The sequence below is a fragment of the Ornithodoros turicata genome, unplaced genomic scaffold (genome assembly GCF_037126465.1).
Source record: "Ornithodoros turicata isolate Travis unplaced genomic scaffold, ASM3712646v1 ctg00000783.1, whole genome shotgun sequence".
Taxonomy (NCBI): Eukaryota; Metazoa; Arthropoda; class Arachnida; order Ixodida; family Argasidae; genus Ornithodoros; species Ornithodoros turicata.
In genome coordinates this window covers 903,000-1,047,178 of record NW_026999401.1, presented here as the reverse complement: position 1 = coordinate 1,047,178, position 144,179 = coordinate 903,000, and the positions used below count along the sequence as shown (strand labels likewise).

General features: G+C 45.2%; 4 protein-coding genes and 1 long non-coding RNA gene across 5 annotated transcripts; 2 read left to right on the top strand and 3 right to left on the bottom strand.

The window, feature by feature from the left end:
- The first annotated feature begins 14,418 nt into the window (after window positions 1-14,418).
- LOC135374854 (histone-lysine N-methyltransferase PRDM9-like) lies at window positions 14,419-27,914 on the top strand. Its single transcript, XM_064607781.1, has 6 exons — window positions 14,419-14,513; window positions 14,770-14,937; window positions 15,261-15,540; window positions 17,968-18,126; window positions 22,247-22,396; window positions 27,280-27,914. The coding sequence occupies exons 1-6, from the start codon at window positions 14,511-14,513 to the stop codon at window positions 27,912-27,914; spliced, it is 1,395 nt and encodes a 464-aa protein (XP_064463851.1). The 5' UTR covers window positions 14,419-14,510.
- A 28,133-nt stretch (window positions 27,915-56,047) lies between these two features.
- On the bottom strand, window positions 56,048-60,132 carry LOC135374878 (uncharacterized). The gene is made up of 3 exons (XR_010417139.1): window positions 60,023-60,132; window positions 56,193-56,344; window positions 56,048-56,132 (listed from the first exon to the last, which is right to left on the bottom strand). It is a non-coding gene; the product is annotated as an uncharacterized LOC135374878 (long non-coding RNA).
- A 10,588-nt stretch (window positions 60,133-70,720) lies between these two features.
- Window positions 70,721-93,105, bottom strand: LOC135374853 (histone-lysine N-methyltransferase PRDM9-like). The gene is made up of 10 exons (XM_064607780.1): window positions 92,976-93,105; window positions 89,184-89,258; window positions 89,084-89,118; window positions 88,316-88,385; window positions 88,123-88,245; window positions 82,323-82,399; window positions 76,958-77,125; window positions 72,338-72,617; window positions 71,291-71,398; window positions 70,721-70,845 (listed from the first exon to the last, which is right to left on the bottom strand). Exons 1-10 carry the CDS (start codon window positions 93,103-93,105, stop codon window positions 70,721-70,723), a joined length of 1,191 nt encoding a protein of 396 aa, XP_064463850.1.
- Window positions 93,106-98,831: 5,726 nt separating this feature from the next.
- LOC135374864 (phenylalanine--tRNA ligase, mitochondrial-like) lies at window positions 98,832-118,452 on the bottom strand. The gene is made up of 5 exons (XM_064607790.1): window positions 117,841-118,452; window positions 115,221-115,380; window positions 111,339-111,470; window positions 106,378-106,538; window positions 98,832-99,131 (listed from the first exon to the last, which is right to left on the bottom strand). The coding sequence occupies exons 1-5, from the start codon at window positions 118,450-118,452 to the stop codon at window positions 98,841-98,843; spliced, it is 1,356 nt and encodes a 451-aa protein (XP_064463860.1). The 3' UTR covers window positions 98,832-98,840.
- Window positions 118,453-130,387: 11,935 nt separating this feature from the next.
- On the top strand, window positions 130,388-133,334 carry LOC135374867 (glycogen-binding subunit 76A-like). The gene has a single exon (XM_064607791.1). It carries the CDS (start codon window positions 130,669-130,671, stop codon window positions 132,727-132,729), a length of 2,061 nt encoding a protein of 686 aa, XP_064463861.1. The 5' UTR covers window positions 130,388-130,668; the 3' UTR covers window positions 132,730-133,334.
- The last annotated feature ends 10,845 nt before the right edge of the window (window positions 133,335-144,179 follow it).

The window sequence follows — 144,179 nt, the reverse complement described above, 5'->3', positions numbered from 1 at the left end:
TCATAAGCCAACATTCTCTTCGTATCTCAAAATTTCTTGTAAACACCTGATTTCTAGATGTTATTAGCACCGTACTTTTTCAAGAATCGATAAAATATCATTTATGTTACTAAACAATGCGTACAGCAGTTTACTATAATAAGCCTTGCTACATCGCGTGCAACAAGCGGTGGTAAACGCTAGGCTGACGCTTCACCATGACAACCTCAATGTGGACATTCTGCTCTATGCGGTTGCAAGCTTCGATACCGTTCGGTTCACGCTGAGTTGGCGCTCCGTTGGCCCGATTCAGTTGGCAAAAGTTGCTCCATGCGGTTGCCGCCTAAGAGATAAACTGATGTTCTGAGGCTGGAACAACATAGAGGGGGCAGATACAAACAAAGCCTCAAATTGCCTAAGAAATCAACGATGAAAGTCACCGGCAATCCAGAAGATGTGGGTTCGATCCCTACAGCTGGCTAACCTTTTCAGTGACTTTCATCGTTGATTTCAATGTGTATTTGTTGGCTGCCCACGCTAAGGACACGTTAGTAGAATGGCATACGCGCGCTTTTGGATCCCTCAATAGGGATTACGGTGCCTTCAAGGTCGTCCAGAGCCAGCGTCCCTTTCAAACCCTCGGAACGTCCGGCTGGGAGTCGTGGAAAGCGGGTCAGCCGGACCAGTAAGCCTTTGTTACCCACTTCGGAGAAAGCTACCAGCTCCGGTGGCGCTTGGAGACTGGGAGGTCCGCGGTTCGAATCCGCGGGCCGGCTGTGCCGTCTGGGGTTTTTCCTGGGTTTCCCTCAGATGTGTAATAGGCGTATGCCGGCACAGTTCCCCCGAAGTCGGCCCATGGACGCAGCTATCCTCCCCCCGAGCGGATTCCGCTCGGTCTTCCACTTCACCCTTTCCTCTCCTCCTCTCCACCACCTTTCCCTTCCCGAGAAACATGCCGCCTAATCAGGCAGGCAGACCTCTCGGTTTCCTCCCAACGATACTTCTCCTCCTCCTCCTCCTGGGAGAAAGCTACGTTTGAAAGTGAGAGTTTTCTGTATCAGCTCATGTTCACGTGTAAACCTTGACGTCAGTTTCTAATTCACTGATTGGTGAAGGAGGTGTGGCCTTTCGTTAAAAGGCGACGCTTCTTGATCATTGTGGTTGTTTGTCAGTTGCCTACGTGCCATCTTATGTTGTAAATAAATGTAAATAGTTGTTTGTCTGTTGACTTCGCCTGCGAGTCCGTTCTTCAAGCAAGGTGTCGGTACAATCCGGGATTTGGGCCTCCGAATATCTCATCATCGCTAGGCCCACCCCGAGGGGGAACCTAACTGAGGGTCTGCAATTGGACCAATGTAGATTCGAGAGGACGTGAGCGCAAAGGTGGGCGTTGGTGGTTGATTCATTGATTTGTAAAAGAAAAAAAAATTGAGATGTTATCCCCAAGCTCACCACAGCTTTTTATTGCTGGGAGAATTCAGAATTCGATGTGCATTGGAACAAAATCACGTGCCGCCTGGTTTGCGAATGCGCGGCCTTGCGTTGGTTTGTGTGTTTGCGCAATCAAGCACAGGGAAAACTCGTTAATATGACAACCGCCGTTCTCGTGGATTTTACTCATAAAGCGAAGTGTCATACAAATGAGAAACGCACCCTCCGGACCATAGAACTCTCACAATATATAAGATAAATAGATACCAAGCGAGCGACAAGAGGCATCCCAACATATGAGCCGGAATGATCGATAAGTTAGGCCTAGCGTGCTACGAACGGTGCCTCCAACGAGTTCTGTGCCCCGTTCTTTCATGTCGCAGCACAAGGTTTAAACCGCACTACACTCGTTCCTTACGAAATAAGACGCAATCCTAGCGCACACGTTAGCGCACTCCCTCCCATACAGAGAGGTCGGGCAGGGTATCAGGAATTCTGTGTTGTGACGTTATGAGACGAAATTTTACGGCATGCAACACGCAATCGGTTCTTAGGATATCCCTCGAAACTTTCATTTTGAGTGTCAGCTGGGTAGACTTCCCGGAGGGGGCATCCCCCACCCCTAGAAAAGTTCGGGGGGGGGGGGGGGTCAGGCCCCCAGAATGGGCACAGTTAGCAGTTACTTGTAAGTAAAGCAGCAGTCCTGTTAGTCTGTCCTCATCGGTTGGCTGCTTATGTTATATTCCCTTTAGCACTGCACCTGTGGACTGAGCAGAGCAGCATGACCGCACGAAACTCATGCTGCTAAGCTTGCATGTGTCATGTGATGGGAGCAATTTCCAAGATCAAGGGGGTCTAGCTTTAGTTTATGATGAATTCCGGGTGGGCGACTTTTTTATTTGCCAGATCTTGAGCAGTCATGTCCGCTCGGTCAAAGCGAAGCAATCTTGCATATTCTCGTGGTGCTCTCCGAGAGCCCGGAATTTGCCATCTAGCACTTTTTTCACCGGGTCTCAAAACGATCGACCTTCGGGTTGCCCAACTATGTCCGGTGTTGTCACATCTACACTGTAATGGCGGTGAGTGACCTCACTGGCCCACACATTAAAGTTTACGTGGCTTAGCAGACGACGAAACCCCAAGATGGGCGACTGCGGTCATTCCAATGCCAAATTACCAAAATTTGGAGGTCACTTTGGCACTTCACTGAGAAAATGCATGCCATCACAACACGTCAGGGGAGGACAAACTAATTGCATCAAAAGGGGCTAAAACAAAAGATGCTTGGTGATCTAAAGTTGACAGCTAAGGCAGCGTTCACACGGGGCAACTTTTTCCAGCAACTATGAGCAATTTTCGAGTCATTGGCAGTCGGTCGACACTGGCAACCTCCAGTTGCTCCAAATCGCTTGGAATCGCTCTTCGACCGAAAACTTGAGAAGTTGTTTGTGCACCGGCTAATCAGCAAGGGGAGCATTGCCCTGAGACTCCCGATGGCTTAGTGGATTTTGTTAGTGGATTCATGGGTTCAAATCCTGCAGGTGCAGCTGAGAAATAACCTATTTTATTTTATTTTTTACTAACATCAAGAAAACATGTCAGTAGCCATTTTTTGAAGGTAATGATAATCTTCTGGTGCAAAAAATTGATTAAAATTTGCCAAACAGCTGCTAACGAAGAGACACCACCGGTTTGCAGTGATGACCGCTAACTGCTTCTACAGTAGTTTAACTACTAACTACTTTGTGATTGAGTAGTTTAACTAGTAGGTTCAACTACTTTTCAGGGGCATAGTTAAAACTACTTTTTTAACTACTGCAATGTAGTTTAACTACATCTATAACTACTTAACGTTGTCCACCAACACCAATCCCTTGTAGTGTTCTTGTACACCTAACTATGAATCACGAGCAATGATAAACTTTGGCTCAAGCCATTGCTACGATCGTCAAATACAAAGCTTGCTGCGGGATTCTTTCTGTGCCTACGCGATAAAAACTAAGTTGCAGAATTATTTCACAGCAAATGACACTTCACTAGACAAGCATTAAAGGTGAAGATTTAGAACACATGCACGACACAATTGCTCTGCACCTCCGTTCTCATCTAACAAGTAGCTCAAGGTAAAAGTCGGAAGCACAATCATGCCGTAAAGCTTGCAGCAAAATTGGAAGTAGTTGGCGCCTTCAGGAGCCTAATTACTCTAGTTAACTACTTAAAATAGTAGTTTAACTAGTAGTTGCCACTACATTTCTGCAAGTAGTTGATGACTACTTTTTAACTACAACCAGGTAGTTTAACTACACGTAGTTAACTACTGACCATCACTGCCAGTTCGATTCGAAGCCACATTCTCCGGTCGCCGAAAGGTTGTTTGTGGGTGGAACTACAGAGCTGCTACATGTGAACAGGGTCCCAAAATGGTGTTTAAGACGTTGGTTTAAGTTGGTTCGAGTTGCTGGAAAAAGATGCCCACTGTGCAGACTGCCTAATGAACATAGGTGCGTGTTCCGTGCAGCTCAAAGCAAAGGGGGAGAATCGTGGAGCCAATTCACTGGCAACATGCAGAGCCTATTCGTCGTCTTCAAGATAGCGAAGAAAAGAATGATTGGCGATGAATAAATCGCCCTGCTTCAGGCCTTCTTCAATGAGACAAAATGTACATTCATTCAGAATTTCAAAAATAACATAACTCGAGTGTCATTTCCCGCTGATTTCATTGTCGTTGTTCACGCCGCTCCCATGATAATATCTTTTTCCTCTTCCCCTTCTCGACATTCTCCACAGCGTTTTTCCACTGCGGAATTGAGCGGTGCTGTTGCTGTTCGAGTTCCGTAAGCCGCGAAACTCCATCGCACACGAAGGAAAGTTGCGGTGGCTTCTGGTCAGGGCGAAAACATACTGTCGTCTGCTGCTACTACCACTCATTGAGTGCTTCTGCTGGGGTCTGCTAGGTGGCGAGCAACATGGGGAGCAAGAAGACAGGGATCTCCCACACTTGAAACAATCATAGCACAGCACGCGCTCCCCCATCCATTACTGATGCAGTGATGTGTCATGAAATGACACAGTCATGGCTTCCAGTGTGACGACGGAGCGGCCTTCTGAATGTGCTATGTGTGTCGATTATTATGCACCCTGATTAACACAAAAGACGTACTTTCTGTTCATGTGCCGAAGCATTTCTGTACGCAAACTTGACAACGAATGTCTCCATTTCGTGTCTAACCAGTCTAACGCGACCTGTTTGACCAATACTCCGACAGGCAACAGTCCTGTTGAAACACGTTGGGTACTGTCTTGACTCCCATTCGAAACCCCTTCTCGCCCCACGCACACTTGCATCAGGCAGGGCATGCGTCTCTGTGTACCTACGTTGAGCACTGCAGTGCGATACACAATTCTCTCCCTGAATGGAACTGTTGAAGAGGCTTTTGCTGTCTGCGTCAGATGCACAGTACTGATACTATGTGCATGCGTGTGATGCACAAGATGAAAAAATTATCACAGCTGTCGCTAATAAGCACAAAGAATGAAGGCCGTGAAGCACACGGAAGGCGAAGTGAAAAAATGTAAAGTAGTTGCAGCCTACTGTAACCTGACTACTGTGGTTAACTACAAAAAAAAAGTTTAACTAGTAGTTGTAACAACCATTTTTGCAAGTAGCTTAACTAGAAGTTTAACTACAAGTAGCTAGCTATTGCACATCCCTGTTAAACAGGATGACAAGCTCATTGTGATGGTAACTGTGCTCATTTGTAAAAGTACTTGCAGCATCAGTACGGAGATATCTACTATATCGAGGAACGATGACAGGTGTTTGTCTGGGCGAAAGGATGCTGAGAGCTAGACTCGACAGAGTCTAAGAGTCTAGAGCTCTGACTATGAGGACTTAAAACAAGTGGGGGAGGAACTTGAGAGGTACGAAAAAGATGCTTTAGCGCAGAGCTGGCATAGGAAGAAGGATGACGGAACATATGTAGCAAAACTGTTTCTATAGAGTGAAGGCTGTGTTGGCAAAAATTCCCAAGTTGCACACACCTGATATGTTTAAAGAATTAACAGTCGTGACAGGCGCAAAACATAGAACTCTCATAATAACTAGAAACCAAGCCACCGAAGGGGGGCATCTCAACATGGGAGCCGCCATGATCGACACGGTAGGCCTAGCGCGTTATGAACAGTGTCTCGTACGAATTCTGTGCGCCGTTGTTTCATGCCGCAGCACAAGGTTTAAACCGTACGATACTTGTTCCCTAGGGAATCCAAGCGCACAGCTGATGGCAGACAAAACAAACACACTTCGCACATGGCGTGGCACACGGAGCCATGCGGAAGCTACTTGCATTGGATTGAATAGCATTGCGCCAAACGCACCTGGTCTTTACCATGACCAACTCTATACTAGAGACCTGGACAGCTGGCAATCCCCTATGGGAGAGACCGATCATGGGTTAGTCACGTAAGTGACCGCAGCAAGCGCCACATAGTATTATTGGGGAGAGGGTATCGCGCAACCATCCTTGCCACTGTCTTTAGTCTGCTACACAGGGATGCACAGGCTGTTGCTAAGCACGCGCCATTCTCTCTCTTATTCTGTTTCGTCGTTGTCAACACAGCCTGCCATACATCGCCGCGGTTCCGGCAAGTCACGTGGTAACGAATAGCAGAGCTGTATATTAAAGGGGAGTCTGGCCATTAATGGGTCATGCCTATACCTGAAGCTCCACCCACTTTTTCAGCTTCCCGACCAATGAAGTCTTGAAATATGGGGCGCTATCAATCAGCCTATCCTCACTATTTGCCCCCCTATCCAACATGGGCAGCGCCATTTTGGGTGGCAAGTGGACTGGATGGGATTGAAATGGATACCTCTCGCAATCTGCAAAAGTCGTGGATTGTTGGAAGCGCCACCTAGGGAGCGTAAGGCATGTCGGGAATTGTCGTCTGCTTCCGTCGTTGTACCGCTGCCAGCAGAATGCAGCAGAACCACCTGCTGGGATACATTCTGTTGTCGGTATGATTTTTAAACAAATCTACATGAATGGTTGGAATATAAGAAAGAGGCAAGAATGTTTATATCCATGAAATCCAGCTGTTAAATATACGATTTTACAGCACAGCGCCATTTTTGTTATGATTTCGTTGTGATCGCCATGTTCACTATAGGCCTAACACTGGCGACAAAATGTATTATTTTCAGTTAGATATCGATGGATGAGCATATGTTGAAACTGACTTCCGAGAAATTTATATTAGGATGTACATTTGCAGCGTAAAATCAGATTAGTCTGTGAAAATTTTTTGTCACGAAAACCCCGCTTCACTATGTTTGTTTTCGTCGCCATTTTGGGTGGCAGTATGGTGTCATGGCGACCCCCTTGGTAAAAAGCAAACCAATCGGAGGAAGGAAACTGTGACTGACAGGTCGAGCCTCTTGTTGTGACTCCTCCCAATGGCCAGACTCCCTTTTAATATACGGCTCTGACGAATAGTGCGAGCTAGCGCCAAATCCCACAGCCAAGCGGCGATTGCCAGAACTACTACCCTGGTGGTGCTGGGAGCATTGCGGATGGCCAGGTCTCTAGTATAGTAGTAGGTTGTGGTCTTCACACGTGGAAAGGCTGTGGCAGAATCCGGCTGAATCCGCAATATCGATCATGGCATCCCCCGGACTCCGGACATTGGGAGAGGGTCTTTCCTCCGTACAACTCCCTTGCTCTTCCCCTTCAATCTCTCTCCCTGCATTTCTTCTAGCCTCTCTCCTTATGATTTCTATGGCGTGAAAAGGAAAGGGCAGTGGGACCATGCCTGTCACAATGTTTCAAAGGTGAGGATACTACAATAGCATTTTGTTATCCCTTTCTCAAACGAAATGATCCACTATTGAGAGAGAAGCTTTTTTCTTGTGTGGGCACCAGGACAGGTCGATACGCTGGTATTTAGAGCCAGAGTCAGTGGTGGGACCAGAGCGTCAAACCGAAACACTTTTTGGTTCGTTTCGGGTTCCGTTCCAACTCCGGAGTTCACATATATCGGTTCGATTTACCGGTTCGGAACCATTTCGAGGTTCTAATATGCTGCAAATTATAGGTATCCACTAAAAATGATACGAGAAATCTCTACGCTTGTTTTGGGGACTTATTCCTGCATTTCGACCAACAGGTCTCGCCTCGCGAAAATAAAGTTGTTGTTGTTGTTGTTCGACCAACAGGACCTCCTTTCATTCCATCCCAGAGCAAAGTGCTCCACCGAGAGCTTGCCAGGGAACCAGTTGCGGGAACAATACAGTGAGCACGTGAATACTGAGGTATCTTGGATTTGACAAGTGGGAATATGTTTAGCATTAACCTTGCTTCTCGATATTACAACAAAAACTATGTAAAAGCACACTGCATTCTATATGGCTGATGATGCGTGATGTCAAAATGACGTGTCTCTATTGTCGCCAGGAAGTTACAGGGCGGGGCGTGAGGGCGAAAGAGTGCAGTGAACACCCAGTTGCTTTGGAGCGATCACTTACTTTGTTGCGATAACAATTTTCTGAAAACGTTCACCGTCGGCAGTGTATCACGATGCATTTTAAAAAAGTGGGATTCGTATAACTGTTTATTGCCCCATTTAACCCAAGAACATTCGCGTTACTCTTCGAACTAGGCGGTAGTAATCATAGATCGAGACGTTACCAATCAAAAGGAACTCATTCATAGTTAAGTTACTGTGAGAGATATAACCAAAATAATAACGAAGTCCTGAAATGTAACGCGCAGTTACGGAGTTACCTTAAAAAAAAAAAAGAACGAGCAGCTTCCAAGTTCCTTCGGACACAAAACAGCACTACACAGGTGCAGCATGCGTGAGCAGTTGAATTAGACGTTGAGTTACCTGCGGAGAAGTGCAACACGCTTAGATCGTTTTCGTTTATATCACGTTTTGTGGCATAAAATGCCATGAAAGAAAAGGAGAGAAAGCAAGAAAATATGTGGCCGTGTGTGAAAAGTAACTTGGAACCTAGTTTAAGTTGCGTTGACAAAGTTACTTGAAAAAAAAGAACAGCCAAGTTCCTCTTAAAGTTACCACGGCAGAAAAGTACCGAGTTAAGTTACAAGTTACCAAACAAGGAACTTAGTTCCCTATAACTCTGGTAGTAATAAACTCTTCGCGAACCCTCGGGATGGAAAAATGGACCAGACTCCCACTCAAGTGGGACACTTGTATACTAGGTGTAAATAAAACGGGATATTGTGGTCGTTAGAACATATACGGGGTGTCTTTTTTAAAATTTTGTTACAGATTTTTTATATATAAGCTGTGAGAGCGGCAAAAATGTCAGTGCAAGTGGGCGTCCAGTCAAGAGCAGCACAACATTTTGCCCCAATACTGTAGGTAGTACTGTAGGTAATATTACTGTAAGTAGTACAGACAACACACAAGTACTTAGAAGCCACCTCGCAGAGCGGAGTCGACTATCGGCAGTTCTGTCACGGCAGATAGTTTCCGTACAATTGATAGTCTGACAGCGGTTCGACTATCTATTGCGACGACAGTACTGTCTGCGTCGCTACTTTCTACTGAATAGTTTCGCACAGCATTCGAATGCGCGCAAGAACGAACACATAACGTAGTTGACAAGCAAAAGCGGAATCTGAACGAAGGTTCTACTTCACCTTCAAGCCCAAAATACTCTCTTCTTCTTGACCGTCGGGAGCCCCACACATGATCCACAATCCGACTGCACAGATAAGCCCGTCCCGTTGACAATGAGTTCTGACGTTCTACAAAGAATGGGCATTGGAGCCAGTCGATACACGGAAGACCTATCAATTCACTGTCTCGCGTGTAACTTATGCATTCACACGCAGCGTGTCAGCGTCGTATAGTTTCTCTCACGAGTATTTAAAAGCAAACAACCTGTCTTTCAAACAGCTCAAGACACAGCGCTCGTTTCCACTTCAGCTGGGCGGCGGACATATCGCGATGACAATGGCGGTAGCTCCACTTTTAAGAGATTAGAGTGGTAACAGTAAACAACTCGGAAACAACAAAATAAAAGTTTCATCTCACATACTGCTCTAACGTTATTCCAACGTCAAATATTCTTCCTCGTCTGTGGTCTACTGTCACCAAATGTTCAGCCCAGCACTCCACTTGCTCACTCAGTTACTCAGCTCATCAGGCATGCTCTTCAGTGGGTTGTAGCCAGGGTAGGGCAACAGGTGTTCAAAACTGCATCAAAATACTTTATTGTTGCATAACTCAGGGGCAATGAGCATAACTGACAATCCCGCGCGTTCACGAACTCCGACCAGGGGATATCGAAACCGGAACTAAACGAGCGCAAGTGTCGTCTGCTGACCGCTGGACTTGTTTTGCATCCGCTTGCTGAAGCGCAAAACAAATCTTTTCTAGCCCTCTTATTAAGCTACCGGATGGCTTATTAAAGAGGTACGAACATTTAAAAAAATGTATTTCGCGCGCTGACTGGGCTTGTTTTCCTTTTTATTTAAATTTATTCCTTAGCAGACGAGCGCCGGAGTGTAGCTTGCAGACTTACGGCATATATTGTCCTTCCCTGGCAATCGCTCTCGCCAAAGAAGAAAATTATGCCGTCCGATGAAGACTTTCGAAGCATTCGATGTTATTTTTCGGCGAAGGAGTGGTCTGAGCTATCGGATTTTTGCAAAGTCCGCTACAAAAACGTCAAGGAGAACTATGAAGTGTTGACACAACTTGGTAAGCGGCGAGCTAGAGTAATGTTTTTGCCTAATAAAGGAATATAGACATACTTAGGCCCGGTTTCGCCAACACGAGTTAACATCTGAACTGTAATTACACTTCCAAACTTGTAGTTAGTTGTGAACCAAAAACAGGAAGAGATGAAACGTCTCTTGCATCGCCTTCAAGTGCTTGACAAGGCTTTCTCTCCCCCGCAGGATTCAAGTACCCAACACCAGAATTTATGACCCGGAAACCTGCCAAAGATACATTGATGCAAATTTCCTTTCAAGGTATAATAAAAGCATTCATAAATACTATCAGGATAATTTCAACATTAAAATTTTCTTTGCAGTGAACCCAACAGCAGTTGATGTGGTACGGACAAAGGTATGCATCTGTGAATTTTGAACTAAAACAATGTTGAAATTAATTATATCTCGCACACGACATTTTTCTCTGAGGGTATGAGCCAATACTAGCAAGCCACGACAAGCCAAGAGCTATGCTTCACTCAGTGATTTCCCCACAAATTCACTGCTGGGGGGGGGGGGGGGCGAGCTTTCAAGGGGGGGGGGTATGCTTGGTGAAGGTTCCACTTACGGAATTTTTCTTAGACACCGAAAGTATCGTGGCACAATTCGTTACATATCTGCACAGCTTTCCCGTTCTATTTGTACCTGTTATTATATGTTAGAACACAGTACATTAGAATACAGATTCATTATGAACGGCATTTCAACATTAATGCATAATCACACGTCCGACAAAGAAAAAGGACTAGCACCTTGTCTCACGAAGCTCAATGAACACCTAGCAACTGAAAACCTTAGACGAAAAAACCAGGATACTTCGCTCGATTGAGTTGGACACGAATGGTTCTTGATGATCCACATTGAGTTTGCGTGCCCGCACGTATTTTTGCTCGTATATGAGCGCAATACATGCATTGAACAGTCACTTTCAAATTATTTTGGAAAAAATTCACGGTACGATCAATTGCGTGGCTGTGGTCCTACAGGCCAAGTTTGACAGCACAGGATGTAATTCCCTGCGCCGGACTCACTACCAGTACGTGTTGGTGGCCGAGTTGGGTGGGGTCACCTGAGAAATTACGGGGGGTGTTGCAAAAATGCAAAGAGGTTGTACACCCCCTTGGGGGGTGTAGGGAAATCCGTGGCTACTGGGAATTCCTACACCCCCCGGGGGGTATACCTACCTGGGGGGGTGGGGGTATACCTACACACACCCTGTAGGGAAATCCCTGGCTTCAATATTATTAAAGGGCCGCTCCTAATAAAAAGTCATATTTCGTATTACAAGATGACGCTACCGTATTGCAAGTGATAGAGAGATTGTTTCGAAACGCTGGAGAGAATGAGATTTTTTTAGCATTATGTCACGTGACGTCTGATCTAACCCTGCCAGGTGGAGCAGAAGACGGTTAACCCTAAAGAAAGGGTAACCCCTCGTCGGACCTGCACTCTACAAATAGACGGTAAGTTATTATTAGATCTTATCAATTTCAAACGATACTGTGTCAATCGAAGATGTAGCATCCTCAGAGTCGAGTTCCAGCGAAGGAAGGTACCCAAAGAGAAACCGAAAGCAGGTTAGTTACAAAGAAGATGACGACGAAGAAGAAGTACATGTAGAGGACGACGACTATCTCTGTAAGTGTCTGCTGTTATTTTGCTTTATACCCCTGTCACACGGGCATTTTCGATCCTGCTCGACCGAACCTGCTTTAACCCAATGCAGATCGGACTGTGCTACATGGCCGCTTCCAAGCAGGATCGAACTTTGATCCTGCTTGACTCAAGACAGTTCCCATAACAGGATTGAGAATTTCAAGACGGCTCGACGGCCGCCATTTGCATCCTCGACCCCGGTGAACTGTCATAACTTAAGACGGACATGCGCGCGAAGCTACAAATGATGCTTACATCGGTATACGATAAATTACCACTGATATCACTGTTATATAGGAAACGCGAAATTAATGAGTTCCGTTTATTCATTTGCCTATGCGCATCAATCAATGCGCATTGAAAGTGGCCGTGTAGCAGCGTCAAAACTCGAGCGTGCTCGGGAAGTTCGATGCAGATCGGATTCGAGAAGGATCGAAATGCCCGTGTGACAGGGGTAGTGTCTGCTATTATTTTTCTTTGTTTATACTATACTATGGTAAGCTAGAAGAACCATATCACCATAACTATAGCAATATGGAACTGGCGGTGTTTCTCATGCTGTAGATAAGCGCTTTAGATGGTGTTATTGAAATACATATAAAGAAGAGACCACATAATTTTATAATTGTGATATCTTCGGCCTCGGTACATGACCTTCTTTCACTTTTTTTAAAGCTGCTATAGTACACTGTTATATAGTACAGCTGCTCCCAGAGTGTCGGACCGAACCGGAACCGAAACGGAAAACCGGAGTTAACCATAATTTTTAGCTGGAACTCAACCAGAACTGAACCGTAATTATCGCCATGTTGGAGCTGAGCCAGAACCGAACAGATATAAAAACTTCGGTAACCGGTTCGGGATACCAGTTCGGGTTGGGTTGGTGTGTGTGGTGGACTGGGATGTGGGGATTCGAACGGTCTGCCTGCCTAGATTGGCGGCACGCTGCTCGAGGAAGGGATGAAAGGGGATCCTGTTGGTCGAAAAACGGAAATAAATGCATAAAAAACTAAGAGATCTTGTATCACTTTTAGTGGCTACCTATAATTTTGTAGTATATGTTAGAACCTCGAACCGGTTGCGAACCGGTTTACAGCCTCTGAACCGGTTGATCGAACCGATATATGTGAACTCCAGAGCTGAAAAGGAGAACCGAACCTTTATGACCGAACCCGAAACAAACCGAAAAAAATGTTTCGGTTCGACGCTCTGGTTACTCCCACTGCTATAGTACAGCCTATAGAGTCACTAAATAGCTTCTACTAAATTGTCTAAATAACTCTAGTACAGTCAAAGTGGGTCCCAGTATCTTGTTTTGTCCAGATCTCGTATGTGATGAGTCGATAATTGATTCCCGTTCAGATTGCGAAGATTGTGGTGACATTCATCTGGGGGACTGTCCAATACATGGGCCTCTCAAACATATCCAAGACAAGCCGGTAAGCGTCCCACACAGAAAGAAGCAAGGTTGACACAAAAGTCGTGCCGAGAAAAGTCAAAAAAGGAAAAAAGAAAAAAAAATGCGTGGAACTTGGCTCATTTAATAGGACATCTAAATCTAATCAATAATAACAGAATAATTGGTTGCAAAGTGTACACGCACGATCCCTTGCATTAGTACTAAACGAGTGGTGATTATACCATTATTTCTTACCGCAGTTTAACTCAGATGTAGTACGTAATTTCTCGCGGGCTCATATGTTACATCGATTTGAACGAAATAGAACAGTAACTCTTGATAAGTAGTCAAATATTTATCAGTGCTCACTACGGTATCAAGATATGCCGACGTCTAGTCTGGCAGTCGGTATTTCCTTGTCTATACTAACACCGCGAATAGACCTCTACCAGAGAAACGTCGTCATGACGTTGGTAGACAGACTGAAACTGAGACAAATCGGGAGGAAAGGGCAGTCTTCCCCGAATGGGCACTTGTTTGCTGCTTCCTATTAAAAAAAGAAGAAGAAGAAGAAGAAGAGAGAGAGAGAAAAAAAAAAGAACAAGGTAGGACTGAACGTCGCGTCCCTCTTAGGGACCTCTCAAGACCGTGACTTTTGTGCGCGACCTTGTTCTTCCAAGCTTCGAGCGTAGTACAACACTACCAAACCGGTGGCGCTGCCGAACACTATGACGTCACATGTTTACAAATAGGTTTAAAGGGACCATGAAATGATTTTCGCGAATTCCGAGTACTGTGCAGGAAACCGTTCTCATGATCCCTCACGGTCGTACACACATCGACTTATCACCGTATTCAGTACAACTGGGGCGCAGTTTTCAGATAAAAATAGCAGGGCGTGACCGCTGGATATATGATTTCGAAGTGGGCTTACGTCATCGCCATCAAATTCTCTCAGCCAACTGTGAACGACGAGGAGGACACACCCCGCGAGACAATGTGGGTACATTGTTTCGGTTTGAACAAAAACGACGTCGTATTTCTGCCGTCCAAATCACTTGAAATATGGCGAAAGGCAAACTGTCAGCAATGGAGGAAGAGATTATGCGACACACACAGTGTCTATGGATCGTTCGGTACTGACCAGCTCGTAAAATGTCACCGACGGAGTGTTCTGACGAAGAAGAAGTTCAAAGAGGAAAACGTGCTGCGGTAACCATTCTGCGGTAACCATGCGGTAACCATTCGAGGCCAGTTCGCCTCGGAGGCGGACCGTAGCAGCTGCCCTTCACGCCATGGTTAATATGGAATATCTTCGCTATTTGAACCATTTTCAGCTTCATGTTTCACAGAGTGAATGCTTTAGTACAGGGGAACAAATTAAAAATAATCGTGGGCTCGTCAAATATCCTTTCATGGTCCCTTTAAGTCTATTAGAAGCAGAAAAACTGGACGATGTAGTAAATTTGGATCGCCTACGCTAACAAGTCGAATAAACGTTTCGTCGACTAACGAACTGGACAAACGCTTTGTGACATATACCTCTTACCGCAGGTACCCGTGGGTACATCCTGCCGAGCGGATTTGACACTTCCGGAGGGCCTCGTCCTGGGCAGGTCTTCCATCTCGGGAGCACAACGTGGTGTCTACACCATGGTGGGGCTTGCCAAGCGCACGTGCTTCGGGCCCTATGAGGGTGTTGTCGTCGAGGACATCAACAAGGCATTACCGCATTAGTCTTTGTTATGTTGCCAAATGCAATTCAGCAAGCAAATGGTACATGAGATAGTTGAAATCGTGTGCTTAATTTGCCATGCGGGTATATATTAGGAACGATCACACAAAATCTTTGCTGAGCGACATGCTACTAGAGCGATATGTAATATACGAGAGGGCCATACGTGACGAAGGGATCTCAATGGGGGGAAGGAAGAAAGAGGTCATTGTGTACATGTATTAGTACATGTGGCATGATAAAAATGATGGCGATGCATTACTTTGTTGAATGAATATCAACTAAGAAAAATAATCCGTTCTATCGTCAGGGTACCGGTTACACGTGGGAGATTCGCAGCCGTGGCCAGCGCTACCTGGTGGACGCTCGCCCTTTGTCGGTGTCCAACTGGATGCGTTACATCAACTGCGCCAATTCGGAGGCTGAACAGAACCTCGTAGCCTTCCAGTACAAGGGTTCCATCTACTACAGAGCCTACAAGAACATCCCACCAGGCACGGAGCTGCTCGTCTGGTACGGAACGCAGTTTGCCAGGGAACTGGGAATTGTTACTCCCAAGTCACGGGATGAAGTCAAGGAAGAAGACAAGGGTAAGTGTTATGAAAAAAAAATCATAACGAAATATTGACTGGGAAATATCAAGATTGCACAAAACATCCTTCCCTGTAAGACAAGAGGAGGAGGGTCACATTTATGTGCGGCCGCAGAGCGCGACCGACTAGATTATAACGACCATGTCATAGTCGGCAACCCCTATGAGAAGCCTGTCCGCACGATACGCTAGGGGCGCTACTCATCGGCACGCGAGATTTGCATCACGATTGGACGATGGAAATTTGAATTCTGAACGCGCAGAAGTGTATGTACGACTACCGTAGCAGACGACAGCGATAGCTGCTATGAAAACCCTAGATTGATGATGGAAGGGAGTTGCCTCAGGACAGAAGCCGCCGATATTTCGAACAGAGACTGTTGTTCTTCTGGGCACCGTCCTCATCATTGGCATGGTATTTAAAGGGTTAGGTGTGACGTGTTTAAAGGTTCCTGCGAATTGTGGGTCAACAGCCCGGAGGGAAGAAAGGTTCCGTACGGGCTTCTACGGCCGGAGCAACATAAAGTTCACATCACAACAGTCAACTCACTTAATTAACTTCCTCGACACCATGATATCACTAGACAACGGCAACCTCATCACAACCCTGTACAAAAAGCCAACTGACAAACAACAATACCTTCACTTCAAGAGTCACCACCCGCGTCACTGAAAGGTTGGAATTCCTAATGGGCAGAGTGTAAGATTACGCAGAATTTGTTCAAACGACACAGATTACGCTGAGAAGCTTGACGAACTCTGCAGTAGACTTGCCCAAAGGGACTATCCAGACTCACTCCTAACCGAATTCCGTCGCAAGGCACTCACTCGATCGAGACGAGGTTCTGGAAAACCGGAAAAATCCCGACGCGTGCCAAATAAGCTTCATCACAAGATATTCCAACGCACTTCCAAACATCAAAGCCATTCTACAGAAGCACGAGCTCCTCCTCCAAAGCAGTGACCGACTTAGCAATATATTCACAGATCCCATACAGGTGACATACCGACGCACAAAAAACCTGGCAGACTCCTTGGTCAATACCAAAATCAGCAAAACGAGCACCCCGTACACGGGAACACGACCCTGCAACCTCCCGCGCTGCAAAACATGCAAGCACGTTCAACACGCTAACTTCATCAAAAGCACTGCGAGCAATTACACCCACCCCGTTAACCACGCATTCACATGCACAAGCTCCAATGTCATATACTGCATTGAATGCGGTGACTGCTCTATGCAATACATTGGTGAAACCGGCCAACGAATGAACAACCGCCTTACCGGACACAGAACCGGCACGTCCAACAAACTCCCCAAAGCAGTCGCCGAACACTTTAACGTTCCTGGTCGCAATTTTGACAACATTAAACTATATATTCTAGAAACCGGGTTTAGATCCACACGTGACAGACGCGATAGGGAGTCTTATCTCATATACAAGTTCAACGCTCTTCACCCGTCCGGTATCAACAAATCACAAGGCACTCTAGAAAGACTTCAGAAATAAAATATGCTTTTCCCTTCTACCTCCATTATCATCTGTTATGTTCTGCATGGCCACTGCTTTCTACTTTCTTTATTGCATGCCACAAGTTAATATTTAAAAAAAACATTGCTCGTTCTGGAATTTCCCCCCCGTAACCACTAACCTCCTTATCTTTCGCTATGCTTGCCAATTCTTGCCTGTTGTCCCGTTTCGTCCACGTGTTTATGAACCTTCCATTTTTCTGTAACCGGTCTGTAGCCTAGATCACTACGTTCACATAATCCCCTCCACACTCTAACAAAGCAGCCATTCACTCCGGCCGTAGAAGCCCGTACGGAACCTTTCTTCCCTCTGAGCTGTTGACCCACGATTCGCATGAACCTTTAAACACCATGCCAATGATGAGGACGGTGCCCAGAAGAAGAACAGTCTCTGTTCGAAATATCGGCGGCTTCTGTCCTGAGGCAACTCTCCCTTCCTACATCTCTACCGGTTCGCTGGATTTCTACCCATCTAGATTGATGATGATAATCAAGCTCAGAATGAAACATCTGTGGAATATCCACCGCTTGTACAGAAATTCTAAGGTAAGCTGAAGTACAAAGTAGTGTAGAAGGTGAAAAGGTGAAGAAGCAATAACTGGGACGATGACTAGTGCCACCGCTAGCTTCCAAGTGCGGCGCTGGGAAGGGGTGCCATGACATTGTCGTTATAATCTAGTAGGTCTGGCCTAGCAGAGTCGTTCCTCGCAATCTCGTATAATTGGTCAAATAAATGCTCCGAAACGACCGCGGTTGTTGAGGGGCGTCGAATAGATCGATAAAATGGTGCAAGTATTTGCAGCGGGCATGTTAGCAGAGTTGTCAGATGGGATAATGGGATGGGATTAGATATATAGCTATCGTACCGCGTTAACCATTGGACTCATTTTACAGATAATGAAGAGGAGCGTAAAGAGAGTGTCTTCGAGTGTAACGTGTGTGGAAGCGTGTTTGCGTCCGAAGAGTACCTCAAGAAGCACCACAAGGCCAAGCACTTTCGCAGGGGAGGAAGACATCGGTGTACCTTCTGCGACTATTCCAGTGATCATATATGTAATGTTAAAAGGCACGAGAGAACTCATGCGGGAGAAAAACCATATGTGTGCCAAGTGTGTTTTAAGGGATTCACACAGAACTCTAACTTGGAGAGACATTCAAGGACAGTTCATGAAGGACAGAGGAATTACGAGTGTCCCACATGTGGTCTTACATTTCAAGAGAGAGGTCATCTAAAGGAACACGAGAGAACTCATTTGGATGAAAGGCCTTATGTATGTGAACACTGTGGTAACGCATTCACACAAAAGGGTACTCTATCCACACACCTTATCATCCACACAGTCAAAAAGCCGTATTCTTGCATTCATTGCGGGAAAAGTTTCAATCGATGTGGTAATTTGAAAGAGCACATAGTGAGTGTTCATACCAAGGACTTCCCTCATAGATGTCGCTCCTGTCACAAAGGATTTCTTCGTCCTAATGAGCTTAGAAAACACATGCAGAAGAAACATACTTCCTTCGAGGAATGACCTCCTTTACGCATCACACGTTCAATGTACAACTGTAGGCGGTACTGAGAATAAGTTGCACTTTTATTTTAGGTCTGCAATAATAAAATGTTGTTATAATAAAGTGCCACTTCAGACTAAAACAACAACAACTTTATTTTGAAATGGAAAGTGGAGAGGTTCACCCAAGTGAAAAAACGTGCTTGGGCCAAGGTCGGCTGAGAGGAGTTGGCCAACTAAGCCAACCTTGGCCCAAGCTAAGACAACATGGTTGGGCCGAGCTTGGGGATTGACAATGGCCTGAGACTGGCCATCCATTGGCCACCAACATAGGGCCAACCTTTCTGGCCAACCTGGCCAACGCTGACCCATATATGGCCCTATCACGGCCCAGTGAGAAATTTTGCATGACAACGCTACTTCCCAGCGGGAAAAGCAATATTGGCGAAACACTGGGCCGACGTCTGCTTCCAACCTAAAAGTTGTCTGGCCCAGATTGCAAAAAAAGCTTGGGCCAAGGTTGGGGATTGACAATGGCCTCACTCGGGCCGAGTTAGCCGGCACAAGCTCGGGCCAATGTACAGCGCCGACCTGACAGATGTAGGGCCGATGTCTGGCCAATAAGGAACCAAGCTTGGGTACTGATTGGGTAAACGTGGGCCCTATAACGCAATATGCCCGAGATCACTAGAATCAAACAGGTCAGTATAAAGAAAAGAAATTGCATTTCTTTCCTGGGGAAGAACAGCAGATACTATACATAGGTTTGTCTTGCGAGCTTCCACAAATTCGAGACTCCTGCTCGCGTGTGAGTCAAAATGAAGGGTGAGGTGTCTAAGTTTAATTTGACGCGTACACAAACAACACTGAAATGAGGAATTGCTTGTAGTATTAGCTCACCATGAAGATAATGTCTCTGTTTCTTACTGCTTTTGGTTTGAGACAATCACTTGGCCAATCGAAAGTTGAACTTATGCAGTGCTACACCATTCCGCGTCCACTCTTCCCGAGGCAACATACCGAGATTGAGCCAAGCTTGACAAGAGCTTGGCCAACGAGCTCGTTTCTTGCTACAGATCTGCCCTGGCCGACGGCTTGCCAAACCTCGCTCTGCCTATCACAATGCCACATACAGAGGCCGTTAGAGGACCCTTTCTCTTTTTTCATATGGCATATATGGCTCTTCTGTGACAGTTTCAACGACTACAACAGAGTCGACGTGACAGTCTCAATCTTAGGTAATATGTGACCCCCGAAAACTGATCGAAATCGTCATAAAGAGACATCATTGCCCACTTACCTTGGTACTACGTGAAGATGAGTTCGGTTTATTATTAACCGAGATATACGGCGGACAGTTTTCAAACAAGGATCTCGAAACCGAAACTAACGCGTACAAGTGTCGTCTGCTATCCGCTGGATTTGTTTTGCATCCGCTAGCAGAAACATATACACGAATGAAGCACGAAACAATAACTTTCTGATCCCTTCGTTGAACTACTGGATAGCTGAACAAAAAGCTACGAGCTTTAATATCAATGTATTTCGCGCGTTGACTAAGCTTGTTTGATTTTATTTCTTAGCAGACGAGTCGAAGTGTAGCTCGCAGACGTACGACGAACTCTCGCTTTGCCGTGGCAATCTTTCTTTCCAAAGAAGGAAATTATCGAAGAAAATTATTAACCGAGATATACGGATGACAGTTTTCAAACAAGGATCTCGAAACCGAAACTAACGCGTACAAGTGTCGTCTGCTATCCGCTGGATTTGTTTTGCATCCGCTAGCAGAAACATATACACGAATGAAGCACGAAACAATAACTTTCTGATCATTTCGTTGAACTACTGGATAGCTGAACAAAAAGCTACGAGCTTTAATATCAATGTATTTCGCGCGTTGACCAAGCTTGTTTGATTTTATTTCTTAGCAGACGAGTCGAAGTGTAGCTCGCAGACGTACGACGAACTCTCGCTTTGCGGTGGCAATCTTTCTTTCCAAAGAAGGAAATTATCGAAGAAAATTATTAACCAAGATATACGGCCGACAGTTTTCAAACAAGGATATCGAAACCGAAACTAACGCGTACAAGTGTCGTCTGCTATCTGCTGGATTTGTTTTGCATCCGCTAGCAGAAACATATACACGAATGAAGCACGAAACAATAACTTTCTGATCCTTTCGTTGAACTACTGGATAGCTGAACAAAAAGCTACGAGCTTTAATATCAATGTATTTCGCGCGTTGACTAAGCTTGTTTGATTTTATTTCTTAGCAGACGAGTCGAAGTGTAGCTCGCAGACGTACGACGAACTCTCGCTTTGCGGTGGCAATCTTTCTTTCCAAAGAAGGAAATTATCGAAGAAAATTATTAACCGAGATATGCAGTCCACAGTTTCCAATCAAGAATATCGAAACCGTAAACGCGTACAAGTGTCGTCTGCTAACCGCTGGATTTGTTTTGCATCCGCTAGCAGAAACAAATACACAAGTGAAGCACAAAATAAGTGCTTTCTGATTATCTCGTCGAGCTATCGAATAGCTGAAGAAAATGTGTGTGAGCATGAATATCAATGTATTTCGCGATTTGACTAATCTTGTTTGGTTTTACTTCTTAGCAGACGAGTCGAAGTGCATACGGCGAAATCTCGTTTTGATGTGGAAATCTTTCTTGCGAAACATAAAAAATTATGCCGTCCCATGAGGATTTTCGAAGCATTCGAGGTTATTTTTCGGCGAAGGAATGGTCTGAGCTGTCTGATTTCTGCAAAGTCCGCTACAAAAATGTCAAAGAGAACTACGAAGCCTTGACGCGGCTTGGTAAGTGGGAGCCGTAAGCTTCAAAATTAGGCGAAAGAAGACCGCGTTTGGTAACTCAATTATTCACAATCTTTTAAACTTGATAAATTTGTTGAATAAAAATATTACGCTATATTTTTGTCAGTATTTAACCGGAGATAAGCGTTTTAAATTTGACCGCTGCGCAGTAATAGCCAAACGTCGCTTCTGACCTCCCGTGTTTTGTACATACATTCAATACATTCATTGGAACACAACAGGTGTATATAGGCTATGCGGCGTGCTTCTGAGGCCAGCAATACAGTCGTTTTGTTGCAAAATTTGTCCGACAGCATTTCCCGTTCTTGCATCGGCCTAAAATATATGACGCCATCTCCCTCTAGGATTGAAGTACCCCACGCCAGAATTTATGACCCGCATACCTGCCAAACATGCACCGATGGAAATTATCTTTCAAGGTATAATGAAATCCTTCATTATTTAGGATTACTATAATTTCAACGTTCCATTGTCCTTTGCAGTGAACAAACCTGCAGCTGATATTAAACGTCAAAAGGTATTCAATTGTAAATCTTTCTTGGAGTATATTTATAAGAGTATATTTCATCTTATAATATGATATTTATTTATTTAGATATGTATTTCATCTTATAATACGCTACCAGACGCGTAACAAATTTTAAAATGATTTCAAACGCTGGAGAGATCGTGGTTTGTGGCTTATGTCACGTGACTTTTGTTCCTCCCCGCCAGCTAAAGCGGAAGACCGTTAAGCCTAAAGAGAGAAACGCTCTTCGGCGCACTTGCACTCTGCAGATAGACGGTAGGATGTTAGGTAGACCCATCGTGTTGCATGAAATCTTATCAGTTCCAAACGATACTGGTTCTATTAAAGATGTAGTGTCGTCAGAGTCGAGTTCCAGCCAAGGAAAGTACTCCAAGAGAAACCGGATACAAGTCAGCTACAAAGAAGGCGAGGACGAAGAAGAAGTACATGCGGAGGACGATGACTATCTCTGTAAGCTTGTATTTTATTTTATAGTTCAGGGTTCGCCAAGATAAACGTCGGGGTTTGTAATGAAGATAAAACAAATGAGAACAGTGTCGGAAAGCCAAAGTAGATGTTAGAGGACGTACTATGCCTCAAAATTTCATGTCAACAATTCCGCTTGGTGTGTTTCTTTACAGATAAAACAGAATAAAAAAAGAACTCCGCTGGCTAGTCGGCTATACCTGTGTTGTAGCTCTTTCCCGTCAGATGGCGAAACAGTCGAGCGCGGCGTTGCAGACGACATCGAAACCAAGTGAACAAGTGGAACTGAATGCAGACTCGTACTTTGCAACGCCGCGTTCGACAGTGTCGCATTCTGACGGAAAGAAGCTAAATCACAAGTATAGCCGATTAGCCAGCGGCGGTTTTTTAATTTTCACGATTTATCCGTAGAGAAACACACCAAGCGGAATTATTGACATAAAATTTTGAGGCATAATACGTCCTCTAGCATCTACTTTGGCTTTCCGACACTGTTCTGATTTGTTTTATCTTCATTACAAACCCCGAAGTTTATCTTGGGGAACCCTGTACTATATCGCAGCACGATAACATCTTAACGATAACATCTTAACACTGACTAGGAGGAATTTAGACCAGTGGGGCATGACGAATCGGGAAAAAACATGCGTTCTTTGGTGATAGACATAGCCGTGCGTGAGATTATGCGGTGGTGTATCCGAGTTCTATACCACAAAGTGTGCTGCCCGAGGTTTTCCCTGGGCTTTAAAGCAGACTTTTCGAACGAATACCGGCGCGGTTCCCACTGAAGGCGGCTCAGGACGCGTACTAGCATCCCTCTCCCCCACCCATCCCTGTAGTCGTATCTCCATCTATCCACGTCTGCAGGCCGCTTATGCATGCACTCGAGTTCTCTCCAATGACCTTTTGCATGCTTCTGGCTACCTGCGTGAGATCTCGGAATTTTTCACTTTTAATGCGTCAGCATTATGGTCCTCGCTGCGCAAGAATCGCGGCGTGGTCTGTCTGCCCGCGCGGGGCGTGTGCGGTTAGTGGGGAGCAGAGCCGTATATTAAAAGGGAGTCTGGCCATTAATGGGTCATGCCTATACCTGAAGCTCCACCCACTTTTTCAGCTTTCTGACCAATGAAGTCTTGAAATATGGGGCGCTATCAATCAACCTATCCTCACTATTTGTCCCCCTATCCAACATGGGCAGCGCCATTTTGGGTGGCAAGTGGATTGGATGGGATTGAAATGGATACTTCTCGCAACCCGCAGAACTAGTGGATTTTTGGTGCAAATTTGATGAGCGCCACCTAGGGAGCGTAAGGCACGTCGGGAGTTGTCGTCTGCTTCCGTCGTTGCACCGCTGCCGGCAGATCCACCTGCTGGGACACATTCTGTCGTCGGAATGATTTTTAAACAAATCTACATGAAGACTTGGAATATAAAAGGCAAGAATGTTTATATCCATGAAATCCAGCAATTAAATATAAGATTGTACAACACAGTGCCGTTTTTGTTATGATTTCGTTGTGAGCGCCGCGATCGCCGTGTTCACTAGGCCTAACATCGGCGACAAAACGTATTATTTTCGATTAGATATCGACGGATGAGCGTAAGTTGAAACTGATTTCCGAGAAACGTATATGACAATGTGCATTTGCAGTGTAAAATCAGAGTAGTCTGTGAAAAAAATTTGTCACGAAATCCCCGCTTCACTATGTTTGCTTTCGACGCCATTTTGGGTGGCAGTATGGTGTCATGGCGACCCCCTTGGTAAAAAGCAAACCAATCAGAGGAGCGAGACTGTGATTGACAGGTCGAGCCTCTTTTTGTGACTCCTCCCAATGGCCAGACTCCCTTTTAATATACGGCTCTGGTGGAGAGTGCGACGCGCGATGCGGCCACGACGCGATGCGTCGACGTCGGCGACGGTACGGCCGTGCGGCAGACGTAGTTAAAGAGTAAGCATAGAACGCGGAGCCGGTGAATGACACAGCTGTCACCCTCTCACAGATCACGTATATGGAGAGAAAGCGAAGAACGTCTTGGAAAGTATTTGGGGCCAAATATTCCCAAATAATCGGGTCGTGCATCAGAAGTCGACGGGCTGGCATCGCGCCTACGGGTAGGGCTGGTATACCCGCGCTTTACCCCGCAGGAACAAAGTTGAGGGGATATCCGCGGGTATACGAGCACGCGCACTTACCTTTGATCATCACTTCTTGCTACGCAGCAATGACAAGTATCAATATGGTTCCCTTCTGTCTTACTTACTTCGTATACCAATACCCCAGCATCGCTGCGTGAAGTTACGTCATTGTATACTATCATACTGTAAACTGAAAAAACACCCTTATGGGTGTAAATGGCTCGTCCTATAACTCACATCACTTTTTACACCGTATAGTCTGGGGCACTCTTTTATATAGTGTATTCTGCGTAAAACACTCTTTAAAAGGGTGCTTTTCCTCGAAAATGCCTTCTTTAAACATCCCTTTAGGAGGGATGTAAGATTGTTAAACACCCTCCTAAAAGGGTGTATGAAGGGTGCAAAAGACGGCATTTTCAAGGAAAAGCACCCTTTCAAAGGGCGTTTTACACAGAATACACCCTCTGAAATGGGTGTTCCAGACCATACGGTGTAAAAAGCGGTGTGAGTTATAGGACAAGCCATTTACGTACAAAAGGGTGCTTTTAAGTTTACAGTGCAGACCATACACTCTAAGAAAAAAAGGTTGAAAACGGGTAGAAGCGCAACAGTTCTCCCCGACCTATTTTCCCTCTACCGATTGCAGGTTGAAGTTGTGCTGTTTCTGCCCTTTTACTCAACTTTCTCCCCCTAACGGTAGAACCACTGTGGCAATCTTATCACTATTAGGGTTCAAGTGACTCTCTTTTTCTTTTTGTGTGTTTCGTAGCAGGGTCACTATTGGAAGTGTGAATGGAGTCACTCAAGCGACGAAAATAGTTGAGGTTTACTAATCCTGCGTACAAAGGCGTTTGGTCCAGCTTCGAGGTCACTGTTCAAGAGATTAGCCAGAGTGACCAAACACAGAGTGTCTGCGCTTGCGCGGAATCGCTGATTGTGTAAAAGGGGTCAGTATAGAGACCAACGCTGAAAGTGACAGACTGTCGGTTTGCACGTGGACATTGCTGCACCGAAGGCCATGCGTGCGGCCTAATGGATATGCTGAGTCGGGTATTCGCATCTCCGTGGTGTTATCGGTTCAGCTGCAATGGTATGAACATAAGCAAGGTGGAGTTAGGACAGAATCAGGTGAGTAATTTTGATATTCAAGATTTTTCTTCGCGAGCGTCTTATATGCAATGATCAGATGTACTTTCCGTAGCGCGTGTTCGGGTTGATCGACATGTCGTCTGACACTTTTTCAGCATCCTATGAAACTGCTATATGACCAAATGCGTTTGTGTAATACACGCAGGTCACCATGACAACTTTAGCACGGCACCTTATCAGCGCCCGCCGGATGTGATTACAGGATCCACTTCGAAAATGAAGAAACGGAGCCATAACATACGGTGAGACACTGTTTGATGGGAGAAGGCACTCATCGCTCGGGTCATTGTTTTTAGATGTGCTCTGTGTTTTTTTTTCTTTCTTGGCTTTTGTGTACTGCCGAGATAGCCTCCTTCTTTTTGCATGCTTATTTCTGAGGGAATCACACATGTAAACATATTTCTGAGGGGTGAAACATGTACCGTCGTCATTATTTCTCGCTTATCTTAAATGCTCTATTAATGCCATTTACATTTCAGTTGAAATCATCCGTCCTGCCACGTGTTCCTCCGGGCAGGTATTACACACCGAGCGAAGATTCGTGTGTATTTAGAGCGACACAGTAGTGTAAAACGTCAAGGCCTCAGAAGTTATCCCGATGCCTTTGTTACGGTGCATGCATGTGGAATTTATGTGCAAGACAACCCATGCAAGTGCTGTGCAGTCTGATGAATGCAACAATGGAGTCGTCTGTGTTGTGTCGTGTTTTCATTCGTGTCTCCGTGCTCAGGCTTCTTCAATATGGATGTACCTTTCGCATTGGTAAGCGCAAGTGTCGGATTCCAATTTTGACGTGGTAATAAAATGCTGTGACCAGTAACAGTTGTCTACGTATATATTCTATCTGATCCACACAAATACTATACATCAAGTTCTTCTCAAAAGGGCAGACGTCCTTCTTGAAAGGCGGAGTAAATATTTCCCTACAAGGTCTAAATGCCCCGTCATTACGGGTAGAGATATGCCACCGGTAGGCACAGCACGAATAATAGCAGAGATTATCACCATTCCGGGTAAAAAATTATCTTCCAATAAGGAAGAACAGTTCTACTCACGGTAGAACTGTCTTCCAGGCAAGGTTGAATATTTAGCGTCAAGATGGGCAGATATTTCTCATCCTTGGGGTAGAGGTGTCTTCCATATGGGGAGAAAAGATAGACCTCCTAGAGGAATAACAGTTAACCATGTAGCGGCAGAATTTTGCCACTAACAGGGTAGAATTCTCTTCACATTCAGGGGTAGAACTGTTCCACCGGTGTGGTAGAAATGAAGGGGTAGAAGTGTTTCTACCCCTAACTTTCTACCCCAAAAGGGTTGAGAATCTGTAACAACACACTTCTACCCCAAAAGGTAGAAAATTACACCTTTTTTTCTTAGAGTGTACGGTGTAAAAAGTGGTGTGAGTTATAGGACAAGCCATTTACACCCGTGAGGCTGTTTTTCAGTGTACAGTGTAGGCTCCAGTCCCTAAAAATTAGCAAAAGATGGAGCTGACGCGGTTTATTTCGAACACCACTGTACTAGGCACATACCCGTTGACTGGGCATGATGTCTAACTCTCATTTTCATTCTCATTTTACAGCTAACAAAGGAGAATCTAAGGAAAGCGTCTCCAAGTGTACCCTATGCGGCAGTGTGTTTGCGTCCGAAGGGTACCTCAAGAAGCACTACAAAGCCAAGCACTTTCGCAGGGGTGGAAAGCATCGGTGTACCTTCTGCGACTACTCCAGCGATCGCGTGAACGACGTTAAAAAGCACCAGAGAACGCATACGGGAGAAAAACCCTACGTGTGCCCAGCATGCTGCAAGAGATTCGCGTTAAGGAAAGACTTGGAGACGCATTCCAAGACAGTTCACGAAGCACTGAGGAACCACTCCTGTTCCACTTGCGGGCTTACATTTCAACAGAAATGCCATCTACAGATTCACGAGAGAATTCATTCGGACGAAAGGCCTTACGTGTGCGAACGCTGTCGAAGGGCGTTCACGCGAGACTGTCACCTGTCCCGACACCTTCTGATCCACACGGGCGAGAAGCCGTATTCCTGCAGTCATTGTGGAAAAAGTTTCAATCGACGCGGCCACTTGAAGAGACACCTAGTGACTGTCCACACCAAGGACTTCCCTCACAGGTGTCGCTCGTGTCACAAGGGATTTTGTCATCCGGTCGGCCTTAGGAGGCACGTGCAGAAGGAACATCCTGTCTGCGAGGAATGAACTCGTTTACGCGTGCCACCTATGGTGATACCGAGTATAAGTTCAGTCTTAAGTTTTAGGTGTACCCTAATAAAATAAGTGTTACGTTGAACGACCGGTTTTAAAGCTGGTATAGTCTGAACTTGGAGAAAACAACCTGTCCACTTTTCGCCTCTGTTGACATGCTGTGTTTTCATATTGCAATGTAGAGATTGTCACGAGCGGAAAACCTTCCCACTTCATCATCAGAATATATATGTTGTTGTTGTCATCAGCGCGAGCGTTTACCGGTAACCTTCTATCAGTGGCGTAGCCACGGGGGGGCTAGGGGGGGGGGGCGAGCCCCCCCTGCCTGCCACTGACCGACCCACGCAAATCGTGCAAATCCGAGGAGAAAATAATATATGGGGGGGGGGGGACCACTGTGACGATCCCGAAAGTTCTTACAGTTCATGGCGTCTATCTAAGCGGCACACTTGAATGGTTTCCAATGTATGAGCTTTTCAAAATCCTTCCAATCTCGTGACACCACCTCATTGGACATCACAGTATAATCGTATTGTGAATGTCCAAATCAATAATTTTCGTTTTTTTTTTCTCTTTTCAACCGCATGCTGCGGTGTGCACAAGTATTGTGTGTTGTCACACCCAGGATCAGCGGGGAGGGGGGGGGCGGGTTTTCGTATAGAGCCCCCCTTTCCTTGGAGGTCTGGCTACGCCACTGCCCTCTATTCTGCAGTGATGGCCAGTAGTTAACTAGACGTAGTTAAACTACCTGATTGTAGTTAAAAAGTGGTTATTAACTACTTGTAGAAATGTAGTGTGCAACTACTAGTTAAACTACTATTTCGAGTAGTTAACTACAGTAGTTAGGTTACTGCAGGCGCCAAAAACTTCCGATTTTGCCGCTAGCTTCATGGCACTGTTGTGCTTCGGACTTTTACCTTGAGCTACTTGTTTGATGAGAACAGAAGTGCAGAGCAATTGTGTCGTGCATGTGTACTAAATCTTCACTTTTATCACTGCTCGTGATTGATATTTAGGTGTCCAAGAACACTATAAGATGGGATTGGCGATGATGGACAACGTTAAATAGTTATACTTAAAACACATTGCAGTAGTTAAATAAGTAGTTTTAACTACAAGCGCAGAAAGTTGGGCTATTTGGTGAGACAGCATACTGCAGATTTTGGGACGCGAAAGACAAGGACTGAAGGAAGCACACAAACACAAGCGTCCACAAGCAGTTTTAACTACCTCGATCCTCTGAAAAGTAGTTGAACTACTAGTTAAACTACTCCATCGCGATTAGTTATAGTTAAACTACCGTAGAAGTAGTTAGTGGCCATCACTGCTATTCGGTAACGTACCGCATCTTCCTGAGCTATGTAAACCGGATCGGGAACCCACTTTTCTTGCTCTCAACGACCGACTACGGAGGTGTTGACCCTGGAACAGAACTTCGGTAGGTTCTTGGCGCATGCACATCATTGTTCCGAATGGAATAATTACGAATCCACTTCCGGGTAGAGTATAGACCACGTGACGGGGGCTGTACCACGTGACACTGGAGTAGCCAAGCGATCGAGTAGTCTTGAGAAACCAGCGGCGTGGACTTTGTTGGTCCGGTATAAGGTCGTGCTGTTGACTGCGAGGTGTTCCGTTCGAATCCTACCACCGGCTGTGCTGCCTGATATTTTCCCCGTGTTTTTCGAAAACTGTCCAGGGAAATATCGGCGCAGTTGCCCCTGAAGTCGGCCCAGGGCGCACATTGACCCCCCTGTCACCCACTCCTTCAGACGCCGCTCGCAGCCACTGCATAGAAATTCCACTTCATATTCCGGTGCCGCTACAACTGCTTCGCAGCGGTGACAAGAATAGACAAAAGCGTGATAACGTATGTCTACACTCTTAAAAATGAACTTCACCGCATAGCACGCTCCTAGCCAACCATAATCTCGAATGATAACGTTATCTGCCGTGATTTGTTGAAAACGGGAGGCGTACGCCTTTTCTGTGACACTTATGCTGTTCATAATTGTCACAAAAAAGGCGTACGCCTCCCGTTTTCACCAAATCAGGGCAGATAACGGTATCATTAGAGATTATGGTTGGCTAGGAGCGTGCTATGCGGTGAAGTGCATTTTTAAGAGTGTAGGGTTCCGGGTTTTCGGACTTATCCGAAAAAATCCGAAAAACGTACTCCGGTAAAATTTTAAGCAATTCGGATTTATCCGAAAAACTCCGCTTAGCAGATGTTTTCCCTTAATAACCGGGTTATTGTTCTTGGCCTCCCTTTTGTGTCCTGGGTTTCTTCTGACCTCGCATACTGACCCCACCGCAACATAACAATGGTTTCTGTGACCTAGCGTTTCCTCCGACGGTTATCTCGACCACTTGAGGATTCACCGGCCGGGTTTTTCCCTAGCCTGTTTTCCGATTTCCTTGTCCTGCATGTGACATAAACACTAAAATAAGCATCGAACCGTGGTCATACAGAGTGGTCTTTTTGAAATTGCAACTAGTTACAGTGCTGACGACAAGATGGGACGCAAGCGAAAGCTGCCCTGCGACTACGTCAAGTAGTACCCTGATTTCGAGGAGTTCACATCGTCCCTCGACCGCGATGGAGAGGTTGTCCTATATAAGTACAGTCGATCCGCGTTTATCCGGACGGCTTCGTTTCCTGTGAAAATGTCCTGATAGCGGGGGAACCGGATAAGTGAAACACGACAATCCAGGGTGATCCTAAAAGGGCATCTTTATTGACCCTTTTTCACAGAAAACTATCCATTATCATCTGTTTCATTCTAATACACGCATCCAGTTCTTGCAAACCTTTGCGAACGGCATTGACTTGCGAAATATTGTTCTGTTGCTCGAAAAATAATAGCGCTGTTCTCAGTGCCGCCCGCGCATTTTCTACCGTGACAGCTGGTGCATCCACGCTTTCATCATCAGATTCTTCTTGAACACTATCGGAAGCGACGACACTGACGATGTCGTCATCTATGATTGCAGCAGAGGGGTCCTCGTTGCGGACCTTCTCAGTCTGAAATGACCAGACTGCTCAGTGGATTACTTTTGTGCAACGTGCAAAGTCGGAAAGGGAGGAAATTCTTCCTAGCAACACCGTCCTTGTGTGAGTAAAAAGAAGGCCACGACCAGGGTTCTCGACCTCGCTTGACTAGGTGTGGTGTGGGCCAAGTGTCATTCCTGGACAATGACCGGATAACTGAAGCCGATCGTTGGGTATTACTCACTTCTGTTCCCTGGAATTCCCGTCCGAGTCCGGAAGCTGAAGTCCGGATAAACGAGGGCGAAATACATGGGGAGAAATCCGTCCCCATGCTTTTTTGTCCGGATACCGTGTATTCACACGAGCGACATTCCCCCAGAAGCGGAAGATGCGAAAAGTATCACAGCTTTCTGCTGTCACGTGAGCGCGAGAGCTCAACGTCGTGTCTTCACGTGCACCACTAACCGTGGGGAATGTCCTGCTACACAGCCACAAGATATTCCGTAGCAGACGACAGGAAAACACGCTGACGGTGTCGTCTGCTATGTGTCGTCTGCTAAATGCGCAGTACGCCACTTCCGATATTCCGCGCCGTGTGAATGCTCAACATAACACGGGACCTGAACTTCGGCTCTGTAAGCAGTGTTTTCGTTTTTTTCTTCCACTAGAATATTCCGTGAGGATGTCGCTCGTGTGAATACACGGATAGCGCAGGATCCGGATAAATGAAGTCCGGATAAACGCGGGTCGACTGTATTGCAGCGTAACAGTGAGCACACGGAAAGGGTGCTTTCGGAATAGCGGAACACCTCCGTGTGCGTCGCACGAAATCTATTGTTAAGGTTATGTCTCTTTAGTGTTGAAGCAATAAATGTGACAACTCCGTTTTTGCTGCACAACTGCGTGTGCGTCGTCAAGTGCTCTGCGAATTTCGGATATTAACTGAGCTGTAAATGATACACTCCGAAAAAATCCGTTTTTTAAAAATAGAATGAACTCCGAAAAACATCCTCCGGTAACACACAGAAATAAACTCCGAAATCCCGGAACCGTACACGGTATGTCTCAGCCTCGTCGAGCCAGCAGCTTTTTACGGATATCATGGGAAGTAGGCATGAAACGTGCGACAATAACTATTGATAAGATTTCGATACCTTTCTTGCACGTAGAGATAACTGAATATCGATGAAACATCGACATGTGCAACGCGGGTTTCTATGGCCGGCTTCATAGACGTGTATCGTTATTCTGTTTAGCACATCGATCTTTATCGACGTTAATAATTTCGATGTTTGTTTGTTTTTTTGCACTCGCACTGGGGATAGACCTCCTACAAGGACGATGGCTGCGTCCTGTCTCAAAGTCGATAAAGCCACAACAATCAAATCTCGACTGAAAATATCGTAGCCAGATTCAGTCAAAATACGTACCTGTAATTATGACGGGTATAAAAATGACGGGTGTGTCAACCAGCAAGTCTTTCAGGTACTCAAAGATGAAAGATGCTCCAGAGACGCTGAAGTCCGCGATAGGACCGCGCCCTGGTGGATCTTCCTAAGTCACGTGATGTTCCATTGCTCTTTGTCCCAGAGCGCTTGTGCGAGAATCTCAATGCATAGAATGTGATAGGAACAAACATGGACACCAGGCATTCGCGTCTCTTCGTTATCAGTTCTGTTGTTACAGATATCACTTGGGGAACCAAGGCATGCACACGCCCATGCGGCATTACTGATGACTGATTGAAGCAAACGTATGCCACTTCTGTGATCCGCGACGACCTTTTGTCTAAATAGAGCTCTCCCTATTTGTAAACGGAATGACATCATAGTGTTCGACAACGCCACCATTTTAGTAGAATTGAACTACGAGCTAGGGGCGAACACGGTCACGCACGAGGGCCAGGGCCTTGAGGGAATTACCGTATTTTCACGCGTATTAGCCGCGGCTTATGCGCGATTTTTTTTTCGCGGATGCTCTGCGGCTTATCCGCGGGTGCGGCTTATCTGGTGACTATTTTTCACTGGTACTTTCCCCATACCCTGGATTAAACGAAAGGGCCGACAGTGCCTCATGTTTTTCCGAACAGGACCGCCCTGCCAGTGCACGAACAATACCGAACAGGGGCGGGTCCACATTCGAGTGGACTGACCTTCCGAATACATTCCCCCACGCAGCTTTAAAGGTACTGTAAAGCAGTAGACAAGTATGATATGTCGGTGGTGTGACTAGAGACTTTCTTGCTTCTAAATACCATATGCGGAACCATACGACCGACAACGCGCTATAAATATTTTTAATTTGCCATGAAAGATGCGGCGTAGTGGAGCGGTGCGACGCCTGGTGTCAAACAACCCCCTGTACAGCGGGCAACACTGAAAATTGGTATTACACACTATGACATCGGAACTTCGTTATTTTAGTAACCATATTATTAGTTTTCCTGTTTACCTATGCATTCTGAAACCCCTGTTAACAGCTTAAAGGGACTCTGACCAGAAACTGTGGGAGCTCTTTCGTACCTGTAGTCGATAAAGCACCCAACAAGGACTCTCCATGCGAAAATTCACGCATTAAAACCCCACGGTTTCTCTAAACTCGAATTTTAAACATTCGACTTCATCCGAGTGCAGCACGCCTAGCGTCAAACCGAGAAAACATACGTTTATATAGAATATCCACCCCGGTCCACCATCAAGATGACGTTAACACGGGGGCCACTCGCAACACCCACAATTGGCTCAAACGCGTCACGTGGTCACGCAATATCTGTCAATTTCCTTCATGAAATGGCATTTCTACGTTAATATGTTTTTGTTACAGAGCCTCAAAAAGAAAAATATACCCTGCATTTATCACCTGCAACAGTTTCTACGATTTTCTTTTCAATCTGTACACGGCGTTCGATATATGCTTCCCTTCCGTATCCGGTCAGCTGTAATGGATGCCGTATGCCGAGCTTGCGAACTGCGAACTTGTGTGACTCCCGGTTCATCCTCTTTGTTCGGGTCATTGGGTTGGTGTTAGAGTTGGTCACCATATTCTGAACGTTTCACCTATCGTTGCGGTGTACTGTTCTTGATCTGCTGCGAAGCGACGAACCGCAACGGCAGTCACCCGCCTCAGCGAACTTCTGTCTGCTGCATCTCAAAGGAGCATAGGGACCTGATGATACCTTCAACTAAAGAAACCAAATGTGCTCTCGTGTGGTCCTGACGGAAAAGTAGTATCAACAAGGTTAGCACATTTATTTTTCAGTTCCAAGTCTACGTACTGAAAACCATGCAGGTGCAGTCTATCATTCTCGTAGCTGTTGTGTAACGCGTATGCTTTCTTACATATCCCACAGAACCCTCCACTTTTTCGACGAAGTTATCGTTATGAGATCCTTCTGATGGCTTCTTACTAGGCTATGCCGCTCCGAAGCATTGAGATAACGAAGCGTCGTGGTAGCTGCACCTCTGCCTTCGAAAGATGAATCAGTCATTCCACACTGTGCTTACTGGCTTTGTGTAGAGTCTGGCAAATCCGACAGACTTGGACTGCCTTTTTCAAGAAAGTTTGAAATGTAAGTATGTGTATATTGGTTTCACATATCCACCACATATTGAGCGTGTGTATGATTGTACTTTATATGCTACAGCGTATCAGCGTACATTATTATTCAACACGTAGTGTGGCAAACTCGACATCAGTCACACAAAGCCAACAATTGCCTTTTCTTCAATTGCTTATTTTTATCGTATCATGTTTTTGTCTATATCTCAATTTACCAACCAACAAAGTATATTATTTTAGTATAATCGTCTGATATTTAACAAGTCACAGTTTTACCATGGTTTTGGCACACTATAGCCCGAGTTGCTTATGCGTCATTAAATTGAATCATCGTCATCTTCAACTGCCATTATTCAATTGAAGTGCCAGGTGGATATAATGATATGGCAAGATATATTTTTTTGCTGTCATCCTGGAATTGCTCATTTCAGAAGAATAGTCACCGTGAAGTTTGTTTTCGTTTTCAGAAACATTAAGAGGACTAAAACCAAACACTTTTCTTTCAGAGCATCCCTTATGCACCTGCATTTCAATTCCAATCTGTATTACAAGAATGGCAGACCACTCAACAGAGATGAACATCTGAAAGTGAAAGAGCTGGAATGAAGATACGTTAATCTGTGTCAAAGGTTCTTAGTATGTGTGCGAGTCGAGGACATAGGTCTCAAGCTTATTCCTGTCTTTAGAAGAGGTGACAACTATGCTCCTTCTATCTATCAACCAGCTCCACTTTTTAGGGTTCCCTGTAAACTAATGGAGCACATCATGTACTACCACGTTGTCAACTAAGTTGACTCTGTCAATTTCTTTTTTTAAATTCCAGCATGGCTTTAGAAAAGGGTATTCAGGCAAAACTAACGTAGTGGAATTCGTTCACAGCATTTCAAACTGTCTTGATTTCTGGGTCCATGTAGATGTAGTATTCTTTTTATTTTGTAAGGGCTTTTGACACTGTGCTCTACGCTCGCGTGTTGGCCAAAGTAGCCTAATTAAAATTTGATCCTGCTACCTGGATATGCAGTTTCTCAACTAACCGTAACTGTGGCGACAACTCGTGAGGAGAACCTATCATATCGCCACCATGCAGCATTTGTTATATTACAATCGCTTCACATTTTAATCTAGTCAAAAGCAAGGCCTTTTGGTGATCGGTCTTGTATAATTACGTGCCCCTCCGTTATGTAACACCACACTGGGTTCTTCAACCTATGAGAGAGAAATAAATATATTGCCAAGTAAATTGTCTACAAGGCTTGTTATTCCATTTCGCCACACTACCACAAGCAATTGTTAGAGTAGTGGCCCAGGGTACGAAGCTCGCCACTAATCATCATTCAAACAAAGTTCATAATGTAAAATGCTTTACTCAGAACACTGGCTTAACACAACAATTAAGAATAAAGAGAGTAAACGTTTCATTGCCTATCCAGGTGGCATCATCCCTCCAACAGAGAACAATCAAAAACAACATCAAAGGAGTCAAATCGGTGGTCCGCATTCCTTTCATCCAATGTATTTCATACGCTATTTGGAGGGCACTGTGCCCATCAGGCATTTTGACTGTGCATATCAAGTTGAGTGCATAGAATCTGATGCAACCTACATTGGCGAGATAGACAGAAGACGTGGGACAAGACTAAAAGAGCCAGTTGCCAGGGCTACTAATGCTTAGCTTAACTAAACAGGACCGAATCAGTCTACCACTGCTGTCCTAAGGGACATATATTTTGATGGTGCAGTAACCTTTGCTCATGACTAGCGATGGGACCCTAGAAAGTTCTTAGAATCCTGCTTTATCAGGCATGATGCTTCAGCCTGTAATACATACCGTGGCCCCCTATCGGATGTGTAAGATTCCCTCTTAGATAGGCTGATGTGCTCATCTTTGGCCTCTGTTGTACTGATGATGCCACCTGGATAGGGGACAAAACGTTTACGCTCTGTTTTTGTTCGTTGTGTTGAGCGGTGTTTGCAGTAAAGGACGCTACATTATGAGGTTGTCACCCGGCTTTTGGAATATATTTTCAAATAAAGTTGTTGTTTTACAAAGCTCAATACATTGCAGAAATCATTCTTGTTGCCTATTGTTTTGGGGGTGCCATTCTAGCAGTCACATGAAGCACTGAAGGGCCAATTTAAAAAGTAAAGGCAGTCTGATTTATGTTCTTGCCGACATGGCACAGCGTATGTACGAGGTAGTTCCATTTCAGAAGCCTGAGAACACTCAAAGCAATTAGTGTGCTAGCATCAGATATGGTGTACAGCATTACATATTTGCTTTTGCTAGGGCACCTAAGAAGGGTGGATAGAAAGGCAGTTACAACCTGTTTCCACAAAAGACACTCAGATTCATTAGCAATTTCCTCTAAGAGAGCCAAGGCTCTTTCTAGATTACTAGAACATGGGTACCTGGTTATAAATAACAAGAATTCATCTACCAGAAGTCAGTGTTTCACACACCCTGCTTTCCATCAACACTATTAAAAGGTGTGACCCCCAAACCTACACAAAATTCCTGGAGAGTCTTTACTGGACACTGTTGCTGTCCCTCTCACCAGGTGCTCTCTATGAACCCGATTCACAGTTCTGGATGCACTGCCTGAGCTAACTTCAGCATGCTTTCCCAACACGAATGGTAACTGCTATGAGGAGTGTTGTACTTACTGAAAGCAACATGAAATGCTGTACCTTGACAGGTAACGTTGATATCCTTCTTAAGACCGTAGAGAGATGTTCCTTGCTCCCTTTCTTCCAAATCTTACTATCAGACGCAAGCCCACTTGCCACCAAGCCAATGAGATGTGCCTCACAGTCAGTGCAATCAAGGGAATCAATCACTGAGGCTCAGAAAAGCTGTTTTCCATCGGGATCTGATCCAGCACTGAGCCGTGAGTAGCCCCGTGAAAGTACCAGGGTTTCTTCGAATTTTAGATGTGCCAGCATTTGTTTTCCTCCCCTCCTTCTTTTTATGTAGTAGCTGATTACTTTAGCCTTGTACTGCTTTGGAGATTGTGGAGATGATGTAAGAGGTGGAACTAGGCTTTATGCAAAATGAGGCAAAGTGTGACTATGTACAAATCTTCTGAGAATGTCTATGTATCATTCACACAAAGAGAGGATACGTGTTACATCTTTTTCCGGTTTTGATATTTATTTATTTATGAATATGTCTCAAAGGCCATTGCAGGCATTACATGAGGGGGGACATCAACATGGGTCACTTAACAAATACGGAAGTTACAAGGAACATACATATTTGGAAGACAAGACTCTATTTTTTGTTCGTTCATCAGTCTTGCTCAAGAAATTGTTCACTGTAGCAATGGTACACAATGTCACGAAAGGAGTGCTCATCTATCGTTCCGCAAGACTCATTAAAAAGGACTAGTGTTGTGTTTCAACACAACATGTTGAACTCATGAACCATGCATCATCCTGAGAGCTATAGATCATCCTAAATACAGATGCTGAATTATTTTAAATGTGATAGACGAGCTTCTGCGAAGAGGTACCCCCAGTTAGGATCTTGGGTACTTGAAGCCTGTGGCATTTTCTGTGGGAAAGGCTTGCCAGACCCTCTTCACTGCACAGGCTGGGATGACCATGATCTTGTTTTTTCCAAGCTTGTGCCATACTCACCTTGCAAACTGGCGATACGCAGTGTATCTGCACCGTCTACACAGATGTACATAAAATATAGTTTAGGCAAATAGGTAACCGGTTACAGTACAGTGTGTGTGCATTGTCATTTCTACATGTACCTGAGAGTAACTGCAGTTTACCTGCCCACACCTTGTACATTACTACACATGTGTTCTTTTAGAACCCAAAATTGTTTTGCTTTTCACTGAATCGACAATCAAGAACACTCAATATCGCTAAAAACCTACGCTAAAACCTTATGCACAGGGCAATACATAAAAACGTGCCTCAGGACACAGCACACTGACAATTACAAAACTGCCTATATTGATTTTCTCCAGTTCAGAGTCGTGTACTGTATAGCCTTTTTATGTGCTGCGCCCTGTACTGGAGTTTTTAACGACTCTATTGCAGGACCAAACCAGTTTTGGGCGCCCAAATTTTAACGTCGTTCGACAAGGACACATGTGACTTACTTGTGAATACAGTCGCTCATAGGTTCGCGCTGCCCACGGAGTTCAATATGCGACCTTCAGGACAGTCATATTGAAGAATAGAAGTTGGAAATCTTTGTGGGTTGTAATGCACTCATACTGCAGTCATTCGGCAGTGTTTTCGAGCTCCTTGCAGCACAAGCATTCGATCTCCTTCGGCATTATGACACACCAGCCACACCGGCACCATGAACAGCAAGTGCGCATTAGATATCAGAACACGAAATTTCTGAGAACGATTACATGTTCGATCACAGTGTGCGTTAAAAAGCTCATCGCTTACCTGAAGACAGTCGACTCATGCTGTTTGCTTCATCTGTAACTGATGTTCGTAGAGCTCTAACTTCGTCTCGCATTCGCGGCATCGGCGACGTTTCTAAAGCCTACCGAGCTGTTCAGCACGCAGAATTTTCTTCTCGATGTCTCGATCGCAGAAAGGTCAGAAAGAAGTTCCGGGCTCGAAGTCTCCGCATTTCTGCCTTCGACGTCCATATTGAAGATCGCTCTCCGGACGGATGCCGGCGCTCTCACAAACTCACTAACAACAGAACTTCCGGTCCGAGCGCCCAATGAAACGTGGCCCTCGTGACTTCGTCACACACACGGAAATTGGCGGATGTCCACTGCAAAGAGGCTAGATTTCGGCCCCGATTGCGCGAGTTGAGGGGGAAAAGCGAAGCCGGTTTTCAGCTCCCTGTTTGGCAAACTTTGCCTCCGCGCACAGCCAAAACATTTCGCGTGTGGCTTGGAGGCATATTATACCTTCGTAATAGATGCAAACGAAATATTTGTCGAACTTCTGGTCAGAGTCCCTTTAACCTGTTAACCCCCGTTTTTGCGAAGTAACCCAGTGCTGGCCGCTGTTCGATGGGGGCTCTCCCTACTTATCTGCTGCGTCTGCGCGCTCCTTTTGTTCGCGGCCTCTTTCGAACGAACAAACTCTCTCTGTGGACCTCTGTGAACAAACAAGTCCCGACGCTGTCTGGCTTCTTGAACGTCTGACACATTTTTTTCAACGGCTCAGCATTTCATTTCAGTTCGCTTATCCGTTTATCCTCAGATGTGGATCGTTGTGTGGATTGCAGGGGCGGATTTTATGGTGGATTGTGGTGGATTGTTATGTCGGGCCCAGTGTTATACGCATGCAATGTAGTTGCCGCCGTATGTGTCAGAAGTACGGATTCATTTCGAATACCTAGTACAGTGTTGCTCGTAATCTTTAATTGGAATTTTATAATTAACTGAACCGTCGATTGGAATGAAACTTGCACAGTTTTTGTCCTGGTGGCTTGGACTATCGAATAGCCACACTAAATGACATTTGATCGGTGTTGCTTTACAGTACCTTTAACAAAAGGAGTGACAGTGATTCATGTCTCCTGGAACACCACTAACCCGTCAATCCACGAAAAACACGCAACAAGGGCACAATCCGATTTTAGTAGAACACTAGAACTGACCTCCTTTGTTATACATCATGCCGACAGCGGAATGTGGACAGGGTTTATGGCCTTCCCTACGGTCTCCTCTGTCGGCAGACCCACAGGAAGGGTTCAATACACCTGACATCGGGATAAAACGTGGTCAGCTAAGCGTCAGTTCTCATTTGACGAGAGCAGCAGCATTCATGGACACGGGCACGGCAGTTAGAGGTGAGACATGACTCCAACGCGGAGGCACAGCTACGAGAGCAGCTTCAAACTAAAAGTCGTCGACTTCGCGGACCAGTACGGGAACAGGGCACCTGACAGGGAGTACGGCGTCGACGAGAGTTGAGCGTCTCTATTGATTTTGTATGTGCATCACTGGTTTAGCGCACAAAGCAGTCGCGTCGTATTACCCGCGGCTTATCTGCGAGTGCGGCTTATCTGCAAAAACATTTTCAAAATGTATCTAAAAACGAGTCCTGCGGCTTATCTGCGATGCGGCTAATACGCGTGATAATACGGTACGATGGTCTCTGAAGGAGGCGCGACCTTGGATCCTACTTCTCTTTTAATTGCAGGCAGCAACCAAGTGCCCGATGAAAGATGAAAGTCACTGAACAGGTTAGCCAGCTGAAGGACTCTAACCCACGCTTTCTGGATTACCGGTCCAGGGCATGCATTTTGTATCCCTTCTATGTTGTTCCAGCCTCAGAACATCAGTTCTCTCATGTTAAACGAGTGCCCGTTCGTGGATCCCATCCCTCCCCTCCTGATTTGTTTCGGTTTCAGTCTGTCTACCTACGTCATGATGACGTTTCTCGGGTAGAGGTCTCTTGATGACACGTCAATATCTCTCCCAGCTTTTTATTTGCATCTCATATTAAGAACAGTAACCGTATATGACCTTACAGGTGTGTGTTGCGCACCAGGTGCAAGGGATCCGGGCGGACAAGTTCCCCCTGAAGTCTGCCCCGGACGCATACTAACCCCCCTGTCCTCCACTCCTTCACGTTGTCGTCTATTCACGTCCTTACGCTGTTTATATAGCTACAGTCGCTTCGCGGCGCTAACACGAAAACAATGTCTGTGGGTATACACAGTGAGATCACAGCACCGTGATCACTGAGTTTATTGAATAAGAGACGGAAGAATAAGACGGAGCTGCTTCTTGCAGCTTTTTGCACTGGGCCTCCCACATTGTACATGCTACAATGTAAAATAAAGTTTCAATTCAATTCAATTCAATTCAAATCCCCTGAGGCAGCTTCGATACGTTGCAGAGAAGTCTGACGATCTGACGAGTCGATGATGATCACCTCCTTTACTATGGAATTCGGCAGTGTCTCTTGTATACTTGTTGTGGCACGGGGTCTTGGCACACAGATTTATAATAGTTGTCACAAGCAGTTGGCACTTTCTCAGCCTTTGTCGCTATGGTCCACATTTCGCAGTCTGAAATGCAAACATCGTGAACATAAGGAAACTGGGAAATATGCAATTGGGTTAATTTCGTCGTCCGTCATAAGTAAGTCCACTTCTTTCGAAGCAGTCAGGAAAACTTACCATTCCTTGAGTATTTTCAATTGATCGTTATTATTAATATTTCATATTTTTTTATATCTTAATCAATCGATCATCAATGGATTACCCGTTTTCACAAAGAAGGTCGAAGAAGGTCGACCGCACATGCGGAATGTCACCAACAACTTAATTTTTATAATGATTAATGAGGAGGTTCATTGCCAGGGGCGATACTCTACCCCATTGCTGGTGGTGATGTGGAGAATGAAATAATGAGCCCTTTCACAATAAGGATCGAAGTCCTATATGGGTCTCCAGGAAGGTGAAGTGAGCTGTGAGGGCAGTGCGTTGGTGGGCTGTATGTGGCCAGGGACCAAACAATTTTGAGAAAGAGAGACACAGAGAGAGAGAGGAGATGGGAAGGTCCAGCTGACATCCGTGACATCCAATCCAGCTGACATCCAATGAATAGTGTGGGCATCAGCCACCATTAATGTACGAAATGGATTGATTTGATTTGATTTGAAGAGAAAGTAAAATTGGAGATCTTGGCTTCACTATAGCGTGGGGACCGCAACTCCACATCACTTGCACCAGTTATATACTTTGGCGGGAAACTCATGTAACGATGATGCCAATGAAGAGGAGGGGGGTGATGATGATGATGATGATGATGATTAGGGCCGGTGGTGATTCCGACAGAAAACAACTGCAAACACACTGCGATGTCACAGAACGCGCAAACACGCAAACAGTCGAACAGCAGAACAAACAACAGCACAACGAAACACTCCTCTAGGCTCAAAACTTGTTGTCCGCGCGTCAATGCCCCGAAAAGATTTCGCTACGGCGGAGAACGCTCGGTGTCTGACACTTTGATTTCAGGGCCCGAGTATACTTTTGAAAGACGAAATGTGCATTTAAAGAGATCGCCACGGGTTTCCGATTGAAGCAACAATCATTCGTATAGCAAGGCTCCAACGTCACCAACGGCTAACGCCACAAATACGGCAGATATGGACGGCCATCTCTAAACTAAGTTTGTAAACTAAGTCAAGAACTGGAGAGTCTGCAACTGGACCATGCAGATCTGAGAGGACGTGAGAGCAAAGGTGGGCGTTGGTGGTTCATTCATTGATTTGTAAAAGAAAAAAAAATGGATATGTTATCCCCAAGCTCACCATAATACACCGCTTTTCATTGCTGGAAGAATTCAATCGAAGCGCAGTGTAACAAGATCAAGTGCCGCCGTTCTCGTGGATTTTAGTCATAAAGCTAAGTGACAAACGAGAAACGGACTCCCCGGACCACAGAACTCTCATAATAACTAGAACCCAAGCCAGCGAAGATGGGGCATATCTCATGATAGATAGGGTAGGCTTAGCGTGTTACTAACGGTGTCTTCTACGAGTTCCGCGCGCCGTCTTTCATGTCGCAGCACAAGGTTCAAACCGTACAATACTCATTCCTCACGTGGGTGTCCGTCCATTTGTTCGAACGCCGTTTGGTCGAACGCCGTTTGATCGAAGCCGTTTGATTGAAAGCCGCTTGGTTGACGCCGTTTGTTCGAAGGGAGTTCAAAGTTCGCAGCGTGTCCTTAGCACCTCTTTTTCTGTAACTTTTGACTCGAGCATACGGAAGCAGGCAATCAGTGTCCTCTGCTTCTTCTTTTTATTCTTTTTATTTTTTTTTTCTAGCTAAAGAGGGGAGACCTCTGGTTATTTGCAGACCTTTGTCATTCACGAACAGCATAGCTGAATATAGAACAATGCGGAAGAATCCGGCGAACCGTAGGACACATATTGAAGCAAATGGCCTCAGGTTGGGAGCAGCCGATAGTCTGTGCTTCTTCTGGGCACCCTTTTCATTGCTGGCGACAAATTTAAAGGGAACCATATGAAATGGGATAGCCATTTGCGTGCGCGAAAGCCACTCGAAGTCTGCGGATAGGAAGTTTCGTCATGGTACAAAATAATGATATTAAATTAATAGCCATATAAAACCTTAGTTCAACCTTATTTAGAGTATGCATCTGCAGTCTGGGATCCCTACACACGCACGCAAAAAAAGAAAAAGAAAAAGTAGACAAAGTACAAAGATCAGCTCCCCGGTTTATATTGTCTGGGTTTCGAAGGACTTCTTCGGTTTCATGTGTTGCAAGAACCAAATTTAGATTCACTTGCACATAGGCGCACAGTAAATAACCTAAAACTGTTCTTTCTCCTATGCAATGTCAGTTATTGACTACAAACATTAATAATACATTGTTAAAATTTGTCCACGTTCGACGCGAATAATTAAATCATTCAAGTATGTCATTTATTTATTTGATTTATTTATTTGTCAAAAATGTTTATTATATGACAATTGACATCAATTATTATTTGACAAAGCGTTGGCGGATTAGGGGTGAAAGGCATGCATGCCATGTTTAGTCACTATCTGTCAGAGCAGAAAAACCTATCAAGTTGTCGAACGGGAGAGGGTGAACAACCCAGGCCGTTGGACCGCTTTCTGGATGCGAAGAAGTGGGTTAGGATGAAGAATGTGTTTTATGGGCAAGCGTATTATTACGCAGAGTTGAATATTCCTTAGGAGAACAGCATTTAGGACTGACGCTTTCTTTTGTTTTTCTTCTTGTTTTTTTGTTCCACCAACGCTACAAGCGAACCAATGCAAAAAATCGATCAAACGACCGCTGCCGTTTCGATCAAACGGCGTTCGATCAAATGGCTTTCGACCAAATGTTCCGCGTTCGATCAAACGACTTTCGACCAAACGACGTTCGATCAAATGTCCCGGAACCGCTCACGTGCAGAGAAAACAAACACGCTTCGCACACGGAGCCCAGCGAGAGCAAGCACAACTTGGATTGGATTGGATCGGATACCATGGCGCCGAATGCGCCTGGTCTTCACGCGTGGACACGACCTACTACTGTACTAGAGACCTGGACAGCTGGCGATCCCCTATGGGAGAGACGGGTCACGGGTTAGTTACGTTAGTGACCGCTGCAAGCGCCACATAGCATTATTGGGGAGAGGAATCACCCTCGCCACCGCCTTTAGTCTGCTACACAGGGATACAGAGGCTGTTGCTAAGTACGCGCTATTATCTCTCTTGTACTGCTTCGTCGTTGTCAACACAGCCTACCATACATCGCCGCGGTTTCGACAAGTCACGTGGTAACGAATAGTGCGAGCTAGCGCCAAATCCCATAGCCAAGCGGCGATTGCCAGAACTACTACCCCGGTGCTGGGAGCATTGCAGCTGTCCAGGTCTCTAGTATAGTAGTAGGTCATGCGCGTGGAGAGGCTGTGGCCGAATTGACAATACCGATCATGGCGGCTCCCGGACTCGGCCTCCGTATTCGCTCCGAGATCGAACGGTGGCGGCGCGCTGCGGACGACGGAGAAGTACCATATAGTGTGGACATGTCGTCTGCTTTTACACGTTTATTCCGCGTTCAGTGCAGTAGGTGGAACATTGGGGAACTGAACAGTATCGAAAAGAACCACCAACTCCTAACATCGGCCTGCGTGTTATCCACACTAGAAAGGTGATGGTGTGGACCCCTATATATGGGTCGATCTCGCAGCGAATACAACTCCTTTTCTCTCCCCCATTACTCCCGCCTCTCTCCCAGCTTTTCTCCTAGCCCCACTCCTTATGATTATTTATTTTCTGAAGAAGCTCATTATCAACGTCTACTTGGAGCATTTATTTGTAATCAAGTTTTCTACATGTACAATAGCGCCATCACTTGTGCATACAAGTTATTAAAGTCCTTTTATTGGAATAACATCAAACAACTCAGGGGAAAAGAGGTGCCAACGCCAGGAGTCGGACCTGTGTCTTCGGATCTCTGGTCAGACATGCTAACCACTACACCACGCCGCTCCCGTTGAGCTAGATCGCCTCAAATACAGGGGGAACGGACAACCAACCACTTGCAAGGGAACTGTGCCAACATATGTCTGAAATCGTCTGAGGAAAACCCAGGAAAAACCTCAGACAGCACAGCCAGGGGGGGGAGCGGGAAGGGAGGGAATGAGAGAGGGAGGGAGGGGACTTTAGAACTCAAAAGAGCGTGTAGGTTCCTGCTAACCCTGCCGAAAATTCGGGAAGTAATTGTTGCTCTCCTTCCTCCAAGTTCCCGATCAGCTTCGCGACATCCCACTGAACATGTTGCAAGCCCTTAGGGTTCCTTTCCCCCTTCCTTTTTTTTTCTGCCAATAACCCCCCCCCCCCCTAGGGTTCGCGACCCACAGTTTCGGAGGCATTGGCATATACGTGTGTTGCAACTTGCAGGGATGCCGGAATGAGTGCTTTCGTTGCATTTCAATTCCATTTCGGGCTGCTAATTCCACGTCTGCTAAAGCCATTACTTTCATTTCCGAGGAATCGAGGGGTAGGGCCAATTACCACTCCTTTGAATGGCTTGCCAACCCTAATCCATTGCATAAATTCCGCAAAAAAAGAAAAGAAAAAAAGCAGGAAGTTCTGAGTGATCGCGGAGAGTTTCTCTTCGTATTTTTGAGGTCCGGAACGACACAGGAAACATTCGAAAATATTATTTCGCTGTTCATCGATGCACGGGCGTAGGTTCAAGGGGCGCAAAGGCAGAAGCCAGGCAGAGAGCTGGAATGATTCCGGAATCATTCCAACTCCGGAGTGGCAACTATACGCAGACCTGGTGTCTTATGACGCCGCTTTCTGCAGGAAACTACGATTTAGGCCTGCTTCACACGGACGCTTTTTCTCGTCCGTGTTTTTTGACAGCGCCAAAAACGGATCCATTGGAACCCACGGGGCTCGAGTGCCCTTAGGTTTTATTTTTAAAGCACACGAACGACGAACACGGTCGTATGCGAAACAGACCTAACATGTACACACACTGGAGAAGTGTCTCCTTGCTCACCGTAGGATGCACTGAAACTTTTGAACGGCACGTTGAACTCCACCATTTTAAATCGCTCATCTGTCTGTACTTTCTGCGTGTAAACGTACTGGGGGTAGCCCGTTCGACTTCGTCGTAAGTCACATCCTCATTTTTTTCATTATCACATCACCATCACCATCACCGTGGGACACACAGAAGAAAAACAATGGCATCCAGATACACGATGAAGTTCCGGCTAAAAAATTCTTTTGTCAAATAATCTGGTTGTGATGTTTTTGGAAGCTGCAGATACGTTCTCGAGATATCGATAAAGGTTGACTACTTACATGCGTAGTGCGTTATATGGGACATTCGGTTCGGGTGTTGCCATGGCGACGTTCGCAGAACGAGACATCCGCCTTCGTAGTACATTAGTAGGTATTTCGCAACGTCTGCAATAGTGAAAATGTGAAAGGAAATGAAAGCGGCAGCGCTCTAACGGACACGCTTTTATAGATGAACGGCACAGACGCCGTGTACGCTGCCTACATATTAGAGATGTTTAGTGGCATCATACGCTATCGGTTCGCGTCGTAAGGCACACCGTGGTGGGTCTGCGCAATGCGCGGAGCTCTCTTTATGGGACATGAAAGAACTGATGTTCTGAGGCTGTAACAACATAGAAGGGACAAATGCATACAAAGCTCAATTCCCTTCTATGTTGTTCCAGCCTCAGAACATCAGTTCTTTCATGTTCAGCAATTGCCGCCTGCGTCGATCCCTGTCGCATGAATGTCTGTATGAGCGAGCAAAAATGTAAGAGTGAAAGAAGGTTGAGTGAGAGAGAGTGACTGGTTTGTCCCTTCAGATGACGCACCCTGGAAGTCGCTGAGAAGGCGTGTTAGCTTAGCTCAATCGGTAGAGCCCTGCATCGGCAATCCAGAAGATGTGGTGGGTTCGAGTCCTACAGCTGACTAACCTTTTCAGTGACTTTCATCTTTCATCTCTCTTTATGGCTTGCGCGTGCGAAGAGCCGCCAACGCTATCCCTTACGTACGAAAGGCGCTGACGGAAACTCACTATAAAGCATGGTTCACACTAGTGCGTTCTGCTGCGTGCGGGCGCTTGCGTGCGTATGCGTGCGTTGTAAGCAATCCGTTCCGCTGTTCACATACCTGCGTCCGAATGCGTGCGTCACAAAACCGTAAGCCAATGAGCGCCGAGCGGGATTTCCACTACGGTGGCCGCCATGTTGAAAACAGTCTCGCAGAGAGAAACCTACTGCGCACGCCCGGAAGGCGGCCTCGCGATTCGTTCTCCGCTTGCAGGCTGCTGCGTGCGTCGGAAAAAGTTGAGCTCGGGCGAACTCCTTGCGTTCTGCTGCGGGAGGTCGCGCACGTATCTGTTGCCACGGTAACCAGCGCCCGCACGCAGCAGAACGCACTAGTGCGAACCATGCTTCACACATGCATGGTTCACACTAGTGCGTTCTGCTGCGATCCCGCTCGGCGCTCATTGGCTTACGGTTTGGTGACGCACGCATTCGGACGCAGGTATGTGAAGAGCGGAACGGATTGCTTACAACGCACGCATTCGCACGCAGGCGCCCGGACGCAGCAGAACGCACTAGTATGCACCATGCTTTAGGCAGTTTTAGCACACCGTTGGCAAGGTTATCTTGCCTATCGGAGTCAATCGCAGGTTTAGTTTTGTGTGTTTTTGTTCTTCTTTTCTTATTTCCTTTCCTTTCCCTCTTCCTCTTTTCCTATTCTTCTTTTTCTTTCCATTTTCTTTCCTACTTTTTTTTTGAATAGCAAGCCGATCTCTGTACTGGCTGACCTTTTCTTTCGTTTCTTTTTCTGAATAGACGTATCCTCCCAATCGCAGTCGTGCGTGGCTCCTAATCTTATCCACTGATTGGTCCCGGTTGATAAGGTTCGAAGTAAGCCACGTTATCAGCGGTTTCCTATAACTCCCTCACTCTTAGAAATGAACTTCACCACATAGCACGCTCCTAGCCAACCATCATCCCGAATGACAACGTTCTCGCCCCTGATTTGCTGAAAACGGGAGGAGGAGCCTATTTTGTGGCCATTATGCACGGCACAAAATAGGCTCCTCCTCCCGTTTTCAACAAATCAGGGGCGCGAACGATGTCATTCGGGATGATGGTTGGCTAGGAGAGTGCTATGTGATGAAGTTCATTTTTAAGAGTGCTGTTGCACGAACTATAGGGTTACCGCTTCCGATTCCCAGGGAGAGGAAGGCGTACGCCTTTTCGTGGCAATTTGGATGTATTAAAATTTCCACAAAACGGCGTACGGGACCCCTCTGTCTTCCAATAACAAGCGGTTACCCTATCATTCGTGGCAATGGCTGGCACAAAGCGTGCTATGCGGTGAGGTTTTGTTGCTACAACGTACACACTCTAAGAAAAAAAAAAGGTAGAGCGTTCTACCCATCCCGGTAGAGTTGTATTGCAACCACCTTTCTGGCTGAAACAAATTTTACCTTTCGGGTGTAACTGCAGAGTAGAAATAAACTAGAGAGTAGAAACTGACGTTCTACCAGTTTGGGTAGGAAATCTTACCTTTTTTTTTTCTTAGAGCAAACGTGAGAGAGAGAGAGGATCAAGGGAAAGGGACGCCACCGCTTCTACTCACGGTATCGGCCCCGTACGTAATGGTAGAAGTATTGTCATTCTACCGGCTTGGGTAGGAAATTCTACCTTTTCTTTTATTTTTTTTAGAATGGAAGACGTAGGAAGCGTCCAAAATTCAGAGATTTATTACTAGCTTCCAGGCAGAGACTGCCCTTCTTCCTGCTGAAAGCTAGTCTAGTCTAGTCTAGTCTCTGCCTGAAAGCTAGTAATAAATCTCTAAATTTTGGATGCTTCCTATATATACGTCTTCCATTCTCAAATATACCTTTGTGACTTCGACTTCGACATTAGTAGAAAGTACTGGACTCTCACAATGCACAACGCTACAAGGCTTCTGGACGCCATTAATTAGCAATTAGAGCTAATTGGGTCCCCCCAGATTAATCAGCACCCTCCAGGGAGCCACCACACTAATTGGGGAACGTCTAACTCGTGTCCAGACCACCCGAGCGTTGTGCACTACGAGAGTCCATAAAAAATAAAATAAAAAATAGATAGAGATAGAGTGGAGAGAAGGAGTTTAGTTGAAGATCAACGACGTCATCGTGAGGAAAGCGACCCGGAACGGCCGCTGACCGTCGCTGGGCGACGGAGCACAGAGGCAGGTTGCAAAGCATCGCAGCTATGACCACAAGTTCCGGACATCCTGTGACGTCAGCTGTGACGTCATCATGACATGTCTGGGCAGGTTAGGACAGCTCTGGACATGCAAGTAGAAAAACACTCGTAATACAGAGGCTGGGAAAGCAAGAGTATGCAAACCATCAATAGCTAACAAGAAAATAGAATTAGTTACACAACAAATGATCCCACCACAACAGGAGCGCAGAACGATGCGACTGCTCCATCCGAGAGGCAGGCAGAGAACTGACTCGTAATGTTTTTTTTCTCCTGTATAAAGCCCCGCAGCTGCATCCCCTAGCGGGTACTTACTCAACTAATCTCACAACAAAATTATTAAGAATCACGCCAGCGCTACTCCCGTTCCCAAGGCAGAAGATGATAGAAAATGCCGGGGATGCCTGGACAACAGCATTCAGCACCCGACGTGCACTGGCACGAAAATCGCAACCAAAGCGGGAAGAAAGTTGGCGAAAGCATTAGTTACACAACAAATCACCTCACCACAGCAGGAGCGCAGACCGATGCGACTGGTCTCCGTGACAGCCAGCCAGAAACTGAGCGTGCGCGGGGAGCGCACGTCTGCTTTCCGCGACAGCCAGAGAGAAACTGACTGGGGCTCCGCTCCGCGGCCGCTACGCATATCCGCTCCTAGCGCCCTCTGGGGCGACCACCTCCGAGAGGCTAAGAGTGAAGAGCATTCCTGCGCCCCCTGCTGACCGTTCTCAGGTCGTGAGGCTAAGAGAGAAGAGCATTCCTGCGCCCCCTGCTGGCCGTTCTCATTGGTCGTGACGTCATCCTATGGTCTCAAGGCTACCCTATTTTTTCCACTAATGCTCCTTTGGTCAATCTACAATGAAGCCACAGTATGACGTCATCATGCACCTGCGTGGCTCAAGGACGCGTACGCTCTAGACAGGGGACCTATTATTTATTGAATCACTATCCCATGATTATTTCCTTTATTCTTCTATAACGATTGAATAGGAAACTATTGCAGAAGAGCACCATGCATGAAAGCTGATCGTAGGAATTCCAAAGTCTTACTAAATGAGACTTGCAAAAGAACAAAATATCCTAACACGTAACTCCATCAACGGCAAATAAGAGGACTAGGCACTCAACAAATCAACACAGAGTACGGGTAACCAGGAGCGCAGAACTCAGGGCAGCACTGTCGTCAAGACAACAATGTTCCTTGTCAAAGGAGAAAAAATACAAAGCGTCAACAAAGGAAAGCATGCATATCGGGTCATGTCAAGACAGATCAGGACAAATCGTATGACTACTGGGTAAGAGAGGAAAACAAACAAACACTTGAACAGAGTGAAAAAGACACTCACCATCATTTTTCCTGTTCACAGCATTCCCTCATTGTAAATCCGCTCGTCACAAAATCCACCTGCATCGTCGAACACCGTTCACCAGTGACGAACCACACATCCGCACCCCATCAGAGGCAGACAGAACCCCACCGAAGCAACACTCTTCCACTGACGGCCAACGCAATTACCAGGAGCAGAATTTGCGTGTCCAGACCCGTCAGTGTCCAAGAGAGAAGTGAATCCTTGCGCCCCCTGCCGGCCGTTGTCATTGGTCGTGACGTCATCCTATTGTTTCAGGGCTACCCTGTTTTTTTCCACTAATGCTCCTCTAGACAAGGTCAACCTGAAACAATGGTCTCGCGGTATGACGTCATCATGCAGGTGCGTGGCTCAAGGACGCGTACGCTCTAGACATGGGACCTGTTATTTATTGAATCACTATCCCAAGATTATTTCCTTTATTCTACTATAATGATTGCATAGGGAACTATTGCAGAAGAGCACCATAGACAAGAGGAGATTGTAGCATTTCATTCCCAAAGTCTTACTGTACAGGGAAAAAATAATGGTTCAGCAAGACATGTCCATCCCAGCCAAGAGCCATGCAGCTAAGTGAATAATGACGCTTTGTTAATCCTGAATAAAGTCACACACCTGTCCCCCTCGTGGTTACTCTCTGAACTAAATGAATCACAAAATTATTAAGAATAGCTCTACTCCCATTCAAGGCAGCACTATCGTCAAGAATATTTCTTGTACAAAAAGAAAAAAGCTACATGTAGAAGGAAAGCATGTCAGTGCATGTTTGTCAGACAACAAGGGGGAAAAAGCGAAAAGAAACAAAGAAGGAAACCAGCATCAAACTATTTCTAAGCACACGCACTCCTCTTATTCAAAAACAGTGCTCATCATAAATCCGTCCAGGGCAATACACACCATTTTTCTATTGCTACACTTTTTTCCAGTGACGGTCAATGCATTGCTACAGACTGCGTGACGTCATCACACCCTGTCTGAAGAATAAGACAGCGGCAAAGACTCCTATCATTCATTGAATCGCAAGATTATTTCCTTTGTCCTACTCTTAATGACATTGATTCTCTCATTAAAATTCAACAAAAAAGCACCCTACATATTAACGATTTTCTACCCCAAAGGCTCATCATGGTCATTAGAATTACAGTAAACTACCACTGCTCTTTTAAAATAATAAGTGAGACCACTCAACATCACCTCCAGGCTTATGTAACACATGACCTTTTCTATGCTCATACATTCGTTGTCTGAGGCTACACCTGCGAGCAAAAAGGCGCGGAAGCCGGGGGGGCAAAATTCCATTCGCCCATTGCGAGCAAAAAGGCGCGAAAGCCGGGAGCAAAGTTCCATTCGCGCACGCCAACGCACAAGACAGAACGCCTTTACGGGAACACGATGGCATTCGTATACTATATTAATGATTATTGCATTGCAGTTTAGAAAAACTACTACAAAACTATAATTTTAGAAGCCCATTAAAATTCTACTTTCTATGGAAACTATAATTGCCCTATTACTTGGATCGCTATTAATGAAGCACTCCAATTTTTTCTCTCTTCCCATTTCAGCCTTGTCATGCAGGGAAGCAGACTCACATCCAAAATAATTAATTTACACTGAGGGTGCCGTGCTTCAGGAATTCCTATCCTGCGCTCAGATGCAAGCGTTTCTTCACGGATACCTTTAACAGCTAACTTCCTCAACATACCGAGCTCCTAACAACATCTAACAAACAATCAGAGAAACCCTCTTCTCAGCTGTACCATGCGACTGTCTTCTTCGTAAAATCGGTGATCTGAGGAAGAGAGCAGCGAAAAATTGATTGCCTTCAAAAAACTGAAGCATATGCCAATAAACCAAGAAAAAGACACTAATGTCTGGTATCTGATAGTGCCACATACACAGACGCATTGCCCTTGCGTAAAGAAAGCACAGGACAGGGATACACAAATTTCCTTAGGTGAGCAGGGAAAAGGCTTAAGACCTCAGGTCACCTCACATCGCCACGCGGCTAGCACAACATGTCACCAACAACATACTAGCAGCGGGAAGAATTGCAACACTGCTAATCAAGTCCAGACATGCCACGATGACGTCACAAATCAGGAAAAAAGCACACGCACGCACGCACAGAGGACAACGCGTTAAACACACGGAGCGCTCAGGAATAATCGTAGCGTTACCGCACGTCGCTACGAAGCTCAACGTCTAACACAACACGACAGCAACAAGATATTAGCGAAGGGTAAAAATTGCAACACTACTGAACAAGTCCAGACATGCGACATCGCATACAACACACTGCTCATCGGGGAAAAGGCCTAAGCCTGCGACGGATCATCATAGAGCATACACAACTTCATTTTTCTATTTCGCGTAAACTAAACGCGGTCTGCTTGGAAAACGACGTACAAAGTTTCTTAGGGAGCAGAGAAATATAGAAAGTTGTACTCCATGCTCAGATACCAGCGTTTCTGCTCAAAAACCTTCCAAATTAAGCACTGCTTACTTCGTCAAGATATCGAACACCCAACAAAATCAAAAAATAAAAAAAAGTCGCATCGTTCTGCGCTCCTGTTGTGGTGGGATCATTTGTTGTGTAACTAATTCTATTTTCTTGTTAGCTATTGATGGTTTGCATACTCTTGCTTTCCCAGCCTCTGTATTATGAGTGTTTTTCTCCTTGCATGTCCAGAGCTGTCCTAACCTGCCCAGACATGTCATGATGACGTCACAGCTGACGTCACAGGATGTCCGGAACTTGTGGTCATAGCTGCGATGCTTTGCAACCTGCCTCTGTGCTCCGTCGCCCAGCGACGGTCAGCGGCCGTTCCGGGCCGCTTTCCTCACGATGACGTCGTTGATCTTCAACTAAACTCCTTCTCTCCACTCTATCTCTATCTATTTTTTTAAATTTTTTATGGACTCTCGTAGTGCACAACGCTCGGGTGGTCTGGACACGAGTTAGACGTTCCCCAATTAGTGTGGTGGCTCCCTGGAGGGTGCTGATTAATCTGGGGGTCCCAATTAGCTCTAATTGCTAATTAATGGCGTCCAGAAGCCTTGTAGCGTTGTGCACTGTGAGAGTCCAGTACTTACTACTGACATTCTTCACTGTTTTCGTCATCTACTTTTTTTGTTCTTAGAGTGTAGGGTAATAGTGCCTAAGCGCCCTCTTTAAAAGTGCTCTACTTGGGCAGGGACATAAATTAGACTAAACTAAATAAGCTACGCTTCAGAGTATCGACACTGAGTTCCAAGAGCGAGCACGCGCCATCTTGTTTCCGCGCCACGCCACCTACACGCCCGCGCACTGCGCACGTTAGCGCAGGATGCCATCTATCGGGTGAAATGTTCCTTTCGTTTAAAAGCAGCAGGACGGCCTTGAGCTCACCTTGACGACTTCGGGACGCTCTGGTGGATAATACGTAGATTAATACGGGACAACAATCACTGCACGGTACTCTGTCGCACTGGCGAGCATTATGTTAGCTGTCTTTGATGCTCAACTGGGGATGGCAGCGGTTAGAGTCACTAAATAAACTTCGCTTCAGAGTATAGACATCGAGGTCCAAGGGAGAGCAGGAGCTCCATCTTGTTTCCGCACCACACCGGCACCATCCCCATTTGAGGATCAAGGACGACTAACATAATGCTCCCTGTGGCGATAGAGAAGCGTGTATGATAGTTGTGCGATAATCCATGTATTGTGCACGAGAGCGTCCCGGGGATGCCAAGGTGAGCTCAAGGTCGTCAACTGCTGCTTGTAAACGAAAGGAACATTTTACCCGCGCACGATAGATGGCACAGTGCGCAGTACGCGTGCGCGCGGGTTGAGCGTCCCGGAAACAAGATGGCGCATGCTCGCTCCTGGAACTCAGTGTCGATACTCTGAAGCGTAGCTTATTTAGGGACTCTAGTACCGGTATGATGCGAAAACAAGATGGCGCTCCTACTCTTCCTTGGACCTCAGTGTCGACACCCTGAAGCGAAGCTTATTTAGTGACTCTACTCTATCTCACGGTGAGCATTATGTTAGCCGTCTTTGATCCTCAACTGGGGACGGTACCGGTATGGTGCGGAAACAAGATGGCGCTCCTACTCTTCCTTGGACCTCAGTGTCGACACCCTGAAGCGAAGCTTATTTAGTGACTCTAACATAAATGAGACAGGCTGCAGGTGAACTATGTAATTCTACGTAAGGATTTAATTCAGATAAGCAACTGGGTAAAATTACACCGATGCAGAGATAGACGATATAAACATTATTTGTCTATCACATGCATTATGATATTTTGACACACTTCCTCACATTTAACTAAGCTTTCCAGCGAAAAACACGATGCCAAACTTTCCCTTCTTTCGACAGGCTTAATTCGACACTAGGAGTATTTTCAAGGGGGGGGAGTGTTGGGGGGGGGGGTGAAAGGGCTCGCCGTTGTCGGCCTCACAGAGGTGGGCAATGACCCCATGAATCCTGGTTTCGCTTTACTATAGAGAGGTTTCACTGTACTATAATCGAACACCATGTCGGGTGCCGTAGAAGACAATCTCGATTAAAACTTTTTTATCTTGTATATCACGGACTTATAGGCATTCCTCGAAGGCATTTTCTTTTTTCACATCCGGTACTTCACTTACCGACCAAGTTATATACTTCAGAACGTGTAGACCATGATTGTAAGGTTGAACCCTATCGTTTTCGCATGTCCGTTTGCAAAGACTTTTTTTTTTTTTCGAAAGCAGTTTAAGAATGGAATAGATTTCCGCGCGACCTTATTCCTTCTTCTTCAAGTGCCGTCTTTTGTGAAAAGTTATGCATTTATGTGTTAGAATGATTGAATTGTTGTCATTGTGTCTATACCGAGTTGTTGTTATCTCCTCTCCCCTACACAATGCCACTTAGGTGGAGTAGTAGGGTATTGCTAATAAATAAATAAGTATAACGTGACAATCATACTTGCGGCTGAATTTGCTCTTCTGATGGTCATCATATTGTCGAATGGCGACAACCCATTTTTTGATGTAGTCACTTGCATGTTATTCAGATTGCTGTGATAAAAGTACAATTAGGTTTTTCCACATCAGTCCTGAAGCATAACGTATATTTACTATGTTCTAGCGGTTTCATTACGGTAGCCGAAAACTGCGTCGAGGCGACGATTTTTGATATCCTTGTTGACCACCTTCATAAAGTCGCATTCGAGCCTGCCGTGACTGTAATTGCGCTTGATAACGAAATACTTGTCTGATTCTGTTATTGCCTGAAATAAAAGTTTAATTCACGTAATATCGTAGCACACGTACTGCTTGTGACACACTTGTCTGGAATCTCCAGCCCGTGGCGGAGCGGTCCCCTATCGGCGGTGTCGTGCGCGAAGGACTATCGCCTCCGAGCGGGATGCCGTGTAGTCACTGTACAGCGGCCGCGGGGTTGGTTCAGTGGAGTTGGTCCAATCCTGGTTCAATATTGGTCCAATCTTGGTTCAATATTGGTCCAATCCAGGTTCAATATTGGTCCAATCTTGGCTTAAGATTGGTCCAATCTTGGTTCAATATTGGTCAAATCCTGGTTGAATATTGGTCCAATCCAGGTTGAATATTGGTCCAATCCAGCTTGAATATTGGTCCAATCCTGGTTCAATATTGGTCCAATCCAGGTTCAATATTGGTCCAATCTTGGCTTAAGATTGGTCCAATCCAGGTTCAATATTAGTCCAATCCTGGTTCAATATTGGTCCAATCCAGGTTCAATATTGGTCCAATCCTGGTTCAATATTGGTCCAATTCTGGTTCAATATTGGTCCAATCCTGGTTCAATATTGGTCCAATTCAGGTTCAATATTGGTCCAATCCAGGTTCAGTATTGGTCCAACCTTGGCCCCAATATTGGGCCGACACTGCCAATATTGTGCCAAGAAGTTGCGCTGCTTAGGCAGGATTGAAAAAAAAAATAGATATTTGAAAATATTTTCTCCAGTGGACTTTTTTGGGATGAAATCCGGATATTTTTGGAGAATATAGACAAGCCTAGAAATGGTGACACAGAGTAAAAACAAATGTGTTTTGCTGTTGAGTTTTCTTGAGTTTGGGTGACCTCTCATAGTTTCGCTTTATGAAACTGCCTGTCCCAGTAACATTGAATGAGTGTCCATTGTTTCTGGGTGAACGTGTAGACGCTGAACGCCTGGATTAGCTGTCGTACTTCAGTTACAATGCCTCCAGGAAGCAGAAGTAGAAGAAAACGTGGTAAGATGTTAAATCTAAAAAATTGAAAATGTAAAGTTAAAAAGTTACAAAATTAAAAAGTTAGAAGTTAATGTTGCGCGTATATGGGCTTTTGTAAACGGTCAACACTACACTCTTAAAAATGAACTTCACCACATAGCACGCACCTAACCAATCATCACCCCGAATGACAACGTTCTCGCCCCTGATTTGTTGAAAACGGGAAGAGGAGCCTATTTTGTGCCGTGCATGGGCACAAAATAGGCTCCTCCTCCCGTTTTCAACAAATCAGGGGCGAGAACGTTGTCATTCGGGATGATGGTTGGCTAGGAGCGTGCTATGTGGTGAAGTTCATTTTTTAGAGTGTACAATAAAATAAAGCGGGAGTTTTCCGTGTGACGTTAAATCAAGATGATATCACATCCCCAAGCAAACAGTGGCCAATGGCCAGAGGTTGGAAAGGGGTCTGGTAGGCCTTTGGCCAACGGGTTCTTTGGCCAACAAAGTAAAATTTGAGGTTGGCCAAAGTTTGGCACACCAAAGTTTGGTAAATGATTGGGTGCCATGTATGGTACAAACACGTATGGCCTGATTTCTGCCAATGTATTGAGTAATTCAAGTTGTTTTCGGACAAAGTGCGATGTAAAGTTTTAAAAGCTGCATAACGCATCGTGAGGAATGCACTTGCTGTGGTTGGCAAACAGTGTCGACCCCCATTCAGTGAAAACTATAAAATTAAATACAGTTCAGAAATACAGAGCAGAAATGCAGAGCAATGTCCCAGGCTTGGCACACCGTTAGCAAGCATATGGCAACAACAACAACAACAGCTAAATCATGACTATGGCCTGGGGTGATTCACCGCTTGAGAGCAGTACACTACCCCATTACACGAGAAGCGTGAGATGTGAAATATGAAAATGAAGTTATGCGCAAGTACAACTCTTGAACTCCCGTCCTCTGGTTGCGCAACGCTACGTCACACAAAAGGAAGAAGCACATGAAAGAGACGCCAATGGTCCTTGAGATGCAGGGGAGGACCCTACAGCGTCTGGAGCAAGCCGGTAGCCAAGAGGAACTCCAAGAACATCAGAAGTCCTCGACGGTGTTATACATGGCTCTGACATGGGCCAATAATTACAGCCAGGTTGAACGTCTTTGGGTTGGAACCACTAGGCTGAGCACAGAGTTGCCGCCTCTCCGTTTCGTAGAGCTTACATTCTATTAGGACGTGCTCAATGTTCGCTACGACGCCACATTTGGAGCATAGGCAGCTGTCGCAGTATCCGATTCGGCACTTGAATTGGGGAGTGAAGGCTACGTTGAGAGGAAGCCTGTGCAGGAGGAACCTAAAATAGCGTGGTAAACGGTCAGGAACTGAGAAGGACATAGTGGGATCCACCGAATACATGAGAGACCTGTCAGTGATGTCCCGACTCCACTGCTGGCGAGCAGGCATACGGCAAATATGTGTGGCAGCAGGTTGCTTGGCCAACAAAGCAACTTTTTCGATATGTCAGCCTTCTGTCAGACGACGAGTGGCAATAGCTTGGCAACCATGTATGGCACGCATACTTTGGCCAAACTCGTAAAATATATCAAATATATCTGACGGAGATAAAGCATCTGGTCAGAAGTTATTAAGATTCACTGGAGAGCATTACGTGTTTTCAACGTTCACGTGCTGCTGTCTGTGCAAAGTATTTTCGAGCAACACTTTTTGAGCAACAGTAAACCAACTAGTTTTACAGCTCCGATCAGGTAATCACATTGGAGACGACAGTCTGAATTACAAACACAGTATTTCACATGAAAGCATTCCAGGAAAGTTGTTGGCTATACTTCACTCTTTGCAGATGCACTGCTTAATTGCAAGGACGTGTCCTCGCCACCATTACAAACGTTTTACGCCCCACTATAACTTGATAAACGTGAAACGCACAGTGTGTATTTCAGTATATGTTCCATCCAGTTCGCTAGTGGCCACGTGAGATGCTGAGGCGCTTACCCCCATTGCCGCTGTGAGACAGGTGGGTATACGGCACTCACGCTGGCCACAGAGTTAAAGACGGGTGCCAGTGCATGGCGCGTGAGTGCTTGTAGTCAGCCATTCACATGGCTTCCCACGTCAAGAAAAGTAAATGGCGCACAAATACCAACAAAACAAAAAGAAAACCGTATTTTGCATGTGAATCCAAACCATCCAAACCTGGGGAACATATTTGGGCAGTTGTTGGCCAACCAAACACATACCAAGTGTTTGCCCTTTTTGGCAACAGGAACAAATATCCTATTACCAAACTCTCTGGCCTAGCTTAAGCCATTGATGGCAACTTTGGCTAGTCAAACTCAGCCCAATATTGGCCCACATCTGGTATGCTCCTTGGGCAGACTTGTGTTTTGGTCACATTGGCCAGTCAAACCTTTGGCCAGGAACCAATGCCACACTGGTCCCATACTCTTTGGCCAAACTTGGAAAGTGCTTTGGCCAGTCTGGCTTGCCAACTTTTTGCCAATGCTGGGCCATATTTGGCATGTTGCTTGGGTCGCATCTGGACAAAATCTCTAAAAAGAGCCGGATTAAATTGTGTCGATAAAATGCAAAAAAATCCACCGGATAAAATTTATGTGGATTAAATCCAAACAACCCTGGGTGTCGGACACCTGTGGACGCACCGGGTGGGAGGTATTCGTATACGGGCGTGATAGCTTACCCTCCAGATGTCCTTGTAACCTCCTTCGGATTCATCGTATGTGCCGGCGAAGGAAGCCCCGAAGAGACAGCACGTTACAAGAGCTACGAATGTTAACGCCATACTCGCTCTCGTGTCGTCCTCCGGGCGTCGTCACGTCGTCGAACGTTGTAATACGAGGCAGTGGAAGATACTTAAAAATTGCAGGCGGCCTGCGTCGCGACCGTGGGAGACTGGAACTTAAATATCAACACGCAAAGCAGTAAGCAACAGCAGCGCTATTAAAAGCGATAATGAGAAGCCCGAGTAAACAAAAGAAAGTATACGGCATGTGGCAGTCGCGAGAATTGGGATGGGATAACGAATTTCTCATCACGTTGATGCGTTACGTCAAGATCACGCAAAATGCCAACGATAGAAATCATTCTGACAGCTGAAATTTTGTGCCGGATGTAACCACTCAGAAAATAAAAGAAGTTGAAAAGTCATCACAACAATTCCCACACGTATGGCAATAACTCAGGGCTGACCGTGTTTCCCTTGATGCATATTTTTAAAGGAGTACAGAGAGCAATAAAAAAAAAATACCGAATTGAGACATCCGATGAAAGTGTGTGTAACGATGAAAGATGAAAGTCACTAAAAAGGTTAGCCAGCTGCAGGACTCGAACCACAGCTTCTGGATTGCCGGTCCAGGGCTCTACCAATTGAGCTAAGCTAACACGCCTTCTCAGCGACTTCCAGGGTGCGTCACCTGAAGGGACAAACCAGTCACTCTCTCTCACTCATCCTCCTTTCACTCTTACATTTTTGCTCACTCATACACACATTCATACGATGTCGTATGAATTTGTCCCTTCTATGTTGTTCCAGCCTCAGAACATCAGTTCTCCCATGTTAGAAAGTGTGTGTGTTAATTTACTGCATAGCACGAAAGGTTTTGATGTGTGCAATTTGTTTCCCTGAAAAAAAATCACATAAGCATAGCTCCACTCGTTCACCCTTAACTCACTACTCCGTGTATAACGAGGAGGAGAAGCATCATGACGCTACAGGGTTGTCTACGCGTTTTGGTTCGCTGCTCAGTGGGAGTCAGCGCCTTTTCTCTTTCCCGCCGTAGACCAGTATTGCCCCAGGAGAATAGATCTCTACCCCACAAACGTCATCATGCCGTTGGTAGACAGACTGGAAACGAAACAGATCGGAATGGGAAGGTTGGGTTCCAGGAATGGGCACTTGTTCGCTGCCTGCTGTTGAAAGAAAAATAGGACCGAAGGTCGCGTCCCTTTCCGAGACCATCGTAATCCCCTCAAGACCGTGGCTTTCGGGCGCGACCTTGTTCGGCTCTATAGTTCAACTCTACCAAATTGGTGGCGCTGTCGAACGCTATGACGCCATTTGTTTCCAAACAGGGTAGAGGTCTTTTGGGAATAGAAGGGGCGATGCTTTTTCAGCGCAGAGCCCCGAACAGCCGAGGGGCAGACAATATCTCTCTGAACCAATGAGCGGGCGTGGCCCGTGTAGCGTCAGCGTGAGGTCCCAGGCAGATCACAGGCTGGTACTGCTCTTTACCGCCATTGCGCAAGGTCGCTTTTTGCGGCGTACTTTAAATTCAATTTCCACTTTGTGATGTGAATTACATATCATGGTGCATATTAGTGACGAACTTAACAGTTCTATAGGAAGAAAACAGGGTGTTAAAAATGACCCGTTCTGCTTTAACCATTCCTTTCGCACTGGTTTTTTTTAACGATTTTAGACTGCCCTAGCGACCGGTCGGGATCTTAAGTTGATCCTTCTCCGGTTCAACAAGTAACAAAACGAGTCGGTACGTACTAATTAATGGGTCGATGGAGAGATAAGTCGTGGTACCCTGGTGAGCTCAACGACTGTGATCGATTTTTAGTTGGGGCGTCTCAGCGCTTCACAGTCGTCCCCTGGTAGCACGACGTTAGAGTCACTCGAAGGAGACTAGAAAGTTATTTATTTATTTATTTATTTTGATACCCTCAGGGCATATGCGTTACAGAGGGGAGTGAGTAACATACAGAATATGCATTACAAAACTGCAAACATGCACAATAGTATATAACTACTAAATTGAAACATAGAGGTCATTCAAAACATATAGGATGATTACAAAGAGCTCGTTTAAATAAATCAGCTATTTTACCTTGTTATTTTACCAACCACCAACCAACCAAATAAATCAGTTGAAGAGATCGATGTCAAGTTTCCGGGAAGGTGGTTCCAGTAGAGAGATGTGCGTGGAAAGAACGAATCACCGAATGCTTTGGTGGAACAAAAAAGGACTCCTACTTTTTGACGGTGAGAGGTACGATGAGAGATGTAAGCAGGCGGGATTACAAAACATTCCTTCAGGTGATCTTTCAGGTTATCTCAAAGATATTCTGTTTCTGACGCGTTATGAAAAGGATGTGTCTTGACTTGAGGACTAACAGGAAAAAACTACGTAAGCAATATTTTTATTTTAAAAAAATAACGCACTTATACCGTTTCCTACATCTGCAGAAAGCACGATTATCCTTGGATATGATGGTAATTGATGTTCCGAGGCTGGAACACACAATGAAAGGGCAAATACATTCAAACAACAACAACAACTTTATTTTCGACCTTGGAGAGTGGGGAGTTTCATCGCCACAGGCGATACTCTACCCCATTGCTGGATGGAATGGGAGGAATAAAATAACGAGCCCCTTCACAATAACGATCGAAGTCCGATGGTGTCCAGATATGTCAGAAGAGCTTTGAGCGCAGAGCGTTGCTGGGCTGGATTGGGCCAGGGACCAAGCAATTTCGATAGGGAGAAAGGGCGAGAGTCCAGCTGACGAAGAGACTCGGAGAGTGTGGCAGACTCCAAACAGACTCCAAACAGACTCCAGACAGACTCCAACACAGACTCCAAATCTGCCCTTCAAATACATTCAGAACCTCAAGTGCCTAATAAATTGATATGATTGGATGTTTGTTTTTCTTTTTTTTTACGTGTTGATGGAGATGTGAGCCATATACTAGACTACTATAGACTACATATACTAGAGACTACGGTCAGGCTCAGCGCATCTGGGTGTTGTGGTGTTGTCTAGGCCCAGCTGGAATTAGCTTCAACAGGCTATCCCCAATTGCCGCGAAAGTGGGGCAGACGACGCACACACGATGATACACTCTTAAAAATGAACTTCACTGCATAGCACGCTACAAGCCAACCACTATCTCGAATGATATCGTTATCTGCCCCGATTTGTTGAAAACGGGAGGTGTAGGCCTTTTTTGTGACAATTATGAACAGCATAAGTGTCACAAAAAAGGCGTACGCCTTCCGTTTTCAACAGATCAGGGCAGATAACGTTGTCATTCGAGATGATGGTTGGCTAGGAGCCTGCTATGCGGTGAAGTTCATTTTTAAGAGTGTATAACGTGGCGGTGTGTTGTTGACAAAGAAAAAAAATAAAAATGAAAGTGTCCCTAATTCCCAAAGTGACTTCACTAGACTCCTCTGAGGAGAAGGCTGCATGCCAATCCCGCGTAGTGTACTATACTCGATTCCGACTTGATGACGACGGTCGCGACGTCGCTTGCACACGGCAGGCGCTCGTACCAGGCAATCTCAGAAGTCAAGTCGGAGTCCGCCGAAGGCCTGATTGGCCGGCGTGTGTTTTCTTGTTTGTTTGTTTGTTTGTTTACATTGCTCTGGACTGAAAGAGTTCAGGCAGGAACTCCTACATTACAGGTTTATAAAGTAACATGGCTTTGCTTTTGATTGTTACTTAGTTTTCTTTCGAAGCATTTTGCTTCTTTGTTCATCGCGATCCGAGCTGACTTTGACAGACAACAGACATGACGTTGGTAGACATTGAGTCACTAAATAGGATCTGTCTCGGGCTGCGTTCCAATACCCCGGTTAGTCGACTGTGTGGCGGTCTAACCGGAAGTGCCGCCATGTTAAGTCTCGCGTTCCAAATCTCGCCAAGTCCGCTATTCAGTCGGCTACCGCCTAGTGCGCATCGATGCAATCTAGTTATACGCCTGAGGGCCAGTTCTCACTTGACGACGCTCGACGCGACGTCGTGAGCTGGCGGAGGAAATAGACGCGCATTTCCGGCGTTGGGAGAGGAGAGACGTCGAGCCGAAAAATTTGCTATGCCGGTTTCGTTCACGACGTCGGCGAGAGTTGGCGAGAATGATACACTGGCCACCAATAAGGTGCCACAGAAAGGCCACGCTTCCTGATTTTTCGTCTGCTTTGGACGACGGAATGCCACTGTGGTGGGAACATGAAAATCGCGCGCGCTGAACGGGCGGCGGAAATGCGCCTATACTTCCGCCGCCCGCTCACGACGCCGCGTCGAGCGTCGCCAAGTGAGAACTGGCCCTGACCATCTGACAGCCGGGATGGAGACGCGCGTTGACGGTTCCAGCGTGCCCGCTGTTTCTGCTGGCTTTAAATGCAAAGTTGCATATAGTGGTATGTTTTTTAAAACTGCGTAGAGAGTTGCAACACATGTTTAGTTGTGAAGGTGACAGTTTATGCACGATGTCCTACAAACTTAGCGCATTAGAGTCCTGCTGCGCTTGCGCCGTACGCATTTCTTGTGTGGGCAACAAGATGGCGCCACAGGCGCCTCGGCTAGGCAAGTTTGTTCCAATAGTGACAAGCAAAGGGGTCTACTCAGCTGCCTAGTCAGGCGGCTTCGCGGGCTCGAGATATCGGAATTCAGCCTCGGTTTCAGTCTGTCTACCTAGAATCACTTAATAAGGGTACAGAGTATCGCATTCCTTTTCCGTGCCGGAGCCGCCGTTCGGTATCCTCGATTGGACCGATCGTGTCACGTGGTTTCCCCTTCCAAGAAAGCGCCGTTCATGTTGAGTCCCCTCCATCGAAAACCGATATCCTCACTGCCGCGCCGGATCCAAGATGGCGGTCTCGCTCGCCGGCGTTGCTCAGTGTCGCTACTCTGTTCCTTATTTGGCTGGCGGAGAACAACGCGCCGTCGAGTCAGCTCGCTACCCAGGAGACCGGTCTTGCATGGACGTGACTCAACATGGACGTCGAGTTCTTGGAAGGAGAAACCACGTGACACGATCGGCCCAATCGCGGGCACCGAGCGGGGGCTCCGGTACGGAAAAGGAATGCGATACTCTGTGCCCCTATTTGGTGACTCTAGGTACCACTACACTGGTGTAGGAAGAGATTAGGGAGGGGGACTCTGAAATTCCGGAACGCTTTGATTACAATGACCTCCGCTTGCTATAGTAGAACGGCCCAATAAGGGCTGACGGCACGAGGGGCTTGACTCGGGGCAGAACATCTGTGAGATAAGTTACTCTCTGCCGCAAAAGTAATCAATTACTGAGTAAATCGATTACTTCGAAGTGTAATTGATTACTCGAAAGATTACTTTAATGGGGTAAAGTAATTACTCCAAAAATTACTCAAAAAGTAATTGATTACAAGTAACGCAATTACTAGGGACGCGCTACGCACAAGTCTGACCCGGAGCAGGATTTACAATCACCTCTTGAAATGTTTTGTTCTGACTACGCCAGTGTTGGCAACTTTTTTTTTCTTCGTTTCCTATCGCCACAAGTGTACGTACCAATACTTGCTGCCGTACTCACGTAGTTCGATATTCCGTTGTTGGGTTTGTTGTTGCCTGGCCAGATCGAGGCGTCACGCCCTCTATGATCTATATTGCAGTTACAATTTACAAACTTCTACATTTTGTTTTACGAGCGCTCAGTGTCGCCTTTCATCGCAGCATGCACTGCGGGAATTTGATTATAAAGTAATCTCACACATATGCCACAATATATTTCATGGCTCAGCAAGGGTGATGCACAATCGGCACATTCCTATTTTCCCAGGTGCTAAAGTTCAACTCTAATGGTGGCTGATAACTAGGGTTCTTCGTTGGACATTTCAGGAACGACGACAGAGCCCGCACACATGCACATGCCCACCAAGTTGTTGATGCAGATCAACAATGAACGACAAATACACTGATGATGACGATGATGATGAATGGGGAAATTCGCCACCTGGGTGTAGATCAGAAAACCACACAGAAATACGATGATTGTGAAAAATGTATGCGTAGACCATGCTGAATGAGCGTCGTGCGAAAATTACACTGGGATTTCTATTCGCCGGTAACTGTCGCGTAAGCCATGTACACGCCAGGAAAAACATCGAAAAACGTTGATTTCGTTAAAATCATTAAACACGAACCTCTTTACTTCAGTAGAACACTTACATAATGCATAAAAGAAGTTGCACGTCGGCATTCGACGACAGCAGGTACATTGTTTTCCCTTCAAATCATTCAATCAATAGCAGAAAAGAAAAAAAAAAACGAAAAACGAACACAGCACACGTGCAGAGGTCGGGAAGGACAAATGTTGCCGTCAGTTCACGCGTGTGTGCGAAGGTTGAAGTAAGTGAGTGGTGTTAACGGTTGCGGTGAATACCCAGCATTGCAGTAGCTAGTGTTCGTAGCTATAACCGAGCTCCACTGCTAGAGAGAGAGAGAGAGAGAAAGAGAGAGAGAGAGAGAGAATTTTGCCTGACCATGAGAGAGGGTCAAGTGTGTGTCTTCCATGCACCTTTCAAGTTCTATGTCTGCCTGGAAACCCTGTCGCTACACATGTGGTGGCCACGGATGATGACGACGACGACCCTGCCGCCACGTCCCAATGAGAAAAATAAACAACAACAACAACTTTATTTTCGGTCTTGGAGAGTGGGGAGTTTCATCGCAACAGGCGATACTCTACCCCAGTGCTTGGTGGAATGGGGGGAATAAAATAACGAGCCCCTTTACAATAACGATCGAAGTCCGATGGTGTCCAGAAATGTCAGAAGAGCTTTGAGCGCAGAGCGTTGCTGCATGCTGCGTCAGGATGCTGCATTAATCCACCGCATGCGCCTCGATGTGGCCTTTACAGCTCAGTGGCGTTACCGCTTGAGACAAATTGATTCTCCCACCTGCTGCCACTGTGGTGCTCTTGAGGATCTGGAGCACATTCTTCTTCATTGCCCTCACTACGAACCTTCCCGAACCACACTCTCCGAGTCTCTTCGTCAGCTGGACTCTCGCCCTCTCTCCCTACCGAATTTGCTTGGTCCCTGGCCCAATGGGAAAAATAATGTTGGCACAAAGTCGGCCCAATGTACAGTGTCAGACTAAAAGTTGTCAGCCCGACCTACGTAAAAGTCACTGGGCCAAGATCGGGGATTGACATTGGCCTAACGTGGCCTGACTTAACTGGAGTTTGGGCCAACGTGTATGGCCGACCTAAACGACATAGGGCTACGTTAGTGCCAGCATAAAACCGAGATTGGTGGCAGCTTGAGGTTTCCCTGGCTTCGCCCTATGCAGCAATATATTTTTATCTGTGGGCCGAACATGGCCCCCACAGTCATAGAGCAATAGGCCCGACGTTGGATGGACGTTATTCATACGCAATTGTCTCGCAGCGTACAGTGACGATTTATCATCCTTTGTTTGTGCACATATTTCTCACAGGGGGCAGTGAGCACGCCGTCTAAAGCACAGAAATTTCGCACAATGAAACAGCGTTTCAAAATGCAAAACATAGAGTGAGAATCATAAAAGCTTCCAATATACCTGTGACCACCAGAATCAAACAGATCACAAAGGAAATCAATTGCATTCCTCGTATTGTCATCGCTAGGACGGGAGAAGCGTTAGCATTTCTTCCGTAAGCAGGAACAGATACTGTACATAGGTTGTCCCGCGAGCTTCCACAAATTCGAGACTCCTGTTCATGTGCGAGTCAAAATGAAGGGTGAGGTGTCTAAGTTTAATTCAATGCGTAGACAAACAACACTGAAATGAGGAATTGCTGATCGTATTAGCTCACCATGAAGATAACGTGTCTGTTTCTTACTCTTTGGGTTCGAGACAATGTCGTGGCCAAACCAAAGTCGAACTTATGAAGTGCTACACGATTCCACGCTTCCCTCTCCCCAAGGAAACATGCTGAGATTGGACCAAGCTTGGCAAGAGTTCAGCTGGCAAACATAGCCGTGCATGGCAGGTGCTTAGCCAACGAGCTGGGTCTTGGTACAGGTCTGCTCCTTCGCCGACGGCTTGCCGAACCTCGCTCTGCCTATCAATATGCAACATTGCACCAACGTTGGCCGACCGCAAGAGTCGATGGCCAACTATCATCCGACTTTTTAACAACCGTCAGAGCACCTTGTCTTTTTTTTTTTTAGTAGCAGCTGCATTGTTTTAGGGTTTGTTTGCAATGCAGGACCAACATTGGCCCGCCCATATTCTGCAAAACTCAAAAGCAAACCCGCAAATCGCCCACAACGTCGTTCGTCAACAACTGTGAGCGACATCACTGTTACGTTGGTCCAAGGTGTAATGGCCGACTAAGTTGCACGCCAACCAAAAGCCGATCGCTGGACGATGGTTGGCTGTCGGCACTTTCCACTTGGGGTGCTACTGCGCTGGCTCCACAGTCCTACCGTGCGACCAGGATCATCTGCCCGCCGGGACATCACTATGGATTGCACTGAGCACCACGTCGCGCAGGAAATAATGATGGCGCATTTGGAAACTCTTCTAATCCCCTGTGTCACATTGGAAGACATCATGTGCCCGCAAAGTCCTATACACACATTCGTCGGAAAGCACGGGATGCGTCGCTAGCCTTCGTTTCGTCCGTAGGACTGTCTCAACTTCTATCTTTTCTTTTTTAGTTATTGCACGTCCTTCCCCCTCCCCCATTCCATATCATCGCGGGTCATTCATGTAAAGGAAGACGATCCCCTCTACATTTTGGTGACCCGAGCGCGATCACCACGACCTGGTGCCGCTGGTAGATCCGGGGAATACCATCACGTTGTACGCGAAGGCCTGGCGAAGTGTGAGGGACCACGGCGTACCGTGACCGGTACGGGGGCGTCGAAGCCGAAGAGTGCCGCCGGGTCAGAGCGAGAAAATGATGGCCTTCTATTACGAGCCCACAGTGGAATGACCTGCCCGGGGGCTCGTGAGTCGTGCCGTTGCGCCATCGACTGCTTTGGTGGCGATGAGGGTGCACTCTAAGAAAAAAGGGTGTGAAAATGTGGTAACTTCTATAGTTACTACATAGGTCGACATAGCGTCTGATAAAAGATGTAAAAGGGTGGTAAATGCAATTATCATATATCCAAATCGCTACAAAAAGGCGTACGCCCCCCTCGCTCACCGGATCAGAAGCGGTAACCCTATCATTCGTGGCAGAGAGTGAGGTAGCAGGTAGAACTTTGCAATCTTTTGGGCACAACATATGCGACAACGATTACCTCCTAAAAGGTGTAAATACTCCACCCTATTTTCTAAGAGTGTGGCAGAATTGATGTCTAATCGTGGCGGTGGTTGTCGAGATTTGGGATGCTAAACAGGCAATTACGCTGAACGTGGTCTTCTTTGTTCCGGTCACCAACGACGATGGGCTTCCTGAGCCCTAACCGGCGACAATTGAATGTCCCAGCGGACAGATGACAGTGGCCTCAGGATATATGACGGTGCCGGTAGGACGAGACAGCTCCCGTGGCTCAGTGGTTAGCGTGCTGGCCATGTCACGATGATACTGGAAGGTACCCGGGTTCGAATCCAGGGGCACATCGTCGTCATCATCGGTGGCTACCACGCACCCATGATAAAACGTCAAACAGCACAGCCGATAAGAGGTCTCCCAAACACACCATCTTCCGTTCTTCAGCGCGACACCAGCTACCACTGATGTCAAATTTCCGGCGCACGTCAAAAGAACCCCAGGATGGTCCGAATTATCCGCAGTCCTACCCTGTGGCACGTGCTACAAGTCTCCACACTACGCAGACAAACCTTAGTGTAACATCACAGTACCATTATTATTTTTATTATCATTGACTAGCGGATGCTTCGTTATAAGGCTGGATAAGTCAAGGTTGCTCGTTGCTCCGCTCGAATTACCTCTGTGTAGGCCGTAACGCGGAAAAGTATAAATGCGGTACAGTCTCTTAAGGAACAAATCGTCTTACAAATTTACGAATAGAAGACCCAGAACGAATAGAAGAAGAAGATGGGTACAAAAGTGACCTTCCCTTGGAAAATTTCCGAGTTCAGTTCGCAAATATTTACATAATTAAACTTGGCGCACATGACATTCACATTAGGAGGTGGCAAAAACCAAATAAGAACAAATGCTGTTGACCGCGTGATTCTAGGTAGCGTAGTTTTTTAATTATAATTCAATGACACGTTTTCTGGGACACCCTGTATATGTGTGCGTAAACTTTTGTGTTCTTTTGTTTTCCTGCGGATCGTGATAAGCGCGAGCACGCACTTACGCGGTAAATCCCCTGCACTTCACTAAACACACATTTTGTTTATTGTTATTGTTTTGTTATTGTTATACGCAGCAGTGAACGGAAGAGTGGATTTTCTGGCAGACTTTCCAAACGCATGTTGGCACGTTCCCCTTGGAGTTCCCCTGTCTTTCCTTTCCTTACCGTCTTTCCATCTGCCCACGTCTGTCTCGCGCTGATAGCCACAGTTGCTTCGCGGAGCTAACACGGAATTATAAAAACTTGCTCGTTCTGTACCCGGAAGCTACCAACAACGTTCAGAGTAATATTTATTTTATTATGGTACACCGGAAAACGAAGCTGGGACCAACATCTCTCTCTTGTTGTTAGTATGGCCTTTGTATATTGAACAGCGTGTAAAGGAGGTCATTCTTCGCAGGAAGGATGTTTCTTCTGCATGTGTCCTCTAAGCTTGTTGGGATAAAAAAATCCTTTGTGACACGAGCGACACCTATGAGGAAAGTCCTTGGTGTGAACACTCACTATGTGTCTTTTCAAGGTACTACATTGATTGAAAGTTCTTCCACAATGAGTGCAGGAATAGGGTTTCTTGCCTGTGTGGATGAGAAGATGATTAGATAGAGTACCCTTTTGCGTGAATACCTTTCCACAGTGTTCACATACATAAGGCCTTTCATCCGAATGAATTCTCTCGTGTTTCTCTAGATGACATTTACGTTGAAATGTAAGTCCACAGGTGGAACACTCGTGATTCCTCTGTCCTTCGTGAACTGTCCTCGAATGTCTCTCCAAGTTAGAATCTGCTGTGAATCCCTTAAAACACACTGAACACACGTATGGTTTCTCTCCCGTATGAGTTCTCTCGTGCCTTTTAACGTGACTTATATCATCACTGGAATAGTCGCAGAAGGTACACCGATATCTTCCTCCCCTACGAAAGTGCTTGGCCTTGTGGTGCTTCTTGAGGTACTCTTCGGAAGTGAACACACTGCTGCAGAGGGTACACTTAAAGACACTACTCTCTTTGCACTCCTCTTTGTTACCTGGAAAAAAAAGAATGTAAGCGTTAACGCAGTACGCTAGTTATATTTGCAACAATAAGTTCTCCCCTATATGACAACTGTTAATGTGCTCGCTGCAAGTAGTTGTACACCATTGCCAATCTATTCGGAGCCCTTCAACAACGGACACCGCTGTGCCGCGTTTACTTCCTGCCTGATCGTCGGAGTTATGAGGCACGACTTTGTGGCCCCACATAAACGTCATTACCGGAAGTTTGTCCTCCACGTGTTATTGGGCGAGATGTCTGAGCCATAGCCTCTGTTAAAGGTACTGTAAAGCAGCAGAAGCCGAATTTTATTTAGCGTGGCTATTCGATAGTCCAAGCCATCAGTACAAAAACGGCGCAAATTTCTTTCCAATCGGTGGTGCAGTTAATTAGAAAATTACAATTAAAGATTATGGGCAACACTATCAGTATCAGTGTATCAGTATTCGGAAGGGATCCGTACTCTCAGCCGCGTACGGCGGCAACCACGTTGCATGCGTATAACACTGGGCCCGACAGCCGAACAGCGCTGTGTTTCTGTTTGATTTTATTTCGCAAAAAACACACTAAACAAGGGTCTCTGCACTCCTATGGAAATATGATACGAAATAATATAGCCACCGAAAGAACAAAACGCGACAAAACAGTGCTGCATGCATAATACATATTCGACAGTGTTGCCCGCTGCACAGGGGGTTGTTCAACACCAGGCGTCGCACTACGCCGGATTTTTCATGATAAATTAAAAATATTTAGAGAGCGTTGTCGGTCGTATGGTTCCGCATATGGGATTTACAAGCAACAAAGTCTCAAGCCACGTCGCCAGCATATCCTGCTTGTCTACTGCTTTACAGTACCTTTAAATATGTCTCACATGACTGTTTTTGGCGGTCGAGCGAGCCACTCACAACATTTAATTGATCGTAACACTTACCCTTGCCTTCTTCATTGACTACATCCTGTGACTTAGGAGTGACGATTCCCAGTTCCTTGGCAAACTGCGTTCCATACCAGACTAGCAGCTCCGTGCCCGGTGGGATGTTCTTGTAGGTTCTGTAGTAGATGGAACCCTTGTACTGGAAGGCAACCAGGTTCTGTTCTGCCTCCGAATTGGCGCAGTTGATGTAACGCATCCAGTTGGACACAGACAGAGGGCGAGCGTCCACCAGGTAGCGCTGGCCACGGCTGCGGATTTCCCACGTGTAACCGGTACCCTGTCGATAGAACAGCTCGTTTTCCTTATGGGCGTTCAGTTGATTGTATCTCATTACGGCCGAAAGTCTCAATACGGCCGATAATCCTTTAATCCCTAAGTGTCTCATTACGGCCAAAGTCTCAATACGGCCGAAGGCAGTCTCATTACGGCCGAAGATGTCTCATAACGGCCAAATGTGAAAATGTGTATTGTAACCTGCATTGATATGCAATGTCGCAGCCAGGTATGGATATATATTCATCAGGGTATAAGGCATGCACTGTGCCCTTAGGGCCCTTATCATATTTATATACACATATTGCGAGACAAACGGTATGTTATCATACCACAGCACAATGCAACATATTGTGTAATGTGTACTCCCACAAGGTAGTGTTGATGTTGCTGAGAAGCAGGCTACTATGTGGAGTTAGCTACTTGTAGAGAGTTCAGTTGACAGGTCAGTACGTCATCGTTGTTATCCTCTTCAACAGAATTCAACACTTCAAATAATGGGACACCTATAGACCAGTTTGTGCGCCTGACGTCACACTCTTGCGGTGGCGCTGCGGTCAGCAGATCGTCTGCTTGTCGTGAGCAAAACAGCAATCAGTTGGAATAATTAGAGTGATAGTTTTCATGCAAAGTGGGCGTGCCGCAAAACCGTGTCTCCCTCGGGTACACAGCTCGATGGGGAAAGGGTGGCGAAATCACTTTTCATCGGTTTTCGCGCAATACAGAACGAAGAAGTCGTTTGATTGTGCATCGTTTTTGCGTGTCGGAATCGCCTTCATCAGTTCAATGGAAATATTTCGTGACATCGCTTAATTGCAGTGTTGCCAACATTTTAGACGAACGATCCGTCAAGGTAGCCAACCGATTCCGCCAGAATCCGCTAAACGCTGAAAAGTGCTAGAACATGTTTAGATTTATGTAGATTGCACCTATATTTATGGTGTTCAGGAGATATTGTTTTGCATTCTCGTTCATTTCTTCTTTCCGACGTTCCTGGCAACTTCGGGAGAGAGGTCGTACTCGAAGCAGCTCTTCCCGTGCCGTCTCAAGCCTGAACGGATTGCCAGGATGGCTTCGACCATGTCTCACTATATTTTATTGCGCAACTTGTTGTTTATCAAGTTCAGCTATCTCAAGGTGCGATGAAGATCCTTCTTGAAGTGCGGAAAAAGCACTTTCTTCATGATAGCTGAACATTTGGACCAATGCATCTTATATTCCTTTGCCACAGCACAGGATGATCGGCGGTCAACACTGAACTGTGTTCAGAAATAAAAAGCGCTGTCCTCTACCTTCACCCTCATGCGCTGGATCGACTTTCCTCGGGGCGATGCGACGTCTCTGTTGACGGGACGTGAAACGTCCCAGTGCCTTTCTGTTCTTTGCGCTGTCCCTGGTGCCTTCAAGTCTGAGTACCTCGCACACAGCCGCAGAACCGGCACTCCATCGTTTCTGCCCCATCTGCCGCCGTACTGCGCCGTAGCCATGCAATAGCAATGCAAGGGTCCCGAAGCCATTCTTTGCAATTTTTTTTATTGTAACCCATTTTTGACATTTCAGGGCACACTGCCATAGACGCTGGTGAAACAGAGAAACGAACCCATGGGAACTCCACCTCGCATTGGGAACGGCATCGGCCGACTTTGTGGGCTGCTACAAGAGGCAGCAAGATCTCGTTGTGCATACAAACTTTAATTTGTGTTCTGGCGCAAAATTCCCCTCCGTCGCAGGCTATATGTCGTCATTTCCCCTTGTAAACAATGCTGTGCTTTGTGACAGCAACATTTAAGACCTTATATTAAGGTCATTTAGTAGTTAGGCCTTAATTTCGCACCTTAAGGACAGAGCAAAATCACTTCTGCCGCGCGAGTATAGCACGAGATTACAGCTCTAACTCTACTAGAAGGTCTTTAATATCAGGCCTTAAATGTTGTCGTCTGACCGGGGTATTGGTGGTGTGTGTGTTCTCCAAAAATATAGAAGAGATTCATGAAGAAGAACGAGAGACACGGACACGGTGTGTCGTCTTCTGTGTCCGTGTCTCTTGGTGTTCTTCATGGATCTGTACCAGCTAGTCTGCATCCTTTCCCTTGTTTCATAAAAAAGGTTCTTAAAAGTGAAAGAAAGAGAACAAATCGAAAGTGAGGTCCTTGCGCGAACTGCCGTCAGATAGCCAAATTTCAGGTGACTGGTTTCGGTTCGATAAGTAGCATATTCTAGAGGATAAATTGATTTTTCGGGCTTTTCAACAAAAATGTAGCGAAAGTCTGAATCCGCTAGGATCCGCTGAAGTCAGGCAGGACACCGCCAGAAAGTCCGCTAGCCGCTAAACAGATAATTTTCCCGCTAGATGCAAGCCGAATCCGCCAGATCTGGCGGGAAATCCGCTAAATTGGCAACACTGCGAAGTTAATTGTGCGATTCTTTCACGATACCATTTGTGGGGTCCTCCATGGCACCCTCGTAGGAGGCTAGCACTCCGTATTGGCCTTGGGCGACCGCAAGTCCCCAAGGTCAAGGGAGGACCCCAGGAGGAGAAGGGACGCGGGGGGAAAACAACGGGACAGGGACAATCGGGCTGTGACGGTCGTTGTAGATAGTTGTGTGCTTTGGCGGCAAAGAGTAAACCATGTAAGTCACATCTCTTGTGTCCGAGTCATTCTTGTTTGACAATAGGGAACGGCTTTTGGCTATTAGAGCACCCACGGAAGGGTTGAAGGTGACCGGGAGGCTTTAACACGTATATCCCATACATTGTACAAATAAACGACTCTAACCCGTGATTCGGCGAACGGTAACAAATCAGCGCTGGTTTCAGAAACGCGAGGATCAACAGCTCGTCAAGGTGAAGTAATTGTGTGCTTCCAGTGGCTCGTACACTTGCACTGTATCAGCAGTTAACTAGCTCGGCGAAAAGTATTAGATAGACAACAATGCGATTGCGATCGCCGGTATGTTTTGTGGCTGGGCTGTTCAGTTGTCGATGTGCAGCGCAAAGGGGTCGTCATCTTCTGTGCCGTTCATAAACAACCTATAGTCTTGTAGCAACACTTGTCTCAGTCTTTCAGAGCTCGGAAAGAAACAATTTCGGAAAGAGACAGTCAGGGGCGGTGTAGCAGTGCGACACAGCCGATGCCGCACTTGCGGAAAGCATTCGCACGGCTATGTTGAGCGTGTTTTGCCCACACCGACCCCGCGCATGCGCAGTTGGCGCGCCTTGTTTGTAAACAGTAAAATGGTCTCTGCATCTAGCATGCAGGCCTTTCTCTGATCCACACTACGTCGCCCCTGGTTGTACAATCTGCGTACACACTAAAAAAAAGTTGTGCAAGAAACCCCCGAGTGCAAGGCGAACGTGCCAGAACGAATTACATAACGAAATGAGATACAATAAAAGAAGTACAAGCGAAGCTGACCTGCAGCTTTTTCAAAAAGAGTCCTCCACACCCTCAAACAGCGTGCAAGAGAAGGAGGAAAGGAGAGAGCAGTGACGGCCACTAATTATTTCTACAGTAGTTTAACTATAACTAGCTACTAACTACTTCGCGATTGAGCAGTTTAACTAGTAGTTGAATTACTTTTCAGGGGAGGTAGTTAAAACTACTTCTTTAACTACATCTATAACTACCAACCAACACCAATCTCATTTTATAGTGTTCTTAGACACCTAAACATGAATCACAAGCAGCGATAAAGGTGAAGATTTAGTACACATGCATCGCACAATTGCTCTGCACCTCCGTTCTCATCAGATAAGTAGCTCAAAGTAAAAGTCGGAAGCACAATCGGGCCGTAAAGCTTGCGACCAAATCGGAAGTAGTTAGCGCCTGCAGTAACCAAACAACTGTAGTTACTACTCGAAATGGTAGTTTAACTAGTAGTTGCGCACTACATTTCTGCAAGTAGTTCATAACTACTATTTGTGTTGGAGGAAAATTTAATATAACGTGGTAATACATACTACTATTTAACTACAATCATGTAGTTTAACTAAATGTAATTAACTATGCCATCACTGGTACTCTATGGCGTGGGGGAATTCCTCTGGGGAAGTGATCATGTGACTTGTGACGTATACTAGCGCAGCAGGAGTACGTATAACTGCGGGAGCCGAGAAGCCTGTAGAATATATAAGGAGCGAGCTACCGACTTCCGCGTCGCGCAGCGAAAACAGTTTCTTTCTTTCTTCTTTTCTTTTTTGTGGCTTCTTATCGACAGCAGGTCCCGAATCATACAGGCTTTCCAGCAATATTCAATGTCATGTCTCTGGTCGTTTAAGCGACCTAAAACTTGCCCCACTCCTCCAAAAATGTGCAGCCCTACCAAAGCCTAACGCTCCAATACCTTGTTGATATCCTCGATGACAACACCCTCATAGGGTCCGAAGCACGTGCGCTTGGGAACCCCCACCATGGTGTAGACACCACGCTGTGCCCCCGAGATGGAAGACCTGCCCAGGACAAGGCCCTCCGGAAGTGTCAGGTCCGCTCGGCAGGAAGTACCCACGGGTACCTGCGTTGAAATACGCCAAGTAAAATTGAGTGTCGTAAAAGTGACACTATACGGAATAAAAATACTGGTATTTATTTTATATTGCATTATAAATACATTTCGCACAAAGACTATATGTGAAAATTTTTTACTAATTTTTAATTCCTCAACTTTACAGCGTCAGCTGCTATAAGCTGACACACCCGACAATGTGCGGTCGGCCTCCGCAGAGAACGTGCACCGCGTGGCGCCCCCCCAAAGAGTTCCGCAAGTCCGAAAGTTTGGATTAGAGTCACTAAATAAGCTATGCTTAAAGTATCGACACTGAATTCCAAGAGCGAGCATGCGCCATCTTGTTTCCGCGCCACGCTACCCTCGCGCACGATGCCATCTATCGTCCGCGGGTGAAATGCTCCTTTCGTTTGCAAAGAGCAGTTGACGGCCTTGAGCCCACCGTGACATCCTCGGGATCACAGGGGTGGCATCCAATGTATTCCTCCGTAGACGAAAGCGTGCTGGGCGAACGCAATGCATCCTGGACAGGTCCTGGTCGCACGTCACAGCAAACGTCGAGGCACACGTGACCTTAAAGATGGCGGCGCCCGTGATCGGCGGCCAAACCGTTTGTAAACAGTGCGGTTGTTGTTTCTGGACGACGTTTTGGATGTTTTTCGGTCACGGTAATTATCTTTATCCGATAATCTTGCAGTAAAACGCGCAGTTTTGCACACAAAGCCTCGTATTGTTGACTTCCAAAGATGTGATGACGACCGCGCGTTGAGACTTACCGAGCCGATGCCAAGTACTTAAACTAAGGGGAAATGGGCTGCCATGTTGCGGAAGAAGCACCGCATAGTTTACGCTAGCAAAATACGGTAATCTCTTGGTGTCATGACGGCGAAAATATGTCGGTAAGCGGCAAAACGACATATAAACAAAGTCACATGACCTGAAAATGACGTTTTCTATGACGTGCGACCAGGACAAGATGGCAGTTTTGCCAAAAGCATCCGCTTGAGGGTAGTTACAACAATGGCGGGTGTGTGTCACCCCTGTGCTCGGGATGCTCTGGTTGACGATACATGGATTATCGCGCAACGATCATACACGTTTCTCTTGACTCTAGTTTCTCCATCCCACAGTGAGCATTATATTAGCCGTCTTTGATCCTCAAATGGGGATGATAGGGGTGTGTTGCAGAAACAAGATGGCGCACCTGATCACCCTTGGACCTCAGCGTCGATACTCTGAAGTGAAGCTTATGTAGTGAGCAAGAAAGAACTGATGTTCTGAGGCTGGAACAACATAGAAGGGACGAATACTTTCATCTTTCATCGTTATTTAGTGACTCTAGTTTGGATGGACCTTTTTACAATGGCCTATGCGCATGCGAATGACCTTGAGGCGCCGAAGAGGATTATCTCCGTCTTCGCTAGATGGCGCACTATGGGGACGACAGAAGTGGGGACCACACCCTAAATATTTTCACACCTTTAAAGGTGTAAAATTGGTGTATTTTCATGTATTACACCCATTTTACACCTATTTTAGAACCTTGGCTTGAAAATTTTCGAGGGTGTAACTATGGTGAATTACACCGTGTTATGAGACATTGTCAGGAGGGTGTGATGAGGGTGCAACAGAGGGTGTATTTGGAGGTGGGACAGGCTCCATTACACAGGCTAAATGTATTGTTTTCTTATTTTATTTTGATTTTGTTTGGTCTTTTCTTGAAGGTAAAAAGTCACAAAAGCTGAGTAGCCTTAACAGAAGCTAGTGATGGGTCCACTAAAGACGTTCATCGATGACATTGGCAACAGTGGCAGCAAAAAATAAAGAAAGAAATGTCTAGAAAAATCACAGTAAAGTACAGCACATAACCACGAAATACAGTCACTGTAAAACAGAGCGACCATTGGTTGTAATCGGCATATTATGGATTTACCATATATGTACTCGATCCTCCGACAGAATGAAGTCCTGTAATGATTTTGAGAACAGCTGGGTGTTTCTTACCTCTGTCGGAAACTGGTTCCAAATGCGCACTCCCAAATTCTGAAGAGTCCTGGTACCGTACACATTTTTTGCACTTGAAATGATAAGCTTTTTATCTGTTTGCATCCTATAGTTGGTCTACGCGGTTGCGGAGGCCGGAGACGTTGCTGTTGTTGTTGTTGTTTCAGGCTACATTACACCCTTCCATACAATTACACCCTTGATTTCTTGAGGGTGTTCCGTTACACCTTAAAAGGTGTGCGCCATGCACATGTTCTTTTACACCCTTTAAGGTGTAAAATCATTTAGAGTGTATGTATAGGCAGGTGAAACACGGTCCACGGAATGGTTAGGAATGGTGGTGGTGGTGGTGGTGGTGGTGGTGATAAGGCTTGCCGTGGTTAGGAATGATCCCAGCTCTGGCCTCGGTGTTCACCACTGACGTGCTACGCTGATTCTGAACGGCACACCGCTTATGTAACATCCACGAAATCTTGGCCATCGAGGGATAAGTCAACCTAGACGTCAAGCGATGGAAAATGTATCCCTCTGACATGCATTAAAATTTCATTTCGGATCTCAATTTGCGCGGGAACTATCGTCCGAAATCTGGATGCGAGTGACATTTTACGAAGTTACATGACCGCCGCAGAGCGTAATCCAACCGGCAATATAAAGCAGTTTAACTCGTACGCATAAGACGCAACAGCCGAGAAAATAATAGGATCATCCATCAGAACCAGTGTGTCGGAAAACGTGAGTTCCTAAAGCACAGAGAGAAAAAGACCTAAAAGCGCAGAGAGACAGGATTGATTGCGCGACAGTGTACTGTGATTGGCTCGATCGGATTGGCCGATAGACATTGCATTGATGACGAACCACTAAGCAATGATTCAACTGACGCTGACAATCGCGTTGCAATTGCGAAACCGTCCCTTGAATTTTCGTAAATTGTTTGAAAATGTTCATTGCGCTTTCAGTAAATTAAGCAGTAACTACACTCTTAAAAATGAACTTCACCGCATATCACGCTGCTAGCCAACCATAATCTCGAATGATATCGTTGTCCGCCCTGATTTGTTGAAAACGGGAGGCGTACGCCTTTTTTGTGACACTTATGCTGTTCATAATTGTCGCAGAAAAGGCGTACGCCTCCCGTTTTCAACAAATCAGGGCGGACAACGATATCATTCGAGATGATGGTTGGCTAGCAGCGTGATATGCGGTGAAGTTCATTTTTAAGAGTGTAGTTCCTTTGACTACGTCATTTTACTACAGTTTTGGACGTTTTCTAACAAAGGATTCAGACTATGTAACTTCCTGATATGTGTAGCATATACGAACGGTAGATACGCTAACGATTGTTTCCACGTGGAACATTCACGTTTTTTTTTTTATGGTAGTTTAAAACAAAGTATAGTTTGGGCAGCTACTCCTGTAATCAGATAAATATGTTTATGAAACATTCTGAACAGCTCTCAATTCTGCGTTCACATGTCCGTCTGGTTCGCCCGTGCCAGTTAATTACACGGTAAAATCTCAAAGTACGTCGACCACGGTCTTTCTCTTCTTTTCTTCTTTTTCTTTCTTTTTCCTCTTTGCCGAGGATCCCGGCCGCTTACAACGCAGGTTAATCAATGAGTGTATGAAAATGTGCCACTGACTGGTCAGCTCTAAGCCTATGTCTCAAGGGCATTATTTCCCCCAAACCAATGTTATTCGGTAGCGCCAGCAGTTACCGAATTATTCAACTGAGGAATTTTCGCGAAACAGCCGCTGGACATGGTATAAGCGTACGCAAGGGAGCCCACGTACACACTGTAAACGTATTTTTATACGAGATGCATCAGTGTTCGCGAATTTCGCGGCTGCTAAAATGTCACGAAAAACTGTACTCGCGAACACAGCTCAACTTTTATCCCGCGAAAAAAAGAAGAAAAAAAAGCAGCCCTGGAATCGCGAAATGAAATGCCCGCGAATAACTTCGCAAGTGTGCACGATTTGCGAAAATCAATACGTCGCGAATAAGAATACGTTTAGAGTACGTCGGTTCTTGAAATCGACGTCTACCAAACAAACGTCACCGTGACGTAGTCATTACGCTCGTAGACGTAATGAAACTAAAGCAGTGTGGGCGGAGAACATCCGTTTCAGAGAGCCATATTCCTTGACGATGGTCACGGATGACTTCTTTGTATTATTATTATTGGCACACACAAACGAGGTTACGTTTTTCGTCGCTTTCGTGTCTTCACTGGCGTTCCCAGTTCACCTTGGAAAGAAAAAGCGGCTTCACACTCTTAGAAATGAACTTCACCGCATAGCACGCTCCTAACCAACCATAATCTCGAATGATATCGTTATCTGCTCTGATTTGTTGAAAACAGAGGGCGGACGCCTTTTTTGTGACAATTATGACCAGCATAAGTGTCACAAAAAAGGCGTACGCCTCCCATTTTCAACAAATCAGGGCAGATAACGATATCATTCGAGGTGGTGGTTGGCTAGGAGCGTGCTATGCGGTGAAGTTCATTTTTAAGAGTGCATCCCAAGAGTTGCACGGTCTGATAGTCAATGTCGTAATCCTGTTCTGAATGTGGTTTCTTATTACGACTTAGTTCGTGCTTGCATAGAGACACGACATGCACTCCCTTCATGCTCTCGAGGATGGAAGAGCCGGTAGACATCTGTAGAAAGGGCTATACCGCTAGGATGGATCAGAACGAGGCCATACAACTAATAATATGCAAAGAATTGATAAAATAAAAATGAAAACAACATGAGAAGCCAGATTGAAAAGTGCCTCTCTTCTGTCTTATTGATTTTTTTGCTATACAGTGATACAGTAGTTCCACTCTATCAAGTTGACGGCGCTATTGTACCATCTAACGTCATTTGTTTGTGAACAGGGAGAGGTGTACTGTAAACGTATTTTTATTCGCGATCTATTAATTTTCGCGAATCACGCATTCAATCATTTGCGCAAATATTGGCGAGTATTTAATTTCGCGATTCCAGGGCAGTGTTTCCTTTCGCGGGTACAATTTTTCGCGGTTTTTTAGCGGTTGCGAAATTCGCAAAAATTAATACATCGCGAATAAAAATACGTTTACAGCATTAGACGTCTTACTAAGCAAGCAAAGCTCTACCACCCCCTTTCTTCTTATCTTTACTGTTCACTTTTCCAGCCATTCTGCACGGTGGTCAGCTCGTATAGTCTTACCGGCTTGTCTTGGATGTGCTTGAGAGGCCCATGTATTGGACAGTCACCCAGGTGGATGTCGCCGCAGTCTTCACAATCTAAACGAAAATTAATGAACAAATTAAAAACTACTACATCTGACGGTCAGTGGAACGACAACAGCAAAGCAGTGGTGGTGGTTTTGCACTCTTAAAAATGAACTTCACCGCATAGCACGCTCCTAGCCAACCATAATCTCGAATGATATCGTTATCTGCCCTGATTTGTTGAAAACGGTAGGCGTACGCCTTTTTTGTGACAATTATGAACAGCATAAGTGTCACAAAAAAGACGTACGCCTCACGTTTTCAACAAATCAGAGCAGATAACGGTATCATTCGAGATTATGGTTGGCTAGGAGCGTGCTATGCGGTGAAGTTCATTTTTAAGAGTGTGGGGTGACGTAAGGGTTCGTGCGGACTGGACTGCCTGCCTCGATGGGCGGCGTGTTGCTCGAGGCAGGGATGAAAGGGAGTAGGGTTAGGCTCACACGTCTGGTTCTAGAGCAGTGGAACTAGAATATTTGTGATGTCTTGCCATCTCAAACTTCCTGTGGCCGGACCTGGATGGTGCAGGAGTGGCAGACCTAAGATGCCCCCCTGTTTCACCCTATACCCTTTCTCTTTCAAGATCCCCCCTGTCCCCTGGCTAAAGCCTCAATATGAATGGCCCCCAATTCAAGAACAACAACAACAACTTTATTTCAAGATGATGGGTGGGGAGTTTCATCGCCAGGGGCGATGCTCTATACCCCACTGCTGGAGGAGAAGCGGGGAATGAAGTAATGGGTCCCGTTACAATGAGGATCGAAGTCCTGTGGCGTCCAAAAAGGGCGAAGAGTGCTTTGAAGGCAGGGCGTTGGTGAGCTGGATATGGCCAGGGGCCAAGCAATTTTGTGAGGGAGAGGGGACGGGAGTGGGAGGCGGAGAGTAGGAGCGGGAAGGGTGGTAGTGTAGGCAACGGAGAAGAATGTGCTCGAGATCTTCTACAGCACCGCAGTGACTGCAGTGGGGAGACTTAACTTGTCTCAAGCGTTAGCGCCACAAGTTCATTTCATTTCATTTCATTGCAATTCAAGAAGGAAACGCAGAAGATGTGCAGTTCTGGCAAGCGCTGTTACCAGAACTGCTCCAGGTATATAATGGGGTCTGAAAGTCCTTTGAGGGAGTCGCGGTTACCAGAACTGCACGTCTTCACGTCAGTGTGGTCTGAAGGGCCTCTGGGATAGTCGCGACTCCCTCAAAGGACTTTCAGACCCCATTATATACCTGGTTCACAGTGCTATTTCAATCCGTTGCGGTTACGGTACTGATCCATTCCGGAGGCCCAGTTGCCGTACGACACGCTCTTCAGAAACATGCGTTATAAAACCCTTGTGTTCGACCAATCATGCCTACGCTCCACCGCGCCTCTATTCCACAGAGAGCCATGAACGGGCAACAGTAACGTGATCGGCGAAACTTTGAGTTGTCTTGAAGCGTATCTGCGGCAAAGACCTACTAGATTATATAACGACCATGTCATAGGCACCCCTTCCCGGCGCCGCATTTTTGGAAGGTAGCGGTGGCGCTACTGATCGTCTCAGTTATTGCTTCATCAACTTCTACAATACTTTGTACTTCAGCTTACCTTAGTATTTATGTACAAGCGGTGGATATACTCCATAGATGTTTCATTCTGAGGTTGATTATAATCGTCATTCTACGCGTTTTCATAGGAGCTATTACTGTCGTCTGCAACGGTAATCGTGCGTACGCTTCTGCGCGTTCAGAATTCAAACCTCCATCGTCCAATCGTGGTGCAGATCTCGCGTGCCGATGAGTAGCGCCCCTAGCGGATCGTGCGGACGGGCTTCTCATAGGAGTTGTTGATTATGGCATGGTCGTTATAATCTAGTAGATCGTGCTCTGCGGCACACGGAGCAGTCAGAGCTTCTTGTTTCGCCAACGTGCTTTCAACAATGCTTTCAACGCAGACGGTCATGTTGGAAAAGCAACAGCAGAGCAGTGATTCGCTCATTGGTCGGAGGTAACCCGTACCGCATAGAGTTCCGTATCGAGCTCAGCTCTGGCCGTGCGTGTGCTTTACGGTTCGCCGTGCGTCGTTACCATGACAACCGTCCCTCACCGCATCCGTAACGCACGAAAATACAACAGTGTGAACAGAGCAGGGCGCGTTTTCTTTTTTTATTTTTGGGCGAATTCGGCGTATGTTTTTCGGTGTTTACCGATTTTCACGAAATAGGAGTTTTTCGGTGTTTTTCCTGGCGTGTACGTGGTTTACCTGACAGTTATCGGCGAATATAAATTATAATGTTATTTCCACACGCCGCTCATTGAACATGGCGTTGTTCGCTGCGGTGGCGTTTTACGGCTAACGAAAACGTAAACGGACATTTTTCACGACCTGCGTGGTTTTCTGATCTGCATCAACAACTTGCTGGGCACGTGCAGCAATTTATCTCTGTCATCTTTCCTGGAATGTTCCTATGTATTCGACGCTTTCCGATTAAATGACTGAATGAAGGGAAACGTACCCGGCGTCTGTTTTTCGGTGTTTTTCGATTAAAACCGAAAGCGGGGAACCCTACTGATGACCTGCTTGGTATCATCAGAGGCTGAACAGTGACCCAACTCAGGATCTCCTGGTGGGCCGATGGACCCGAACCAGGCGTAGTTCCGTGACCCGACAGAGTCCACCAGGACTGGCCAGATGGCCCTCAAGCCGCCATCAGAAAATCACGATATAGAAATCAATATATAATCGATGAATCGATATAATCGATCGTGACGGACGCGTGGGGAGGTATGTTTAATGTTGATAGAAAGAGAAAAAAAAAGAAGGGAAAGGTTAGAAAATAAAATGAAAAATGAAAACAAAGGGAATGGCAGTGATGGCCACTAACTACTTCTACAGTAGTCTAACTATAACTACTGACTACTTTGCAATTGAGTAGTTTAACTAGTAGTTCAACTACTTTTCAGGGGAGGTAGTTAAAACTACTTCGTTAACTACTGCAATGTAGTTTAACTACATCTATAACTACTTAACTTAACGTTGTCCATCAACACCAATCCCATTCTATAGCGTTCTTAGACACCTAAATATCAATCACAAGCAGTGATAAAAGTGAAGATTTAGCACACATGCACCGCACAATTGCCCTGCACCTCCTTTCTCGTCAAAGAAGTAGCTCGAGGTAAAAATCGGAAGCACAATCGTGCCGTAAAGCTTGCGGCAAAATCGGAAGTAGTTGGCGCCTGCAGTAACCTAACTACTGTAGTTAACTACTCGAAATAGTAGTTTAACTTGTAGTTGCAGACTACATTTCTCCAAGTAGTTGATAACTACCTTTTAACTACAATCAGGTAGTTTAACTGGTAGTTTAACTACATGTAGTTAACTACTGGCCATCACTGGGGAATGGTGTAGGCTCACTATTCCCAAAAGCAAACACAAACAAACAAAAGGAAAATGAAGACCACGAAAATTATGAAGAAATACACGAAAATTGAGAACTCCTTCACTATTCTTTGTGCAGACTGTCGTATGGGAGGTACGAGAGTGTCTCCAAGAGTTTATATTCCCGAAGGAATCGTGCCAGCGCAGACGTGACCGCAGCGTACGTGCTGAGTAGGGCCAACTAAAACTGCGAGGGAAAGCTCTCGGTAGCCTAGATGAGCGAGACCGACGGTCTTCGTACCGCTAGGAGGCAAGGAGTATGTGTGGGCACGACAGCTTCTACCTGACACGTGGGGCAAAGAAATGATGGAAGTTGGAAGAGTGCGGGTCGTGCCACATTCAGCCGCAGCCGATGAAGCAAAGTCTCCTCGATGCACGGGATACGGCTAATCACTCGTTTTTTTTAATCAGTGAAAGCGTTAGGAAGGTAAACATTGCACTAAAGTGAAAGAAGGTCATATGCTCACTCTAAAAATGCAAGAATTATGAAATTTTGTTGGCTAGAAGTCTTTTTATATGCATTTCAACAACCCCGCATGATGCTCTTCTAGCGCAGGAGAAACACGGGAATGCTAGGCATAACGGATTCGAATCTTCACTCTTAGACATGAAATTCACCGCATAGCACGCTCCTAGCCAACTATATTCTCCAATGATATCGGTATCTGCTCCGATTTGTTGAAAACGGGAGGCGTACGCCTTTTTTTGCGACAATTATGAACAGCATAAGTGTCACAAAAAAGGCGTACGCCTCCCGTTTTCAACATATCAGGGCTGGTGACGATATCATTCGAGACGATCGTTGGCTAGGAGCGTGCTATGCCGTGAAGTTCATTTTTAAGAGTGTTGCCACCTTGCAAAAGGTGGGGTCGTTGAATTGGTCAAATCACCTCACTCTAGTGAGGTTGGGCCAGTTTGGGTCAGACAGATTCGGGGGTTCTGGGGGGAGGGACGATCCCCCAGGCACACACTGGGCGGTACGGTCGTCGAGACGGTGCCCCGGGTTAGATCAGAAGGTCCTCAGTAAGGGTGGCGGCTCGCCTTCAAAAAGGGGGCGATAAAATTTAATTTTTATACGTTTCAGGCAATGTACGAGGTTCATTGCTGTTTAATTTCGTTACTAATTAGTTCCTCTCTTACGTAAAAGCGTTTGATTTTTTTCTTATTTCGTTAAAAAAAGCAAGTGGTCCCGATACGGAACTACGTCCGCTCTTTTTCTGGTCCGATAGGCGGCTACGGGCTGCATGCGGCCCGCGTATTTGAGACTCCTGGACAAGACGCCTGTTGAGACTCCTGCTGTTGCAGTGAAGCTTGCACAGCGCCATTTCGGGCCGAAACGGCCACATATTCCAACAGTAGGTCGTTTCATCAGCGTGTTTTGCATGGTGTTTCAAAACGGTATGGTGCCAAGGAAGCTACAAAACCTGTAGGAAATCCACAGAAAAAGCGGTGCTGCTTCAAAAGTGCGAACAACTCGAGACTGTGTATTTGAAAGTGCCGCGTCGTCTGCTAAACTGACGTTGCTGCTCACTCGCGCCACCTGACCCAGAGAAACAGGTCTTATACATACACTCTAAGAAAAAAGGAGTACTTTTACTCCTTTTGGGGAGTAATCGCATTGCCACAAAAAACAGTCCCTTTCGGGAGTAAATGCACGGCAGTAAATGAATGTCACAGAGTGAAGACCGCATTTCACGCGCTGTTGTAAGAGTCCCAGGTACACAATTGGTGCGCATGCGTGAAAATACTTTGAAGCAAACCGTCAACAGTGATATATCGAGTGATATAAAATCTTGCGCCATACTAGGGCACAATTTGCGAAGAAAGATGCGCTAACTGTTTCTAACTCTGTGTGTCTGGAAAATTGCTACGTTGTGTGAGTTATACAGCCTTATGTCGTTCAAATTGACCAAGGGCACATATTTACGTAGACTGTCGCATACAGGAGACCATTCGCGAAGTTTAGTGACAATTTGCAGTCCTGGGGAGTAAATGTGGGGACTAAATGTTGGGTTAGGGGACTAAAATGGGGAGTAATTGCAGACTAGGGGAGTAGAAGCTGCAATTACTCCCCGTTTTACTCCTTTTTTCTTAGAGTGTATAAGGTGCATTCTTTTCGCTTGCACCTCCTGCAGCAGATCTGAACTGGGTTATTTGCGTGCGGCACTTTCCTGTTGAAAAGAAAGGCATTACTAATAAAGTTCCTTTCAGCTGGAAAGTGCAGCTCCCGAAAACCCGTCTTGCGTGGAATCGAAGGTAGTGCAGTCCAGTGGAAGTGAAAAAGAATGCGCTTATAGTACGGAAGTACAGTGCAGCTTACACAGATAGTCATCGTCTTCCACGTGTACTTCTTCTTCGTCCTCGTCTTCTTTGTAGCTGACTTGTTTCCGGTTTCTCTTGGGGTACCTTCCAGTGCTGGAACTCGACTCTGACGACGCCACATCTTTAATAGATACAGTATCGTTTGTAACAGGTAATGCAACACGTGAATGATCTACTATGTAACATCCTACCGTCTATTTGGAGAGTGCAAGTGCGTCGGGGAGTGTGTCTTTCCTTATCTTTAGCTGTCTTCTGCTCTACCTGGCAGGGTTAGATCGTAAGTTATATGACTTACGTCACAAATCAACCTCTCCAGCGGTTTAAATCACATTATCATTTGTTATACGCCAGCATCACTTTGTAGTACGAAATAAGTATATATATATATTTTTTAAATATTCGAATTGGCCTTCTAATAAAATAAAATCGTGAATGCACGACTGACTACGTTGCGACAAGTCATGTCAGGTTATCGGAGATAAACATAAAAAAAAAGCGGTTATTTGCACCGACGTGAACCTGCCAGATTCCGAAACTGAGGCGGCTCTTACGTCACAGACCTCACCGCAGCGAGTGAGAACGCGCACGAAGAGTCACGTGCTTAAGGCTCCCAAGGGGAATGGGCGCAAGTTTGAGGTCTGTGACGTCAGCGAAGAATCCCTTTTTTTTTTCCTGTGTATTCTGGCGTGCAGCGTCCAAAGAGATTATGTGGGCTGGTTGGTCCAACATATTTGGTAAAGGTTTAAAAACCTGCAGTGCCGGGGAATGTGTTCGTGTTACCTTTTCTGTGTTCAACGGCAGTTGCGGTTTTTAGAGTTTTTACCATATGATTACCCTTATCCTACAAAAAAAAAAAAAAAAGAAAAGAAAGAAAAGAGCACGAAAACAAAAGAGCCGTGTGCAGCACATTAGTGCTTGTGCAAGAAAGACCTGTTCACAAAAACTTCACAGCTAAATACCTTTTTCCGTTCAACATTAGCTGCAGCTGCGTTCACTGCAAAGACAAATGCAATAGCGAAATTATTGTAATACTCTATTTGATGAAGTATTTCAGCATACCTTGAAATGCACTTTGCAGTAATGGATCTTTGGCAGGTTTCCGGGTCATGAATTCTGGTGTTGGATACTTGAATCCTACGGGTAGAGAATGCCTTGTCTAACAGTTGATGCCGATGCAAGAGGATAAAATATTGCACGCACATATTACCGCAAGGCGACTGTATTTCACGTTCTTATAGATACCCCTGTCACATGTGCAGTTTCCAGTGATCATTGAAAATCAATTGAAACCAACGTTGATTGAAACTAACGGTCATTCATCAACCCAGAGCCGTATATTAAAAAGGAGCCATTAATGGGTCATGCCTATACCTGAAGCTCCACCCACTTTTTCAGCTTTCCGACCAATGGAGTCTTGAAATATGAGGCGCTATCAATCAACCTATCCTCACTATTTGTCCTCGTATCCAATATGGGCAGCGCCAGTTTGGGTGGCAAGTGGATTGGATGGGATTGAAATGGATACCACTCGCAATCTGCAAAACTAGTGGATTTTTGGTGCACATTTGATGAACGCCACCTAGGGTGTGTGGGGCACGTCGGGAATTGTCGTCTGCTTCCGTCGTTGTGGCGCTGACGGCCGAACCACCTGCTGGGACACATTCTGTCGTCGGTACGATTTTGAAACAAATCTACGTGAATAGTTGGAATATAAAAGGCAAGAATGTTTATATAGATGGAATCCAGCAATTAAATGTAAGATTGTACAGCACAGTGCCGTTTTTGTTACGATTTCGTTGTGACCACCGCGATCGCCCTGCTCGCTAGGCCTAACACCGGCGACAAAACGTATTATTTTCCATTGGATATCGATGAATGAGCTTCAGTTGAAACTGATTTTCGAGAAACTTTTATAAGGATGTACATCTGCAGCGTAAAATCAGAGTAGTCTGTGAAAATTATTCGCCTCGAAATCACCGCTTTCACTGTGTCTATTTTCGTCGCCATTATGGGGGTGGCAGTGAGGTGGCGACCCCCTTGGTAAAAAGCAAACCAATAAGAGGAGCGAAACTGTGATTGACAGGTCGAGCCTCTTTTTGTGACTCCTCCCAATGGCCAGACGCCCATTTTATATATGCGGCTCTAAATCAAAGACGCCAGTAGCGCCACAAAGCGTATCTAACGTATCAACCAGTGATGGCTAGTAGTTAACTACATGTAGTTAAACTACTAGTTAAACTACCTGATTGTAGTTAAAAAGTAGTTATCAACTACTTGCAGAAATGTAGTGGCAACTACTAGTTAAACTACTATTTTAAGTAGTTAACTACAGTAGTTAGATTACTGAAGGCGCCAACTACTTGCGATTTTGCCGCAAGCTTTACGGCACGACTGTGCTTCCAACCTTTACCTTGAGCTACTTGCTTGATGAGAAAGGAGGTGTAGAGCAATTGTGTCGTGCATGTGTACTAAATCTTCACTTTCAATGCTTGTCTAGTGAAGCCTCATTTGCTGTGAAATAATTCTGCAACTTAGTTTATCGCGTAGGCACAGAAAGAATCCCGCCGCAAGCTTTGCTTTGTATTTGACGATCGTAGCAATGGCTTGAGCAAAAGTTTATTATTGCGTGTGATTCATATTTAGGTGTCCAAGAACACTACAAGGGATTGGTGTTCGGACAACGTTAAGTAGTTATAGATGTAGTTAAACTACATTGCAGTAGTTAAAAAAGTAGTTTTAACTACTCCCCTGAAAAGTAGTTGAACTACTAGTTAAACTACTCAGTCACAAAGTAGTAAGTAGTTATAGTTAAACTACTGTAGAAGTAGTTAGTGTCCATCGCTGGTATCAACATGTCAGGGAGCACTGGATGCAACGCTCTTTCAGCAGGTGACCCTCTACACGCTCAATGGTCCTACTGGCATGTTAAATGACCATTCGATTCAATCAACATTGGCTTCGACTGTTTCTCAATGATCATTAAAGACTGATGGTTTGACAGGTGTATAAGGGTAGAAACACCATAGCTTGCGAGCACTTCCTTAGATTCACTTCTCGCGTTACATTTAAAACTTACGTTGGCTGTATAGAGTAGAATTGAATATGTGCATTGACAAAAGACTGAGACGCGCTTTCCCGTGTCTGCAGAAAACTCACTAATTCTTCAGCGCATTGTAGTCGTGATTGTAGTCAAACGTAGTCCCCTAAATACGTGTTAATTCATTGGCTGAGACAGGACCCCATTTTTATCAGTTTAATTTGCAAAATCATTAAACATAAAAGAACGTGGTAGTTGGTCTGGTCATGATGGATCTAGGATGAAGCTAGAAAGAAAAGACGAAGAAGCAGCGATAAGGGACAGGCGCTAACTACGACTTTAACTTTATTAGGATGGAAAAGCATGCACTATGTGAAGCTGAACACATACACTTATCAAGTCTCAGGTAATATACCCCTTGTAAATGCAGGGATTGAGCGGAAAAGTTACTTTACAAGGTTCATCCTTTTTTTATTTTAACATGCAGGGTCAACATAAAAGATTTTGCTGTGTACGAAAAGTGTGAAAGTGTAAAAAGGGTAATAAGTCCACAAAAGAATACGCAAAAAGTTCCTTAACATTCCCTAGTACGTTCTTATTTCTTGCAATAGACCTCTACCCGAGAAACGTCACTAAAACGTTGGTAGACAGACTGAAACCGAAACAAATCGGAAGGGGACGGCTGAATGGCCACTTGTGCGCTGCCTCCTATTGAAAGAAAAGTAGGACCGAAGATCACGTCCCCTTTCGTGGACCATCGTAATCACCTCAAGGCTGTGACTTTCGGGCACACACCTTGTTCGCCCACTAGCTTCGAGCATATAGTTCAACTCTACCAAATTGGTGGCGCTGTCGAACACTATGACGTCAAACAGGGAGAGGTCTATTTTTAAAGTTTGGGATTGAAAACATCCTTGTCCCGGGGGGGGGGGGGGGGGGGGGTATTAACATCTATTCTATTTCTTGCGACGCGATCCAAATGGGTGTAATATTTTTTTATGTGACCTTCACCAGCACATCAGTGTACATACAATGCCAGTCTAGCCAGCATTTGGATCGCAAGAAATATAAGTCACGGTTTATCCCGTCTTATATAATGGCCTTCCAAACTTGGTGGACAGGTAGTTTATAAGCAGTTTCTTGTAATTTCTTTGTAGGTGCTAAGGTATTTCAGAAAAAAATAAAAATAAAAATCAAGAAAAATCTCAGTCCATGCATTTTCAATGGCCTATCTCATTCAAACGTAATCATTTTCGAATTAAAGTAATATCTCAAATATTTGTGGCCTGCCTCAGCCGATTCTTGTTGTTTACAACCATTTTTTCATGTTGTTGTCACCACAAACAGGCCGATCGCTTGCTTGTTCTCGTCCTTCTGTGCATTGCACCACCTGGATGTGGTGATATGAAAACAGAGCATGCGCAGAAAAAAATGCGGGTTTTCAGTGAGATAGGTCACTGAAAATTTATGAGGTAAGAGTTTGCTCGATTTTTCAGTACCGATTATTTTTCCCGCAGAACGCTTGCAAAAAATTAAAATGAAACTTCACACAAATAGTTGTCAGTGTGCAAAGATTGTGCCGCAACAAAGAACGTCCTCTGTTTGTACGATGCACTCGGAATGTATTTGATAAACCCTGTATGTATCGGACAATACTTCCTCCCTCACACGTACTATTGACACAGAGCTATTTCCGAAAGCGAAGTACACTTAGCACACCTAGTGCGTATACTGGGTGCAAGTATTACGTAAGTTTACACGTCTTTTTCGAACGAAACGCCATGTCTAGCTCTTCGAAAAGGCATCTTACTTACCAAGCTGCGTCAACACTTCAAAGTTCTCCTTGACGTTTTTGTAGCGAACTTTGCAGAAATCAGATAGTTCTGACCACTCCTTCGCCGAGAAATAACACCGAATGTTTTTAAAATCCTCGTCGGACGGCATAGTTTCCTTCTCTTTACGAAAGATTACCAATGAAAACCAAGATGCGTGCTACGTCTGCAAGCTCCTGCTCGTCTGCTAAATGAAATGAAATCAAACCGAGAAAGCTTAGCCAGCGCGGAAAACGCATTTATATTAATCTTGTAACTTTTTATTACACTGTCCAATAGTAAAACGAACTAACCAGGAAGGATTTGTGTTGTGCAAGTAGCAAGCAGGTAGTATATAAACTTCTTGGTTAGCAGACGACACATGCGTTCGTTTAGTTTCGGTTTCGATATCCGTGGTCTGAAACCATACAAATGATTTCAATGTCTGAAACCGTGACTCTCTTCCATATCAAATGAATTAATAGGGCTGATAGGACTAAGGCGCGTTATTTAGGATGTTTGAATTATGTATTTTAGGCCTCTGAATGCAGTATTTCCAGTTTGCATTACCGGAATACCGCTGCGAAGCAAAAGTGGTAAAGGTCGACGCCATAGCTGATGTGTCGTGGGAAACATGAAGGCGGGATCCTCAACTTATGCAGCAATACCAGCTTGTGCCCTTGGGCGAAATGTGCCTGCATTTCTGAACGTTTATGAGCGCACGCGTGCGCGCACGAATGAAGAAAAACCAATGGTAAAATATGCGACTGCTTTTAAGGTGAAAACTTAATTATACCTGCCTCTCTTGCATGAAATTGTCTGTCAGCCTCAGGAATTTTGGCATTTTTCTTAAAAAATCATTCATGACTTTTGTCCTGACCGTGCCGGCAGGTGTGAGATTTTCCCGCTTGGCAAGAGTACATTACACGCTCCATCGGCAGATGCAACATGACATCCAGCTAGCGGGCAAAGACGAGATTGGAGGAACGAAGAAAGATGAAGGTGTGAGCTGTTCGTGTTTGCTCCTTTGTCCATCCAGTCTCGCCCTCACACTCAAGGTTATATCGCCCTTGTTTCTTCCAGTTTTTTTTTTTTTTTCTGGGGGGAGGGCATTAGGGCATGTTGGGAAAATCCCTGCTGCCAAGATTACATCAGCTTCCCCGCATCTTCATTTTGACCTCAACTAACCACCTCATTCGGACGTTTTTACATTTACGTATATGGCGCTCGAGAAGACATGTACCCTGCTGCTAGGTTGACTCGACAAACTCACAATCGACCTTTTTCGGATAGGTGTTGCACCCTTGCGGCTCTCCAGCGAATCACTTTTGGCGCGCGCCAAAACAAATCCACGCGTGGGTCGCACATAGGGTTCTCAAAACCGATCCTGGAGTAGGGCCAACGAGTTTGTGTGGCGTGCCCGCAGTGGTCTCCACTCCTGCCATCCTCACCTAGCACTATATTGAACACTGAAGTAACCTTGTCTGGCGCACTGTACGTGTGCATAAGCAGCTGTGCAATGTCGATGGACAAATGTCAACATTACCCATGGGACGACCCACACAAGCCATGTAAATCTGACGTGAAACATTACATATTTGAGGAGTCCGGTGTGACGATCGTGCTCGCGAAGGTTCTTGCCGTTTCCTGCATCTATTTAAGCAACCTTCCCGAATGGTTTTGAAATTATGAGCTTTTCAAACTACCTCTTCTGCTCGTGACATGGCCTCATACCAGTCATGACAGCCCATATTCCAGAATGGTAGTCAGAAACATTTTTTGGGGCGGGGGGTTCTATAGGAACTTTATGTGGGCATGGACTTGTTTCCCCTCTCTCAAACGCACTACCAGAGGTACAATTTGGGGGGGGGGATATCTCGAGACCCCCCCAAACAGCACAATGTACTGAAAGTCGGGTGCAGTAGGGGTGGACGGCCTTGAACAGGTTCGTGAAACTAAAGAACATTGATAAGACACATACCGTCCACCCCTGTTGCACTCGACTTTCAGTACATTGAGCTGCTTGGGCCATGACAATGCACATGCCATGTGCAAATGCATTTTTAACATTCAAATATTTTATGTTTTCATCTCGCTGCATGCACAGGTATGTGTGTGTTGCTGCTCTCAAGGCTAGCATCGGGGAGCAGGGTACCAGGTAGGTTTTGTACTGGAGGGCCCCCCTATACCTTGGAGGCTACATTGGCTATACCAGTGGTACCCTCTCACACACACCACTGTTCTGTACATAGCTCAGCGACCGTGATGCAGAATCAGCTCATCCCGATACTGTCCTAATTAAGGTTCCACAGAACTCTCACAGTACCTCACATTCGAGGTGGCAAGGAGGAATATCTCTACAAGGGTACCGCCAGCGACAAGTCAGCTACAGACACAGCGACAGAGTACTGCCAGCGACATGTAGTATGCACGAATGTGGGCCTGCACACGTCATAGTTATGTGCACTGTTTATGCTTTCTTTATTTGTTCTTATTTTACTTTATAGCACGCTGGGGTCATTCTTCAAGGTGCTAAAAGGACACACAGACAATACAACACCGTCTGCCACATTCAACAAGATTTTTAATTACAGAAACACTGGTATTTGTGCCAAAAAGGAATTCCAGTTCATTCTTTGTCAAAGATGAGGAAGAAGTGCTAATGCACATGATTCCCTTTTTATCTGTCAAAAAAGATTATTGTACTTGCCTTTCCCTTGCCTGTGTTTTACTGAAACTCTGCTTTGCATATACACTCCCTTACATGTGGTCAGATGCTTTTTATGCATTTTTAATGATATTTTTGTGTTAGTCACGTTGGGTGTAGATACATCTGCCAGAGTGGATCAACACCCATTGCATGTAAAATCACTTTGGGAACATCGAGCCACATTCAACAGAGTGTACATCAAAAGCATAGTTCAGTAAAACACAGGTAAGGATGCATTGCAGGAAAAAGTGGGAAATGGAAACATGGGACTCTTCTTTTTTGTTAATATATATATAAAAGGGGCGACATGTGTGCTAGCACGGCTTTCTTGCTTTTGACAAAGACAGAACTGGAATTCCTGTTCGCATAAATACCAGGCCTTCAGTGATTAAAAACCGTGTTGAAAGTAGCATGCTGAGGCAAGTCGTCATCTTCTCTTTCTGTTCTTTTAGTGCTTTTAATCTTTTAGTGCTTTTAATGATTACTTCAGTAGGCGACCAAACTGTACAAATCACGGTTTTAACTGCTTAGTAGCACACGTAAAATAAAGGAAGTAATACGACCACATCTGATGACAGTAGAGAAGATGAACGCAGAATACGTGCAGAGCGCACGTCGCAACGTGTATCATTGTGGCTTCCAAACTATGACATTGAGGAAAGGACAGGCTTCCTTCCCTGATTTCTTTCTCTCTAGGTTTTTCTTTTTATGTCGCGAGGCTCCTATGGTCAGAGTGGACGGTCTGTACACAAAGCCTGGACCAAGGCGAACACAGATGACAAAGGCCAAGACGAGACTAGCTCCACCAAAAACTTGTCTCCTACCAGGAAAGTTAGCACACATTCACAGAGTGTAAGGGCGAGGCACAGAAACTGATGACACGCAAGGCAAAAAGGGGAAAAAAAGGAATGGAACTTCCTCTTTTCTCTGAAGTTTGAAGTCTGCCTTCCAGAGATACCTTGTCTCTTCACTCCTAAGAGCCAAAAGACTGTTCACTTATGCATCTATCGTATCCCAATTGTGTTCCTGTTCTCTGTCTCTTTCCCTATCTTTCTGTATCTTTTCCCCAATTCTGTTCCTGAAGTCGTTGGTGGAGTTTGCGTCATTTTGGTCCTTGTCCTTTGTGTTTGCGTCACGCTTCAGGCTTTTATGTGTAGTCATGTGCCAACTGGCCCCTTCTGCAATTTTAGACACACTGTGCCTGAATTATCAGTGCAAGTCGCGTCATGTTCAGCCTCCCTTGCAGTGCGCAGTATGTGCAAGCTATTCATATCACAACACTGGTGCAAACACCCATCCTTAGGATCAGTGGGCAGACACAATACCTAACGTCCCTGGTTTTATGCTGTGGAAAATTCAAAATTTTGTGGCACCAACTTGTAAATTCCGTGATTTTCTGCGGCAAGGAGTCAACGGCTGCTTGGAACGGGAAACACTTAATTTTCTTTATAATGTGGGAACAAAAAATATTTTGTAAAATTACAGATTCAAAGCGCTGTTGTGGCTCACCATGATATCTCGTGTTCTCCTCTGATGCGGTCTGTCGCCTGCAATCATTTTAGACCACCTGAAAGGTCTTTCAGCATCTACAGAGTTCATAGGAACTTTATAGGAAGGAGTTTGCAATGCATGCCCTGGGGAAGTTACATCTTTAGGACACCCTTTTTTGTTCCTGGGCTGTAGGCATTATTTAAGAGTCTCAACTTTTTAAAAGCAACCTCCCAGACATCAAATCAAAATCCCCTCGTGCCACCACTAAGCCGCACACGAGAGGGGCACCACCCCTTCCTCTGGTGAAGCATGCACAACAAAATTGGGCTAACGTTATTTTAAGGTAAACTACAATCGGTCTGTGTTGGTGTTGCAGCATGGGCAATTTCATAATCATTTCACAGGCTTCAATGTTGTAAAGCAGGCTTCACCTTATGCAGGGAAGCGTCAGGTGAAGCCCACTTTCGGGAGCTGTCGTTCATATTCTGCGAATAGTCGAATAGAGTCAACCCTCGATTTATGAACACCCTCGGTTCCCCGAAAAATCGTTCATAAATCGAGGGATTCATAAATCGAAAATTCCGTTAACTGAGTACTATCGAGCAAATGGAACAGTATTTCCGAGTTGGGATTGTGTTTATAATGCCATCTATTGTGTAATTTTGCTTTTGACCATGCCTTCTGCTGTATCAATCTCACAAAGAACAGACGTTAGCGCATTCACACTCTGTTTATTATGCAATACTAAATTGTTTAATTTTGCTTTGGACCATGCCTTCCGCTGTGTCAATCTTGGAAAGAAGAGATCTCACCACATTCGCACTGGACTGGTCTCGGATATCCTCTGGGATTTTTAACCTCCGTCTATTAATCTCCGGGTGACAGCAACCACCTTATTCATCAACTGAGGTCAGCCGTCATCAACAGTGCGACCCCGGAAAACCAGTTTGTTGTTCGGATTTCGAGGGGTTAAGAACCGATGGTGCAATACCTGAAAAACGTTTTGTCCGTTCAGGCGTCATTCATAAGACCACGGAATAATCCCTTTGAAGGTTTCTGTTGACCTCGGAACGATCCGTTCATATATTGGGGGCAAAAACGCTGGGCAACTCCTAGTTGGTTCCCAGAAATTCCGTTCATTATTCAAATATCGAGGTTCATAAAACGAGGGAAAAATTAATGGAAAAAGTTTGGTTCCCCGTGTTCGTGTTCATAAAACAAGGGAATTCATAAATCGAAGGTTCATAAATCGAAGGTTGACTGTATTCAGAAATTGGAATATTGGGTATTCGATTCGCATTTTTGAATAATTCGAGTGACTGATATTCGATTCGAATTCGAGAACTCGAGTACCTACACAACCCTAAAAATAAGGTACTCCGTGAAATTCCATGCCAAATGAAGAATTCCACATCCCACAAAATTTCGTGGAAAACCCAGGGCCTTAACAATCCCAAGCGATCCATCAAGGCTGGAAACTTTCCTCTACTCCGTCTTTTATGATTCCTATGTAAAATCACAAACAGCAAAACTCTGTGTATCGCTAAACACACTCGATCCCCTCAAGACATTTCCCTTCATGTCCATTTTTCCTTCTAGTTTTCTTAGTTCTCTACTTTCGAGATATGTATATAAATCAGTGGTTTCTTCTCAATACGTCCTATCCTCTACTTTATTCTCAGCTCGACACCTAAGCTCTGCTGTGCATGGTGTCCAATGTCCATGTGGATGGCGTTGGCTTCCTCCTGCAACATCACCCTCTCCATGTTTCTGTACACAATACGGAAACAGTAACTGGTCCTCTTCGTCTTGGGATGCGTGAACACGTCCACCTTCTGCACCCTCTCCACGAAGTCGCCTCCAACGCTACGGACCAGGTCGAAGAAGTCCATCTCCTGGAATCCCTCGGGGACCCAGAAGGACATGTCCGCTAAGCAGGGAGGGTGGCTGCTCAGGGGCTGAAGCAGAGAACAAGGGTTCAGTTAGTATAATGAGTAGGGCCTGGATTTTTAGGCATTTGCCTATAAATGCCTAGAAACACCTAAATACGATATTTTCAGGGTTGCCTGCCTTTTTATCGACTCTACTGATTCCTGCATTTTTAGGCATTTTCCTATAAATGCTTAGAAAAGCCTAAATACGACATTTTCGGGGGTTGCCTGCCTTTTTATCGACTCTACTGAATCCTGCATTTTTAGGCATTTGCCTATATATGCCTAGAAACGCCTAAATATGACATTTTCGGGATTGCCTGCCTTTTTATAAACTCTATTGAATTGTAGCATTTTTTAATATTTTTAGATGCCAAAGAGCCTTTCTTTGAGCTGTGTAAGTCCGAATGCAGCTTTCAGACTCGCGCCGCATTTCGGTTTGTGTTACTGCGTGTTTGCGTCTTTTGTTCCTTCTTTGCATACATCTGATCCAAAGATTTGGTCTCTCCGGGCCTTTTAAGATCTTCGAGGGTAGAAACATATAAGCATTATTCAATAAACCTCTACCCGAGAAACGTCATCGTGACGTTGGTAGACAGACCGAAACAGGAACAAAATCAGAATGGGAGGGCTGGGTTCCACAAATGGACATTCGTTCGCTGCCTCCCTTTGAAAGAAAAGGACCGAAGGCTGCGTCCCTTTTACGGACCATCGTAATCCCCTCAAGACCGTGGCTTTCGAGTGCGACCTTGTTCACCCCATAGCTTTGAGCATAGTTCAACTCTACCAAACTGGTGGCGCTGACGAACACTATGATGTCATTTGTTCACAAACAGGGACAGGTCTATAGAGACTTGTGCCCATTGCCCAAATAAAGGAACTAAATACCGTTACCCGTTACTTCAGAAAACAGTAACTAAATACGTTACATGTTGCCAATATACAAAAGTAACGAGTTACTTTTACGTTACCGCCGCATAGCTAAAGGAGCCAACAAACATGCCGTCCCTTGCCTTCGACTCTTTATTAATGAGGAATTGCACTTCAAAAGAAGCTGATACTCAAAATTTACATCAGTGATCTTCGTTCTGCTTCGTATGATGACATCTGCTGCCGAGCTGAACAGTCGCTCCGCCAAATCTGCACGGATTGCGCCACACTGAGTGCTGAAATGTGCTCCCCCGCGTTGAAGAAAAGGAACAGGTAACGTCAGTAATGAGTTACCAATTTTTGTAACTGATTCCGTTACTATTACCATTTTTTAAAAAGTAGCTGAATCGTTACTTCGTTACCACAAAAAGTAACCGTTAGCAAGTAATGAGTTACTTGTAACAAGTTAGGCACAACTCTGGGTCTATATAGCGTGATTCCCGGCTGCCTCAGCATACACATGCCAGACATCACGGCTTGTACGGTACCGTAGTCTTTAAACGAGCAAGTTTTCCTTGATGGTACAGGATTTTCTTTGCTACGGGGCCCCCACTGTATACTGTGTATGGCGTAACCAATAACAGAACTGAAATTGAATTGATCTGATTGATGGAGCATTCTGAAACACCAACAAAGCCAAAGAGGGTACCAGATTAACGTGCCTATTTTTGCTTTTTATTGCCTGATGAAAGATGGAAGTCACCGAAAAGGTTAGCCAGCTGTAGGACTTGAACCCACATCTTCTGGATTACCGGTCCAGGGCTCTACTGGGAGCCCTGCAGCCTTGGTAGAGCCCTGGACTGGTAATCCAGAAGATGTGGGTTCGAGTCCTACAGCTGGCTAACCTTTTCAGTGACTTCCATCTTTCATCATTAATTTGAGGCTTTGTATGTATTTGTCCTTTCTATATGTGTTCGAGTCTCGGAACATCAATTGTCTCATGTTTTTACTGCGTATTGCGGTATTTTGGGGGGCCTAAATGCCTGCCTATTTCCGTCATTTTTAGTGCCTGAATTTCCGAGCCCAAATAATGAGCAACACTGTTGCCAGCTGCAACTTCTTTGTCACGCAAAATTTTGTGAGAATACATTGTGAGAAGATATGTAGGCTTCAATGGCATCAAAAATGCAAGGCTCTGGAGAGAAGGAAATTCGGTACAGACTCGCATTTTTATGCGAAAGGAAAATATAAAAAAAAGGGAAAACAGTCAAATGTATGTGCGGCACCTCCGATAAGGATGGCATTGAGGAGTGTGGAAAGGTGCTGATAATTTTTGGCGATAATTTAGAACTCGTTCTTTCTGTCTGGGCAACTCGTCGGCTTCAGTAATTTCCCCTTAAACGAGGACCACATGGTCCTCGGGTCATCAAATGTAGAGGAGATAATGGGCGCGTTAAGTAGACGCCCTGAAGCGCGAGTGTTTCAGACACCGCTCACTTAACGAGATGCAAACGTCACTCGCGTACCCGGGAGTGTGAGACTCTTCACACGCCCGTTTCATTTCGGTGCACGGAAGCAGACGACAAGCGCCCGGGTGCCCAAGATTTTCCGTGACGTACTTCCTGTTGAGTGGCAGCGGGACGGCTTTCGAAGTGTGGCTCGGAAGCAAAATACAGACCTTCTTTGTCTCCCAATTAATTTTATAACTGTGATCACGCCTTTTTTATTAGTGGACAACTTCCACATGGATATTCGGCGGTTATTCGCGGGAAACGCAGTGCTTTAATGCAGCAGTCTTCACAGTAAATAGCTACTATCACGCCCGTTACAGATTCCCATGTTACCCACTTCATTCGCTGTTAGAAGGAGAAGTCTTCACAGCCGCAGTTGTCTCTTCCAACGTTACTATAGGTTCAAACTAAGCCCACGTGCCCTCCGTCCGTGCACTGCACGAGCAGGCAACAGGAAGCGCCATCAGCAAGCGAGCACTCTAGTGCTCCAAAGTTGCTTTTCGCTGTTTAGCAACCTCTCTGGGTGTCTAATGTACTCCCAATTTGACAGGGGCGCTTACTAGAAGAGAAAGAGAGAGAGAGGTGAGGGGCGCCTACTAGAGCACTGCACGGGCCTAATTTTCAGGCACGTGCCCGGCCCGGGACCGACGGCTTCTACATATTTCCAGCCCGAGCCCGGCATGACTGTTTCCATGCTCAGACCCGGTACCAGCCGGCCTCTGTTCTATCTGTTCTCATGGTTCGGAGGCATATTTAGATTTACTAAAGAGCACAGCGCAGCAAGGAAAAGGACGCAGCTAGTTGGTGGAGGGTCAGGAGGTACACTCAAATCAGCAATGGCTGTGTTTCTCTGCCGGCAAGCCGCTCTGTGGTTGGTTGCTTGGGAATGCAGTGCGCAGCGGCGCGTGGGCGTATGTACCATATTTACTCGTGTAAGGCCCGCACCCCCCCCCCTTTCGAGCTGAAAAATTTGAAAAAAAAAAAAAAAAACGAAGCGAAAAGGGGGCGCCACCGCCACCCACCCCGCCACTGTCCATCCATTTGCAGACGCTAGACCACGCCATTCCCACGTGAGCTCTGTCGCGCATTTCCCACAGTTTCGGATCGTCAGTTTGCGTCATGGGGAAGCGTCTAAATGCGTACACTGCAGCATTCAAGCTATGAGTCATCCAGTACGCTGAAGAGCACGGCAAGCGTGTAGCTGGACGAGAATTTGGCGTAGACGCGAAGTGTGTGCGTTCCTGGATGCGTCACAAAGAACAGCTCGCCAGGACCATGCGCAACTGAAAAGCGTTCCGTGGAAAACAGTGCAAGTTCCCAAGACTCGAAGCACAACTTGTGGACTACGTGAATACGACGAGGAACAATGGCTATGCGGTATCAATTGAAAGGATACGAGAGCGCAAGTGATACCGCGAGCGAAGATGATGATGACAAAGACGATTATTAAGATCTGCGATCATTGGTAAATAAATGTTTGCTTGACGAGTCATTACAGCATTATTACGAGTTATTACTACGTTACTCTGATTAGCCACCGTGGCGAAGTTGCGGTTCTGACGAGCCTGTTTCGTGTAAGAGCCGCACCTCCTCAAAATTCAGAAAAAAAAGTGCGGGCCTTACACGAGCAAATACGTTACATTGCAGTTCAAGAGAGACTCATCGCCTCTCTATTGCACATGATCCGGTGTTTGTTCCCCTTTCTCGAACTCTCACGCAAACGAAATATATGTCAGAACACCTAACCTAACCGACTCTCTTGCAGGACTCTCATAAAAACGAAATATGTCAGAACACTTAACCTCACTGACCGTCGTGCTGGACCCTCACGAGAATGAAATACGTATGTCCCAACACCTAACCTAACTGATGCCCGTGCAGGACCCTCACCAATCATCCCCAAGTGTGTGTGAGTGCATGCGTGAAATCCAGACCCATTCACGAAATAAGCATGATCATACGTAAAAAAAGTGATAGAGTAGTTCTCAGATGAGAATACAGTCGAGCCCGTTTATAACGATATTGACGGGAACGCGAAATCTGACTGTTATATCAGGGTATCGTAAAAGACGAGCTTTCGAGAAATTGCCGCTCGGGTTCGCGTAAACGAAGTAGATCGCCACAAGTACAACGCTGCTGAACATGCGCGTTTGTTGTGAGCGCAGAAGCATTTTATCTAGCTCTAAAATGACGCAGCTGCGTGTCGAAAGATAACTTAACCACCGATATTGCGTGGGGCGCCGCACCTTTTTGAGATCGACGACCTCGTCCATTGCTCATCATCCAATGCGGTAGTCATCACAGTTCTCACGATTGGGAGTTCGTGGTCCATCAGAATGCGCCTCCACCACGGGTAATCCGTCGACGCGTGTTTGGGTGGTGACACGCAACTGTCTGCCAATACACGTTTTCCAAGCCGCGGTACTTCACAACGCGGTTTTGCACCAGTACAAAGCCCGTAGAGCGCATGCAACTTCAGGTCGAGCCACGCGTCTTTCCTCGTCAAGAAGCGACTCGGAAACGCGGACGCCATCGTAGCAAGCACGCAGCAAAACAAGAAAAAAAGCTTGAAAGCGAGAGAACGATGTGGAAAGGGAACAACGTTCTCTACTTCGCGCGAGCCCCTCCCGCCCTTTCGAAGTCGCGTGCCTTGCAACGCACGCATCTAATCTGCGGCAGTCATGCGCGGATAAACGCACTGCGTTCTCACTTTAGTGCGCACGGAGGCGAAGGCTCTCGAAAATGCCAATGTAATTTGTCTTCAGTGAAATTGTGCAACCTTGCTTTCTAATTTTCACGCGTTTTAACCGGCCGCCGGAAGAATTACAATCGCTATATCCGTGCAAGCGCTTTCGCGGCGATTGTTATATCGAAGTTTTGTTTACATGTAGTTCAATGGGAGAGCTGATGGGAACCAGCAATTCGATCGCAATATCGGAGTTATCGTTCTATCGAAGATCGTAATAAACGGGCTCGACTGTACCTGATATCCCATACACAATGGGGAAAAGAAAGTAATTTAAAAAAATTCAGCTGTCCAGTCTCGTGAAATATGTTCGCATACATGCCCGACCATGGCTGGCATTGTCAAGCCCGTACCCGGCCCGGTGGCTGAAACCCGTGCCCAGCCCATGCCTGCCTAAAAAATGCCAAGCCCGGGCCTGTGCAGTGCTCTAGCGCCTACTTAACTAATGCAATGCTCCCCTATGTGAGCCCTAGTCGGTGATGCTGGAATGGCCTTGGGAGCTTCACCCCATCCGTGGCTTCACCCTAGCAAATTGCCGATAGAACTGGAGCTGCTGTTGATAGTGCGTGTATGTAATGGGGCGACTTCGTCATAGTCTGTGGACCGCCACATTTGATGCAAGACCTTGCTAAACAGTTCCATTCCATGACTATAATTTTTCATGATTCATGCACGGGGCACACATCCATGATGACTCAATTTTGTGAATTTTGGATGCTAAAATTTGTGACTTGATTGCTTATGCTGTGATAAGCACGGTACTGCCTGTGCTGTGTTTGGTAAAAACAGTATTGCATATTCCTATGTCATGACATAGATTTGTACAGATACCAGTTCCCGTGGCGTAGTGGTTAGGGCGGCCGCTTTTCACGCCGAGACTGGGAGGTGACACGGGTTCGAATCCTGTCACCGACTGTGCTGTCCGAGGTTTCATGCATGCAAGAGGCAGCAGGGTCTCTGTTTTGACAGTTTGTATGAGCATGATTATGCACAGAGCCTGAAGTTTTAGGGTTTTACCCGATTTTTCCCCGAACTTGCACCCCGAATTGAAGGTTGCCTCTTTAGGGTGAAACCCCGATTTTTACCCGGCAAATTGCCCTCACTGAGATGTCTGCAGGAAAGCACTAACTTACTTGTTTGGCAGCAAATGCAGTTACATCACCATTTGTACCGAACTAGTTCAGTTAGGTTTGAGTAACTGAGCCCAATTTCTCCCCGAATTTAGTGTACCCGCAGTTTTTCCACACGAATTTGCATGAATTTAGAGCCCGTGTTTATTTACCTGGTTTTTACTCCCCAAAATTAGAAAAAAATATTTCCCAAAAACTTCAGGCTCTATTTATGCATATACAACAATTTCCGAAGTTCTGTGTTGATTGTGATGACTTCATATCCCCCTGGTCCAGCAATTTTCGGGGAAATATCGGGTTAAACCCTGATGTTGCTGATTTGAATTGGGGCCCTAGCTGCAATTCAGTGGATCGGTATTGAAAAATGCAGCAGTCCTCATCATGTCGCACCTATACAGAGCACTATGATCAGGCCCATTCCAAATCCACATGGCAACGATAGGTAAGCGCGCACTTCTCCTGCTGTCTCATTGGATGCCGCCAAAGACGGCTCTGTTTTCATTGCGTTTTTCTTCTAAACGGTAGCGCTGTGCGAACTAATTTCGTTGGAATTGTACAACTTCATGCATGGACTTTCATTGGAGAGCAAGTTGTTTTTGCATTTTAGTGTCCCTTTAAATTTATGGTGCAATACAATGGGTAAAGTGTCACAAACACGAGGAAGGGCAGCACACGTGCAGTAAGAGAGAGTTAAGAAGATCAGGTGATGACGTCTCGCGATGGGAGCTTGCGCCGCTCATTTTCGCGTTGGTGACAGCCGATTGTCCGGCTCAAAGTCCGAGTTATGTGGAGCCCGCTGAATTTTTTTACGAATTAATAAGAGCTTCCTGCCATAGAAATACATGGTAGTCTTGACGGGACCAACTGGGGGAGCCGAATTATCCGAAATTCCGAATTAACGGGGGCCGAACTAACGAGATTTTACTTAATCTGCCAGAGACACTTGGAACCAGTTTGTACAATACTAAGCAGTGCTTTCACACTCAGCAACACATTATTTATGCATGAACACTGACCTTGAAGCTAACGGGCATATAGGGGTCATTGTGTTGAAATTGTGCAAAGAATCCGGGGTCCTTGCTCCAGAACACCCTGATGTCCGAGATGTTGTACAGCTTCATGGCGATCCTCTCCAAGCCCAGTCCGAATGCCCATCCAACCTTGCGTTCCACTCCGGCTGCAAAGGAAGAAAAGTTGGACTGGTTGCACTGCAATGCGAAAGCTTCACTGCCAGAGTCACTTAAATATGCTTCTCTTCGGAGTACTGACACTGCCTTCCACGAGCAAGAGGAGGCCATTTTGTTTCCGTGCCATGCTAGCGTCACCTAACAGTGCTCATGATGCCATCTACAAGGTGTCCCAGAAAACGTGTCATTGAATTATAATTCAAAAAACTACACCACATAGAATCATGCGGTCAACAGCATTTGTTCTTATTAGGTTTTTGCCACCTCTTTATGTGAACGTCATGTAACGAAAGTTTAATTGTGTAAATTTTTGCGAACTGAAGTAAGAAATTTGCCAAGTAAAGGTCACTTTTTTACCCCACCAATGTGAAGAGCCTGTTTAATTTACTCAAAATAATGATAATTGACAGCGATATCCAGGAGCTATCCCATTGGAAAAAATAGTGAAAGATCGTGCTCTACGGAGCTCATAGAGGATAGCGCGTGACGGATTTTTCTGCGCAATTGTTGTCAGTACGACAAAAGGAGGTTGAAAACCCAGCCCAGATCGGCATCGGAGAAAGAGATAACACAGGCATGGCTTTCCAAGCAACACAACATGTTGGCCCAATATTGGACCAATATTGGGCTGACATGCTGTGCTGCTTGATTGTGTCTCATAATGCTGTACCTCTCGTAATTTCAAGAACTGTCACTTTTTCTACAATCATTCTGTGAGCTGGGTTTGGAACCTCCTTTCGTTTAGTTTTCGGCTAATGTTTGGCCATTTTTTTCAGTGGGATAACTCCTCAATACCACTGTCAATTATCATTAATTTGAATAAATTAGACACGCTATTCATATTGGTGGGGCAAGAAAGTGACCTTTACATGGCTAATTTCAGAGTTCAATTCGCAAATATTTACATAATTAAACTTACGATACACTATGCTTACATCAGGAAGTGGCAAAAACCTAATAAGAACAAATGCCGTTGATCACAAGATTCTAATTGGCGTAGTGTTTTTTACTGTAGTTCAATGACACGTTTCCTGGGAAATCCTGTCTGTTGAGATGTCATAAAGTCCTTGGTGTGTGCTACCAACGATGACTTGTAGATTGACAGAACAGGTCATTCCAGAACAGTTCTAGAATAGGCATATTTTAGGATAATAGGCATAGGAATTTTTTTTTTTTTTCACTTTATGAGTTCTGGAACCCGGTCAGGCCGAAGCTTTTTGCCATAGAATCTTTCAGATTGCTCGGCGTCTTTGTTGACTCGTCTAAAGCTTTCGAATCAATTAACCGCAAAATTGTTATCACTAAACTTTATCGTCCCACTTGATATCATCTTACATGAGTGGTGGAACACAACAGGATTCCCATTTCCAAAGAGGCCTTATCAAATGTACGTTCTCTTACAGCTAGTGTGCCTCAAGTAAGTATCCTTGTCTGTCTATTGCTGATTTTATATGTAAATGATGTCACAGCAATTCCAGGAGCATTACATACGAACTACAAAACACGGAAAGAAACGCTGGACAAACCTTACAGCACAACACGGCAAACTTGGCGATCATAGCGTGCTTTCGGTTGCCAAGTGCGACTAGTGGAGTTTTCCAGCATCTCGACGCATTTCACCGGTATACGACCGGCAGTGGGCCGGCATTTTGCCTCCTGACCATCAGCGTTTCTGCGCCATTTGGGTACTTTGTTTTGCGCTTGTGCAATGCAGTGATAACGTAAACGCTGGCTCTACTGAGAGCATGTGTGACCAGCATACTAAAATTTTAAAATTTTTGCATTGTTTGAATAACACAACCAATATTCCTGCACAATTTGCGTGCCCCCACCTTTTACGGCTTTTTTTAAGAAAATGTGCGCAAATTATGCGAGTAAATACGGTACTTCGATGACTGCAGAGAACTGCATTCACTGGCCACCTTCTCGCTGGACAGCCTCAAGGAAGAATTTTCACGCTACATCACAGAAGAGGCCACAGTCAGGGTTGCAAACTACCAGATTTGGCCACTTTCTAGCCGTCACAATGCCGATATTTAGGTGATGGTGACTCGGCTATCTTCTGACTGCTTATTGGATATTTGGCATTACAGTCGTGTCTCGATTATCCGGACAACTTGGGAGCCGTCCCTTTTCGTTCGGATAACGAATCCGCGAATAACCGAACCAAGCAAACTTCCCGGGTAAACCCAAAGATTTTTGGTGACCTCTTTACAGCTTCAGAGAAGGAAACAGGCAAGAGATCGTTACTTTAAAAATTCATGCGGCATGAGCTTCTCGAAATTAAGAATCACGCGTACGACAGAATTTTGGTCACAGCCACGGCCCCTGCTAAACATCACCCTGCTGTTCAAAGAAGGGTAACGTCCCAGAAAGATGGCCCCGCGCACATGTTTTTGTCCTTTCCCGAGTGTCTTTGACATATGCACTAAAGAACGGCGATGCTTTCGTAAAGCCTGGACAATGACGTTCACATGTGGTTTTCTTGTGCCTGGTGGGTACAGGGCACCTCCTCCGCTTATCGTCAACCGTCTCTACGGTGTGCCTGCACACACCGAAAGGCAGCGACCTCTGAAGAAAGGGGGAGTCAAACAGTACAGAATGCCCTGGTGAAATGTGTCCCTTTTCCGGAATATAGTGCAAATGTTACGTTAAACTGCGCAGCCTCATCTCCAAGCCAAAAAACATTGTCGCCCCAGAAAACCAGTCTGGCGTGGTTTACAAGCTACAATGTCTAGACTGTGACACGTGTTATATTGGCGAGACAGGCCAAAAAAGAAGGACCCGCATAAAAGAACACAAGAGCGACGTCCGGAACGCCACACATGCCACACGGCTTAAGACCGAACTCAGCGAGCATTCTTGGAACACGGGGCATTGTTTCGACTACAATAACGCGGTGACCTTGGCACGCGAGCAAAGATGGGGACCGAGGAAGCTCCTGGAATCGTGGCACATACGCGCTGATCCCTTGCATTGTAACAAAAACCGTGGCCCCCTTCCCGAACAATACTGTCATCTCCTTAAGTAGCGACTGGTTGTTGGCTCTCCCGCTCAGTCTTGCACTGATGATGCCCGTCGTATGACAGGCGAAACGTCTGCTTAAAGTTGTTATTTGTTACGTTAAGTCGGAGTCCTCTCTTTCTTTCGTTATGTCATCTCCCGGCTTTTGGAGTATTTTCGCGTCCCAATTGGTGCCCGTACTTGCTGTCCGGACCAATTATCCGATTAACCAATTATCCGGTCATTCGTTCGAATTACTGGGAGGTCCTCCCGATTGAAATACATGTGGCTTGGATGGGACCCGGATGAGAGTTTGAATTATCCGAAGGTTTGAGTTAAGTGATTTTGAATTAACGAGATTCTACTGTAGCAGGAAGTACATGTTTTTTGACGGGGTATGCTAAGTGGAGAATGTTCAGCAAGCTGTTTAGAGCCCCTATAAGGCTAGTGCTGACTGTTAAAATAATGTTAGGTCTGAGCAGGCCATATTGGGAACAAGCATGTGGAGGACAATAACAGGGCGTCTACTAAGCTGCAGCCCGGATTTTTTGCAGGTTTTCACTGACTATTTCAAGTGAATTCCCTGACCAAAACAAAAGGGAACTTGGTGCCTGCTGCTAAGTTTTGAAACAGATCCCTAATAAAACAGATCATTTGTTGAGAAATTAGTAAATCTTTTCTCTATTTTGCTGCCTCTGAGCTTGTCATATGGAACTGCTACTCACGGCAACTTTTCTGTGGCTTGGCCGCTCAACCACTCATCAGCACTCACGATTCACTGCCTATCATGACATCATTTTTCTGCGATTTTCCGCGACTTCAGCTGCCGTTCTGGCAAATTCCCTGAAAATACGCTGACATTTCCAGTCACATCAAAATTCTCTGATACTGTATAAGTAGTACTTTTCGCGAGAAACTAATTTTCACGAAATTCGCGAGCGCTCTTTTTTTTTCGCGAATTTCAAGTTTCACGGAATATTCGAAACCAACGACAGAAAAATACGTGAACGAAATATGCAAGAAATTTGACCTATGACGCTGAGGCAACTTATGTACGACGTTTCTTACGCTGCTCCGTGCAGCGCATTGCTTTACAAAGTGTTCAGTTCTTCTCCGCTGCAAGTGGAGACAGTCCAGCTTTCACAAATCCCGCACGGTTCCCCGTTCCAGTATCCAGCAATCCTGGATCATCCCGCAAGCGTGTATGGGTTTAAAGTAGGACCAAAGTCATTTTTAACACCGTTTTCTTCCTATAAAACTGTTACATAGTCCAATAAGATGCACCACGAGAAGTAATTCACACCACAAAGTCATAATTATCGGAGAAATTGAATTTAAACTACGCCGCAAAATGCGACCGTGCGCAACGGTGGTGAAGAGCAGTACCAGCCTGTGATCTGCCTGGAGCCTCGCGCTGACGCTATAAGGAGAACGCTCGCTGAATGGCCTAGAGAAATGTTGCCTGCTACTCCGCTGTCGTCTGCTACTCGGCTGTTCGGGGTTCTGAAAAAGCCTTTGTCATGGTTCGGTAATGCTGCGTTCCAGATTTATTCAAGCTGTAGTGGAATGTTGGAGGGAAAATCCCGTAAAAGCCGCTATGAAAGGTCTTGAGCCACAAATACCGGCAAAAGGCTGCCGGTATCACCTTCCTACCGGCAACCGGCAGAGCACTCAAATAACCGGCCGTGCCGGTATAATACCGGCCCGGTGGCAACCCTAGATGCGTTCCCATGAAGACAAGAAGTGGCACAGTTTAGGGCGACCACACAAACCAAGTCTGTCCTCACCGTTATACAAGATCTGTTGCTCGACGATCCCACACCCCAGGAGCTCCAGCCAGTCCCCTTGAAACTTGACTTCCAGTTCCCAGGAGGGATGCGTGAAGGGGAAGTAGGTGGATGACCAGCGCATCTCCGTCTCTGGAAATGACAGTTGGGCGTGACTAAAGGCGATATAATCATCGTTTAAAACATGCCCCCTGTTTAAATCATCTGACACAAGTAAGGCTGTCTCGCCTTCTCTTAGACTCCAATTAGCTGTTGTCTGAGACCACCACAGTAATATTTAGAAGAAGAGCTGTAGTTGTCATTGTGGATGTGCAATATGGTAACGCAAAAAATTAATACTTGCGCGTTCTTTAGTCTTTTCTAAGACATAGTTTTTTGACACAAGCCCTATTTAAAAAACGAATCACTTATTTTCACACGGTGGCCTTGAACGAATGTGAGCACAAACACACGTCACATTTTCTAATTGTGTCAAGAACGTGCACATTTATTGTCCCTTGCCAGTTACTGTGGCATGCATTCCCATTACTCAATAAAGTCAAGATAGGTTAGGGGCAACAGATCTACAGATGCAAGATCACAGAAATCTGGAAATAACTTATGAAGACTCTCACTAAATGCAGAATACTTTCTGAAAGAGCAACTCCAGTTGTGCCATGTAGTTTTACATTGTCTTGCCGTTGTTCAGTGTTTTGTTTTGTGACGTGCCCTTAAGAGAAATTCCTGTTGTCTCCTATTAGAGCTGATTCCGCTGGCACGCCTCATTCTGTGTGGTCCCTGGATCTCTTTATTAAATACATGTTGCAGACGAACAGCAGTTGATGGTGTGCATTAGCAGTGCACAGACCACTCATGCAAATATACTTTGGCTTGATGGCGCATATATTATAATGCACAATGTGGTGACGTGTGTGGCGTATCTCTATTCAAATGCATCCCAGGTAAAGTGAAAGTCACACAAGACATCTGCAGACTGGATGAACAGACATCGGGTGGCACTTACACAACACCTACAGTGGGGTAACTGTGTAAGTACCGTATTTTCTCGATTATAAGACAACCTTTTACAGGCACAACAGGCAATACAGGCACAATGGGGATGGCGTTCATTCTTCATTCATTGTCATAGCGTCGGTCTCCGGCGCTTTGATGAAAACAGTTAACAGTTTCGTAAATACAGCAACAATTTAGCGGTGGCAAGGCGGTTTCAAGTATTCGAAATAAGTGTTACACGATTGCTAAAACAACAGGGGGAGATCAAGAATTGTGCCAGCGCAGTGAATTTTGAACACTTGGTGCAATGTGCCTGACACTCTTCAGAAATATGGTTTGCCTGACTTTTTGGACAGAATGGAGGACAATGAGCTGCGTGCGGTTACCAACAAAGAACACAGCAGCGTAGAAAGTGACGATAAATCCCCCCCCCAGGCACACACTAGGCGGTGCGGGCGTCGAGACTGTGCCTCGGGTTAGGTCAGAAAGTCCTCATCCAAGATAGCGGATTGCCTCGAAGAAACGATCGATAAAATTTAATTTTTGTATGTTTGGTACGTTATACGACGTTGATTTTTGTTTCATTTCATCTGTAATTTTCTCATCTTTCCAGTAAAATCATCCGTTATTTGATGTCTACTTCCGTTTGTTTAAAAAAGCCATAGGCCCGGCTACGGAACTACATCCCTGCGAAGTTCAAATTGGCCGTTATCGACTACGCTCTTGAGAATGGAAATCGAGCTGCCGGGAGACACTTTGACGTCAGCGAAAAGTTGGTGCGGGACTGGCCACGCTGGGACCACGCTGCGTCAAATGAAATCGACCAAGAAGGCCGACCATGGAAAGGAGGCACACTGGCCACTGTTGGAGGATCGTCTTCACAAGTGGATCTTAGAACAACGAGTAGACGGTCGGGGACTATCAACAGCGGGGAAGGGTAACGGTAATGGTAACGAAAACAGAAACGGAAACGAATTTATCGTCCGGTATTGAATTCGGGTAATGGGTATTCCTGTTGTGCGATGACATTTGAGTGACTTTTCATTTTTTTGTTTTTGTATTTTGATGACTCCATTCCCTGTAATGCTATATAAATACTACACGAGAGCATGGAAAGAAAGCGCAAAATGGATCTCGAGGGTGCATCCCTCACTTACCTCGCCCCAGTCCTCATAACTCTGTGCCATTGACACGTGACTATACTCCACTATGGCATGAGGATGCCAGCTCTATGATTTTTAGTTACTTATTTTGTACATTTTTTTCTTTTCACTGTGGCCATGGCAGTATTATTTACTATTGAGAGCGTCCGCTTATGAATGCGACATTGGATGAAAGTTACGCCCATCTTGAGTTGCTGGACTCCGAGTGACTGAAGACTGAAAATATGTTCCCACACACACACACATATATATATATATATATTATCTTGCAAGATGTGCGCATCCCAATGACGTAAAAGTACTAATCTAGTGTGTACGCGTGACACCGAAGCAGCACTTGGGCAAAACAGGGTGCTGATAGAGCTGGGCAGGCTGTCCTCCCGCATCTCTGTAACTACCGTTCGATTACCTGAAACAGTACCGGAAACGAAATTGAAAGGCCGGTATCAGAAACGGATAACAATAAACGAAAATCTAGCAGTAACGAAAACGGAAACGGTAACCAAAATACGTCCGTTATCCTTCCCGGATCAACAGTGCAAGTGCACCTGAAGGCAAGGACACTAGCCACAGAGGTGACTGTGCCCGACTTTGTGGGTGGCCTGTTTCGGTGTTTCCGCTTTATGCGGAGACGCAAGCCCGCTATCACAGCCTGCGCGACGGTCTGCCAGAAGCTACCGGAAAAGTTCAAGAAGCATGCTTGAAAACTTCGAGGCATTTGTGACCAAAGAGGTCGACTGTCATGGCGTCGACGCAAGCCACATCGTCAACATGGACAAGGCGCCGCTGACGTTCGATATTCCAATGGACAGAACTACTGCCGAAAAGGGTGAAAAGAGCGCGACAGTAAAGACGACAGGGCACGAGAAGTCTGCTGCGCTGATGGGACGAAACTGCCACCCATGTTGATTTTTAAAAGGAAAACAATGCCCACCAACCCCTCCCACCTGCGGTCGTCGTTGAGACCAACGTGAAAGGTTGGATGGACGAGGAGATGATGGGTCTCTGGCTTGACCAGTGCTTTTTGCGGCGACCAGATGGGTTCTTTCACGCAAGGAAAGGGCTCCTTGTTATGGATATGTGAGGGCGCACACCACGGATCATGTAAAGCGGAAGATCAAGGCGAAGAACTGCGTTCCAGTAATGATTCTGGCGGAATGACTAAGATGCTCCAGCCCTTGGATATCTCAGTGAACACAATTTCCGTGGGCCTCAGAAATGCTGGACTGATTTCTGGTAGTGATCGCAAGAGTGACAGTGGTGATTCAAGCGGGTTGGACTACGACGGTTGATGCGGACATGGCAGTAAGCCTTCCACCCGAGATTGCTGAAATGTTAATCTGAGGATGAGGAATTTTATAGATTTTACATTGTACTTGCAGAAAATAAATGCACCATTTTGAATGCACAAGTGCATCATATGCAAAGGTAGGGTTTGATATTGTTTTTTTGGGTGGGTGGGGTGTGCGACTTACATGCCATTCTTTTTGGTGAAAATAGCCATTTTTGGGGGGGGGGGGGGGGGTGACTTATACAGAGGTGCAACTTATAGTCCGGAAAATACGGTAACTAATTAATAAGCTAACTAGTTAAGTTTCAATAAGAGTAACTGTAAAACAGTTACTACTTTTGCAGGGTAAGTTTGTTTCTTTTTTATAGTAACTTGCTCATGGCCAGTTTTAACCCTGAAACACAAGGCCCTAGGGCATAATGTTGCTAGAAATACCTGGTCCAAAAAGATGTCTTGCCAGGCTCTCCAGGCAGGTCTTGAGTCCATGCTGGAGCACCTTGTCCGCCTCCAGTGTGTGGCACTCCTGTTTTTCCTCTTCCCTCACACCGTCTTCGAACAGGTGCAGGGAATCCCTGCACGACTGTTCATTGAACAGCTGGCAAATACCGAATGAACCAATCAGTAGCTATCAAACAGGTGTCTAATAGTCATGTCAAAATGTCAAACAGCCATTGCAGAACACACGATATATGTAAGACGCATTTTTCATTGTTTTACACGCTGTCATTTTTATCGCTTTTACTTTTGTTATTATATTTTGTCTTTTTTTCTATTTCAATTTTCTTCTTTTTTTACATAGCAGCAATGTAATATGTGTAATATGTTGTAGCGTGTAGTTCTGTCTTATGTAATGCTGAATGTAATTTTTACGTGTAATAATGTTTCCCCACACGCTTATTTCATACATCACTGATTAATTACAAGGACCGATTTACAGGGCCGCCCTCTCTGTCCTTTATTTGCTCATGTATTCGTCTTTTATGTTCTCAATAAACTATTGAACTATTGAACTTGAACTATTTGTTAATGGCACGTTAAGCTAGAGTACTAAACAAAGTATGACTACATCACTACTCTTACATCACGTTTGTTATAGCTGCACTGGTTGACCTGTTCTTGAAATAGAAATATAAAAAAAACAGTAGAAGGGAAAAAAATTGGGGGTTCCCTGCACTGCAGGGGTATGCGTGATTATGGCCGTAAAAATTAGTGTTGGTGACTTTTGATATAATTTTATTAATTAATCAATAACTGGAAATAGATTACATTCATTTAGTTATTTAAACGTACACAAAACCACAAAGCCACGAAATGGTGAACTCCTGACAGGATTCATTAAATTTTGCTAATTTCTCAGTCAATTCCAAAGTAATTTCATGCGGCAATGGTGAAGGAAAAGGAGTGAGCCTGCAAAATAAGGCGTTTATTGAGCACTGAACCACCTAAAGGTGTTGGGACAAGTTAACGAGAATGCAGATTTTGTCCCAGGGGCCCTGCTGTCTCATGGACTGGCGGTGATTCTGCCGCAACATCAACATCCTTGTCAACTTCTCTAGAAGTGCCACTCTGTCACAGTACTCAAAAATAAAAACTAGTTTTCCCTAGCTTTCGCGTCACGTAGAGCCAACGTATTTTGCAGTAATGTAAAGTGAGATTTTTAAGTAACGTAACTTTGGTAGAATTTGTGACGACGGGAGATTTAGTCCGTTAGTGGCACTTTAATTCTGGGTGACACTTATCCCTAGGAGGCTTGCATCGCATCGTATGTCCGTCTCTCTCTCAGCGTTTCTAGGCAGCATAGTACATGCAACGTTTGTGCACTTCCTTTTTTATTTCTTTTTTGTTTTTGTATTTCTTCGCTGTCCCCCTCACATTGCACTGCCCTGCTGTTAACTCAAATTCGTCATCCTCATCGATCATAGCTTTATTCATTCATTGTTGGTCGCCTTCTTTCCTTTTTTCTTTCTTTCTTTGGCATCTTTTTTTCTGGTTTCACTGTTTTTTAGTGATGAAGCGCGCACTGTTACCCGGGCTGTTCACAGCCGCCTAAAAAAATACATAAATTGAAATTGCTCGTAACCATTTAGCTTAGTGCTGGCCAATCTCCGCACTTGAGGTCGAAGAAGAAGAAAGCTGATCCTTTAAAGGAGTACAGAGGGCCATCCAAAAAAATTTGAGATTAAGATATCTGATGAAAGTGTGTGTGTCATTATACAGAATAGCGCGAAAGGTTTTGATGTGTGCAATTTGTTTCCCAGAAAAATACTCACATAAACATAGCTCCGCGCCTTCACCCTTAACTCATCACTCCAGCTATAACGAGGATGAGGAGGTATGGTGGCACGTCACCGATGACGGCATAAGGAGACTCGTTCTGGTTTGCCGATCAGTGGGGGTCAGCGCCTTGTCCCTTTGCCGCCGTAAACCTGTTTTGCCAGTTTTCCCGGAGAATTGGGGATAGAAGGAGCGGCCGAAGCATTACCGAGCAAGGAGAAAGGCTTTATCAGAACCCCGAACAGCCGAGTAGCAGACGACAGCGGAGTAGCAGACAACATTTCTCTAGGCCAATCAGCGAGCGTTCTCCTTATAGCGTCAGCGCGAGGTTCCAGGCAGATCACAGGCTGGTACTGCTCTTCACCACCGTTGCGCACGGTCGCTTTTTGCGGCGTATTTTAAATTCAATTTCCGCGATAATTATGACTCTGTGGTGTAAATTAGTTCGCATGGTGCATCTTACTGGCCTATTTAACAGTTTTATAGGAAGAAAACTGGGTCTTAAAAATGACCTCTGTGCTACTTTAAATTTTCAGTTTCGTAAATCTCTATGGAAAACGTCTTTTTGCACACATGCGAATAATTTCTGGTTCGTCCCTTCATATTTAACTGTTTATACTGCTGCGTTCTTTTATCTTACTAGTTTCAATGTCCTAGTAAATGTTCTAGCATTGCGCACAATACTTTCTTCCTGCTTCTATGTTTCCGTATAGTTTTTTGAACTGCAAAAATCATAGTATTAAAAAAAAACTGACTGATCGACTGCTCACACAACTATTACCTGCTCTTCCGTCAACAATCTCACACCTTCCACCTGATGAAACACCGGGTAGTGCTGGCTGTCGATCTCGTCCCTCCTATAAACATCACCCACGACCAGAAAGCTGTCCAACCCCGACTGAATGAGGTCCCTCTGGTGCGCCGACGTGTGTGCCCTCAACATATACTTAGAATTCACGTAATAACTGTCACTCTTCCCTCTGGAAGGATGGTCCGCCGGCACCAAGAGACTGTCGAAGTTCTGTTCCAAAGTCACCACACAGCCCAGTCGGTCGTAGACCGAGAAGATCGGGTTCCCGATGCGGTTCACGTAGTTCTTGAAGAAGAAATTGACTATCCGTTGCTTCAACAGTTGTAGAGGATGACATTTCTCGAGGTGGAGCTTACGATCGAGGTGAGACAAGATACGAGGTGTGACGTTCGTAAAACTATCCGGGACGTAATCCCGGCCTTGGATGTGAAGAGATTCGGAACGTTTCTCCGGTAATCCGTGCGAGCGTGCAGTAGCGGTGGTCGATAACCTGAGCACGGTTCTGTGTGTGCATAACCTGCGTAGAAATACGGTTTGCAGAGAACCGAAACCAACCGACATTATCGAATGAAACCAGCACATGGACAAGACAACAATAACAAACGACCATAACATGCGCCGATTACGATCATACCGGCGTTTTATTGGCCAAAGGGCAACATATTTTTATTTGCCAAAACTCGTTCACGTGTCATGCATTTTTATTATCGTACATTTTATTTAAATGGGAATACAATATAAAGTTTGAAAACATAGCAATTGCATCGAACACCAAAATCACCTGTCTTCTGCTATCTTCCGGTCTGTGAGCGAAATCAACATCCGGTAAACATGGTAGTGGGTCGTAGCGAAGTTTTGAAATTATATAAGCTTCTCATGCGTGAGTCAGGTCGATTTAACAGTTATATTTACAGGTGAACATAATATATACTTTTCTGCGCAATACGCATTACAAAGCCGACGTAAATGTCGCTGTCATTGCGTCAGTTCTCGTGAGAGCGGTGCGGCGGACATTTCATGTTTCGCTGTCATCAATGTTGATGTTACAGTGTACCGTTTTTCTTCTCTTTGTTTAGATCATACGCATTACGCAGAGTGAGAGATGCATTCAGAGAGAACAAAGCCGTTCAAGAACAGCCGGAGATTGAAAAGTTGGTGCGCGAAGGCTACGAGAATTTGGACATCATTAAAAGACAGGTCTGTTGTTGGATTTTTTATAAAACCATTGAAGATAATACGTACTACACAGTCAGCATATCAAAGACGACTGTTTGTCACGACCAATCGCGCGTGTTTCCAGACGGAGTCATGAAACATTGTACCTGGAAGTGAAGCAAATGATGCAAAGTTCACACTCAAATGTTCCACATGTAATGGGAAACAGCAGGCGCATGTTGCAGTTATGCTAAGTTTGCCTGAAATTGTTCAAATCGGATTTACATGTGTCATGCAGCCGAGATTTGTTGAGCAGTCTTTTGCTTCTGAAGCAGTAAACCTTGAATAGTTCCCATATAGATATCCTCTTTTCAAAAAACATGTCACTGTTGTTAGTAGCTGTGTTCAGTTGGATTACACTTTGCAAACTCGTGCAAATTCCCACATTTGATAAGGCAGAAAAGTGTAAATAGTACAGATGGAACGAATCCAGAATTTTACGAATTCTAATCCGGATTCAAGGAAGGTTCTGCAAATCCACAAATCTTTCGAATCCTTTCTTTAAAAAGAGTTTAAAAAGCCAGAAAAAAAAACTTATACTGAAAAGAGTTTTGAAGCGGAATATGATATGTTTGTTTAACGAAAAACAAATTAAATAATAGCGCAGTTTCAGGAGAAAATATATCCGTATAATTCTTCTTAAACGTAATTTATTTAACGTGTCGTTCAACGAGAAATACATAAGTTCTCGAGTCTGAATTGTTTCCGTAAAACTAAGCAGCTATCAAAAACAAAACCATGTTACTTTTAAACTTGTAATGTAACAGTTCCTGCCTGAACTCTTTCAGTTCAGAGCAATGTAAACAAAGAAACGATAAAGCACTTGTCGGTCGATGAGGCTTTCGGTGGAATCCGGAGGCGCCAATTTTAAAAAGAAACAAACAAACATGGTTGGTGGATTCGAAAAATTTGATTCGCCATTTTAAGGACAGTGCGATTCGGATTCCGGAATCTCGAATCCCCGCCTTGGATTCGGGGATTCGATTGGCAGATCCCTAGTAAATAGGATAGCTGTGGAACAGCAGTGGTTGCCAGCCATGTTTCACCGTCAGTGTGGTGTGTCACACTTATGGCTTCGTGCTTTAGGACAAAAGCAACTTTTACCCCCTGTATTTGTGACCGATTTTGGATGAAACTATGTGAAACTATGTGCAGCTATGACAGCAGCACAGATGTCAATTTTTTGAGACAATTGAACCTCTGTGTGCAATAAGGGGATAAGTCGAAAAATCCCAAACCGAGAAAAGGGGCCTGATCTGACGGACGGTCCCATTGACACACACGCATTTCCCGTTTTTTACCGTCCTGTAGCGGGTCAATAAATGGCAATACAGTCCTACATTTTCTTTTGCAGGTACATACTGGTATGTACATGCCGTTTCAGCAAAAATAGTAAAAGGGGGATAAGTCGACTTATCCCCTTATTGCATACAGAGGTTCAATTATGTAGCCAGGAAGACATTCTGTATCTGTACCTAGATGACTAATTACCTAAAATTCTTGAGTCACCCTTTTGGTTAGAGGGTCCTGGTCCTAGCTTTTTTGGAAATAAAACAAATTGAAATTGAAATGCAACGCAGGAGAAATTGAGCCAGCTGACTGAATCACTATTCAAAGCCACCCTATATTTTTAAAATCCTGAAATGTGCAAATACGTTGAAGTATCCACCAACAAAGCTTGCTACGCAAATGAGCCATAAACTGTAACCACGCAGATCTTCCACCCCCATGAAACCTTCCAGATAAAAGGTTAATTAGCAAATTTTAGGTAATTAGTGATCTAGTCGTCTCATACTGGCTATATGAGGGTCCTGCAAAACTGCCGTTTGTGCTACTGTCATAACTTTTTTGGTAGAAATCTGTAACAAGTAAAAAGAACGACATGCATGTGATTAATATAATCAAACCTCGATGTAACGAAATGGTATGCAACGAAATTCGTGGCACAGCAAAATAATTTGTATTCCCTTCCGCAGTTTGCTGTCGTAGTTTGGGGGGCTCGGCACAACGAGAAAAAATCGTGTTCCCCGTGGGTTTCGTTGCGTTGAGGTTCGACTGCATTAAAGTAATATTGTTTCATAAAAGATTAGTTGCCACTTATGACACATTTTCTTTTTTATTTTGTTCGCATTTTCTTCGGCACTATAAAACAGTGCTTCTCAACTGGGGTTCCGCGAGCCTTGTCCTGAGGTTTAGCGAACAAGATTTGTGTTAGCGTACCCGTGAGTGTAACTTTCTACCAAGTGTACCATCAAAGCCACTACCAAGTGTTTACTACCAAGAGTACTACCAAGAATACTACCAAGCGTACTACCAAGGCTCGCCCTCGGCCAGCCTTGTTATTGGACTGTGCTTGACGTTTGATCGTTGGCGTTGGGACTAATATCAAGAGCGTAGGGCCAGGTGATCGCGGCTGACGGTCATTGCAAAGAGTAGAGCTGTCGTCTTCATCCGCACCATTCATTTGCTTTCTTTTTGTGTTTCGAAATCATTACAAACGCGCGGGAAGTTGGAACTACTCAAGAGAAACTCCAGAGCTACTCTCCTGTCTTCACGGACTTGGGATTTACAAGCATCAGTGGCAACCCTCAATGCGTTAGCTACGGGAAAGTATTGTGAACGAATCCAGCAATCCTCAAGCCACATCCTGAAACTAAGTAATAACCAATTAAGTAAATTATAATTAAACGATCAAATAATCAGTTCCGCAGAACAAAAATTTGCTATTGTACGACATCTAGTTCGCCTCACCCACCTTTGCACAGTTGCCCCATCATATGCCCTGTATGCATATGCCCCATATACTTACGTGTATTTATGTGTGTACATGTGTAGATCGGGATTATAGTGTTCCCACAAGGAAGTATGAATATGAGTGGATGGGTCATTATATGGAGGATAGCTTCGTGGGCTTGCCCTGCTGTCCTGATTGTAATAATATAAATAACATTATATGTCAGTAAACCCAGTATGTCTGTAAACCCAGTCTTGACCCAGTGTAGTAGGTTCCTTCAGGTCGTGCTGGCATGATCACATGCTCCCCCCCAAAATACACGTGTTAAGAATGACTGCTTTGGAGTGTAGTACAATGTATGCATGTTAAAACGAACCACACATGCCAGAGTTCCACGCCGCGAAATGTTACACCGAAATATGTTAATAGTGGGGTTTGACTTTGTCTGTTTCAGGTTTTGATAGGCAGCCTCTACAAGGCAGGAAACATTGTTGTCGAGTCTCAATTCAAGAAGACGTAGAGTGTCTGTGGTGCTTTAGGACAATGGTCGAGGCCAAGCCAAGAGTTCTAATTATCCCCGAGTGTTTCTGAATAAACTTTGTTCTCTAATTCATATTTAAAAGCTGTTGTTTTGAACATTGTGTACAGGTTTGGGAAACAAAAGTTAAAACTTGGGTGTGTTGGTACATCTTTCGTTTAAAAGCTGTAAAACATTGCATATCAATAGGGTTCCTGCTTTCCGGTGCTTAATTTTTTGGTTAAATTTTTGTTGGGGGCAAATCGGTGGCAATTTTTCGTCCACTAGGAACATAGGTGGGGAAGTTACTTTTATTTTGCAGTGCACTACCGTTACTCACTACTTTTTCGAAAAATAACGCGTTACGTTATTCGTTACTGTTGCGGTAGTAAGTAACGCGTTACTAACGCCGTTACTTCTGATAAGTAATGCCGTTACTGTTGCATTACTTCACCAGTTGTCCTTATGTGACTCAACCAAAAATGGTACATATTATAAGTGCATTCCGCAAATCAATACAAGCAATGTTGGGCACAAACAAGGGTCACGCATGAACACAACTTACATGTACGATTTATTGCAACGCAGAAGTAGTTGATGTTCAAAATTTTCATTGGTGAGCTTCGCCCGTTGGGCTGAGAGGACGCCTAATGACCAGTGAGTGCTCCTTGTCAAGGTTGATAGAGACGGTGACCTTTTATCTCATACAGTACAAATCCAAAAAGCAAATTCCTTGGTACTTTGTTACTTGTTCAAAGGGTAGAGGCTATTTTTCTGCCGCTTTTGCCCCATTCGTCCGAAAAATACCAGAGGGAGTGAAAAACAGAGCTGGTAAACAAAGGTGACACCTCAACCAAGGTAGGTTAACAACCCTTCTTTTGCGTTCTTCGTGGGTGTTGATGTGACCTTCTTGTCATTATTGAAGATGAATAGAAAAAATCGGGGATTTTCCCGGATTCTGCAGGCACGGTCCTCGCTCAAGCTTTCAAGTTCCCGAACTCGCAGTAACGCCGTTACGCGTTAGTTGTTAAAAATGTAATGACGTTACGTTACTCATTACTTTTCTCCCAAATGTAATGCGTTACCATATTTCACTACTCGAATGTAACGCGTTACCGGTAACGCACTACTTTGTAACGCGTTACTCCCCACCTATGACTAGGAATCAGCGGCTTTCGGTGGTAATATTTTGAAATGTGAAGGTACCTGGTAGAAAGCAGCTAGAAACGGTATGGGAGTTTCTTATGCACTTGAACCAACATTTTATTTCCATTTTATTTTTTTTGTATTAAAACGCCAACTATTGAAACCGGAACTTGTTAGTATAAAAAAATGCTGCTGTAGGCAGGCTGTATAAAAAAAATGCTGTAGGAACGTCAAATTCTAAAACTCTCGCTGTTGACGAAATATTTACTGTTTCAAGAATGACCTCATGTCCCCTGTAGCTTGCCAAGCAGTTCAGCACCAAGGGACAGCAAATGATATACTGGGGCATTTGAAGCCCTCATTTCGACGACTGTCGGTGAATAATTACTTCCAACGAGCGCGTAAAAAATTTACCGGCGTACGTTTATCTGTGCTTTTCGGTAAACACCGAAAACCAGGAGACCTACATATAAAGGAGACTGATTTGGTTAAGCTGCTTTTGGGAGGAAAACAGATGTAGGTATACTTGAGGAAAACCAGTTCAAATGGAATCGTCTTGAGATCACTTTGTTGAAGTTCATTGTTCAGCTTTGTGTTCATCTCTGTTTTTAGTGCCTTAACCTGTTTTAACCCCTCAATGGAAGGTAACTATTCTGAGGCTGGAACACACCAACAGGCAAAAACAGCACACATACCAACGTGCCTATGGAACAAGAAGGGTTAAATGTGAGGTTAAATAAAGGTTAAATAATAAAGGTTAAATGAAGGTTAGAAACAAAGGGTGCTGGGCTCTGGCCGATGTTACTACCTAGCCGTGGGAATTTTATTGCTTTGGAAAAAAAAAAGAAGTACAAGTTACCATTTTTTATATCTTCAACAAATACTGGATGTAGAGCGCACATATTTTTAGCATACAATAAGAGAGGACTTATTAGAGATGACGTTGATACTAGGTGGGATATAATGGAAGAGGCAGATGATATGCTGGATAGATAGCTGGATAGTGACAAAAATAAGCTTTCAGTTGTTTCTATGCCTTATACAAGATTTTGTCAATAGTAGGGTAACAATATTACCCTTTTATATTTTGTATTGTAATACAAATATATAATGCATGGTGGCAATTGATGTCCTGAGGCTGGAACACATAGAAATGACAAATACATATAACGAATTAATTATGAAAGAAGGAAATCACAGGAAGTCCTACAGCTGGCTAACTGGCTTCTCAGTGATTTCCTTCTTTCATCGTATAATGAATTGATCGAAATTAAGTGATTTCCTTCTTTCATCATATAATGCCTGCATGAAATCAGTATTTATGATTATTAATAAGCACTACTTTGATTCTGAGGTATTATAATACATAATACTTCTCGGTATTACTTTGAGTAATACCAGTGATAAGCTGATACTTAACATACCGGTTATCAAGAAAGCAGCAGTAGAAATATATCCACTTTGTGTACTACCTGAGGCCAGCCATTCTTCTCCAATCATTTTATTTTCAACACATAACAAGTTTATTTTTGTGACCATAAACAAACAATAAGATGTTCGAAGAGGCACTCGATAGGTTGGACTTAAGAACACTTAGTATGTGATACGCCGTCATGCAGCCGCAGCCAGCCATATGCAGTGATGCAGCCATAAAAATATTCCAGGAACCGACCACCCACCCTGAATGCATCACTGTCTTGTACAGTATTGCAGTACATGTAATACATGTCAATTTTGTGTATTGTGATGCAGATACAAATACGTTCACAGAATGAGTATTATAACGCATTACACAAATACCTAGAAGGTATCACAAAAAGGGTAATACGATATAAAATGTTTTGGTAGAACCTCTTTGTAGCGAGGTTGAAGAGATAACTGAAAGAAGTTCACTGTATTGGTAATTTGTGGTCGTGGTTCCAAAACATGGCACCACAGATTGACTTCATACATCCTACTGCTGTACTATTACTGCCTACCCAATGGTCCATAGAAATACTACATACAGCTAGGAGACTGCGACTTTCTAGTTGCCTGATCATATAACGAGGTCATTGCAAATTTTTGCCACGTAAATTAATGCAAAAAAATGAGACTGTGCTAAATTTGACTGTCAAAAGATATGTAGACGTAGCAGACAATGAAAAAATCATGTTTATTACAATGTGTGTTTGTTACATTACTGTATTGTGTCCTATTTCCCTTTATGTGCTGACCAAGTTGACAAAGTTTACCTGCAGTTTAGGGCAGGGATGGGCATAAATACATTGTTTGGGTATTTAAATATAAATATAAAATACATTCTTGAAACAGTTATCTAAATACTCACATAAATACTTTTCAATGAGTTTTAAATACAATATAGAAATACTACCATGAATGCCGTGAGGAAGATGTATATATATCCACAAAATACATTATTGAAGCAGGTATTTAAATACTCCACATAAATACCTTTCAATGTGAGTATTTAAATACACAATAGAAATACTACCGTAAATACTGTGAGGAAGATGTCATCTGGAATTACGGAAACAATGATGATCATAACAAATCAGCAACGAACAATAGCATTGGTTTGTTAGATTATCATGGCGATTTCAATATTAGAAATTTCTGGAAGACTGGATCTTCTAGGTATCTTCTGTTCGGCCGTAGGATCACAGTGTTTCTGATGAGATTCGCAAAGGAGAACGCCTCTCCGCAATTGCTGATGAAGAAAGGCTTATATTAAATTCGACGAAAGTGCTTGGCACTATAAGGTAGTTCGGTAGTCTCGACCGTGGTCCCCAACATCAGTGAAAAACTCTCCACCTAAAACGGTTCGTCGCATGCGCATGATTGCAATACTACGGCATAACTTCGAAATCATCTATGTACATTTATGTTCTCCTGATGTTTGCTGTGCATCACTTCATTTTTTCCGTATGCCAACTATGTACCCTCATGTAATGCCCGCAAGGGCCCTTGAGGTATTATTAATAAATAAATAAATAAATAAACTGTGCGGCTCTCCAACCTGTGCGTTGCCCTTCTTACCGAAACGTCAAATACAGGCTAAGGTTAAGATACGAGTCAGTATCTCGCATATTTAGGAGTATTTATAAAGTATCTACCCAAAAATTAGTATTTAAACATAATTATGAATACATTTTTCGAGTCTGTATTTGAATACAAAATATAAATACATGTATTTACATTATAAATATACTTTCCACGCCTAGACTGGGAGGTGACACGGGTTCGAATCCCGTCACCGGCTGTGCTGTCTGAGGTTTTCCATGGGTTTTCCAAAGTCTTTCCAGAAGAATGTGAGCACAGTTGATCCCCCTGAAGTCAGCCCAGGACGCATACTAACCTCCCCTGTCCCCCACTCCTTCCTGCTGTCCTCTCTCCATCTCTCCACGTCTGTACTTCGCCCATAGCCACAGTTGCTTTGTGGCAATAACATGGAACCTAGAAAAACATTATAAATACTATTTTAATTACAGTGTATTTAAATACGGCCCATTCCTGGTTTAGGGTAACCATGGTAAGGGACCCCTGCGATGGGTGATGCTTCCAAGGGTCGTGAGAAGAAAAAGGTGAGAAATAGGTGACACAGTTGCGTATTTCGGAGCAGTCCAACACATTCCGATGACGCACAGCAGGTGCACACGACACGTGATGAAAATGTGGGGACGGCAGAACGCGAACGTGATGATAATGATGTTTTATTTGTGCCCGAGAACGACCACAGGTGCCTTATTGTTGATGGACATAGCATGAGACACATTGTCAAAGACCGCCAGCCGGCAATGTCATGCGAAGAAAGAAAAACACGATAAACTGTGTTAAAATATGAAAACAAAAATAGGCAAGTGCTAAGCCAAAACAGATGGTTGTTTTTTACGACAGACGCATGGTTACATCTTTCTCTGGAGCATCAGAATAAGTAATAATGATAGTAAGTAAAAAAAAAAAATGAAAACAAAGTAAAAATAATAAAAATAATCAATGAGGAGACAAAAAATGTTGCAGGGCTCGGAAATGGAGTTCAGCAACATTCGACAATGCGTTGTAGGATTGTGGGATTAATATAAAAAATAATAACAAAATAATATAGACAAATATAGACAAGAGGTAAGACAAAACAGGTGGTTGTCGTTACTACACACACATGATTCCGTCTTTGTCGAACGATGCATATAGAAAGTGAGAAAGTTCACATTTATTACTATTAATTATCATCGCATCACTTTTAATTTAAAAAAAATTAATTCGCTACATTATTAATCACATTCATGATTCGCACTCTTCGCATTTATAAGTGAATAGAGCGTCAGCATTATCACGTCCTGCATCCAGAGAGAAGTTTAAATGCTTTAACAAAACATAAAATCGTACAACTTAAAGGCCAGATGGTGTCCCCGTACAAAGAAGTAATAACAATAATAATAATTTGATATCTTGTTAGGTGCCCACACACAACCCGAGGGTCGTGGAAACGGTGCACCAAATACGAGGAAAATACAAAGGAACATGTACGGCGAGCAGATGTGAAACAGCAAAAGTTAGATGTGAAAACACAATCAATCATGGGAAAGCACGAAAAGGAGAGATATGACATAAACTTATATGTTAAGAATAGATTTGATAGCATTAGTAACATCAGAACACTCGGCGAATATGTCGATATCATGTTTGTCGTACAACCTATTCCAGCATGTTAGTCGACGACTCATCGAACGTAGCTTGTCGACATGAAAAGTGGCATGTGATCTAGTCGAATGAGCAGCCCTTCAATGGATGTAGTCAATTCAATGGTGTATATGGTATTGATGAGGAATTACTCAAATAAAACAATTTAAAAGGCAGAGATTATGCTTCGTTGCTCTATGTTGCTGAAGTGGTATAGCGCAACGTTAGCAGTTTAAATGTGAGAGGACATTTGTTTCTCGATTGCAAGATGCTCCCAACAAATTGGGACGTTTCTGTTCAATCATCTGTCATTAGATACAGAACAATACTGTATCTAACAAGGTAAACCTGTTCAAACTGTTCCTGCGGTACGCGTTGGGTGGAGATCAGGGCCGTCGAAACAGGGGTGCAGCTGTTCTGTAAGCACCCCTTACAAGGTTTACTGCGAAGCTGCTTGAATTTTGGAGGGAATTCACGTAATCTGGATCGCGAATGCGGCTGCCGCATAAGGAACTTTGTGTAGTTGTTCGGAGTTACAATTTGGTCTACGGTTAAATTAATCAAATTCATTTTGGTGAATTTATATAATACAATTAATTGAATTAAATTATAACTGACCAAAGCAAACTGTACACACAAAGCTGTGTGATCCTATATACAATGCAGCACGGGTGGATTTAACACGTCCGTATGGGGGGGAGGACACTCCATGTTCAGATAAATCATAAATAATAACCATAAATCCATAAATAACAAATTTTGAAGCTCAATTGAAGGAATTGAAGTTACTTCGAATAAAATTAAAGAAAATGACTACTGACTATGACAAATTTCACTGTTGCACAAAAGCAAATGAACCTCTATTTTTCCGCTGAACCAAATGTGTACAAAATCCAGACGACAGGGGTCGTGAAAAGCCTTTCATTTTGATGTGGCGAGGGCGCCTTTGGTTTCATTGGGGGGGCGGTCGCCCTCCCTTAATCCGCCCCTGCAATTAAGAGGCACCCCTACATGAATGTGGAACACCCATATATTGGCTGACTTTTAAGGAACAACTTTTTCTTTATGGAGGTGGGTTCTGGGAAAATTTCTAAAGCCTCGTGCAACATATGTGATGTCAGTTATTTTTAGAAAAAACTGTTCCAGAGAACATACTGAATATCCAAGTTCACGTGCATTGTTCTTCTGGCTTCAGATGGGTGGCTAAATAAAACCACACACAGTCTCAACCAAATATACTCTGTGCCCCATGTACTACATGTTGCTGTAAGGGATCCTGCATATTCTTTTTTCCATACCGTGTTGCAACGCTGCAAAGGGACTGTGCCGAAAAGTAACGTATGTAGACGTGCACAGCGGGGAGGAATAGAAAATGACAGCTTTGTGCGCATACTGGGCAGACTTCGGGGTAATTGTTCCGCAACACGTCTCGAAAGATCGTCGGAAATCGAGAAAATCTCAGGCAGCACAGCTGGTGACAGATATGAAATGATCTATCGAAAATAGCAAGCATGGGGGCGATCCCCCCTCAGGATCCGCCACTGCAGAAGACGACAGGATAGGGGTTAGTTATGTTTTAATATATTCTTCAAGTTCTTGAAGGTACAGACAGGCATATATATATATACATGAGTGTGTGTATCACTGTGATATGTGTCGACCAATGTACACCACAAACTCCACGAAAGCCAGATTTGGCGCACACTTTCATCGTGTCATTCTCATCTTTGGCATACACCAATGCAGACGACAATGGCGTCATCCCTAAATAGCTGACTAAAAAGCAAAGAAATATTGCTCGGATCCACGTACATGTTGGCAGCGGTTCCCCATTCATCGTCTAAAATAAAGTTGTTGTTGTTTGGCAGTGGTGACGCCAAGATACAACAACAACAACAACTTTATTAGGAGGTGATGCATTCTACAATACATAAATACATAAACCTACCCGGCAAAATACGAACAGACGTGACGCGCGGATGTTCACCGCTTCTGTCCGAATGTCGTTGCTATATATCGGATAAATTGAGGGGGATACCTGATATGCACGGCATCTGTACAACGGTCTGCTCTCGTTAGCGTCCGCAGACGACAAAATTCGTCGCGGTATTCCGCGAACAGAAGCATTGCGTCATACTTTTGCCACCCCGGCGCTGTTTGAAGTCGGCGCCTTGAAAATGCAGCCGCCGCCGCCCACATCGCTCGCGTCGCGCGAATTGGCTCCGCGGAAACGCCAGCCGAAGTATCGCCGCCGTTCGACTACCGCTTCGTAACACGCTTCGTTCCGATGCATCACAACGGGCATGAAGATGACGACGACGAAGCCGCGAGTAAGCGCACCGAGGATTCTTCGATGGGCCGCAAGTCGGGCCCGGGCCCTCCGCTGGGCTACCTGGGGACGCCAACAACAACAGCGCCGCCGCCGTCACCGCTACAAGGTCGGTCAGAGGACGGCATGGCGCCCTGACGATCGCGTCTGCTATATTTAGTGCGCAGCCCGTGTAGTATGAGCCAAGAGTCTCGCTGTGTGGAATGGCATTTTTCCTGCGCTCTTCTCAGCCTCGCTAGTTGTAGGCTCCGTGCGGAATCGCTCGCACGTCAACAGTGTGCCTTGCGGGCCCCGTCCATGGACGACGAATCGTCCGCTGCCGTCGTAAGTCGCCCGCCGCCTGCATCGTCGTCTGCTGGAGCTGTTCCTCCTCCGCTTCTCAACGGGCATGCTTGTAGGGATTCGCCGCCGCCGAACTTCCTCGTGCGAACCGGTAGGGCCTTGTACGCCCGGTTCGCGTCTCTGCTTCAAGAACAGGGTGTCGACTGTGGTGGGTTCTGCGACAGTGAGCACACGTCACCGCCGTCGGAGGAGAATACGCCCAGGAAGGTTCCGAGTATTGTGACGCAGGACTTTCCGTACCCCGTCGCGAAGGATTTGGTGCGGCCTCCTCTACGCAAGGACGATTCGTCTTCGTCCGACTTAGCTGTCGCGGATGATAGTTTTGAAGACGCTCCTGATGGTGCTGCTGAAGAGTTCAAAGACGAAAATGTACCTGTCGCGCAAGACGACGTCGAGCCGGTAGTGCCTGACGCCGACTTCGCGCCTCCTTTTACTCCCCCGTTACTCGATACCGGAGTAGGAAGAGAATATTTTTCGGCGGCTCTGCAGGACATCGTCGTTGATTTACCCATTGGCGACACCGGTATCGATTCACTCGAGAGTCCGTCTGCTGAATTACTAGAAGTTGAATACGTGCCGCTGCACGACGGTGCTCTCCCGCGCCTACCTCCCCTTGAACTAGAGACGCATGGTGGGCTGGACTTTTCCATTGAATCGTCCATCCCGTCCCAGACCGATCTGTCTTCTTCGTCCGAGACGTCAACCCCTCCCATAGTTCCTAGTTCACTGCTGGACTCCGACACTTCTCCGTACGCGGAATTATCATCACCTCCAGCTCTGGATTCATCAAGTACCTCCGCGCCTGAAGCCGCGCCTCCCAAACCCACGGACGATACTCCCAAACCTGATACAGGAGAAGAAGAGGCTAAGCCAGTCGCATCTCCCACAGAACAAGCTAAGACTACTACCGAAGAAGTACCGGTGCCGCCAGCAGAGGCGGCTCCTGCACCGGCAACACCAATGCCGTCGTCCGATGTGCCTTCATTCGAAATCACGCCGGTGGGCGACAAGCCCCAACGAGAACCGTTCAAGAAATCCCGAAGGTTCTCGCGGCACAAGTTCTCTGACCCCAACGACAAGAGCAAAATGGTCAGCCATATCAGGGTGGTCGACGCTGAAGAAGACTTCAGAGAGCAACTTCGAGCAGCAGCTGGGCTGTCTTCGCCGGAAAAGGCGCCGACCATCGTGACCAGCGAAGACGAGGACAGCGGCGAGAGGACGCCCCTGATAAGGAGTACGTCGCTGAAGACGGGCAAGACACCGCCGGGAACCCCGTACAAGAAGAAGATCGTACGCTTTGCCGATGCCCTGGGGCTAGACTTGGCTGCCGTGCGGACGATAGTCAGCGAGGACCTTCCCAACGTGCCCCAGTCGGCGTTCGCGCAGCTGGACGTGCACGGCGGCAAGACGCGGTTTGTGTCCGGTTCCGGACTGGACCTGATGGACACGGACGAGCAGGTGTCGACGGGGACCTTCGTTCCCGCGTTCGAACAACCCGGTGCCATGCCCGATTTCTGGACACGTCTTCGTAACCAGAGGGTGTGCCTGGAGTCCGTAGTACCGTCCGGGGCGACGGCCCACGCTGTTATACGTGTCATGAACGTTGCCTTCGAGAAGCTGGTTGTGCTGAGGTACACGACGGACGCCTGGACGAGTTTCACGGACATCCGCGCCACATTCTTGCCCAGTTCGTCGGACGGGTTCTCGGACCGCTTCGCGGCGGACATCAAACTGAACAATCCGACAGCGGGGATGACGCTGCAGATGTGCGTCAAGTACGTCGTCGGCGGCGTGGAATATTGGGATAGCAATAGCGGAGCTAATTACTCCATGGAGTACCAGGAGAAGCAGAAAGAGATCAACGTTGAGATGACGCCGCTCATGAAGTATTTTTGACGACGAATCGGGCCAAGAAGGGGAACGGAATAATGTACAGATATTACGCAACGGGAAACAGAAAGAACGAATGGAAGACGTCAAGTGAGAATGAAGGCATAGTGGATGGAGCAACGTGACTTTGTAGTGGCATATCCGGGACGGGAAAAGTTGTGCTACTAGATGGACACACCCACGACGTTAAAATCAACGGGTCGGATTGGGGACGCTGTGCTTTGGATTACCGAGAAAGAGAGGATGAGAAAGCGATTGTCACGGTGTCTTTGGATTACCATCAAGAGTTCTCGATGCATGGCAAAGGAAACTGGTGAGAAATGTGACTTTGGAGGGGTGTGGCGTAGGGATGCGTGTGTGTGCGGTGCTTTTAATCACTAGGGTGCAGGAACTCGTAGGTGGAATCTCAAATGTTTTCAGGGGCTGGCCCCAAATTGGATTGTACGTACTGACCGAAGAACGAAAGAGAGAGAGAAAAAAAGAGAGAAAAGAAATGTAGCATGAAAGGTTGTGTCGTTGTTGTTCGAGTTGGGTGTCATCTTAGTCATAATATATTTATGATGTAAATAAAAGAATAATATATAAGCAATAAATGTGTACGAAAATTTCAATACCGGGGTAATTAATAACTGCGTCGCTATTCGCCACTACCTCCTGTTAGGTGTGTCCGAAATCGTGGTTTTCAAACTCCGCTATCCACTTGCTTATCATGAATCGCAATTATGTGTGTGACGACAAAAGAAAAAAAAAAGCTGGGTCCCACAAGGAGAACACACAGCTGAAAAGTTTATCTTATAAACAGGAAATTTAAGTAGACCGGAAGACACATAAGCGGGTCAGGAAGCACTGATCCGAGCATAATTTTTATCCAGGGAAGTGTGTTGGATTTCCGAAGTTGGTGTGTGACACCCCCGCTGGCTTTATGTTTCATATTTACTGAAAAGTATTTTAGTGTGTGTGTGTGTGTGTAAGAATTATACTTTCAGTTACATAAATAATTAACTGCCCCAAGGCGGTATACTAGGGGAGAGTTATTGTTTGTCAACAAATCAAGTAGTACGTTTTACTTCGCCTATGCCCCAATGGTATTGCTTTTACGTACGATTTTGCGTTTTACGTAGTGCCTAGCAAATCCAAGGAAGGTTCTGCGAATCCACGAATCTTATGAATCTCGAATCTTTCGAATCCTTCCTTTTAAAAACAGTTTAAAAAGCTAAGAAAAAAAAACTTATACTGAAAAGTGTTTTGGAGCAGAATATGATGCATTTGTTCAATGAAAAAACAACAACAAAAAAACATAATAGTTCAGTTTCGGGAGAAAATACCGGTATAATTAATTTATTTAACATGTTGTTCATCGACTACAACAAATACGTAAGTTCTCGAGCCTGAATTAGTAAAGCTAAAGCTAAACAATCAAAAGCAAAACCACATTACTTTTAAACTCGCAATGTAACCGTTCCTGCCTGAACTCTTTCAGTCCACAGCAATGTAAACAAAGAAACGATAAAGCACCCGTCGGTCAATGAGGCTTTCGGCGGATTCCGAAAGACGCCAATTTGAAAAAAAAAAAAAAAAATGGGAATGGGGCATTGGGATTACTTTGCACTTCTAGATATGAACGAGAAATCTCGGACCGAGCTCGCTGAAACTTGCATTTCCATTTTGACGTTATCGTCTGCGCCGGAATGATTGATGTTTATATCAAGGCCACTCTCCCATCGAGGCAGATTGATGAGGAAAGCTGCGGCAGAGGCGACCTGGGAATGGCTCGTTTTATTGGGCAGCATATTAAAAGGTTCCGTATTGGCCTGGAGCCGAGACAGTCCCACGTGGAAGTAGAAGGCCCTCGTTTAGCCGCGGTTTCTTTCCTTTTTTGGGTTCGTTCAAAAGAGTCATGTTCAGCTCGAGAAGGAAAATAGATGTATATGCCGCGAGCTCTCAAAATATTACTGCACCGCGGATAAGAAGGGCGGACACGCTCCCTCCTTGCGCCAGATAATGCGATCCATCATACTCACTCTGCTTTATCCGTATTGGCCGTTAAAAGCACAGATAGGTTGGTGGGACAGCGGCACTACAGCCTCAAAAGCGTCAGCCGTCCCGCCTAAATTTTGCGCGGGGCGTCTGGTTACATATCAGGGCATGTGCACACATACAGCGCTTTGATTATTCGGAGGACTCGAAAACAGCACTGGAAGCCAGACGGGTGAGGGAGGGGATTTATTAACAGCAGTGATGGCCACTAACTACTTCTACAGTAGTTTAACTATAACTGCTAACTACTTTGCGATTGAGTAGTTTAACTAGTAGTTCAACTACTTTTCAGGGGAGTAGTTAAAACTACTTCTTTAACTATGCAATGTAGTTTAACTACATCTATATGTACTTAACGCTGTTCATCAACACCAATCACTTGTAGTGCTCTTGGACACCCAAATATGAATCACAAGCAATGATAAACTTATGCTCAAGCAATTGCTACGATCGTCAAATAGAAAGCTTGCGACGGGATTCTTTCTGTGCCTACGCGATAAACTAAGTTACAGAATTATTTCGCAGCAAATGAGGCTTCACTAGACAAGCATTAAAAGTGAAGATTTAGTACACATGCACGGCACAATTGCTCTGCACCTCCGTTCTCATCGAACAAGTAGCTCGAGGTAAAAGTCGGAAGCACAATCGTGCCGTAAAGCTTGCGGCAAATTCGGAAGTAGTTCGCGCCTTCAGTAACCTAACTACTCTAGTTACCTACTTAAAATTGTAGTTTAACTAGTAGTTGCCACTACATTTCTGCAAGTAGTTGATAACTACTTTTTAACTACAATCAGGTGGTTTAACTAGTAGTTTAACTACATGTAGTTAACTACTGGCCATCACTGATTAACAGAAAAAGGAAAAGGAAAGACAAACGGAGAAGATGAGAGAACTGATGTTCTGAGGCTGGAACAACATAGAAGGCACGATCACATACAAGGCCTCAAGTTGCCTAAGAAATTAACGATGAAAGATGAAAGTCACTGAACAGGTTAGCCAGCTGTGGGACTCGAACACACATCTTCTGGATTACCGGTCCAGGACTCTACCAATTGAGCTAAGCTAACACGCCTTCTCAGCGACTTCCAGGGTGCGTCATCTGAAGGCACAAACCAGTCACTCTCTCTCACCCATCCTCCTTTCACTCTTAAATTTTTGCACACTCATACACACATTCATGCGACAGGGATCGACGCAGGCGGCAAATGTTGAACATGGTAATCCAGAAGATGTGGGTTCGAGTCCTACAGCTGGCTAACCGTCTTTCAAAGGGAGAAGGTCAGCAATGCATGCATGTCTCACTTGCAATCACAGGTGCGGCATCCAGTGTATTGCTCCGTAGACGAAAGCGCACTGGGCGAAAGCGCAATGCATCCTGGACAGGTCCTGCTCAAGGCACACGTGACGTTAACGATGGCGGCCGAGACGTTTGTAAACGATGCGGTCTTTGTTTCTGCGCGACGTTTTGGAATGTCTTTCGATCGTGGTAATTATTTTTCTCCGATAATCTCGCAGTAAAACGCGCAGTTTAGCACGTAAGACCCTTATACGGTTGACGACTTCCAAAAATGCGATGACTGAGCCAATGCGATGTACTTAAACTCAGGAGAAATGGGTTACCACGTTGCGGAACAAGCACCGCGTAATGTACTCTGGCAAAATACGTTCATCTCTTGGCTTTATGACGACGGAAATATGTCGATAAGCGGCGAAACGGCACGTAAACATAGTCACATGGCCCCAAAATGACGTTTCTTATGACGTGCGACCAGGACAAGATGGCAGTTTTGCCATATAGCACCCGCTTGAGAGTATAGTTACAACAATGGCGGGTTTGTGTCAGCCCTGTGCTCGCAATGCAGACCACACAGCGCGCTCCCCCTAAGCTATGCGGACGCATATTTTATTAATGTGCAAGCGGTAAATCCGACACCATGTTCGGTTCACCACGAGACCAACACAACGTCACGAAACCAAGAAGCAAAACAATGCCGGCTTCAGTAATATGGATGAAACAGCTTCTTGGGTGTCCGAAAGCAGCGCTGGAAAAAAGTGTTGAAAATATTGGCGGCAGCTCAAAGCTGACAAGAGCTGTTTTTCCAACAGGTCATAGAAGTGCGTGAAAAAAAGAAAAAATAAAAAACACGCGAATTTCAGCGGCAGCCGTTGTGTTTGGATGTTGACACTTTTATTGCTGATATACAGGGTGTCCCAGAAAACGTGTCATTGAACTGTAATAAAAAAAACTACGCTACCTACGATCATGCGGTCAACGGCATTTGTTCTTACTAGGTTTTTGCCAACTCCTGATGTGAATGTCGTGTATCGTAAATTTAATAATGTAAATATTTGCGAACTGAACTCGGAAATTTGCCAAGTAAAGGTCATTTTTTTACCCCACCAATATGAAGAGCGTTCCGAATTCACTCAGGTTCATGATAATTGATAGTGATATTCGCGAGCTATCTCATCGGAAAAAAAAAAATAGCCGAACATCATGCTCTGAAGCTAGCGCGCGACAAATTTTTCAGCGCAATCGCTCTCAGTCCGATGAAAGGAGGTTCCAAACCCAGCCCACAGAGTGATAGTAGAAAAAGTGACAGTTCCTGAAATTGGGAGAGGGTGAGTGCGATCACAGCGAAAGTCGGACGCGATAAGCCATACCTCTGTTATCTCTTTCTGCGTTGCAGGTGTGGGCTGGGTTTCCAGCCTCCTTTCGTCGTGCTGACAAGGATTGCGCTGAAAAATTTGTCGCGCGCTACACTCTTAAAAATGAACTTCACCACATAGCACGCTCCTAGCCGATCATTATCTCGAATGATATCGTTACCAGCCCTGATTTGTTGAAAACGGGAGGCGTACGCCTTTTCTGTGACAATTATGAGCAGCATAAGTGTCACAAAAAGGCGTACGCCTCACGTTTTCAACAAATCAGGGCAGATAACGATATCATTCGAGTTGGCTAGGAGCGTGCTATGTGGTGAAGTTCATTTTTAAGAGTGTAGCTCCGTAGAGCATGATGTTCAGATATTTTTTCTGATGGGATTGCTCCTGAATATCCCTGTCAATTATCATTAATTTGAATAAATTAGACACGCTCTTCACATTGGTGGGGTAAAAAACACTTACTTTACGACTTTACTTGGCAAATTTCCGACTTCTGTTCGCAAAAATTTACATAATTAAACTTACGTTACACGACCTTCACACAGGAGTTGGTAAAAACCTAGTAAGAACAAATGCCGTTGACCGCATGATTCTAGGTGGTGTAGCTTTTTAAAATTATAATTCAATGACACGTTTTCTGGGACACCCTGTATCCACAACTATACTTTTTTTGTGACGAGTACTGCCTTGTGATCCGTGAAGTGAGTGGTGATGTGTAAATAAAGCTGGGATATTAGCGAGATAAAAATATTACTAAAATCGGGAAAAATCGGGACACTTTTCTGGACAACGTGCCCATCTCCGAGTACGTCAAAACTGCTTTTATTAGCGTTAGATAAACTTGTCTTTGCATCACCGAACCCGAACCCGATGGTTTTGTGATACAGCCACAGCGACACCTCTGTAAAACAGCGCTGTTTCCTAGCGCAGTGGAGCAAAGGCCCGTATATGAGAACGAGCCTCTCGGGTCAAGGATCAATGTTTATTGATTGAGGCCGAATGTATAAAAGACGCCTTGTAGAGAGTAGTAGAAAAAAAAAAAAGTATCTTCGGTACATGTACCTACTGCGTGCGTATTCGAAGAAAGGTTCTGTGCGAGCCTGCACTCTTAAAAATGAACTTCACCACATAGCACGCTCCTAGCCAACCACCATCCCGAATGACAACGTTCTCGCCCCTGATTTGTTGAAAACGGGAGGAGGAGCCTATTTTGTGCCCATTATGCACGGCACAAAATAGGCTCATCCTCCCGTTTTCAACAAATCAGGGGCGAGAACGTTGTCATTCGGGATGGTGGTTGGCTAGGAGCGTGCTATGTGGTGAAGTTCATTTTTAAGAGTGTGGATGAAGCGTGTTGCTCGACCGTCAGAGTTTAAATTTTCTGATGAACTGGCTTTTTGAAGTAGCTCCAAAAGCACTTCTAAACTTTTTGGGGCATCGTAGGACTTGGTTCCTTGCTGTGAGGCGACCCATTATTTCCAATCATGATCATTAATAAGATGGAGCTCGTGGAGTTCGTGTCGGGTCTTAGACACAGAGTTGCCCGTAATATTGAAACTTAATTTTCTAAAAAAAAACTGTGGGGTGGATTTGGACGAAATTTGTGGCGTTTGTGTACTGAGCACCCAGACTGTCAAATGAGCCAACAATATAAAATTTTATGCCTGTTGCTTTACAGTACCTTTAATACAGTAAAAGTCGTTGATTTCGCGTGGAACATAGTTTCGTGTTTTGGTTGGAAGCGATTGTCGACGCGGGAACTTCAATTTGCGAAAACTGCAAGATCATGTTTCTCGGTGACGTCAGTGTATGTACTTCGCGGGTACTGAAATTAGCAAATTTTTGGCGCTCGAGACAAACGCGATAATATCGTTCAGCGCGAAAAAATAAACTGCACGAAGCGAGCCCGCTGACTGTGTCGGCTTCAAATGGCGATTTCAACGTGTTGTCTGTGACACCTTTCGTATTAGGGGAATTTGATAGGTGCGTATCTTCAGCACATACCACGCTCTTAGCCAACCGTCTTCCCGAATGACAACGTTCTCGCCCATGATTTGTTGATAACGAGAGCCGTAGCCTATTCACGGCTACAAAATGGGCAACGCCTCCCGTTTTCAACAAATCAGAGACGAGAACGTTGTCATTCGAGATGATGGTTGGCGAGGAGCGTGCCATGTAGTGAAGTCCATCTTGAAGACGCTCAGACGCTTTCAGACATATGTCGGCACAGTTCCCCTAGAAGTCGGCCCAGGACGCACATTTCCCCAGGGCGTCAGTCGTGACGTTGCCCACATACGTGAGGCCGACAACGGCAAGCCCTTTCACCATCACCACCACCACCTCCATCTTGAAGAGTGTAAAGCTGAACGTTATGGGTACATCCGCGTTGGCGTCTGATTGGGTGCTACAATTCTTCAGATGACGTAACGATGGATAGAGGTATCTGGACGTCGGTGCGTCTACTCGCCCGAATACGAAAGAGAGTGCGTTTTTGTATTAACGTCGCACAAGTTATGAAGGAGAAAAATTGAACAGTAAATTGTAAATAGGATTACGAAGCGCAGAAGAACAATATTACATATGTTAAACCCGTAACTAAATACATGCAGATAAGGGTTCTTACCTCCTTTAACAACACTCTTAGAAATGAACTTCACCGCATAGCACGCTCCTAGCCAACAATCAACTCGAATGATATCGCTGTGTGCCCTGATTTGTTCAAGACGGTAGGCGTACGCCTTTTTTGTGACACTTATGCGGTTCATAATTGTCAAAAAATGGCGTACGCCTCCCGTTTTCAGCAAATCAGGGCAGATAACGATATCATTCGAGATGATGGTTGGCTAGGAGCGTGCTATGCGGTGAAGTTCATTTCTAAGAGTGAAGTTGCTGCTTACATACACTCTTAAAAATGAACTTCACCGCACAGCACGCTCCTAACGAACCATCATCTCGAATGATATCGTTATCTGCCCTGATTTGTTGAAAATCGGAGGCGTACGCCTTTTCTGTGACAATTATGAACCGCATAAGTGTCACAAAAAAGGCGTACGCCTACCGTTTTCAGCAAATCAGGGCAGATAACGATATCATTCGAGATGATGGTTGGCTAGGAGACTGCTATGCGGTGAAGTTCATTTTTAAGAGTGTAGGTAATGGTAGCTGTCAATTTATAATTTATGACTTCTCGATAACAACGTACACTCTACCATTCTTCCTGGCGGACTGATAACGTGATAATACGCGGTTTGACGTCACGAGACAGCTGTGATCATGAACGACCGCCACAGCCGTCGGCCTTTTCGCAATGCTAATACCCCTGACACACTTGCGCTCTAATGGCCTTTCCACAGAACGGTGTTTGTGCCCATTGACACAGATTCTCCTTTAAGATACCGGAATTCGTCTATTCCGAGTTTCCGACCGGCAAGACGTCGCCTCGAACTCAGCGTCCGCCGATGTGGTTAGCAGACCACGATTATTTACCGCATAAATGCCGAGATACATGCAGGATATGCTATGTTTAATAGTAGAGATGGGACAAATTAAAAAAAAAAATAAAAAAAATCGAATCGAAGGAAGATTCTACGAATCCCCGAATCCCCGAAGTTTAAAAATACAGAAAAAAAAACTTATACTGAAAAGTGTTTTGAAGCAGAACATGACATATTTGTTTAATGAAAAAAAAACAAATCAAACAATAGTTCACTTTCTGGAGAAAACATACCCACATATACTTCATCATAAATGTGGTTTATTTAGTATGTTGTTCATCAACTACAAGAAATGCATAAATCCTCGAGTCTGAAATTATTTCCATATAAAACTATAAGCAACAATCAAAAGCGAAACCAGATTACTTTTAAACGTGTAATGTAACAGTTCCTGGCCGAACTCTTTCAGTTCACAGCAATGTAAGCAAACAAACAAGAAAACACGTGTCGGCCAATGAGGCTTTCGGCGGACTCGAGAGGCGCCAATTTGAAAAAACAAACAAACAAACAAACAAACGTGGTTGGTGGATTCTAGAGTCACTAAATAAGCTTCGCGTCAGAGTATGGACACTGAGTTCCAAGGGAGATCAGGTGCGCCATCTTGTTTCCGCACCACACCTGTATCATCCCCATTTGAGGATAAAAGACAGCTAACATAATCCTCCCTGTGGGATAGAGAAGCGCGTAATGATTGTTGTGCGATAATCCATGTATTGTCAACCAGAGCGTCCCGAGGAAACAAGATGGCGCATGCTCGCTCTTGGAACTCAGTGTCGATACTCTGAAGCGTAGCTGATTTAGTGACTCTAGTGGATTCGAAAGATTCGATTTGCCTTTTTAAGGACAGTGGGATTCGGATTCCAGAATCTCGAATCCTTGCCTAGGATTCATGGATTCGCGGATTCGGCTGGCACATCCCTATTTAATAGCTTGTTTCTGGTAAGTCGAAGACAAGTGGTCATGTACATGTGACAGGGAACGCGAAATGTTTTTAATTTGCTAACGGTTACCTATGTTGCTAGACCAGCTTGCTGCTCATTGATGACTACGTATCCGACACGTATCCGACTTCTTTTGTTTTAGAACCCAGTGTTATATACGCATGCAATGTATAGTTTTGCCATCGTACTTGACGAGTAATGCGCTGCTGTTGGTGGTGGCTTCGACGCAGTGTTGCACGCAATTTTCAATTTATGTCTTACAGCGGGAAGGTCTCAGAGAAAATCGCAGTTTCGATTTCGATTTTGGGTGATGCAAAACAAGTGGAAACAATTTGAAGCAAATAACAGCAGTTTTCACATACTCACAGATGGTCCCGGAAAGTCAGGGCCGGCGATATGGGGGGGGGGGGGCGAGTAAGGCGACCGCCTTAGGCCCCGGAGGATGGGGGGGAGGAGGAGGAGTGTCGTTGGGAGGAACCCGAGAGGTCTGCCTGCCTGATTAGGCGGCATGTTTCTCGGGAAGGGAAAGGTGGTGGAGAGGAGGAGAGGAAAGGGTGAAGTGGAAGACCGAGCGGAGTCCGCTCGGGGGCTCGACTTCAGGGGAACTGTGCCGGCATACGCCTATTACACATCTGAGGGAAACCCAGGAAAAACCCCAGACGGCACAGCCGGCCCGCGGATTCGAACCCCGGACCTCCCAGTCTCCAAGCGCACGCGTTACCGCTGCGCCACCGGAGCTGGTTCCTTAGGCCCCGCGCTTGCATAGGCTCCGCATACGAAGCCCTCATCCAGTGATTACTTTAATCTCCCACTGCGGAAATCTTATCATTTCTTGTCTTTTCATTACCGCTGGGGTGGAACAGGCCCCGCGCACTCCGACCAGAACTCCCGACGTTATGTGAACGCGACGACGATCGCTTGGACCAGCCAGATGGGGCTCTAAGTTGGTGGTTGGTGGCGGATTAGAGGCACTTAAGGCACTGTTGGCGGGTTGGGTACGCATCGAAGGCACGAAAATTTACATTTTTGAATTTTGTCGTCTGGAAATTTGGGGCAATTTTTTCGGAGACGAGGAAAAAACCAGAAAAAAGACTTTTTTCCCCAAAATTTCCGTTTTTTTTTCGGGGCTTTGCATCTCTAGGGGGTTGGGTGGGGGGATATGTTTACTAGAACAAAGAGAAAAAAAAAGGTGGATGTGATGTGACGTGAATAAAGAAAAAAAGAAAAATAAAGAAGAAATGGTGGAAATATCAGCCAAACGGTACGTCGGCTTGCTATTTCGCGAAGAAAGAAAAAATAAATAAAAGAAGATCAATAAAACAAATAAAGACAAAAGAAGAGAACGAGGAAATAAAGGACAAACTCACAAACGAAAACGACCTATCTCGGAATTTTTTTTTCGACGGCTGCCGTATTTCAGTTGTGACACAGGTGTCCGCAAAATCAGCGTTGTGTGTTGATTGGTCGCTAGGGATATATCGATTTCAATCCTGTCCCCATCCGGTTTCCCGGATGTCCGGTTCCGGTTCCCCAAATGACGGCATCCAGTGAATGCAGGCGAAATATAGCACGGATAACCCGGGATTAATGTGGCACAAAAGAACGCTCCTTGTCAGTCGCAGTTGCGATAATTTCTTTTTTTCACAGACTACTCTGTTTTTAGGTTGCAGACGTACATCCACTGAAAAGTTTCCCGGAAATCAGTTTCAGCTTATGATCCGCTATCGATACAATATAAGAAACGAAAATAATACGCCGGCGTCGTTGTTGGGCCTATAGTGAACACGGCAGTCACAACGAAATATTTATTTATTTATTTATTTATTTCGAGAACCCCAAGGGTCCGGAGGACATTACATGGCGGGTAGGAACTGGAGCGTAAGATACATTTACAGCAACTTGATAGAAACAAACAAGCAAACAAAAAAGAACAACACAATTAGCAGTAAGTAAACAGGAAAATAAAGAAACGACAACAGTACAAACTCATATGAAAATATTAAAGCATGAAACAGGGATTCCGTTCACATAAGTACAGGTAATTAACAAATCATATGATGTAAAGGGGGGGGGGGGGTAGAAAAATTTCTTAACAACTTACATACAAGCGTGGTGGTCTTGTGGGAGGAGTGAACGGGAGAGGGTGTTACAAAATACTGCATGGTCGATAATAGTTGCGAGAGATGATGGGAGGTTGTTCCATTTGATGGCAGTTGAACAAAAGAATGATCTGGATAATGCATTGGCACTACAATGAAAGCGTGTGACCTTATCAGTGTGGTCGATGCGAGGAAAAATGACACTCGAGCAGGTGATA

Coding starts and splice junctions, on each gene's coding strand:
- LOC135374854 (XM_064607781.1), top strand. Junction 15,541..17,967: donor AGTCAAGGAAGAAGACAAGG/GTAAGTGTTATG, acceptor CTCATTTTACAG/ATAATGAAGAGGAGCGTAAA. Junction 18,127..22,246: donor CTATTCCAGTGATCATATAT/GTAATGTTAAAA, acceptor AAATCTTATCAG/TTCCAAACGATACTGGTTCT.
- LOC135374853 (XM_064607780.1), bottom strand. CDS start 93,105: ATGCCGTCCGACGAGGATTTTAAAAACATTCGGTGTTATTTCTCGGCG. Junction 88,386..89,083: donor CTAATGTTGAACGGAAAAAG/GTATTTAGCTGT, acceptor TAACCCTGCCAG/GTAGAGCAGAAGACAGCTAA. Junction 72,618..76,957: donor TCATCGAGGATATCAACAAG/GTATTGGAGCGT, acceptor TTCTATCGACAG/GGTACCGGTTACACGTGGGA.
- LOC135374864 (XM_064607790.1), bottom strand. CDS start 118,452: ATGTGCTGGTTTCATTCGATAATGTCGGTTGGTTTCGGTTCTCTGCAA. Junction 111,471..115,220: donor AAGACATCTTTTTGGACCAG/GTATTTCTAGCA, acceptor TGTCATTTCCAG/AGACGGAGATGCGCTGGTCA. Junction 99,132..106,377: donor ATATGCCCGTTAGCTTCAAG/GTCAGTGTTCAT, acceptor TCTCTGCTTCAG/CCCCTGAGCAGCCACCCTCC.
- LOC135374867 (XM_064607791.1), top strand. CDS start 130,669: ATGAGCCAAGAGTCTCGCTGTGTGGAATGGCATTTTTCCTGCGCTCTT.